The 144,179-nt window shown below is 42.3% G+C and overlaps 2 protein-coding genes across 3 annotated transcripts; both read left to right on the top strand.

The window, feature by feature from the left end:
- The first annotated feature begins 40,993 nt into the window (after nucleotides 1-40,993).
- Scin (scinderin) lies at nucleotides 40,994-131,355 on the top strand. The gene is made up of 16 exons (XM_052738167.1): nucleotides 40,994-41,415; nucleotides 47,487-47,641; nucleotides 57,231-57,392; nucleotides 77,035-77,184; nucleotides 97,630-97,722; nucleotides 99,878-100,010; nucleotides 100,523-100,611; nucleotides 101,486-101,701; nucleotides 104,088-104,209; nucleotides 104,636-104,726; nucleotides 107,941-108,111; nucleotides 113,383-113,560; nucleotides 113,814-113,935; nucleotides 125,086-125,163; nucleotides 127,971-128,031; nucleotides 128,529-131,355. Exons 1-16 carry the CDS (start codon nucleotides 41,043-41,045, stop codon nucleotides 128,654-128,656), a joined length of 2,322 nt encoding a protein of 773 aa, XP_052594127.1. The 5' UTR covers nucleotides 40,994-41,042; the 3' UTR covers nucleotides 128,657-131,355.
- Nucleotides 131,356-141,790: 10,435 nt separating this feature from the next.
- On the top strand, nucleotides 141,791-143,928 carry Arl4a (ADP ribosylation factor like GTPase 4A). 2 transcript variants are annotated; one of them, XM_052738374.1, is made up of 2 exons: nucleotides 141,791-141,924; nucleotides 142,930-143,928. In XM_052738374.1, the coding sequence occupies exon 2, from the start codon at nucleotides 143,016-143,018 to the stop codon at nucleotides 143,616-143,618; it is 603 nt and encodes a 200-aa protein (XP_052594334.1). In that variant the 5' UTR covers nucleotides 141,791-141,924; nucleotides 142,930-143,015; the 3' UTR covers nucleotides 143,619-143,928. The 2 variants fall into 2 exon arrangements, with proteins under 2 accessions (XP_052594334.1, XP_052594335.1); XM_052738375.1 differs by lacking the exon at nucleotides 141,791-141,924 and adding an exon at nucleotides 142,348-142,487.
- Nucleotides 143,929-144,179: the final 251 nt, after the last annotated feature.

Raw genomic sequence — 144,179 nt, 5'->3', positions numbered from 1 at the left:
AGGCCAACCCGCAGGGGGGCCACCCAGATATGCTAGCCCCTGCACCAGCTCTGAGGACACCAACCAGGCAAATACTGACAGGTTGATTTCACCCACATGCTCAATCACGAAAGGCTCCATTATCTCCTAACTCTTGTTGAGACTTTTTCAGGATGGATAGAGGAATTTTCCACTTCTGGAGAAACAGCAGGTGTGATGGTCAGGTACTCCGGAACACGTCATCCCCTGATTTGATGTGCCATCCCCTCAAGCTCCCAGAACGTCAGTGCTGGTACCACCTCTCCAGACTCAAGGGCATATCTGCTCTGTCTGGCTCATTCATCTGTGCCTCTTCTGTACAACCAAGGCACATCTCCATTCCATTCTTTTTCCCACAGCTAGACCATTCATAGCCAGTGTTAATAATCTACTTTTTCTCCTAGCAAACCTGCCTTCTCTGTCTCCTCAAGAATAGGTTCGTGAGGTCTCCAGGATGGGAGCTAACCAAATGCTCTTCACCCACACCTCCCACTGAGCGTGACCCCACCGACTCCCGACTTCTCCCTCCCCACGTTTGTACCTTGCCAGCAGGAAGTAGCCAGACTTGAACTGGTGTCCACATACACCCAAAAAGGTTGGGATGTTGGGGATCTCCCCTGGAGCTGCCCTCTCCAGACCCCACCCTCAGAAAGCTTGCCAAGGGTCAGTCCTTTCCCTGGGGCTGCTCAATACCATGCCTACAGGATATTTAAGACCTGATCACCAGACCTGCCATGTGCTCTCCTTCCTGCCTTCCCGAGAGTCACCTGGGAGTGGCTTCACTCTGTTTATTAAACCTGGACTTATTAATTCAGCTTGATTGGTTTATTGCATTAGTGGAGGATATCCAATAACCAGGGCTCTAATACTTATCACTTTGCACTTGTACCCCTCACAAGCTGTCAACTCTCAACAGGTGAAAAACATCCTTTAAATATGAGAGCCTAAATGAAAGTTAACCCATGGGAAGTAAAGCCTGCTGACCCTTCAGCTTTTAGAAAACCCTCAAGGACTGTTAAAGGAGAAAAGTGGAGACTTTCCAGAAACAAAGCTTTGCCTGCTGGGCCTCAGCAGCCGTTCCAGGAAGCCTGTCTCTGAAGTCTGCAACTCCACATCTGGATTCACACAAAGTGAAGTTAACATTTTTTGGAGATTGGAAACTACACCTGAGCAGTGAGTACTGTGACCAAGAACTACATAATGTTGGCAGTTACGAAAGAATGCTTGCTTCTCAGCAACTTTAAACAAACCAGGGAGACACACACTTTCACCTTTTGCTTAGTTAGGACAGTTGCTATGTAACCAAGCTGTGTGTATGTTGTGTGTGTGTTCATTCTGATGACTGATCATTTGATGTATAGGCAAGGATTGGGTTTATAATTGAACAGGGTATCAGAAAATGCAGAAGCAGAAATGAGGGCAAACACAATTCTATCACAATATGAATATATTCTATATGAACATTTATAATTTCAGCATATAAATATGACTTTTCCTAAGCAAAGAGAAAAACAAGAGGACAGAAAATGCACAGAAGTGAGAAAAATAATGAATTTCTACTTGTAGTGTAGCTGGTACGAGCATGGCTCCTACAGTCAGATTATTTCTCTTTTCATGGTCTGTAAGAGTCATGCATAAACTATGGAGTCTCTTTCCTCACTTATAAATGGGATAACAGTACACATTCTAAATACTGATGTGGGTAAAGTGCTTACGACTGGGCTTGGCTTATTTAAATATTCAATGAATGTCAACCTAATGAAACTTTTCATACTTGTTAGTATAAATGTTGAGAAACCATGGGCAATAACTGCCCTGTTTAAGGCATCAAAGCACTTCCTTTCATAAATGAAAGGCATTACTGTTGGAGATGGTGATCAATGAAACGTGGTTTTTCATTTGAGAGTGGTTATCAGTTGGACATACCTTCTGGGGCTTATTAAAATATTTCACAAATCCTAGTTGGAACTTTAAGACGTACGAAGTAAAGTTCAAGCAATGAAGGACATTTTTATTTAATTTTTGTGAGTGAATGGGAAGCATAGTGTTATAACTAATATGACCACCAGGTGGCAGTAGTGTTATAGATTGATTCCAATGTGACCTTCCATTCTGTTTGACTGGACTAGAGTAGCCTTTGGAATGGAAAGTGCTCCCTATGTTACTATGTTTCTATTCTGGTTTGTTTGTTTTTGTTTTATCTTATTTTATTATTGTTCTCTAGATGCCTATTTGTTTCCTAATGAAAGACAGAAATTGCGTGGATACTGAAGGGAGAGAAGTTAGGGGGGAATCTTGGAGAACTTGGGGGAGGGGAAACCATAATCAGAATGTATTATATGAAAAAATCCATTTTCAATAAAAGAAAGAAAAAAGATTAAGTTACCAAACTTTGAGTATATTTTAAATTTAATGCTGCTTAAGATACTATTTATGGCCGGGCGGTGGTGGCGCGCACGCCTTTAATCCCAGCCCTGGGGAGGCAGAGCCAGGCAGATCTCTGTGAGTTTGAGGCCAGCCTGGGCTACAGAGCGAGATCCAGAACAGACTCCAAAGCTACACAGAGAAACCCTGTCTTGAAAAAAACAAAACAAAACAAAAAAGACACTATTTGTGATTTATTCATACAAAGATAATTGAAGTCATCACCAACATAATATGATTACTATGTAGCAGTTGAGTCAGATTATTTTTTCAAATTTTCACCTTGATTTTTAAGCTCTAATGAAAATGCTCAAAGTTACATTTTGTCAATGAACTGTCTAACGTTGGGAGAAATATAATTCTAACAGCAGTTTAAAGCAATATCAGTATTAATGCAATCCTGTCCTTTATGCACATTTAGTACCAATCTTGTTTAACAAACTTTATAAAGGACAATTTTTTTTATTATGTGAACATTTTATTTAATAATGTTTCAAACATAACATGCTCAATAATTATAATTTGTCTTTTCTATTTTATTATACTCTTTTGAAGTGAAAATTTTATTTTTTTCTTTACATTTTTAGGTTATAATATATCATTTCTCCCTTCCCTTTCTTCCTGCCAAACTCTCCTATGACATCCTGCCTTATTCCCTTTCAAATTCAGGGTCTCTTTTTTCATTAACTGTTGTTACATATATATATATATATATATATATATATATATATATATATATATATACTCCTAATATATATGTTCCACATATATATTCTCCTCATTGTAACATACTCGGTCTGTCAAATGTTACTCACGTGTCTGTTTTCAGAGCTGATCACGTGGTATTGGATGAACAATCGGTGTGCTCTTCCCCGAAGAAGACTGTTTCTTCCACTCTCAACATTCCTTAGTTGTCTGTAGTTCTTTGTGTAGGGCTGAGGCTGCCGGGCTTTTCCAGTCTCTTTTGACATTTCTGTCATCGTCATCCTTGCTCAGCTCATGCTTGGGCAGTCATGTTGGTGAGACTTTGTGGGTGTAGCTTGTGGCATTCCTAGGAGACACAGTCTCCCAGCAAACTCCCCGATCCTCTGGTTCTTACCATCTTTCTACCCTCTCCATTGGGGCTGGGCTCCACAACTCTGCATTTTGATTGGTTATGGTTTCTATAATGGCCTTCATCTGTTGTAGAGAGAAGTCCCCTTGACAAGGGATGAGGACCACCCTTATCTGGGGGTATGAGGGCAAATGTTTAGACTGTAGTTAGGGACTACACTGATTAAGTAAAGTGGTGGTTGTAGGTTCTCCTCCAAGGTCCATGACTCCACTAGTCCTGAGTAGTTGGTTGGGTTTCCAGTACCAGGCATCATTTCCCTCTTGTTGAGTGGGTCTTAAGTCCAATTAGAACTGTTGGTTGCCAAGGTGTGCATGCTACTATTGTGCCCTTGGTGTTTTCATGCCGTGCTGGTCATTTTGTGGTTCATAGGGAAAAAGTCAATTCTTGAGAAGTATGCTTTTGGCTTAAATTTAAGTTACTAAAGTACAGGTGAGTTGTCATAAAGTTATGAGCACTGCAGAAATTATACTATCTCATCACACTTCAACAGCAGTTTTTATAAAGGCACATGGCTGAAAAGATATATTCAATTTGTTTTTGAGACAGGTTCTTATGTAGCTTGTTCTAGCCTCAAACTTCATATATATATATAAAAGCAGAGGCTAGCTTTGAACTCTTGATTCTCTCTGCTCCCCTTTCCAAATGCTGGAATTACAAGCATGCACCACCACACTTGGTTTAAGGTCTCATTATGTAGCCCTGGATGGTCTGGAACTTGCTATATAGACCAGTCTGGCCTCAAATTCACAGTGATCCACCTACCTCTGTTTCCCAAGCATTGGGATTAAAAAGACTTGCTCCACCATACCTTGCCAAATGGTAATTTTTTAAAATTATTTTTCTAGTTAACCTGAGCAATTCATTTAGTTTGCTATCTACAATGTTTATATTAGACTTTTAAAAATTGTATGTGTGTGTGTGTGTGTGTGTGTGTGTGTGTGTGTGTGTGTAAGGTGTGTGCATGTGTATGTGTTTGTGTACAAGGCATGCTTTTGCACATGCATAAGGTGTGTGCCTGTGTATGTGTTTGTGTACAAGGCATGCATTTGCACATGCATAAGGTGTGTGCATGTGTATGTGTTTGTGTACAAGGCATGCTTTTGTACATGCATGCCAGGATGCACATGTGGAAGCTCAATGGTAACTCTGGGGAGTCAGTCATCTCATTCCGCAGTGGATTCTGGGATTGAGCTCAGGTCACCAGGCTTGCTTGACAAACGCTGATTTCTCTCTCTCTCTCTCTCTCTCTCTCTCTCTCTCTCTCTCTCTCTCTCTCTCTCTGTCTGTCTCTGTCTCTCTCTCTCTCTGTCTCTGTCTCTCTCTCTCTCTCTCTCTCTCTCTCTCTCTCTCTCTCTAAGACAGGTCTCCAGTGTTCTGGTCAGTCATTAAATTCTCTATGTAGCAAAGGGTGACTTTGAACTTCTTTAATATATTTTATTATTCCTGAATGTATGTGCATGTTCATGTGTGTGTGGGCAGATACATGTATGTATGGGTGTGAAGACCAGAGGTTAGCCTCGGGCATTCTTCCTCAGGAACAAGCCGGTTTACTTTTGATAGGCTGTCTCACTTGCCCTGGTACTCCCAGTGACCCCAGGCCCCCACTGTTTCTGCTTTCCCACGGCCGGGGTTGTACAGGCACATGCTGTCACATCCAGCATTTTTTCCGTGGTGATCCAAGAATTGAACTCAGGTTCTCCCGCTTTTGTATCAAACATTTTAGCTACTGAGTCATCTCTCTAGCACTATTTATTTGTTTTCATCTCATTTTGTAGTTCTGGCTGTCTTGAATTTAGACTCCTTCTGTACCAGCCCCCTGATTCCTGAGATTATAGGCATATGTCCCCATGCCTAGCATAATTATTGTTATTACTATGATAACATTTGTAGGGGTCATTCACATTGTACAACACTCCTTATTTAGACAAGGTGAATATTGCATATGTATTAGATTTAGTTATTGTGATTATATCTAAAAATAGACAGTAAGATGTTACATTTCTATAACGGAATACTCAAGGGTGGATATTTAGAAAGAAAAGAGGTTTTTGTATCCCACCTTTTGGGAGGATGAAAGCCCAGGAGTATGTGACTCCATCACTGTGACCTCCGATGGTGACCCTGTCAATACATGGTAGATGACATCATGGTGAGAAAATGAAGAGATCACATGACAAGCCAGGAAGCCAGAGAGTTTCCAGGGTGAGGCTTGCTCTTATGCCATAATCCACTCTGTGGAGTGGGCTGAGATCCTGAGGAAGCTATATGAACCCTCCTGAGTGTGCATCTCATTGCCCTGACTACTTCTTACCAGGTCCCATTTCTTAAGATGTGCTATGTTAGCACCACCACACTGTGTCCCATGCTTTCAGGACGTGAATTCTTGGAGGACACACTCAAACCCCAGCAGGTGTCAAGAGTGGCTGCCGCTGGGTGATAGGACAGCAGTTAGATTTTCTACTTTTCAAAATGAGAAGCAAATAATTTTATAATTGTAAAATTGCAGTAATTTATAATGCACACATTTTAAAATGGATAGCTTTTATGTAGATGTGTAGTTGAAATGGAACACATCAACTTCTTTGCATGTGATTGCTGTCTATAGCTCATTATGGAAGAAAATGCCAAGGATGCTTTTAATGCAGTCCTCACCTTGAGAACCTTGAAAGTAAAATAAAAAATAGGATGCAAGATGTGCCATCCACATTACAAAATCCTTGGAGGAGATGCTTTAGAAAGAGACTTCCAGGAAAGTAAAAGGTGGGCTTGGAGCTGGGCTTTGAAGAGCAAGATTGATAAGTAAATCTAGCAATGTGCTTTTCCTGGTCCTAATCACCAAAGCAGTGACCTAGCCAGAGGCATCATGAACAAAACAGGTGTTATGGTAATTTTCTTGTTCTGTTTTTGTGTGTCTAGTACATGTGTGTGGTCACTGAAACGACAGTACACAGGACAGAAAGACTTGTCATCTTCAAGTCTTGTGAAAACACTTGGATTCAAAACTAGTTTTACCACGTGTTCACAGGTTTGTTGTTGTTGTTGTTTTGATTTTTGAGAGAGAGAGGGTCTCTCTTTGTAGCCCTGACTGTCCTGGAACTTGATATTTAGACCAAGCTGGCCTTGAACTCACAGAAATCCAACTGCCTCTGCGTCTGCCTCCCAAGTGCTGGGATTAAAGGTGCGTGCTATCACATCTGGATTTTTTTTTTTAATGTGTATAAATGTTTACCTGCATATGTATGGGCATGTGTGGTGCCCCAGAGGCAGAAGACAACATTGGATCTACTGGAACTGGAGTTATCCATAGCTGTGAGCTGCTTGTGTGGGTGTGGGAAGCTGAACTCAGGTTCTTTGCAAAAGCAACAAGTGCTCTTAACCACTGAGCCATCTCTCCAGCTTCACAGCTTTTAAATACACAAAGTGATTTTGGCTTCTTCTGTACAGGTTTGGGACTGTGTCCAGCACTGTTGCTCACAGCACATTGGAACAGGGGTTTTTAACTGTGAGAAGTATCTTTAAGAAGAAATCACAAGCCGGGTGGTAGTGGTGCACGCCTTTAATCCCAGCACTCGGGAGGCAGAGGCAGGTGGATCTTTGTGAGTTTGAGGCCAGCCTGGTCTATGGAGCGAGATCCAGGAAAGGCGCAAAGCTACACAGAGAAACTCTGTCTCAAAAAACCAAAAAAAAAAAAAAAAAAAAAAAGAAATCACACAGAGAACCCCGACTTTCTCTTGAAATGTGAACAGTGCATTTTCTAGATATTTTTATTTCCCCCTTATTGTGAATATCACTGATACAACAGATTGAAGAGTGTATGTTGTGAGGAATATTTCCCAAATTTCCCCTTACTGGGAGCCCATGGGCACCCAGTTTAGTGAATATTCTTTGAATATTACATTCAAAGAAGTAGTTCTGAAAAAAAGTCCTGTGCATGCACTCTCTCTCTCTCCCTCCCTCCCTCCCTCTCTCTCCCTCCCTCCTTCCCTCCCTCTCTCTCTCTCTCTCTCTCTCTTTCTCCCCCCTCATATATACACACTTGAGAAAACATACTTTTATGATGGTTTAAAGTCTACCCTAAGCAAATAAGTCTGCTCTGCAATTTCTGAGGTCTAAATGAACAAGATGTTCACTTGGTGTACGGCTGAGCATTCAAAGCACACCCTCCCAATCACTGGAGATAGGACCTCCCTGTGTAGCCAGGCTAGTCCAGAAAGCATTATGTAACCTGGACTTGCCACTCCCATCTCAGCTTGCTGAGTGTAGGATTAGAGGGTGTGTTTGACCATGCCTGGCTCTAAAGCAAAGATTCATAGCTACCAATTTAGAAAACAGAAATACCTATTAAAGTTAATGCATGTTTGTGTTCGCCGACTTCCTCTGCAACATCTTCCATCAGACACACAGCAGGCAGCAGGTAATGTGTACAGAGCATTTATGGATTGTGTGGAAAAAGATGTAGACACACCTGAGAGGGTGAGCCAAGAATTCAGGATTTGCTGCTAAATGTTTATATTAACTCTTTGGAATAACTGTTCAGTTTCCCTTTTAACTGAAATAACTGTAGCCTAGAAAAACTATCATAGTAACGTTGAGCGAAGCATTTGGTGCTTACAGCATGTTAAATGGAGGTCGAAAGACCACTCATTATTATGCTCCCAGGTTCTAATGAATTTTGAAAACTACAATAGACTGTCACCATTTAAGATTTCTCAGAAGTGTTCCAAGTCCCCATGTTTATCCTCCCAATGTTTATGACTGGAAACATTTTTTGCCAGACTTCCACTGGGGAGTATTTGTGCATCCTTGCCCAAGGCTTTGTCCGGAAGCTGGGGTTGCTCACTTGCCTTCCCTGCCTCTCACTCCCTCTTTTCTTTTGAGAACTGCCTCTGTTTTCACCAGAGTTTGGACTCTCTCTGCTTCCGGGGAACCCGAAGCAGACCCAGGGAAGCCGAGGGGTGGTGTTGGAAGGAGGAAGCCTGGGCAAGATCCCACCTTGCATGTGGTCCTGGGCACGTCTCTCACACAGACTCTCTTTCAGGCCTATACTTACGAAATGGCCGTCACGTCTGCCAACTTTAGATGGAGGCAGGAATCTGAGTGGCCTTGTGCCTTCTCACTTCGCCCATCTCTCTTTACTTTGCAGCGTGCAGACTGTGGGAAGGGGATCAATGGTCGACTCAGATAGGACACGAGCTGACCCGTCATTGTATGATACTGAATTATTTGCTAAAAATTTGAATCTATTTTCTCAGGCTTCAGAGAGTTATAAAATATGACATATGTGAACTGTGGACACAGCCACTGATATCACTTTGATTCAATTATTGATTATGATTATTGATGATAATATAGTCACTTGTGTTGCTTAGCAGTGGAGAGATGCTGAGAAGTGAGCTGCTGGATGATTTTATTGACATGTGGGCATCACAGAGTGTTTTTACACAGACCTAGATGGTAGAGCCTGCTGGGTACTCGGACTCTGTGATACATGGCTTATTACTTCTAGGACTAAGCCAGGATAAAGACATGGGGAAGTATAAGGACATGGGAAGGGAAGAAGCCTTTCATACTGGGATCATGTTAATATTTTCTGCTGATCGAGAGTCTGGGAAAGCAGCAGGACTGATGCAGTCACCTAGACAGATAATGTTACTTTTCCTAAAGGCATCTCAAACAAGGGAGTTTAAAGCAACAGACAAAGGGTGCTTCTTTGCAGCCAGAATGTCTATGGTCTGGAAGGACTTTTTCCTTGATAAATACAACAAGTATAGAAATGTTTTGTATTTATTGAGTTTTGCTCAAAGTAACCAATTCTGTTGATGCAAAACAAAAATGATCAAAAACCCGACAACTTTCTCAATATTTACAAAATGGATATAATATCAAACTTAAATTTCTTTAGAATGAAGGTATTTTTTTATACTCGTAACAAAGAAATTCAAGGCCAAGATTACATATGTATATATGTGGACATGAATATATAATGGATGCAATTATCATGCCTCATCTTCTGGACTTGAATGCCAAGTCAGTTTGTCTTCATAAAAGGCAACTAGAACTTGAGGATGCCTGTCTTAGTCAGTGTTCTATTGCTGTGAAGAGACACCATGACCACAGCAACTCTTTTAAAGGAAAACATTTAATTGGGGCTGGCTTACAGTCTCAGAGGTTTAATCCATTGTCACCATGCAGGGAGCATGGAGGCAGTGTGCAGGTAGACATGCTGGGAAGTAGCTAAGAGTTCTACATCTGGATCTGTGAGCAACAGGAAGAGAGAGAGAGATTCAGGGCTTGGCATGATCTTTGAAACTTCAAAGCCTCTGTTGGGAGCTGTGCAGCCTAATCTTGGATCAGCATATGACTGTCTGTCCAACGGGTCTCCGTGGGGCAAGATGTCCTTGGAAACGATTCTCACTTGGCAAGGACCAGTAGAGCATGGGACAGTGCAGGGCTTTGCTGAATTCATGTAGCTTGCAGGCTCTTTTCTCTTCCATTATGCTGTTGATTCTTTGGACAGTTTTTAGTTTCACTTTGTCAGTCACACATGCATTTAATTTTTAATTTTCCCTAGAAATTCTGTTCTTTTCAAATGTTTTCCCCTAAGATTCAGCAGGGGGCTAATGCTTCTTAAATTTCTTATCTGGAATTACTAACTGCAACTCCTAATCCTAGGAACTTTTCTGACTCAATAGAGACAGTTAAAATTAATGGGTCTTGCTTTCATAATTGTTCTAAGGAAAAGGTGGATAGAAGCACCATGTGGAGAGAGAGACTCAGTAGTGACAGGAAGTAATAGGTACATACAAGAAAACAACACTTGGAACATCAACCATGCCTCACAGTTCTAGAAAGGTGAGTAAGGTTTGCATACACAGAATAGGGAAGAAGTCTCAGGAATACACATAGTGCCAACTGTTTGTTGAGAGTAAATTCCCCGGACACAAGGCATGTAGAATCAATGATAGGATCTAGCATGATCCAATGGGAAAAATGCAATGTAAAATATGGGATGAATACATCCACCTTTACCATACACAGGAGCTTGTATTGTTGGAAGAAGTATAGTATAGTGAGATGGGAAAAGAGTGCCTTATCAAAGTCTGCCTTTGGTAGAGAGATTGAGATGAGTAGGACCTTCTTGTAGACCAGGGAACTGTAGAGAAGCATATCTTACAGACACAAAAGAATTGTTTGGGTTTGAATATTGTTGTCCTTGAAGCATTGTGCACATGTCTACTACTTTTTAACTTTGTAACCACAAGTAGCTGCCAGCAACATAAGTTCTACAAGAACAGAGTGTGTCTGGTTTGATATGTAGATAAGCCTGAAAAATGCTGAACTCTGTGTCTATAATAAGGTTATGTAGAGGTGGAAAAAGTGTATTTGGGAAAACATAAAGGAGAACAATGGGAGCTTTTATAGTGACTATGATGTATTTCTTAAAAGTCAAAAACAGGAGGCAATAATACAACTGTTCATGTAAGCCTGGTAGAAAAAAACTCTGTTAAAGTATAAATAAAGACGGCTTGAGCTATTCAGGGCCACTTGAGTTTTATCCACCTGGTAGTCAGATATCTTCCTTGTGTGGATTCCCCTTCCCTGTCTCAGGACCCTGACAGTCAAGGCAGGACCCAGGCAAGCCCATCCCCCACCCCCAGGGACACGCTTCCTACAACAGGGTCACACCTCCTAATCCTTTTTAACAGCACCTCTCTCTGGTGACCATAAGGCTTCACCCTTGCCTCCCTGCCAGCACCAGACCCATCTCCTCGGAACCCTTCCATTTCATGGGAAACATCGGCGCCCCCTGCTGTCTGCAGCATCCATCACTCCTCCAGGACGGAGACCTCAGCCATCGCCAGCAGCAACTCTTCTCTCCTTTAATCATCTATCATAGATTCACTGTTGGATAAAGCTTTTCTTCTTCATTATCAGCTCTTTGAGAAGAAAGAAATGCTAAGATTAACCCTGGAACATCTATAATGTCTCCAGGTTTCCAGACACTGTCAGCGTCTGTGCATACTCCGCCTTCCAGCTCATTGTGCATTGCTCTGGACCGTCTTCCATCGCTTTCTTACTCTCCGCATTCTGTTTCTTTGCCACTTGTTGTAACATTGTTTTATTGAAGGCTATTACTTCAGCAGACTCGAAGAGCTGTTATCTGCCGTTTCAGGTGATTTGGGTTGTAGGGCCTCCAGCATGTCCAGCCTGCATGTCACATCCCAGTGGGTGACCTAGAGTTAAACCATATTAGCACTTCTCTATCGTCCCTCAACCTGAACTGTGAACCTCCTAAAATACACCTTACAATTTTGTTTGCAAAAAAAACCTCTTTAAGATAAGATAAATAAGTAAGGTAGCTATTTTAAGTAATGTATATGTATATATATACATATATATTTTACTTAATCCATAAAGTTTAATCTAAACTTGGTTGTAAATTACATTCTCTGAACTTCAAAAGCCACAAGATGATAGTGATTTTTAAGACACATAGGGATGACTTTGTCCCTCGAGAGGCCTGCACAAACACCTTGGATGTGTGCCAACTCCCTTTTCCTGTTTTATCTCTCTCCCTTCCTGGCCACAATGGTTGCAGCTAAATCAGAAGCAGGAACTGTCTTTTATTTCTGTTTAATAAACTTTGCTTCATTCTTACTTCTCCTGGAATAAAAAGCCCATGATCCAGCTTTAGTAGCCCAGCTAAATAGCCTAGGTCCCCAAGAGTGGATCTCACCAGGCTACTGGCAGCAGTTCTGGGCTGTGTCTCCCTGCCACTGTGGACAAGCTCACTATGTACAGAACAGCACGAGAAGAACAGCAGCCATCAGATATGGGAAGGTTGAGAATGTCATCAGACAACATCTGAAACCAATAGCCGAGCTTTTTCTGCCTTGCTGTAGCCACCTACCCCAAGTCCCCAACAGCGTATTTGGTAAACGCCTTGATCTATGATTTTTTTTTTCGTCCTGTGACTGTTTAACATTCATGGAACTGCTACCACCTTGGAACATGTCATTCATGTGAATCCATACTCCTGGGCAGAATAGACTTTGCATTTTCTGTGTTGCAGCCATCATGTGTCCAGAGTGCACCTGCTGTCTTCCTCCACTGTTTAATAATAGACCTAACAAACCAACAATACAAAACAAACAAGTGAACAAAAAAAGCAGTGCAAGAATGCACTCTAAAGTAACAACAGGAAGTATGGTATGAAGGTGAGTGAGGTGGCATGTGCTCACAATTCCTGAGCTAGCCTGGACCACACAGAGAGACTGCCAAAGAAAAAAGCATACAAATACACAAACGGTAACCTAGGCATTTGTCGTTTGTATCAAGTATGGTATACTGTGTGATAAGTATATACAATTGTGGGTGACCCCCTCCGTAGGACCAGCAATACAGCAGGTTTGTTAGCATCACAAATCACCCGTGAGTGACGCATTGCATGAGAACACTGTGAGGTCTACAGGGAAGAAGAAGTTTTAGCTCAGCTGGAACTATCATACCAATATGTCATATGTTACATGACTCTACAGAGATAAGGCCTTGTGGGATTGTGGGTAACTTTCTCACCGCCTGGCATAGTTTTCTCATCTGCAGGGTTTTTGTAGGATTATTATGAAATGACTCAATTTGATTGCTCTGAAAAGTCGATTCATAAGACATTTGGAGCAGAGCATGAGGTATTTATTGCTATACACGTGTTTATGAGTAAACACTTAAAATCTATGCATTTTAAATTTATAAAGTAAAAATACATGTTATGAATAAGACTGTTCAAACCAAAAGCTTTCAGAATGAAGAGAGGGTGATGTTCTGTGTGATCAGAATAGTGATAATTCATTACTCATTCAGAAATTTTAATTTCTGAGTCCACAGTATGAGGGGTACATAGAGTAGTAGTCATCGATGGCTGTCTCCTAGAGAGTCAGATGAACAAGTAAAGAGTGGGTTGTCTGCCAGAAAGCTGTCTTCAGATGGGTGAGAACTCATTGGTATTTGTGAACGGTGATATGGAGTCAACAATGACAGGAATAGGCACAAAATCTAACAGAGTAAAAGGAATTTCAAAGTGTTTAGGTAAATAGCATGAAATATCAAAATATGCTCACCTTTATCAGGGAAACTCCATCAGACACACACCAATGGCTACAATACTCTCGATCCCCCAGAGCTGAAATGGGAAAGTTAAATACTGTGAAGGACTGGCTGGGGTGTGGCATGACTAGTCTCCTGTTCACTGCTTACAGATTCAAAGAATGTAATTTGGAAAACTATTTACTAAATACGCTAATGCTGAATATGTATATATAATTTATGATACAGGATTTCATTGTAGTTATATTTAGCTAATATATAGATAGATGACATGCTCACACACATATATACAATAAAATTATTGTGGTAACCTTTAAAGCAGGATCAAGTCCAGTGTCAATGAATAACAGAGTGAATAAAGTGTGTTACAGTTATACAATGGGTTAGATATAATATGGAAAGTAAATAAATTGTTGCTATAAGAACAATGTGGACGACTTCCACAAACATATCAATGAAATTGGAAAAAAAAATCAGCCAGGCATGGTGGTAAATGCGTTTAATTCCAGCACATGGGAGGCAGAGGAAGGCAGATCTCTGTGAATCTGAGGCCAGCCTGGTCTACATAGAGAACTCCAGGCCAGGCAGAGCTACATAAGGAGGCCCTGTCTCAAACAAAACAAAACAAAAAATCAGATGCATTATGTCATATACAGAAGATTCTGTTTACATGCAGGAAATCATCTGTCCATACGCAGGAAATCAGGAAGTTGCCCCCCTTTCATCTGAAGGCAGTGTACTCAGTGAGAACCTTCTGAGTCTTGGAAATGTATTATTTTTGACTTGGGACATATTTACTTTGTGGGCATCGTATTTATTTTAAGCTGGGTGTGGTGGTGTACAGGTGTAATCCCAGCACTTGGGAAGCACACCAGAAGGATCACACATTTAAGGCCAACCTGGGTTTGCACAGTATTTGAGGTCAGCTTGGTTTCCATAATGGGACCAGTCAAAACCAAGACCAAATGAACCACCCATCTATGTGGGCACTATTTTATATATATGTAAGACGTTAATAAATCTTTGAATTAGAAGTGCTGCTACAATTGGGTTCCATTTCAAAAAGAAATAAGGCCTCATCCATTTTAAAGTAACCTTGGGATCTCACATTCAGTTCAAAAGTCCTCATTGTCCTCAGCAGAAGGCAGCTCTGCAGCTTGGGGATGGAAAGGGGAAGCTGTCATTTTCTTCTCCATGATGTCTTCCTGTCTCTCACCCTTGCTTCTTCTTATCTCCACTGTGTCTCCAAGCTGCTGGTGACTGGGAGAGAGAGAGGAGAAACATCGAGGGACAGATACTGATGTGCTCAGCCACGGCCACCTCTATGTCGCTGCTGTCTAAGCAGCGACTGGTTTCAGAAGGGCGGTTTTGCTCTTTTTTTTTCTCTGTCCTGGGCAGCAACTTCGTTCTTACAGTCGTCTGAGGAAGACTGACTCCAGAATTCACCCTGAGTCCCTGCCTGAGCCCCTGTCTCTAGAGTTCACTCTGAGTCCCTGTTTGAGGCCCTGTCTCTAGAATTCACCCTGAGTCCCTGTTTGAGGCCCTGTCTCTAGAATTCACCCTGAGTCCCTGTTTGAGCCCCTGTCTCTAGAGTTCACCCTGAGTCCAGCCTTGACCTGCCTGCTGCTTCTTACTGGCACTTCAGAGGCCCTGGCCAGTAGCCCTTTTGGTTGGACCACCCATGAGGCTACTGGAGCGCAGTTGTTCATTAAATTCCTATGTTCACAGGATGCTCCATGCAGGCCGACAATGAAAGGGCACAAATGCCCCCACCCATTGCTTCTCCCTTTTCTGACAGTGAGTCACTTATCTTTTAATCTCTAGGCAAGCAGAGACTGAAGATTAAAGCAGAGATTCTCTGTGATGAAATGCTCACTCCAAAGACCTCCTGAGAATGTTTACGAACCATTCCTCCACTGGAGCTTCCACACCACACTGAGTGGCACAAGAATGGTTTCTGCAAATCCTGCAATGCAGCAAGCATGTATACAGAATGCAGCTGCAACAAGCATGTAACCAGAATGTGGCTGCAGCAAGCATGTATCCAGAATGCGGCTGCAGCAAGCATGAAACCACAATGTGGCTGCAGCAAGCATGAAACCAGAAGGTGGCTATAGCAATCATGTATCCAGAATGTGGCTGCAGCAAGCATGTAGGCATGAATGTGACTGCAGCAAGCATGTATCCAGAATGTGACAGCAGCAAGCATGTATCCAGGATGTGGCTACAGCAAACATGTATTTAGAATGTGGCTGCAGCATGCAAGTATCCAGATTGTGGCTGCAGCAAGCATGTATCCAGAATGTGGCTGCTCCCTTCTTCATCTACAGATTGTCACAGTCTTCATAAATATTTCTACTAAACACTCATGAATTTGATTTCCAGGAATCAGAGTGGTCTTTCACAGAGCTTTCCTCCAGGGATAATAGTGCCTACAAAAAAAGAACCCAAACATTTTCAGAATTTCAACTGTCAATTTAGATGGAACAGACTTGAGTAGACACTCTGGCCAAATTCATCTCTTAGAAAGCCCTATGGGGTTATGCGTTCTGGTAGCTTCTCTATGAAACACAAGCACTTATCTCTTAGTCTAAGCTTTTGGGTTTGTACTGGTCGGTTTTCTGTTAAATTGACACAAGCTAGAGTCATCTGAGAAAAGGCAACCACAGTTGAGGAAATGTCTCCCTCAGACTGGCCTGTGAGCCTAGCCTTTAACGGCTGAGCCATCTCTCCAGCCCTTTTTTTTTTTTTTTTTTTTTTTTTTTGTTTTGTTTTGTTTTTGTTTTTTTCAGACTGGCCTGTGAACAAGCCTGTGGGGCATTTTCTTGATTAATGATTCATGAAGCAGAGCCCAGCCCAGTGGGTGGAGCCACTCCACTCCAAGTGGTCATGGGGTATATAATATAAAAAACAAAATGAGCAAGCCAGGAGGAGCAAGCCAGTAAGCAGCATGCTTTCATGGCCTCTGCTTTTCCTGCCTCCAGTTTCCTACTGGAGTTCCTGCCCTGATTTCCCTTCATGATGGACAAAAATTGTAAGCTGAAATAAACTCTTTCTTCCCCAGGATGCTTTTGGTCATGGTGTTTATCACAGCAGTAGAAACCTTAACTGCCGGGAGCCATGTGACTTCCTTGGGGGACAAAGCCTGAGAACATCATGAACAAATTCTCCTTGTGGCAAGGCCATGGAGAATCTGACCCATTGTGGCAAGGCCGATGGATAGCTCACTACATAATTCCGGGCATGACCCCAGGAGCATATGTGCTACCTGCTCTCCTTGCTTTCGTTATACAAGCCATATTGCTGGCTGCCTCTAGTATCACTTTCTCAGAGTTATAGATACAATAGCCATTACAAAAGGAAAACTTCCCCCTGATGACTCTCCTCTGGGTGAGCCAGAAGGGGTATTGTTAAAAATATACAGTGGACCTGATTCAGCCCCTAAAGTCTTTGATGTTTCAAGTGTGATATTGACTTTCCAATGCACCTTGTGCCCAGCCTGAAAGAGTCACAGTAGTTCATGATAATCTTACAAATTTGCATAACTGTTCTGGAGAGAATGATTTTAACAAGAGTCTAGAAGAAATGCTAATAGATGATATTGGGAGTTAATGGAATAGTCTAGGAACAGGGAATAAAGCAGAATCATAGAAACCCACAATGCCCTCATTTCTAATAGCTGTGCCAATACTGTAGGAACTTGAGAGGAAGGAGACATAAGAACAAGGGATAAGCAGTGCCAACTATTAAGAGTAAGTTTCCAGAAACATCATCCTTTACAATAGCCACAAATAATATAAAATACCTTGGGGTAACTCTAACTAAGCACGTAAAAGACCTATATGACAAGAACTTTAAGTCTCTGAAGAAAGAAAGGAGATATCAGAAAATGAAAAGATCTCCCATGCTCATGGATAGGTAGGATTAACATAGTAAAAATGGCAGTCTTACCAAAAGCAATGCAATCCCCATAAAAATCCCAGCACAATTCTTCACAGACCTGGAAAGAACAATACTCAACTTCATATGGAAAAGCAAAAAAAAAAAAACCAGGATAGCTAAAAGAGTCTTGTACAATAAAGCCACCTCTGGAGGCATTGCCATCCCTGACCTCAAGCTCTACTATAGAGCTATAGCAATAAAAACAGCTTGGTATTGGCATAAAAACCAACATATGGACCAATGGAATCGAATTGAAGACCCTGACATTAATCCACACACTTATCAACACCTGAATTTTGTTAAAGAAGCCAAGACTGTACAATGGAAAAAAGAAAGCATCTTCAACAAATGGTGCTGACAGAACTGGATGTCAACATGTAGAAGATTGCAAATAGATCCATATCTGTCACCATGAACAAAACTCAAATCCAGATGGATCAAAGACCTCAATATAAAATCAGTTATACCGAACCTGATAGAAGAGAAAGTAGGAAGTAGTCTTGAACGCATTGGCACCAGAGATCACTTCCTCAATATAACACCAGTAGCACAGACACTGACAGCAACAATTAATAAATGGGACCTCCTGAAACTGAGAAGCTTCTGTAAGGCAAAGGACACTGTAGTGGGTAGCCATTCCAGCTTTGGTCTGGAAGTTCCAACCCCCACTGAGGTTTCGGTAACTATCATGCCTACAAGGCGGGGCCGAGGGAGGGCCCTGGAAGTGCTCTCTGTTCCTGGACCCTGGACGGTGGAGGTTGACCCAGCAGAGATCCAGAGAACACCGCTGGACTGCGATACACCTTCCCCAGACCCTGCAACCTACCTATCCCTTCATTTGTAAGTTGTGCCACTAATAAACTTTCCTTTTAACTACGTGGAGTGGCCTGAATAATTACACCAATAGGACACAGTAAATAAGACAAAACAATAGCCTACAGAATAGGAAAAGATCTTCACTACCCCACCTCTGTCAGAGGGCTGATCTCCAAAATATATAAAGAATTCAAGAAACTAGACATCAAAATACTGAACAATCCAATTAAAAAAAATGGGCTACAGACCTAAACAGAATTCTCAACAGAAGAATCTCAAATGGCTGAAAAACATTTAAGGAATTGCTCAATATCCTTAGTCATCAGGGAAATGCAAATCAAAACGACTCTGAGATACCATCTTATAATTGTCAGAATTGCTAGGATCAAAAACACTGAAGACAGCTTGTGTTGGTGGGGATGCAGAGCAAGGGGAACACTCCTCCACTGTTGTTGGGAATGCAAACTTGTACAGCCACTTTGGAAATCAGTATGGCCATTTCTCAGAATATTGGGAATCAATCTTCCTCAAGAACCAGCTATACCACTCTTGGGCATATACCCAAGGAATGCTCAATCAAACCACAAGGACACATGCTCAACTATGTTCACAGCAGCATTATTCATAATAGGCAGAACCAGGAAACAACCCAGATGCCCCTCAACTGAAGAATGGGTTAAGAAAATGTGGTACATATACACAATGGAGTACTATTCAGCAGTGAAAAACAATGACATCATGAATTTGCAGGCAAATGGATAGAACTAGAAAATATCATCCTGAGTGAGGTAACCCAGACTCAGAAGGACAAACATGGTATGTATTCACTCATAAGTAGATACTAGAAGTAAAGTAAAGGTTAACCAGACTACAACCCACAGCTCCAGAGAAGCTAGCTAATAAGTAGGACCTTAAGAAGGATGCATGTATCATCCTGGGAAAGGGAAATAGATTAGATCTCCATGAGTAAACTGGAGATGATGGGTAGGCAATGGAGGGTAGGGGGTGGGGGATAAGAGAAGAGGATGGTTGAACTGGAGCAGGGATGGAGTGGGAGAGCAATGAAAGAGATACCATGATAGAGGGAGACATCATGGGGATAGGGAGAAACCAGGTGCTAGGGAAGTTCGCAGGAATCCCCAAGGATGACCCCAGCTTAGACTACTAGCAATGGTAGAGAGGGTACCTGAACTGGCTTACCTCAGTAATCAGATTGGTGAATACTCTGTCATCATAGAGCCTTTCTCCAGTAACTGATGGAAGCAGATGCAGAGATCCACAGCCAAGCACCAGGCCAATCTCCAGGAGTCCAGTCAAAGAGAGAGAAGAGAGATTCTATGAGCAAGGGGCATCAAGACTGTGATGGGTAAACCTACCAAGACAACCAAACCAAACTAGTGGGAACTCATGAAACTTAGATCAACAGCTGTGGAGCCTTAACAGACTGGACTAGGCCCTCTGCAGAGCGAGACAGTTGTGTAGCTTGATCTGCTTAAGGGGCTCCCTGGCAGTAGTATCAGAATCCATCCCTGGTGCATGAGCAGGCTTTTTGGAGCCTACTATCTATGATGGGACACTTTGCACAGCCTTGAGTCAGGGAGAGGGGCTTGGACCTGCCTCTACTGAATGTACCTCCCCATGTACCTTACCTTCTTGTAGGAGGGAATGGGGACTGGGTTGGGAGGGGGAGGCTGGAGGAGGGAGGAGGGAAGAGGGAGATCTTTGATTGGTGTGTAAAATGAATAAAAATTTTTCTTAACAAAAAAGTAACAAAAAAAGTAAGTTTCCAAGTCATGTTGCCTATAGGATAAATGAAAAAACCTGGAAGAGATAGAGTAGTACAGAATGTAGAATGAATTGATCCAGCTTTGGCTGGTGAGTTGATTGTGAGAACCCAGACCCTACCAGATGTAAATATTAACCACTAGGGACAAAACTGTCTTTCACATTGCATGACGCTGTAGCTGTAAATGCTGACAACTGGGCACACTGTTCTTGCTGTAGGTGTGCCTAGTTAGAGAAGTCCTTTGTCATTTGCAACACTGCTTATGCTTCTAACATTAGAGCCATGAATCTAGTAGGTAATGGTTCCTGTGGGAAAGTCAGGGGACCGAGGGGGAAGAAGCAAAGGAACAAATGTGATTATTGTAACCATTTTTAGAAACTTAAAAGAACAAATCTGATTGTAAAACTAACTGTTCCTGCAAACCATTGAAACCGTCTCAATAAGAACAGCCCAGGCTATCGGGGCCACTTGTTTGAAACAGGTGGTCACGGTTTCTTCACTGTGCCGACTTCACACATCCATCCCAGGTGGTTGGACGAGTTTGGAGCAACGCTCCCTACACCTGACTAACACAGGCTTAACAAATCTTTTGAGGGATCGGAAGCTGTGCCATGCCTCCATCTTTTAACACTCATGTATCTCGGCTAAGGAAACCTTCTTTCATCTCGTCTCCCGAGAAACCTCATGGTAACACTGCTGTGTTCTCTCAACCCCACCCTGGTGTAGATGGAGAAGAGAGTGTCTGAGTGTGTAAATCAGGATGTATTTAGGCCTCTTTGATGCTAGGGCTGTTTAATGGACTTCTGCACGTAGTCACTTTTGTATGACTTACCTTAATCTCTTTAGACCACATGATGAATTATCCCAACCATCATTTTTGTTATAGTTTCATAGACTAGGAAACTAAAGGTCCCATTAGAAACTTAGTGTCAAGAATGTTTATTAAAGACCTGGGCTGGAGAGAAGACATTCATGGCCTGTCTGATGCCATTCGGCTCAGGCAGCAGCAAGCCACCCATAGGCCTGCCTGGGTCCTCAAGACCTGTGGACAGGAAGACATCCATGGGCCCACTTGGTGCCAAGTGGGTGAGTCCCATGATGATGAGCAAGTATGTGGTGGAGAAACGGAAGAGAAAGAGAAGCAGAGTGGTTCACATGCTGTGGAAAGAGGTGGAATGGAAGACGTGAAGGCTGATATGGGAGGCCTGCTTGCCACCCAGGGACATGGTGACATCCAGGTCCCCAGCTGCTGCCAAAGGACAGGCTGGATCTATGGTCCTACCAGAGCCAGGGTCTATGTGGCCATCCATGGCCCACGTTGCCACCAAAGGCCACAAAGATGCCAGTGTTTGGGCTGCCACTGGTGGCCACGTAGGTGTCCAAGAGCTGTGCCACAGCTGGAGCCATGCTGATCTGGGTGGCCTGTGCTGCCACCCAGGACCATGGTGTCGTCCAGGCCCGAGCTGCTGCTGAGGACCATGTCTGGGTTTGTGACCATATAGTAACTAGGGTATGAGTTGATGTCTGTTACACCCGAGGGCTGTGTGATTGCCCTGGGTCTGATCAGCTGCCTGGAGCCATGTTGGTGCCCAAGGGCCATGCTACATCTGGGCCATACAGATCTAAGTGCCATGGTGATGTCCTGGCCAGGACTGCAGCTGGGGGCCATGTCTGGGTCTATGGCCCTACTGCAGTCAGTGTCTGTGTTGATGTCCATGGCTCCTGTTGCCATGAGGGCTATGTGGATTCCTGAGGTCTGGGCCACCACCTGGGACCATGTTGGTGTCCTAGGGCTGTGCTGCTGCTGGGACCATGGTGACATCCAGGTTACAGGCTGCTGCCAAAGGACGTGGCTGGGTCTGTGGTACTGTAGCAGCCAGGATCTGTGTTGAAGTCTGTGGCCCATGTTGCCACTGAGGGCCATGCAGATGCCCAGGGTTAGGTCTGTAGCTGGAGTTTTCCTGTGTCCACCTGGCTCCTGCAGCCACTCAGACCCAAGTAAACACAGAGACTTATATTACTTATAAACTGTATGGCTGCAGCAGGCTTCTTGTTATCTAGTTCTTATATCTTAAATCAACCCATTTTTATAAATCTATACCTTGATACGTGGCTCATGGCTTACCAGTATCTTTACATCTTACTTCTCATGGCGGCGGTGGCGGCTGGCAGCGCCTCCTGACTCAGCCTTCCACTTCCCAGAATTCTCCTCTCTCCTTATACCACCTATAATATACTTCCTGCCTGGCTACTGGCTAATCAGCATTTTATTTATCAATCAATCAGAGCAACATATTCACAGCATACAGAAAGACATCCCCAGCATAGGTCAGCCACCTGAGCCCATGTTGGTGTCTGAGGCCCATGTCTGGGTCTGCATTGATGTCTGAGGCTCCTGTTACCATCGGAGACCATGTGGATGCCCAAGATCTGGGACCATCTTGGCGTCCGAGGGCCACGCTGCTGCTGTGGCCATGCCAATCTGGAGTCTGTGCTCATCTTTCTTCGCTACTTCTCTGGAAAGCTGATGGAGAAAAACAACAGAGCATGTTCTGAAATCCCCCCAGATGATCTGAGCTCCCAATGAGAATGGTGACGAATTGTGGCACCAGCCTGGATTCCAGGGAAATCTGCATTCTCCCTGAGACATGAGAAACTTCTAAATCAACACATGTTTTCAGGCAGAGTTGTAAAATTTGAAACTCCCTTTTGCAATGTGGATGGGGTTTGATTTCATTTGTGAAGTTTGGATCTTGCTACTATGAATAAGCATCAACAGAAGTTTTACTTCCTTTTGTTTCTCAGAGTTAAGAAGATGCTCCAGCTGGGCGGTGGTGGCGCACGCCTTTAATCCCAGCACTTGGGAGGCAGAGGCAGGTAGATCTCTGTGAATTCAAGGCCAGCCTGGGCTACAGAGTGAGTTCCAGGAAAGGCTCCAAAGCTACACAGAGAAACCCTGTCTCGAACACGCTCCCCCCCCCCAAAAAAAAAGAAGATGCTCCAGGTTGGGGTTAACTAAGAAGAAGCAGATAAGAAAAAAAATTTAAAAAGCTTACTAATTTGACTACTCAGCTTCCCTATGGCAAGTACTGTAATTTAATGTCCACATCCTTCAATGAAGAAGTGGTCTGCGTATCACACACAGTCTCTTAAAGGATGATGACACTATCTGTAGAGGAATAACTATTGGATATACGTACAAGGGTTTTATTTAAATAAATAGATAACAGTGTGGCAGCCGGAGCTGAAGCTGATCAGAATCAAGTGGGTACTTTCCTAGTGGGACTATCAAATGAGAAAGGGCGAGAAGGGGGACAACTGTTTCTAGAAACATGTTAGTTTGAGAATCGGAGGATGACAGACAGTTTGCAATAGTGTTTATTTCTAAGGGAAAAAAATCGAGTGACATGTCTGAGCACTCTACACACACCGAGTGGCACAGGGGCTGGAGCAAACCTTCCTTGCTGTGTTTATGACATGTTCAAATCAACAGCTGAATCTTTCCTTTTTAATTATTTTCTCTAATACATTAGTCTGAGCCTCTCAAATACATTGAAAAGGAGAAGATATCCTAGCATAAGACTTTAAATGTCCACCCTGAAGAACACCAGGCTTGGACAGTTTGCAGTTTCAAGGGGCTGGAAAATTCCTCTTTTCACATTGGAACCATGTCCCAAAAGTCTGTTTGGAGACATTGGGGAGAGCAAAACCAGTGGCTTGACGGTGCTGGTTCGTTTCTGATCCAGGTCTGACAGTCATCTCACAGAGCAGAAGAGGAGAGGTCAACTGGTTATCTCAGCTTCTTCTGGGTTCACTCACTATGGAAACCAGTCCATATGGGTCAAATGGGTCTTAGTATCTCTGTTTACATAAGCATCAGTCTCTGGAAAAATGAGGCAATGAATTCTACCATTTAATAAAGGATTCTCTGCACAATTCATGTACCTTGGAATTTTAACGGCAATCCATGAAAAGGACTATATTCTTTAGAAAAATAAATGTAGAAATGTAGCAAATGTTGGTATCAATACATTCCTATGGTGAGTTTACTCAGGAAATGTGAGTGGAGAGGTTGGGATCCCCCAGGTCTTAGGACTTGGCCTCACCTCTTTCTTACCTATGCACATGTCTTAGGCAATCCCACCCATTCTTACTGCTGCCAAACCTATCTTCTTGATTATGATTTTCTATGTACATACCCTGATATTTCTCCTAAACCCAGATTCTTGGACTCTTGCCTATGACAGCCTATTTGAAACCTCTCTACAAAATCCAATAATCCTTAGCTCCCTGTAGTTAAGACTCACCCTTTATATCACTCAGGCCTATCATGGGCTTCTCATCTTAGCATATAGCAATTGCTTTCTTCAACAAGCTCAGGCAAAACCCCCAATAATGTGAAGCCCACCTACTCTCTTTTATTTCACACCTTTTAAGCCATTGTGTCACAAGTCTAAGGACTTTTCAAAGCCTCTAGTAAATACACTGGTCTAAATCCCACTGTCTTTGGTCTGAATTATTGACATGGCCTCCCATCTGGAGGTCCCCCGGAGTACCAGTCCTAGCTCCATCTAGTCTCAAAACAACAGTGGTTGTTTGATTATTTTGAAATGTAGTTCCCATCATGTTCCTCCTTTCCTCAAAACCCTTCAGTGTCTACATCATATGCGAATGTCCTTCAGTGGGCCATGGTGACATGTGAATGTCCTTCAATGGGCCATGGTGATGAGAGAATGTCCTTCAGTGGGCCATGGTCCTTTGGGTCTGATTACTTCTCTATGCTCATGTCCACTTCCCCTGATCACTGTGTCTTCTTTCTTTTTCTTTTTTCTTTCTTTTTTTGTTTTTCGAGACAGGGTTTCTCTGTGTAGCTTTGCGCCTTTCCTGGATCTCACGCTGTAGACCAGGCTGGCCTCGAACTCACAGAGATCCGCCTGCCTCTGCCTCCCGAGTGCTGGGATTAAAGGCGTGCGCCACCACCGCCCGGCTGTGTCTTCTTTCTAATAGAGGTACTTCATGAATCGAGGGAGTTTTGGCACATGTTCTCTGTGGTGTCCCAGTGCCAATTAAAGCATTAAATACTCGAGAAATGGTGCTTCAGTGAATGACTCCATTGAGAAGCTGAGTGCCACATAGAGCAGAGGTGCCCACGAAGAGCAAAGTTGACTGGTTTCTCCAGTTAGGGAGCACGTTAGCGTTTTGAAGTTCCTCCTTTTGTTTACAGCTTGATCTCTTTTTCTTTTTTCCATGAACAGGGTGTTGAATTTTAAATCTCTTGAATTGACTTCTTGAACTCTAAAGGAATACCTGTGTAGGATCAGATGGAGAGAAGGTGACTTAAAACCATCAAGATCCTACTAGATAAGAAATGCAGAAAATTTGGAGAAAAAATTGACAGAAGCAGCTTTAAAAAAATAGGTGCCCAATGATATTGATTTAATTTGGGCTTTCTAAAGCTATTCATAATGAAGAAATTGAAGCCACGAGGAAAATGACCTACATTGACATTAACTTGAACAACCATGAAGACCTAGGGATGACTGGACTCACAGACACTGTCAAACAGTTGAGTTTCCACAGATGTTCTTGTCTGCAGCTGTAGTTCCCTTTGGGACACTCTGAGAAAATAAAAAACTTTGAGCATGCTTTTTGACAGGGACTATCTAAACAGTGATGTCATCGTCAAGGTTATGTGGGAATTATCAAGCATTTCTTTTAGAGAGGGAAAAGAGACTCGTGATTTACAAAGCTGGAATCAGCCAAATGCAGGTTAGAACTCCAAAGAAACAGTTTTCCAACCAGACAATGATAGTTCCTAGTGGTTTGGGGACAATTTTCAGGTGCATAGCTGTAAGCTACTTTTCTGACTGCACAAAAAATATGGAACTTTAAAAAAACTGTTGTGCCAAACATACATACTCATTGCTATCTATTATAAATTAATATGACTATTATCCCATAGTAAGAATTATCAATTCTTAGTGAGCACCTTATGTAAATATTATAGTTTCATCATTATCATCTTACAGAAGGGTGTCTGTGAAGGAAGTTACTAAGTTGCCAATGGCCACAGAACTGTATAAACAGAATGGTTGGAAATGAAATTTGAGTAGAAATTTTTCTTATTGCAGTGTCCAGTTTCTGAATCACTCACTCTACTCAGAGCCTTCAGAGCAGGTAAAGGAAAGAAATGGGTTTCCAGGATTCTTTCCATCCTCAGTTTTTCCACTGAAAACTGACTTCACTAAAGTCTTCCTCCCTAACTCCCTACTACACATACATGTCCTTTTGCCTACAGGTTGTGATGCAAAGTGAGAACGGTATATTATTTTGAAGTTGAAGACTTCTTTTTTTTACAGCTTTGAAAAAAAATTAAGTTACTTGCCATTTTCTTAATAACTATAAAGTATTGTATTTTGTGATTGGATACAAATATTAAAATATTTGCATACAAAATTAAACTATTCAGGTTTCAAGTAACTTGCCTGTCATTGAGATGGCACTGTCAACTTTTTTATTTTATTAGATTTGGTTTTGTTTTCTCTTGTAGAATATTATAAGGACCAGACTTAATACTTATACTTCTCGGAGGCTCAGGACAGAGAACTACAAACGGCGAGGACTATTTTCGGGAAATAGAATCTCAGCACATCGAGCTCTTAGTCCAATCATTTATTCTTCCAAATCTTCTTCTCCTCCAGTGTGCTGGGAGTCCTGGTGTATATACACTTACAAGCAGTAATCCCTTGGCTGTGCAAAGCCAGGCTTCCAGGGTCAAATGGAGGTGTGATAAGAATCACAAAGAGGGCCAGTAATTGTTACTTATCATTTGCAACCCAAAAGGGAAGTGACTAATGGGGAAGTGAATTAACTAAAGTCTAAATTTGGGTAATAACTAAGAAGAAGGATCCTATGTGCTCAACTATAATCTTAAATGTGATTGGTAGAAAATGTTAAGAATCTATAAGTTGCTAGGTCAATGGGTGAAAATAAAACTGCTTTCTTTTTTCCTGTGGCTCCTATCTGTCCAAGCTATCTGCCGTTTTTCTGCAGGGTGGGGGAAATGTGCTCCGTCACTGGCAACCTGTGTACAGCTAGATGCCTCTGGTGATAGTTAAAGGGAGATCTGGAACTAGAGGCAAGATTTGGGAAAGGAGGAAGTTAAACTTGATTAGCACATCCGCCAGGCCTTCTCAAACAGGTAGTCTGGACGCTTAAGTCTGTTCTTAGAGAGTGCAGAGGTGTCTCTGATAAGGTACTTTCCTCCATCTGGGGATGGACCTGGCCGGATGCTGCCAATGACGATAATTACAGGGAAGCTTGAACTGGAGTTCTGGCTGTGCATAGCTGTCAGTGCAAAAGGTTATCTAAATATTCCTAGAAGTGGTTAGGTAAGGAGTTAGAGGTCTATAAAGTTAGTAAGGTTGTAAGGAAAGGAGGATCCAAGCTAAATTGTGTGAAGCTGTTGCTTAAGGTCTACCTGACCTAGGTGGTGTCTCCGTGTGGAATTTACCTTAATTCGGGAGACTTATTATGTGTCGGTCTGGACTGTTATTTCTGTTAGTCCTTGAATGTGGCTAAGGGAGATATCTGATTCCAGTACTGAAAGGGGAGAAACGGATGGTCCTAAGGGAAGGAAGTCTCCAAATACCTTGAATGTGTATGTCCAAAGAGTGATCAGTCCACACTGTTAGCAATTCTTAGGGAAAAATCAATTGGGAAAGCTATGAAGGCACACATGATTTTCATAACAGAAGACAGCTGATATATAACAAGCTAAATAACACCAAAAGCACCTTGGAATTTGGCTTCCTCTGAAGGAATTCCTTGATCCCTTCAGTTAGTGACTTTGCAATAATCAGCTGAGTTCTTATATATTTCTGTGGCCTGTAGCAGTTTTCTTCTTCAACTTCATGAACAAAAATTCTCATTTTTTTGTTTGTAGTGCGGGTGCATCTTGGTAGTTAATTTCTCTACCACTGGGCCCTCATTTATGGAACTTTTAAACCTCTTAAAAATGGGCAGGAATTTTTTTTTAGAAAGACATCATCATTAATTGCATAATCTTAAGAGGAAGAATTAAAGGCTGTTTTATTTAAATTGAGAATATTTCTGGGTCATTTAAATAATGCTAAAAAAAAGCCAAACTCCCTAAAGAGGTGCTGAAGATACCACCCTCCCCTAAAAACTAGGATTATTTTACTTTACTCATTTTATATGACCAGGGAAAGAGGATAAAGAGGTACATTGTCATACTTAAAGCCTGAAGGGAGAGGCCTCCTTGTTATAGAATATTATTTTAAGAAGTGTTGTTCGCCGGGCGGTGGTGGTGCACGCCTTTAATCCCAGCACTCGGGAGGCAGAGCCAGGCAGATCTCTGTGAGTTCGAGGCCAGCCTGGACTACCAAGTGAGTTCCAGGAAAGGCGCAAAGCTACACAGAGAAACCCTGTCTCGAAAAACAAAAAAAAAAAAAAAAAAAGAAGTGTTGTTAGATTTGTTTATGTTGTGGAACATTTGTTTAATGATGCGAAATGTGTTGCGTTTTTTTTTTGTGTTGTGTTTGTTTAACTCTGTGAAGCTGTGTTTCTTTGCTTATCTAAAACACCTGATGGTCTAATAAAGAGCTGAACAGCCAATAGCAAGGTAGAAAAAAGGATAGGCAGGGCTGGCAGGCAGAGAGAATAAATAGGAGGAGAAATCTGGGAGAAGAAGAAGGAAAAGGAATGAGATCTCAAGGAGCAAGAAAAGAAGGGGCCAGCCACCCAGCCACACAGCCACACAGCCACCCAGCCACCCAGCCACCCAGCCACACAGCCACACAGCCACTCAGTCACTCAGTCACCCAGCCACACAGCCGCACAGCCACCCAGCTATACAGCCATGGAGTAGAAAAGAAAGTAAGATATACAGAAGTAAGAAAAAGAAAAAGCCCAGAGGCAGAAGGTAGATGGGATAATTTAAGTTAATAAAAGCTGGCAAGTAAAAAGCCAAGCATTCCATTGCAAAAGTATCATTGCTGTTATTTAATCCAATATTGAAATCACAATAAAAATGTCACTGCAGAGGGGAAAAGCTTGTGAGGCTTCAGCCGTACACAAAGAGCTACAGGCAACTAAGGAACACTGAGAACGGGAGGGATGGTCTCCCCAGGGAAGGGCACACTCACTGGTTATTCACTACGATGTGGTCAGCCCTGAAAACACACACATACAAGTAACATTGTACAGACTGAGCAGGTAGCATTCATACATTAAGCAACACACACAGAAACACACACACACACAGAAACACACACACACACACACACACACACACACACACACACATACACGCACACACACACGCGCACACTTGAAGAAAGAGGCCATGAATTTGAGACAGGGGTGTACACAGGAAGAGCTAAAGAGAAGAAAAGAAAGAGAGAAGTGATGTAATTATATTATGATCTCAAAAGATAAAAAATGTATGAAAAATCCAGAAAAATATCAGTGTAAGACGATAGCAGTTGAGACCACTGGCCACAGCGAAGAGGGAAGAAGCGTCTGCTCCGTATGCTTGCCTTTACTCTAAATCCGCGGCAACGTTTGTGTTGGGCCCCTCTCTCCATAAGTAAGTAAGTCCCGTGGCCTGTACAATATGTGGGGCTGGATAAACCTCCCAAACCTATGCTGTATGAAGCATACTATTCTTAACACTCATTTGAATGCTTTCATGGTAGGCTGTAAAAAAAATCTAGGTCATAAATGCAAGTATTCTCTGCACATTCTTAAACCAGATGGTAATAAAATAGTCAATGAGTAACTCAGGTTTCCAGTTCATGTGAAGCATTTCCTGAATTAAAGTTTTTTTTTTTTTTTTTTTTTTTTTCCTTCACTGAAGCTAACAATACACGGAGGAGGTAGTGGAGCCGGGACCACTGTCTTTACTGGCGATGTTTGAGCCCTCGGGCTGCCTCTAACTCCCTCAGCGGGTTTTCTTTTTTATGATGGCAACTGTAAAATTGGCGCACAGGTATACAAACATTTAAAAATCTGTCATTAAAATATAGAAATAAGATGTAAAAGCTTCCATTTGCTCATTGAGATAGGGTCTTCCTCTGTAGCCTTATTCAATCTGGGACTTTCTATCCTTCTGCCGTGGCCTTGTCTGGGCAGGGGTCACAGGTGAGCGCCATCCTGCCTGACATGTTCTAAAATCTTTCCTACTGTTTTATTTTGTGTTGCCTTATGATTTTGGATCTCAGATCCACAGAACAGAATTGGCAATATTCTTTGGTTTGTGGCTTTTTATTGTTGTTATTTTGATTTTCTTCCTAAGGACTGAACCTAGGCCCTCATGCATGCTGGTCAACTACTCTACCAGATGTCTTTTTATTTTTATTTTGAGGCAAGGCTCCTGTAAGTTGCCAGGGCTGGCCTTGAACTCACTCTGTAGCCTAGACTGGTCTTGAACTTTTGACCTTCCTTCCTTGGCATCATAAGCCCCTGGGTTCATAGGTCTTCTGAGTCACCAGTCCTGCCACTTCAGCAAGGCTCACATTCGTTATTGACCTGTGCTTCTTCCTGCTCTTAGGTTTTATTGCATGGGTACTTCATTTGTTCCTCCAGTACCAGTGCCCTCCTACCCTTACCACGTGCCCATTCGCATTCAGTCCATGTACCTTTTTCCATGCTACATTTCAAACATTTTACAGACATTTGCAAACATGTCAATCCACAGCATTCATTTTTATTAGTGAAAGCAAGCTTTTTCATTGCATAAATTCATTGCTCTATTTTATCTGACTTTATAGCTTTGGAACCTGCCTAGGCTGCTGTTCCTTCCATGATGTTCTTGCCTCTGACTTTGCCTATCTTCCTTCTCACAAGCATCCACCCCAACACTGCAAGCAAACCTTTTCCTTATTCTCCTTGGTTCCATTCAACTTCTGGTTTGCTCATCTGTCTTTGAGGGGCAAAGTCCCACCTAGCTTTGAGTTAGACTCTATCTCATGATGTAATTAAAGAATGAACTTCTGCTCCTGATGCTCCACCTCCCAAGTGCTAGAAGGAGGTCTGTACCAACACACCATGGTTGTGAAGTGCTGGGGACTGAACCCAGGGTTTCACACATGCTAGGCGAGCATTCTACCAGTTGAGCTACACCCCAGCTCTGCTTTAACTTTCTTCCTAACCACAAATATGTTCTGGCAAGTTTCATTGTCCATGTCTCTTGATGTATCTAGGAAGAGCATCTGGGAAGCACTCCTATACAAACAGAACTTGGGAACACAAGTATTAGTTAAAATATTAGTGTACGCCTGCAATTTCCACCAAATTTTGCCAGACTACTTCCCGAATTGCTCCATCATGCCAGATCTGCCCCACCTCCTTCCTTTCCCCACATTCTTGTTGGACTGTGATGTTCTAGAACTGGAATGTTTCCAGTTGTAAACAAACTGGTAGTTATAAAATAGTGTCACAAATGCAGCACACTGCCAGCAGTTGCACTGTTGGGGTTCAGGTTCTAGGTTTCCATCTAGTGTTTGTGCAGTTCTGCTCCTGTTTTGTGTCTGTAACAGACAAACACACAACTCAGAGTTGCTGTAGAGAACAGAACTGTGTTTAAAAGGGCTTGGAATGATCCTGCTAATATCAAACACATGGATATTGCCTCTCACATCCTTCTTTTGATTAATGACTATTTTTGTTTGTTTGTTTTCAAACAAGGTCTCACTATTTATAGCCTTGGCTATCCTGGAACTTACTATTTAGACCAGCCTTGTGTCAGACTCACAGAGATCCACCTGCCTCTGCCTCCTAAGTGCTGCAATTCAAGGCAAGTATAGTTATTTGTTTATGTATGATGTTCAATTATAGTGTTTAAGTTTTTTAAAATCTGCAATATGATTTGCAGCTGTATACTAATTTGTGAACAAATGCTGAGATAATGCCACATCTCACTGGCAGATGATATCAATGATAAAATTTGATCTTCAATTCATTCTTAGTTTCCTGTGGAAAAATATGTGAGCATTGATAAGCTTCATAAAACAAAACAAAAAACCAAAACTAAACAACAACAACAACAACAACAAAAACAGTGAGAATGTGCCAGATCAAAGGGAGACATAGCAGTTTATATTGAAAGTTACAGAGTAATAATTTTATGTGTAAAAAAATACTATGCTTCAACTCAGTATCTATACAAAGATAACTAAATGTCATACTAAGGAATGTGACTATCAGTTTGGTCAAAGATTAAATTGCTGTACGACATGATAGCACAAATATATTTCACATGGGGCAAAAGTCCAAAGAGGAAAAAAGATCTGCCATTTTTCTAACAGAGCAGATGGGAATGCTCTTGAACATGAGATCAGGATGGCTTCCTAGGGAAAATACATGACACATCTACAAGCCCCAAGAATGGAAAACTGAATTTTATCATATATAACTATGATGAGAATACTTAGTTTAGAAAACACATATACAAATAGCATAATATTAAATTTCTAGGAGAAATAAGAGTAGGTAACAAATCCACAGAATGATGTTCGATTACACTAGTAATCATAGATATTCAACTTCTAAAAGATGAGTGGACTTTTTTATGCATCAGACTAGAAAAGATTTTTTTCAAATGAAAGTCACTTAGAATTTAGTAATCAAGTATGGAAAAATGGCCATCGTTATATTGATTTGGGGAATGTAATTTGATAATATCTTAAAACGCTAGCCAAGCTCATGCCTAGTGTTCCACACTCAGGAGACAGAGACAGGAGGGTCAGGTGCTCGGGGTCTCCCTTAGTCTCACAGTGAGTTTGAGGCCATCCTGGACTGCAAGAGATCTTGTCTCAAAAAAGCTCCAAAGAATTCCAAAACTTTTTTTAAACATAAAAGTAGAATGCTTATAATCAGTATTGGAGAAGTTGAGGCAGGAGGATCAGGAGTTGAAGGCCAGCTACATAGCAGGACCCTGACTCAAGTAACAAAACCAAACAATTAAAAGTCATTTATCCTAATAATTCTATTTTTAGAAGTCTACTTTATAGAAATAGTATTGTACACTTGCAAAGAACATCATGTATGGAAATTTATTTCTTGAGATATTGTTAAAGAAGATGCATTTTGAGGCAGTTAGAAGTACACAAATAAGGAAATAGAATGAACATATGAAGTCATTGTTTTCAATGAAGTAAATGTTTATGTACATACCTAGAAGGAGCTTCATAATTAAATGACATTCATGTCTTTTCATGTATAATGGAAGCCATATGCCAACATGTACTTCCTTTTGATTCAAATGCCTGTGGATGTGGATATTCATGTTAATGTGAACAACATAAATGTATTGAGAACCATATTTGTTGGCAAGAACAATTTTAAGAACTTAATCTGCACACATTTAATTCCTGTAACAATCCTATCGCTTGGTGCTTTTGGTTTAGATCTCAGAACATCAAGTTTCAGAGCCACTTTCTGGCAGCTACTTGGCTGGAACTGGCACACTGTGATTTCAGAGAAGTCACAACTGGCCCTGGCAAACAGGGAGCCAGGATAGCTGCCGCCAGAACCCAGGCTCCAGCCACTAACACAGTGAAAGGAGCATGTGTGAGCAGAGGGACAGGTGGGCAGACAGATAGTGCCTGGTCACATCTGAATCAACTCAAAACTTTACAAAAATATGTATCAGTTTGTTGAGAAAATAAAACAAATTTTTAAAGATGCAATCTCTTAGACATAGGATTCCATTAACCAAAGACAGGCACTTGCTTTTTATAAAATACATTTGCTGAAATAAAAGATAATGAGAAAGATGTGATTATAGACAACACAGTCATAAAAAAATTAAGTTTTTAAACGTTTACATATTATATACTACATATATAATATTTTATATTATATAATAAATATTTATAATTAGATATATATAAATGCTTTTTGTAATTTTTGGTTTAAAATAGAGTCCTCTTTGGCTCTCAAATTACACAGAATCATTTATGTACACTGTCAGACTTTCTAAAAAAAGATATGTTTAAAAAGAAAAAATCTTATTGTTTTCAGGCCCACTCACCCCCTCCCCCCAAAAAGGTCCAGGTGTTATAGCCACAAAATTACCAATCAACACATACAGGGTCATCTTAAGGCCTCAATTAAAAAAAAAGTGATCAGTGTTTATCCCAGGTTGTGTGTTCGTTACCTTGATCTTACCTGTGCGTTAGTTATTTTTCCTGTGACAAAATGCCTGACAAAGGCACTTAAGAAATGAAAGTATTATTTTGGTTCACAGTTCAAGGGTACAGCTCGTCATGGTGGAAAGCATTCCTGTCATGGCGGAAAGCATGGTGGCAGCAGCTTAGGCAGCTGCTTGCGTTGAATCTGCAATCAGGAAACAGAAAGGGATGAACACTGATGCTCGGCCTGCTTTCTCCTTTTTCTTCAGTCCAGGACCCCAGCCCGTGGAATAATGCCACCCCCGTTCAGGGTGCATCTTGCCACCTCCGTTAATGAAGTCTAGCCCTTCATAGACATGTCTGGGAATTCCTCTCCAATCTTATTGTAGATTCTGTCAATTTGACAATATTAACCACCAGAATGTGTAACTACTGTAATAGTTAAAAGTGCACAATAAAAACTGCACAGAAAGTAAAAAAAAAAAGTTCTTATTCATCCATAAAATCAGAGCCAGGTGGATCTCTGTGAGTTCAAGGCCAGCCTGGTCTACAGAGCAAGATCCAGGACAGGTACCAAATCTACACAGAGAAACCCAGTCTCAAAAAGAACCAACCAAACAAAAAACTGTCCCAGTATCCCAGTGACGCAGAGCTTCTTTGGCAAAGTATCCTGCCCTGTCATGAGTGCGGGGTGTCCGGGAGGGTTGTTGAGTGGCTTACTGACATCAAGAGAGGGACAGCGTAGACACAGAGGAGGCACGGGTTCTCCTCAATAGAAGTCAAAGTGTCGTCTCCTGAAATATGTAAAACAAACCTGACTGGTTTACAGAAGCCCTGTGACTTCTGAGAAGTCTCAAGATGCCAAGATAAGGGGAAGCAAAGAGTGACTGCAGGGTCAGTTGTATTACTCAGTGTAGACTCACCTGAGGACGTGCAGATGGGGAGGAAAAAGGACATTTTCTAAAGGAAGTGAGTGGCCTCTGGCTAACAGGAGTAAACCAAGCAACTTTGAAAAACCACCTTTGCTCTCCTTTAAGTGAATCAATTCATCTTATTTTGTAAGTATCTTAGGAAGAAAATGTTTGTCTGGTCATGTTTGACTTCCATCCTTTTTCACAATCACACTCCTGGTGTTTAAATGTTGCTGACAGTTTCTTTGAAAATCTGAAGTGGTTTCTTTCTCATGAGCTGGTTAAGCTGGGGCTACAACCAGACATGGCGCATTAACTGTGACCACCCGTAAAGAGGCACAGCTGGAAAAGTCACACAAGAGAGAACTAGAGGCTGCCACAGTGTCGAGCAGCTAAAGCTCAACTTTATCCCATTACAAAAACTTTCTCTTAAGGGATAAAGACGAATGTTTTAAATCGTAAATCTCCGTGAAGATGAAACTGGTTCTGGTTCTCAACCTTTATTACCGTCACCAGCACCTTGGGATAGGTAAACCTCACATGTCACCACGATGTCTTCTCTTGGGGGCCAGGAAATGACTGAAGGGTAGTCATAAAGTACTTGACAAAATTTAGATGCAACCACCAAACAACTGTGATCTTCTGTGCTATGTTGCTTTTAAAAACATCATCAATACAAAGGGTTGAGCCGAATAGAAATAAAGATTCATGATGCTGCTAATGAATAAAAAAGGAATATCACAACAGTGTGCCTTCGGCTCACAGAACCCCCACCTCAGGACTGAGCCATGAACCATGCCACCCTTGTACCAGTATTGTGTTAATGTTAAAGTATCCTGCTCACAAGGGGCAGCACTCAAGACCTTTATTGAAGCTTAAAAACAGAAACCAAACCAAAACAAAACAAAGGAACCCAAAAGAAAACGCCCTTCTAGAGCCAGAGAGATGGCCCAGCAGGCAGAGGTGCTTGCCACCTGAAGGGACAAGCTTGATAATGTGAGCATGATCCTGGGGCCCCAGTAAAGGTGGAAAGAGAAAGTAACTCCACAGAACTGTCTTCTGACCTCCACGTGCACACCATAGTACTTATGCCTTGCCTCTGAGTAACCACAACAACCATGACAATAATACTCTCCCCGCCAAAACTTGTAATTTGCCTCTTTGGGATGGCTGGATAAAATACACTCCCCCCAGAGTGCATTTCCACTTGAATCTCCAAGCTTTACAAAGGGCTTTTGCTAATTATTAACAGTGTTTATTGACAGTGTGCTTGGGTTTGCCATGCATAATCTTTTAATCTTCACAACCCTTAAGTATCCTGACCCCAGGCTCCGTGTTTAGGCCTGCAAATGGTTTGGTTAATAGAACGTGAATCATTACAGTTTAGCCAAAGGGCCAGTAAAATAAATGTACTTTAATTGTATTCATTTTATAATTTATAATAAAAGGAGAGTCATAAGTAACATATGTGAAGCATCCCCCCCAGTGAACTTCCTGTCATTCACTTGTGTTTGGTTTCACCAACTGCGGCTGCTACGCAGTGAATAGAAATATGGAGAGTCTCCACATACTGTATGTCACAAGCAGCCTTACATGTGTGCTGTAAAGATGTTCAGACTGTTAAGAAAAAGATAAGACTGTGGGGACTCAGTATCTCATTTTGAAGTGGTAAGATCCAAGGTTTTTGCAAAAAAAATTATTTTGTATTTTGTAACTCAGAAGCAGCTATTAGCACATTTCTGAGGTTTAATAGGAGATCAAAACATTCTTGGAAGAAGAAATACATGAGGAGAGACCAATCAATATACTTTCAGTAGTTGACTAGACTGTTTCGTGAGTGGATGCGATGAAATACATATTGAGGTTTTATTGTATGATTAAGAGGGGAATTATTAAATCTCTCAGGTCTTCCCTTCCTCCTTCTCTCCTTCTCTCCTTCCTTTCTTTCTTTCCTCCCACCCCCCGAGATAGAGTTTCTCTGTGTAGTCCTGGCTGTCTTGGAACTCATATTTTAGACCAGGCTGGCCTTGAACTCAGAGATCTGTCTGCCTCTGCCTCCCAAGTGCTGGAATTAAAGGTGAGAGCCACCACTGCCCTGCTCACATTTTATTTTCTATGTGTCCATTTCTGTCTGTGTGGGTGTATGCCACCTGTGTGCAGGTGCTGGCCATCAGAAGAGGCTGACCTGTCTCTGGGAGCTGGAGCTACAAGCAGTTGTGAGCCAACCAGCGAAGGTCCTGGGAATTGAACTTGAGTCTTCTGAACCAGCAGCAAGTTCTCTTAGCCGTTGCGTCATCCCCCCAGCCTCCTCTGTTAGGTCTTTTACATAATGGTCAAATCAAGAAGAAAACCTTCACATGGTCTAGCTGATTTTTTTTTTCTGGTGCTGCTGACCTGCAAGACAATACACTTTGTGTATGCAGGTGAATGCATTGCATTTTTTTTCTATACAATTTTTTATGGCTACATCAGTTTTTTAAGGTGTGGAGGCAGGTATAGTGGCACACATTTTTAATCCTAGTACTTGGGAGGGAGCGGCAGTTAGATCTTTATGAGTTTGAGGCCAGTCATGTCTACATGGTGAGTTCCAGGCCAACCAGGGCCATATAAGAAGACCCTGTCTCAAAAACTTAAAAGAAGAAAAATAAGAAAAGAAAACCAAAAAAGAAATACCTTTTAAATCCTGTGCTAGAGGAGTGACAGGCACTTAAGCCAGGTTTAAATTTGTGTTATTATTTTATGTGTGTGGGTGTTTTGTGTACATGAATGTCTGTGCTCCACATGCCTGGTGTCTGAAGAACAGGGGCATTGGATCTCTTGGAACTAGAGTTACAGATGGTTATAAGTGTGTCATGTGGTTGCTGGGAGTTGAACCCAGGTCCTGTAGAAGAGCAGCCAGTGCCCTTAACCACTGAGCCATCTCTCCAGCTTCAAGTCAGTTGTTTTCACTATCCCATTCTAACAACTCACAAAGTCTCAATTGCATTATTTGACATAGTTACTGTTTTGAGGATTAGACGATGTGGTATTTTCCACTTAGACATCAACTTTCCAGAACATCAACCTTGAATTAGTCACAAGACTCCAACTCCCAAATCTTTGAATCTTGGTAAAAGACTTGTTTCCATTGGCTACTTCCCTGTGGGATGATAGAATTTATAGATTGATGAAAAATAAGTACAGAATAATACAAAACCAACAGTTCAGTCATACCTATCCAGCATGCACTATGGTGATGCCAGGGCATATTGAGATGTGAGTCTCTAGGTGGACCTATCACTTCATGAGCGAGAGCTCCGTTCAGAGTGCTGTGACGGCTGGAAGGGGAGAGCAGGGAGTGGGAACGCAGGGGAGTATGCTGATTCACTGGGTCCAGGGAGGCAGTGACAGCAAAGTTGGGAGCCTCCCTCTCATTAGATCATAAAAAGCTGAAAAATTTGAATACATACACAGGAACACACACACACACAGAGACAGAGAGATGGAGAGACAGAGAGACAGAGAGAGAGGGAGATGACAGAGAGACAGACATGCAGAAAGAGACAGAGAGAGAGGGAGATGACAGAGGCAGAGACAGAGAGAGACCATATTTATCTTTCACTGTTCTGGTTAAAAGGGGAAGCAGCTAATAACGCTTGCTGATGAATAGCTGAACTTATAACAAAGGATGCCACCAGAATAGGAAAATTCCCATTTCTTAGGAGTCTCCCACTCCCCGAGAAAGTGAGAGGGGTAGCTGCGGGTCAGAACGAACAGTTCTTAAGTTGTTTCTGTCAGGGGTTTGGTCACAGCCGTCATCAGCAAGCTAACTAATACAGCAGCATTGAGTCCGGTTGTGCTAGCATGCATGATGAAGCTTGTTTAAAGAGACTCACAGTGTTATTAGCAAAATCTAGACACAGTTTAAATGCCTGTGAACTTGGACAGACCAAATATAGTCATTTATTACATAGAATACTATGCAGTCTATAGAAGAGGCAGCTCTATGAACATGGAGTATTGATATTCTCTCTCTCTCTCTCTCTCTCTCTCTCTCCCCCCCCCCCGTGTGTGTGTGTGTGTGTGTGTGCGTGTGTGCGCGTGTGCGTGTGCGTGTGCGTGTGTGTGTGTGTGTGTGTGTGCGCGCGTGTGCGTGTGTCTGTGTATGTGCTCCTGTTGTTGTCAGGAAAAGTGTTATCAGGAAGACACACATCCCTGGAGTACTTCCAGGAGGCTTTATACTTTTCTCCTCAGCTTAAGCTACACATAAACACACAAAGGGCTGGGATGTGGCTTAGTTAGTCCAGCATGCGTGAAGCCCCAGGTTTGATCCCCCCACCAAATAAGCTTGGGGTGTGATAGCACATACTTGTAAGCCATCATTTGAGAGGAAGAAGACCAGAAGTCCTAGCTCTTCCTTGGCTACATATTGAGTTCAAGGTGAGCATGTGCTACTGTGTTACATGAGAACCAGTCTAAAAAACAAACAAAAGCAAGCAAGCAAACCTCACAACAAACCATAACAAGCCACCACAAAATACACACATATAATACAGGGACAGATTCAGAACACAGTGTTACCATTTCTGTTAAAAATTTAAAATAGCTATTTTATGCATATTCTTGTTCATTAAATAATGTCTTTGGAACTTAATTACCTTTGGGGAAGGCAGCTGGGTGAAATGCAGATGAAATTTTATTGCACATTTTGTTGTTTTTTTGGTTGTTTTGAGAAAGGATCTCACAATGTAACCCTGGCTGACCTAGAGCCCTCAATGATCCTCCTTCCTCAGCCTCCTGAGTCCTGCACACTGGGCGATTGGACAGACTCTGTGCTACTTAATTTTTAACACTTCGTGTATTACTTATTTTAAAATGCTTATTAAAAAGAAAATCTAATTGTGCCCTTACAATTAATGGCCTTCCAGGAAGTTCTGCAATTTGAGAAACAGTAAAGAGATTACAAGAATTTAAAACAATCAACTCTCTGATCTTTTATGTGGTTTCTGATTTGCGTTTTCAGTAGTAGGATTTTTTTACTACATTAGTTTCTGAATGCAATAAAATGAATGCGAATTATTCTTTAGTGAGCAAAACCGAGAAGTGTCGGTGAAACAAGAACTGAGTGCCCTGAAGTCAGGTAACCGGTAACTCAAAAAAGCAAAAAGCGGGTCGGGCTTAAAATTAGTCCTGAACAGCCCAGCGCAGAGCATCCCCAGAGGGCTGTTGATGTGTTTTGTTGTGACTTTCTTGGCATCACAGGCAGGTGGCACGTTACCACAGTTCCCGGACGCCAAGGGATTAGCTGAGCTCTGACGCCAGTATCACGGATAGTTTGTCAGATTTTTATCTTTTCTAGAAAACCTGATGTACTATTGTACATGGAGTTTACAAACCTATCCAAAGAAAAGTTTCCAAACCTATCCTGGCCACCAGGAGTCTCGGAGAGGCTGTCCAGCACGAATTAAAGGACCCCACAGTACAATTCTTCGCGCTTGCCAAAGTGACACAGTCAGTCATTCCAACCCCTAATGGTACGTGTTGTGGTCCTCATAGCTAGACCTGTTTTGCGAGTGGATGATTCCTCCTAACCCCCACCCCGGAGGGGGGGGGCATCACAGGGTGAACCCGACTAGCGAAGGAACTGGAACCGCGGGTCCAGTGTGCACCGGCCTGGGTGCTGCGGGAAGAACCCACCTGTTGCCAGGTAAAGTGCCTCTTACAGTATTTACTTACTTATTTATTTGAGGAAGGAGGCAGTTCCTAGAGGTTTAGTCAGCCAGGTCCAATCTGAGATGCAGGTTCCCGCCTGGGGTCGGGCGTGGTTGTTGTTGGCTGCCCTGCGGGCTCCGCCTCCGGTCCGGGCGAGCTCCATAAAAGCTGGACGAGCAGGTTCGCTCTCACCCGGCGCTGCTTTGGGCTCAGGGCGCGATCCGAGTTCCCCCAGCTCTGCCAGCATCGCGGGTACCATGGCGCAGGAGCTGCAGCACCCGGAGTTCGCGCGCGCGGGCCAGCAGGCGGGCCTGCAGGTGTGGAGGGTCGAGAAGCTGGAACTGGTGCCGGTGCCCCAGGGTGCCTATGGTGACTTCTACGTCGGAGACGCCTACCTGGTGCTGCACACGGCCAAAGGGAGCAGGGGCTTCTCCTACCGCCTGCACTTCTGGCTGGGTAAGCAGTGAGCAGCCCAAGGCAGCCCGGGGTCCTCTCACTTGGGCGGGATGGGTGACACTCAGCTAGCACCCTCTCCTAGCCCCAGCTCAGCTCCTGGCGGGCTGCAAACCGGGTGAGGTGAGTCACCCAGGAGGCTCGCCCACTGGCCTTGACTAAGCCCCTTTTGGGGCTTCATGCTCATTCCTCTGGCTTTTTTCCCTTTAACCCAAACTCCACTCTATTCCTGGGCGGCTGCCTGAGAGAAACCCGGGTGCTGGCCAAGTATTGAGCACCGCAGGCAAGCGCAGTCCTGGTTTCCCAGGCAGGGTGGAGATGAAGTCAAACGTGTTTGTGGACATTTGCTGCAGCTGGAGAGAAAACTCCACGCCCAGCTCCAAACTTTTCTTTATTTTTATTTGTTGCCTTGGGGTCATGGACTTAGATGTCTCTGCTATTTGAGACTAGTTGATTGTGCCACCCCAAACCAAGATTAAGATTCTCCCTGCACAACACTGCTTGCGTGTTTGGGAAATGATACAGCCGTCATCTATTTTTTAAAAATGCCCTATATGGCTGGTATATTTCTTGAGATAGGCTGCTTCATTTAAAATTGTTCATTCATTATTCATCTGTTTTAACAAGGACACAGTGTGGACCAGAACAGCTCCTTTAGCGGTCGGAATTATTTTGAGCTGCCTTGGTGCCAGGTTTTCGGAACACTGGCCGTGTGTTCCACTTTCTCCACCTTCTGCTTTTACCCGTAAACATCCTGAATGTTCAAGCTCTCCCTGTGAGGTCTGGTGCCAGTGGGCACACCCTACCTGACACCGTGCCGGATAATCTGAGCCTTCTTTTCAAACGAGCTTGACTCCTTATACTAGTGTTTCTTTCAGTGTATTTATTCTTGAGCTCGGGCGGGAAAAACATACAAAGCCACCATTTCACTTTAATGTCTAACATCTGAGAAATTTAAGAAACAAGTAAAAACATTTAGAAGTGATTTCCTAAGCATTAACAGACACTCAGATCGGCCATCTGAGACAGGAAACACAGAGGGGAAGGTAGTGTGTTTACAGTGCTCGGTGCTTGGTTGAGGTGTCTGAGCTTGCCACCCCTTGCTGCTTCAGCTTGGAGTGCCACTCCAGGCATAATACACACTACCCAGTGATCTATGCTCTATTCGTGAAACAGTGACCTGGGGTAGAACAGCCTTCCCACTCTGAACTTGGGTCTGGAGTGGATGTATGTCTGAAGGGTCAGCAGAGTGAGTTTAAATGGGAGAAAACTTGCTTGCTGTTCACAAGCTGTGTTTGGCTTCATCGGAAGACAGCTCAAGGAAGGCTCAGAGGCTAATTCTTCAATTCAGTAAACTTCTTCTTACCCAAGCAGGCGCCTTATGTATTGTGCTCCACGCAGCTCATAGATTCACTTGAGCTGTTTCTGTGTGCTTGTTTGAGACAGGGTCTTACAGGCAGGATGGTCCAGAACTCTGTGGACCACATTGGCCTCTTGTGCTCTATCTTCCTGCTTCCATAGCCTGAGTGCCTGGTTCTCTTATATTCTTAATTATCCATTTAGTGCAAACCAATCTCACAATTACAATAGGACATAGTTTGGGCAGAAATAGTCTAAAAAAATGGAAGCTAATAGTACATTAATTACAATATAATTCATCTATAAATTCAGGCTTCCCAGGAGCCTATAAGTCACTTGCAATACATAGTTTAGGAAGCTTTCCAAAGAATTTATAACCCCAAAGGTGCAATAAGGAAAAAAAGATCGAACACTGGTAGCATGTGATTAAATGACATGAAAGGGGTTTACAGACTCTGTGCGGTAGGGACAAGTAGCCTTGACGGACACAGGGAAATGAGGATAAATGGGGAGGTTCCTGTGCCAAGACCATAACCATCAAAGGAAGAGGAGTCAGGACACCTTCAGCGTTCCCAGCAGCCTTTCCTATTCCATTCTCCAGGCAGAGGAAGTTCCTTCCGAAAGAGTTTATTCTGAGATCCGAATAGGGAAGAGTTCACGAGGATTAGTGAGAATGATTGGCGCAAGTTCGGGGGAAAGAAGGTTTGACTTCGTGAAGGAAGGGAGGACGTCAGCTGGGAGAAGTCAAGTTAAAAGAGGCTGCGTGAGGGAGACGCCCAGTGTACCAACGAAGGGATAGACCCGACAGGAGGAGACAAGCGAAGCGGGAGGGACGCGGGACTAAGATGAGGGAAAAGGCAGACAGTCTTCCTTCAGGTCTACGCACTCAGCTTCCACAACACTAGGGCGTGTCTCAGGTAACGGTGCCAGTACTGTATGTCCAGATACAGTGAAAGTGAGAAGTGGTTGCCTGTGGCTCAAAACGTTTTACATTGCTCCTTAGAAACCATTTTGGCTTTGCATCTAGCAGTTAAACTGCACCCAGCTTTTGCCTCTGTTTCCTCACAGCATCCAGTCTGTGGGCAGGGATTGGTTTAAAGCTGCTATTGTGCCTCCAACCTTTATCCAAACACCTTCCCTCACCTTTCTCCTTGCCAGCTTTAGACATTACTTTAATCTATTTTAACACAGCTTTCACTGATGTTATAACGCGCGCGTGTATGTGTGTGTGTGTGTGTGTGTGTGTGTGTGTGTGCGCGCGTGCGCGCACGCATGTGGCTTTACACAGGGCACTGGGACGCAGAAGGACTAGATTACAATATATAGCACATAATGTACAATACAAGGATCTCATAATATACAAGGGGCTAGTGACAATGTCAAGGAAGTGACCGTTGGGCCAACAAGATGGATCAGTGAGTAAAGGCTCTTGCTGCTAAGGCCAAGCTTGACTACCCAGGTTCTGTCCCTGGAACTTACATGGTGGAAGGAGAGAAGCAACTCCTGACAGTTGTTCTCTGGTCTCCACATATGTGCTGTGGCATGAACGTATCTTTGCCTAAGTTAAGTAAACGCATGTAGAAAAAAAATAAAGCGGCTTGAGGGTCTTCTTGGCGATGGAGCTCTTTAGAGACACAAGGGTCTTCTTGGCGATGGAGCTCCTTAGTATCGGGACTCTGAAGGCAGACAAGTGAATCAGCACATGTGGTAAAGCTGCACAGAACTGACTTCACATGAGCACATCCGCAGGAACAAGCAACACTGGGAAATACAAATAAGGCTGACCGCACCCCTGTGGGCATCTCAGTTGTGATCCCCGTGAAAGCCTGTGCTCCCTTACACTTCAGGGTACTACACGATGCTGCGCCACACTCAAGTTTTAAAGAACTGCCATTGGATTCCACGTGTTTCCAGTAGATGCTACTCACCATGTTGAGGATGCTTCTTCTCTTCTAGTCCTAATGTGGCCAGATCTTTAAAATCAGGAATGAGAGCTAGGTAGGTCTAGTTGTGAGACTTCTCTTTAAATCTGTGTTTTGTTTATGAAATCGTCACACGTCCCAGTTTTAGGAGTTTCTCACTACACATGTAAGTGCAACATGCATACGTGTATAAAATATAAAGTGACACAGCAAAGCACGGGGTAGCAGGCACAGCACAAGCTTAGGAAAACAAGGGATGAGGTCACAAACAGAATTCACCTGGGACATCAAATGAAGTCATAAGCAGAATTCATACACAAACATTTTTGAGTACCTGCTAGAATTTCATCATGATTCAATAGATTTTGACTCAGTTCTACACATTAAAAAGGTTGATATTGGCTTCTTTAAGTCTTTTCAACCTTTGGAGGCCAGCCAGGGCTTTGGTTTATTCATTCTGATATTCTCTGGCCCAGCACAGTACATAAACATCAGCAGACAAGAGCATGACCTAATTAACGTCTTTCCATCTCATTTAATAACTTCCTGCCTACGGTTCATACCTACTTCAAAAGAGTCATGTTTCAACTCTTCAGTTAACAATGTTTCGGTCAAACACGTCATCCTTAATATCTTTGATGTCAACCTTGGCTTATGCGTCTTTCTTAAAGCATCTCTGTATGAAATTTACACCAAGAGTTGCTATCATGAAAGCTGAAAAAAATGGGCAAAGAATGGCACCAGCATTTTTTTTGGATTGCAGAATTGCATGTGGATATTTAAGGTGTATGTTAAAATACATTTCACAGGAAGTTTACAAAGCTGTTACCATATAAGTACTGTTCTGGCTGCTGAAATTTAAGAAGATCCTAGCCGGGCGCACGCCTTTAATCCCAGCACTCGGGAGGCAGAGCCAGGCGGATCTCTGTGAGTTTGAGGCCAGCCTGGGCTACCAAGTGAGTTCCAGGAAAGGCGCAAAGCTACACAGAGAAACCCTGTCTCGAAAAAAAAAAAAAAAAAAAAGAAGATCCTAGCTATATAGGTCACCTGTGAACATAGAAGGAGAACTGTGAAGGAACTTGAATTTTCCTAGTATAGGTAACTGGTTTCCTTCCCTCAATTTTGGTGAATTTCAATTGGCATCATTCAGGGAAATACTGCTACTGCTTCTAAGCTTATGGCTCATTGGGGAAAGTTACATATTGTGATCACCAAAGAATTTACTACTAATAAGAATTGTAAAAAATGAATTCATGTGGGGCTGGAGAGATAGTTCAGTGGTTGGGGGTGCTTACTGCTCTTGCAGAGGACATGAGTTTTGTTCCCAGCACCCACTTGGTGGTTCACTCTGCCTGTAACTTCAGCTTGAGGGGATCCAATGCCTTCTTCTGGCCTCTTTGAGTACCTGCACTCACATGCACATACCACACACAAACAAACAAATAATTTTTAAAAATCTTCTTTAAAACACATGTATTATCCTTCCTAAGAGTTTGCCCTTTAGAATTCTATAAACCTGTTTTGAAACTTTTTTATAACTTCAGGAATTACTCAGCCTCTCCCAGTGTCAATGAGTTCCACAGTACCATGGTGTAAGCCAGGTCTGTTTCATGGGGATACTTGAATGTCATTCATATAAAACACAAGTGCTGTGTGGCCCATTGCAAGAGTACTAGAAATGTGTTGGTATTTGCGTTACTATTAACTACAATTTTCATTCAGCTCAGATGTCATGAGGGTTTTGAAGGTTTAGGGTTGTGGATTTTTTTTTTTTTAATGAACTGTGAGTCTTCCTCAAGCCTATCTTGGTTCTGAATATCACATACTGTGTAGACATTGATGCTTAGGAATTTGACTTCAGCAAAGATATCTGGGTGGGTTCTATTTCATAACTGTGAAAGCTAATTGTATACATTCTTAAATTCTATCAGATACATAGCATTGAAGAGACATCATCGTGTTAGTTCCTTTCCTGCCTTTCCATCAGTGGTTATTTCACACAACAAAAGTAAAGAGATAGTCAAGTGGGGGACACAGGCTCAAAAACAGGGGACAGGTGAAGTTTCATTCACTTTCCTATCTTAAAAATCACTCAGTTATTTAATTATGGCCTATAAAGTATTTCTCGCTGACATGCTGTAAGCCTGAAGCAGTTCCTAAGTGTTTCCTGGCAGGATCTTATTAACTACATGAAATGAGTGCTTTCCTGAGTCTTGCTAGCATATATTGATTTTTTTCCCCAAGCAGATCTGTGTAGTAGTGTTTCTTTTAAGAATTTTTAAAAAGCAGGGACATGAAAAATGTTTGGTTATGAGCCAAATAACATATCACATGTTCTTCTGATAAGGAATCTTTCTGCAGCAGACTGCTGTCTTGAAACATAACGGAAACAAAATCTTCTCCATGTTAACATGTCCATTGATATTGTCATTGTTCTGCTGGAACAGGGAGAATAAGCCTTTCCTAGGGATGAGCTCCCTAATTAGTTACCCAATACAAACTGGTCAGCCCTGAAACCACATACACACAAACAACAAAAATGGACTCAGCAGGTTGTATAAATGTATCTGTGTATATCTGTATCTGTATTCAAAGAAAAAGAGAATATTAACTTGAGAAGGGGGAATTGGAGGAAAAGGGAAATGGGTAGTAGTATGATTATATTTCAATGAAAATGTATAGCAAACAAACAAACAAACAAACAAATTAGTAAAAGAGAGCTCTGGTGTCCTTCTCGTCAACTCTTCTGCCTCCGTGCTTTTCCTCCAGTGACTGAGAGCTGTGTTGTTTCAGGAAAGGAATGCTCCCAGGATGAAAGCACAGCAGCGGCCATCTTCACTGTCCAGATGGACGACTATCTGGGTGGCAAGCCAGTCCAGAGCAGAGAACTTCAAGGCTACGAGTCTACTGATTTTGTGGGCTATTTCAAAGGTGGTCTGAAATACAAGGTAAGCCCTTCTCTCTGACACTTTCCATTGTGACATTTTCAAACAGTTTCTCTTCCCGATGGTCCACACTTCATGGATCACAGCTTCTTGGAGGGCATGGGTTTGATTTTTGTTTTGTCTTAGAATTCCCGCACCTCTCTCTCTCTCTCTCTCTCTCTCTCTCTCTCTCTCTCTCTCTCTCTCTCTCTCTCTCTGACTCTGTCTCTCTCGCTCTCTCTGTGTCTCTGTCTCTGTCTCTCTCAGTGATTTATCTTCATATTTGTCAGACATATAGTTGGTACTGAGTAAATTCTGTAAAGGAAACCCAGTTTCAGGATGTATGGTGTGATGTGAATTATTATGACCTAATTTACTTACATGGGCAATTTTTTGAGACACTATCTCTTGTAGCCTTAGGCTAGCCTCAAACTCATTATGTAGTCAAAGATGACCTTTGCTCCTGATCCTTCTGCCTCTACCTCGCAAGTGTTCAGATTACAGGTGTGTGCGGCCATACCTGGTTTATGCTGTATTTGAGATGGAGCCCAGAGACTTCCAAATGCCCTGAAGGCATTCTACCAACTGAGATACATCCTCAGCTCCTTAATAATTAAAAAAAAAATGTGTATGTATTGATAGTTAAATAGGCCTACCTCTTAGGCAATGCATAGTAAAGGGTAGACCCTGCCTCCCTCACCCTAGTTCCCCCAGTGAGCTTTGCAGTTGGATCATCCTTCCCTAGTCCTTCCCTCCCTGCCCACGAATTCAGTTAAAACATGAGAAATAGCCTCCTCAGATAGACACCTGTTGTTTGTTTTTGCTCTTTTGGGGGGTGCACCACCCAGCTCCTAAATAAATCATACACTGAGGCTTATTCTTAATTATAAATGCAGAGCCTTAGCTTGGCTTGTTGCTAGCCAGCTTTACTTAAATTATCCCAACCAGCTTTTGCCTTTGGGCTTTTATTTTTCTCTATTCCTGTATACCTTTCATTATTTCTTACTCTGTGGCTCTCTGTGCAGCTGGGTGGCTGGACCCTCATATTCTCCTCCTTCTACGGCTACTCCTTCCTTGATCTTGCTTCCCCTCCTCCAAGATTTCTCCTTGTATTAATTCTTAATGCCTGCCAGCCCTGCCTATCCTTTCTCCTGCCTTGCCATTGGCTGTTCAACTCTTTATTAGACCATCAGGTAGTTTAGACAGGCACAGAATCACAGCTTCAGAGAGTTAAACAAATGCAACATAAACAAAAGTAGCACATCTTAATATTCCCCCTTTTTTTCTAAATAGAAATGAAATGGTTTAACTTTAACATAATAAGACTGTATGTAGTATGAACAATTATCAAGTAAAGATTACATTTACAATGTACTGAATTCCAATTCATTTATACCTGGTAAATTTAAAGAAAATACTCCATAATCTATTCTATCTTAGTAAATCCAAAATTTTGTACCTAATTTACTTTCTATTATATCTAGGGAAAACTGCAACTATAACTATCTAGTCTTCAACTCTATCAAAGACTCCAAAAGGATATAGTATTTAAATAAAAATAAAGTGCATTACAAACAACTTTCAAAAACTCTAGAAATAATAGGGTCATCTGACTGCCTGAACAGTTACTCAAATTTCCTCTGCAACATTGGGGCATCCATCTTCAGCCTACAGGTCCAATGTATCTGGCAGACTTTTTAATGAAGCAGGAAATTTGAAAGACTGTCCCACCTATATTGGAAAAGTTTGTCAGTCACTTTCCTCAGTTTCTTCTGTGAAGCAGGAACCCTGAAGGACCATCATGCCTTGCTTTGGCAAAGTTCAGCAATCGTTTTCCTGTGGGTCCTGAATGTCCAGTTTATACAACATACTGTCGAGCAGTCCAGGCAAGAGCAGCTTCTTGCCCAAATGGCTAGCCTTGCCATATTGAAAGCAAACTCTATAAGGAGTTTCTTTGATGCCCATCATCTCTGAAGTAAATCGATGTTGCCAGGAGCAGATATGTCTCATTGTCATGAAAAGCCCTAAGTTAACAAAACATTTTAAATGACATATTCTGTAGGTCTTTGAAAGGTTTAAGACCATCTATCTATCTAAAATATGTCTCTATATGATCTGGAAAGCATACCTAATATATCTACAATTTTGAATGTTATAAATGACTAACAATTGCCCTCTGTTTCCTGATTATCCTGTATAGCTTATAATAGTAGTTTTCAAAAACTAGAACTTCACTCTACATTTCCAAATGAATTGCATAGGCACAATACCTCAAACAAAAATAGAAACATTCATACAATATGTTGTAACAAAAATAACCTTACATTTTTACCAATATACAAAAATTCTTTAAACAAGAGTAGACACATAATATAGTATAACAAAAATAACTTTAAATTTGTGTCAATATTCTATATTCCCCTAAATGATAACAAACATCCATAACCCACAAAATAACCAAAACCCACCTACACCCCACAACTCTTGGGAATGTGGGCATAGTTTTCTCTAAACTGCTTCCTGCTGTCTGTGGGCAAATGCATCTTTAGAGGTCCCTGAGAAAATTTTGAGATAATTACCAAGCCCTGGGAAGACCAGCAGTAACTTTTGGTCATAGAAATCACCTGTCAAGATTCAGGAGGCCTCCCTTGGTCACACCTGATCCACATTATTCCTGAAGGAATCCACAACCTCTCATTTCCTGTGGGAAGAAAACAAAGCATTTTTTATTTCCACTTGAAAAATACATTTTTTGGCTTCTTTTTCTAAAGTTAAGATAGATCTAAAGTATCTAGGTTGGTTCAGTTTTGCAGTCCTCACAATCCCATGTCTCTTAGCAGCTGTTGTTTGCTTCTCAACATTCAAAAAAATTCAAAATCAACACAATAACATACAGGATCCAGACTCCTTGTGTATTTCCCATCTTACGTGTCATTTTTCTTTTATATTACTTTAACTCTCTTTATAGACTTTACTTTATTATTTCTTTTTTTTTTTTTTTTTTTTTTTTTTTTGGTTTTTCGAGACAGGGTTTCTCTGTGTAGCTTTGCGCCTTTCCTGGAACTCACTTGGTAGTTCAGGCTGGCCTCGAACTCACAGAGATCCGCCTGGCTCTGCCTCCCGAGTGCTGGGATTAAAGGCGTGCGCCACCACCGCCCGGCGACTTTATTATTTCTAAACTATTTCTTTCTATGGCTGTCCATACTCCTTTTCGTTCGTTCTTAAGCCTATGCACATTGTAAAACACACTGGAACCTGTTTAGAGATTTTTTTTCTATCTGGACCTCTTTTACTGCATATCTTTTAGACTTTTTTCACCATGTGAGCAAACCTTTAAACTGCTAACCTAAACCTGGATCCTCCATGTGCCTCTCTTGGCTGGCTCTACCTGCTTCTTGGGACATGAAAGGCAGGCCTAAAGCTCACGGCTTGGTTGGAGGTTCATGACCAAGAACTGCATTTACCCTTCCTAGAGCTCTAGAATGTCAATGCTTGTGCTGTGTCAGGTGTTTTTACTTAGTTTTTTGTTCCTACTTAACATAATAGCTGCTCTAGGGCTCACTGTCTGGCAGAAACTCTTAAAGGAGCCGTATCTTTTTTTTTTTTTTTTAAAGCTTTCTCAGGCACTATGGAAATTCGAGCACCCTGTTGGTACACCAAAATGTTGTTGTTTTGCTCTTTGAGGGGCCCACCACCCAGCTCCCAAATAAATCACACACAGAAGCTTATTCTTAATTATAAATGACCAGCCTTAGCTTGGCTTGTTGCTAACTAGCTTTAGTTAACTTAAAATTATCCCATCTACTTTTGGCCTCTGGGCTTTTCCTTTTCTATTCCTGTATAACTTTTTTTGTTTCTTACTCAGTGGCTTGCTGTGCAGCTGGGTGGCTGGCCCCTGGGTCCTCCTCCTTCTCTGACTACTTCTTTCTTCCTTCCAGATTTCTCCTTCTGTATATCCTCTCTGCCTGCCAGCCCTGCCTATCCTTTCTTCTGAACTTGGCTGTTCAGTTCTTTATTAGACCATCAGGTGTTTAGAGAGGCACAGGAACACAGCTTCACAGAGTTAGACAAATGCAGCATAAACAAAAGTAGCATACCTTAAAATATTCTACAACAGACACCCCAGAAATAAGCCCTCTCTAAGGAAGACATGGGCCAGCAGGTGCTCACCTGCTGCTTCACTCCTGTGAGTACCTAGACCATAGAGCTAAACAGGACTTCTGAATATATGCTAATTTGCCTTTTAAAAATGGCAGATTTAAGTCAGACTTGGGGGTGCATACCTACATTGCCATCATTTTGGAGGTTGAGGCATCAGGATCATGTGTTCAAGGCCAGCCTGAGCTATATAGACACACTCTACATCAAAGTTGAAAACAAAACAAAAAACAGCCAATCAACAAACCAGTTAACCAACCAAACAAACCCAAAAACAATGACCAAAAGATGACAGGTTTACCTCTATCTTTATTGGATTTTGTCCTTGGTAGAATATTTGCAATACCATGAGATCAGACAAAACAACCACAAGATTTCTTCTGTCTCTTGGAATCATGATTTCACACCAGGATGTAAGCCACTTCAAACATGAGAGTTCCTCCAGTTTATGTCGAAAGATTCTGAAGTTTCCTTCATTTCAATGAACCCAACAGTCTGAAGAACTGAGAACTTACATTTGTTCAAAGCAGGAACAATAGAGTCACCTTGTCAGAAACCATGTCATCCAGACAAATGGTTTGCTTCAGGGAAGTGCAGGGAAAACACTTGGTTTTCCAGGATGTACGATGTATTTTTTACTAGTTCCCCAAACAGACATTGCATGGGAATTGAGCATTACAGTAAACAATAAAATTCTAACATACCACATACACAGGATGAATTTCGCTATTAACAGGATCTTGGAAACCAAATTCTAGGATACATATGCAAAAGTGGACATAATAACAAAGTAGTTGTTTGGGTAATTATCTTCTATGGGCATTAAAGCGGCCATGAGTCAGCATTCTTCAAAAAGGGGATGTTTGTAAGTGGAGGTCACATAGGTCATCAGGATCAGCTGATTCTCTGATCAGCAGCATGATGCTGGTGTGGGTGGCTACAGGAGCCATTGCTTGCTAGGATGTGTGGCTTCAGAGATAACTTGCCACTCAGAGTGGCCGAGATGACCATGTGATGCTGTTTCTCCCCATTTTTACTTTCAAGTTTATAGATTATGCTAATCATGACATGCAAATTACCTTATTTAATATAAATCCCCAGTGGGTGCATTTGCCATCGATTCTACTCTGTTCAGATAAATGAAGCAAGACTCAGAGATTCTATGCCACTTACGACAGTCCCTGCTAGTAAGTGACTGTGTGACTGTCTGACCCAGGTGCCTAAGCTGGTAATCACCATTCTCTGCTTCTCTCAACATAAATAAGTGATGCATATGTCAAGACAGATATAATAGAAGAGTACCTGGAAGCAGTTTGGTGTCTGTTTTGAGTGGGCAAACTTAACAGAGCCTGTCATTAACAAGTCTATAAAAATCATGCCGAGTTGCTGTCCACTATGTCACGGTTCAACTGGAACTGCCAGAATCATCTTCCTGTCTCAGGGTTTGCATCCTTTGTCTCTGGGCACTTCCAAAGCTAGAAAAGTGGTTACAAACATCCATTACCACTGCTCCCTGGCATTAAATTTCTGGCTAACATATTTTTCTCAAGCCATGATTGTAGACAGTGACCAGCAAGCATGTTTCACTCGCACACCTGTGCTGGTCCCACTGGCTGCTTAGTTGTGGCCCTTCCTAGAGAAAGCAGAAAAGGTCTGGAAGCTTCTAGTGCTAACTTAGACAGTGTTCATGAGAGAGCTACTTACTCACCAGTGCAGACGTATGCATGGAGTGCCGTTTTGCTTTGTTTACTTTTATTATTATTGTGTATATGTATGATGTGTGTTGGGGGCAGGCTCACATGTGTGTCACTGCATGAGTGTGGAGGCCAGAGGACATCTTTGTGAAGTCAGTTTGTTCCTGGGATTTCAACTCAGGCCAGCAGGGTTACCTGGCAAGGCTTTTACCCACAGAGCAACCTTGCTAGGCTGACAACATACAGCTTTTTTTGGGGGGGGCATTTGTAACATTGAACATTAAAAAATAGTTAAATATATATTTATTAATATATATTATTAATATATATTATTATATATATTATATTCGAGACAGGGTTTCTCTGTGTAGTTTTGGTGCCTGTCTTGGATCTCGCTCTATAGACCAGGCTGGCCTCAAACTCACAGAGATCTGCCTGGCTCTGTCTCCCAAGTGCTGGGACCAAAGGCATGCATCACCACCTCCTGGTAACAGTATTATATTTTAACTTTAAAAATTATATTTATTTATATCTTTATAAGTGTGTGCCTGTATTTATGTGCATGGTGTGTGTGTGTGTGTGTGTGTGTGTGTGTGTGTGTGTGTGTGTGTCTCATGTCTGTGTGTCTCTGTGTGGTATATGTATGCTGTGGAGATCAGAGGAAAACTTACAGGAGTCAGTTTTCTCCGTCTACCATGTGGGTCCTGGGGATCAAACTCATGTTGTCAGGCTTGGCGGCATGCATCTTTACCTGCTCGGCCACCTCGCTGGCCAGAGAAAGGATTGTGCTTTTTAAAAGAATGCTGAATTTTCAAGGTATAAATTACTCTGATAGGTTACTCTATGAGATTAGTTTGAATGTTTTATATGTGTGTGGGAAAGGGGCCAGAGATAACAGTCTAAATCTGATTCCACATTATAACCTTTTATTCCACATACAGTATCCTTTACTATTTTTAAAAACCAGATCACAGTGTAATCCTACTTATTTTTAAAAAGTAGAATGTTCTTGGAAAGCTGAAGCAGGATGGTTGTAAATTTGAGGCCATCCTGGGCAACTTAACAATACTGCTTAAAAACATGTGTGTGTATGTATGTATAGATAAGTGTACATATCTATCTATATATTTATAATACAACCTCATAATTAGACACATCATCTTCTTGCTGATTATGAAAGTAAAGATATAGGAATTAATTAGAAAAAGAGAAAAATATAAAAGATGATTGCAGTACTACAAGAAGATGTAGTGAATAACAGATTTTTTCCTTCAGTAACTCTCATTCAATGCTTTTTGTTTTGTTCTGTTTGGGGATGGAGAATCATGATTCTATATCTTCCTTGACATTAAAAAAACTCAGCCCTGGGGTTTTGTTGTTTGTTTTTGTGCCCTTCACAGGAACAGCCCACCCTTAGCCACATCTTCTATTTCCTTCTCTGTTGTGTGACGGTGGGAAGGTTGGGTACCTCTTCTCTATGGTGATGGTGGGAAGGTTGGGAACCTCTTCTCTATGGTGACAGTGGGAAGGTTGGGAACCTCTTCTCTATGGTGATGGTGGGAAGGTTGGGAACCTCTTCTCTATGGTGATGGTGGGAAGGTTGGGAACCTCTTCTCTGTGGTGACAGTGGGAAGGTTGGGAACCTCTTCTCTATGGTGACAGTGGGAAGGTTGGGAACCTCTTCTCTATGGTGATGGTGGGAAGGTTGGGAACCTCTTCTCTGTGGTGACGGTGGGAAGGTTGGGAACCTCTTCTCTATGGTGACAGTGGGAAGGTTGGGAACCTCTTCTCTATGATGATGGTGGGAAGGTTGGGAACCTCTTCTCTGTAGTGACAGTGGGAAGGTTGGGAACCTCTTCTCTATGATGATGGTGGGAAGGTTGGGAACCTCTTCTTTATGGTGATGGTGGGAAGGTTGGGAACCTCTTCTCTATGGTGACAGTGGGAAGGTTGGGAACCTCTTCTCTATGGTGATGGTGGGAAGGTTGGGAACCTCTTCTCTATGGTGATGGTGGGAAGGTTGGGAACCTCTTCTCTGTGGTGACGGTGGGAAGGTTGGGAACCTCTTCTCTGTGGTGACAGTGGGAAGGTTGGGAACCTCTTCTCTATGGTGATGGTGGGAAGGTTGGGAACCTCTTCTCTATGATGATGGTGGGAAGGTTGGGAACCTCTTCTCTATGGTGATGGTGGGAAGGTTGGGAACCTCTTCTCTATGGTGACAGTGGGAAGGTTGGGAACCTCTTCTCTATGGTGACAGTGGGAAGGTTGGGAACCTCTTCTCTATGATGATGGTGGGAAGGTTGGGAACCTCTTCTTTATGGTGATGGTGGGAAGGTTGGGAACCTCTTCTCTATGGTGACAGTGGGAAGGTTGGGAACCTCTTCTCTGTGGTGATGGTGGGAAGGTTGGGAACCTCTTCTCTATGGTGATGGTGGGAAGGTTGGGAACCTCTTCTCTGTGGTGACGGTGGGAAGGTTGGAAACCTCTTCTCTGTGGTGACAGTGGGAAGGTTGGGAACCTCTTCTCTATGATGATGGTGGGAAGGTTGGGAACCTCTTCTCTATGATGATGGTGGGAAGGTTGGGAACCTCTTCTCTATGGTGACAGTGGGAAGGTTGGGAACCTCTTCTCTATGATGATGGTGGGAAGGTTGGGAACCTCTTCTCTATGGTGATGGTGGGAAGGTTGGGAACCTCTTCTCTATGGTGACAGTGGGAAGGTTGGGAACCTCTTCTCTATGGTGACAGTGGGAAGGTTGGGAACCTCTTCTTTATGGTGATGGTGGGAAGGTTGGGAACCTCTTCTCTATGGTGACAGTGGGAAGATTGGGAACCTCTTCTCTATGGTGACGGTGGGAAGGTTGGGAACCTCTTCTCTATGGTGATGGTGGGAAGGTTGGGAACCTCTTCTCTATGGTGATGGTGGGAAGGTTGGGAACCTCTTCTCTATGGTGACGGTGGGAAGGTTGGGAGCCTCTTCTCTATGGTGACAGTGGGAAGGTTGGGAACCTCTTCTCTATGGTGATGGTGGGAAGGTTGGGAACCTCTTCTCTGTGGTGATGGTGGGAAGGTTGGGAACCTCTTCTCTGTGGTGACGGTGGGAAGGTTGGGAACCTCTTCTCTATGGTGATGGTGGGAAGGTTGGGAACCTCTTCTCTATGATGATGGTGGGAAGGTTGGGAACCTCTTCTCTATGGTGACAGTGGGAAGGTTGGGAACCTCTTCTCTATGGTGATGGTGGGAAGGTTGGGAACCTCTTCTCTATGGTGATGGTGGGAAGGTTGGGAACCTATTCTCTATGGTTACAGTGGGAATCCTCTTTTTCTGTGAGTGACAATGGGAAGGTTGGGTACCTGTCCTGAGATACTGTAGTTGAGGCTCCTCATCTCCAATTTCCCCAGCCTCCTGTTGCTTTCTTGGCTACAATCTGCTGCTCACCCATGAGTCATCTGAGAAAGACCAGGGAAATCAATGTTGACTTTTCTTTTTATGTAGCATGGTATTCCTCACTGAGGGTCCTTGGTAAATGTGCTTAATTTCATACTAAATTTTTATGATGGGGGAAAAAGAGCAAAGTAACCAGCTCACCTGTTGATCTTACCAATAATTCTCTTTCCTCATCTCCCTTTCCACCTGTTCTGCAGTGGTGTCTTGGTCCTGGCCTCGCCTGGGCATTCTTGCCTGGTGGCGTGTGCCTTGCTGTGTTTGGATAGCGGTCTCACTTCTCTCTGTGTTGTGTTGTGTTTCCCTCCCCGTGGCCAGGCTGGAGGTGTGGCTTCTGGACTAAACCATGTTCTCACCAATGACCTGACAGCCGAGAGACTCCTGCATGTGAAGGGTCGGAGAGTGGTCAGGGCCACGGAAGTCCCTCTCAGCTGGAAGAGCTTCAACAAAGGTGACTGCTTCATCATTGACCTTGGCACTGTAAGTTTCTGAGGCCACAGAGACACCTGTGGGAATTTGCTACAACAAATCAGATGCACACACCTTTGAAGATAACCGTTCTACACACTTGACAGTTATTTAAAGACACACAGTGTGGGAATTCAAAGACGTTTTGTTCTCTGACAGGTTTAGGATAGAAAAATGATTTGGTTTTTCCTACCACAGAATAGAATTTGAACAATTTTCAACATATTTCCCCATGACTCTGGACAGATTTCCACTGATTATTTTTGTCTTTGATTGTGTGTAAGAAAATGTGGCTTGAGGGTAGGGGAAATGACTCTCTAAGCAACCAAAGGTTCCAGAATTTAAGTTGGCCATATGATGAGTCTAAACAGCCTGAGGAACTAAGAAGGAAATATTTTAACATATGAGCATACATAAATGTGTGTGTTTGTTTGTGGATGTGTGTGTGCGTGTGTGTATCACAATGCTTAATGTTTATATTGTGTCTTTTAGACTTTCAAAGCCATGTGCCATGGCATAAGCAGGCAGGGAAGATGGATCCTCCTCATGATCCTCACTCTTCAGATGCAATTCACAGCCATGCTCTGATTGTCATCTCTCGCACTGTGTGGCAAGCTGTATACAGAGCCCATTGCTTTAGTTAGCATGTAGTTTGAATTTCCTAGACCCCATCAAGGTTGCATAGCCTGTAGATAGGGAAGCCAGAGCTGGACTCCAGGCTTGTCTGATTCTCCTCTAGACATTGTGTTTTACTGTGTCTGTCTGGGCTGTGTTTGAAATAAAGCAGTAGACAGTACATGCACAGAGAAGGAAGCAGTAAGGATTCTAAAAGTGGAGTTACATGGTTAGCTCTTTGTGAATAGTATTAATCTGGCAACAACAGAGGCATGACATGTATTAAGGTTATAGTTTGAAAAATAGTCCCAAAACATAGGCTTCATCTGTCCCTCTAAGTTAGGGTGTGTCTATAATTTCAGTACTGATAGCCCATAATTTGATGGTTTTGGATCATAGCAGCTTGTGTGTGTCACTGAGATTCCAATAATACCAATGCTCAAAATACAATTCCCAGTCCTGACTGGATGTCTGTACAGGTGAATGGCTGTTCTCCAATTCTGAGTCTCATAGTCAATTTCATGTAGTTGAAAGATTTCCTGTGTCCCACCCAGCCCACGATTGGAACAAATCTCTCTTACCTGTAGTCCTGCAGACACTTATAAAGTAATCACTCAGAGGCTTAATATTAATTACAAACTGTATGGCCTATGGCTAAGAATTCTTGCTAGCTAGCTCTTTCATCTTAAATTAACCCATTTATATTAATCTATGTATTGCCATGTGGCTGTGGCATTACCAGTCTGCTGGCATATTGCTCCTTGGGTGGTGAACTGGCATCTCCTCTGCTTTTCTTTTTCCTCTATCTCTCTTGGATTTCCTGCCTGTCTATAACCTGACTCACCATAGACCAGAGTAGCTTCTTTATTGACCAATCATAGCAACCCATATTCACAGTGTACAGAAAGACATCCCACAGCAAAGTCCTTTCCAACTTCAAAACCCAATCCACTCCACTATCTAACTAATTTGAGACCTGGCTTTTGTGTCTCGGCACAAACCAGCTGCTAGACCACTCCATCATTACCCTACACCAGAAATAAAGAAGTATTTATTGGAAGTAAAAGACCGGAGGCATCATTAAACCACATAGTTCTAAAAATCAGCTGCAATTGTCCCTCAAGGACTGTGCACTACTGTTTGTCTCAGCTTTTATTTCATTATCTATTTATTTATTTTAATGATTGTTTCCTTTTTTGAAACATAACAAAACAAAATATAGTAAGACAAAACCCATCACATTGGCATTGGACAGGGCAAACCAGCAGAAGGAAAAGAGCCCAAGAGAAGGTACAAGAATCAGAGACCTGCTCATTGACAAATTCAGGAGTCCCATAAAAATATAGCTTTTAGTTTAGTTATCATAAACTGAAAGCTATAATATATATGCAGAAGACCTGGTGCAGACCTGTGTAGGCATTGTGCTTTCTGCTTCAGTCTCTGTGAGTTTATATGAGCTTTTCTTAGTTGATTCAGAGGGTCTTGTTCTCCTGGTGTCCTCCATCCCCTCTGGCTCTTACACTCTTTATGCTCCCTCTTCCACAGGGTTTCCTGAGATCTGAGGAAAGGGATTTGATGGAAACATCCCATTTAGAGCTGTGTGTTATAATGTCTGTCTGTCTGCCCCTCCCCATCCCCGTGTGTGTGTGTGTGTGTGTGTGTGTGTGTGTGTGTGTGTGTGTGTGTGTGTGAAGTGTCTGGCTGTGGGTATCTGCGTTTGTTTCCAACTGTTGCAGGAGGAATCGTCTCTGATGATGGCTGAATAAGGCACTTATCTATGAATATAGAGAATGTCATTAGGAGTCATTTTATCACTTCTTCTTCTTCTTCTCCTCCTCCTCCTCCTCCTCCTTCTTCTTCTTTTAAGACCAGTAGTATTTGGTTTTACCCTAGGTCTCTGGTCTATCTAGCCTCTGGTTCTTGGTCACCCAAGCAGTGTCAGTAATGGGTTCCATCTTGAGGGATGGGCCTTAAGTCAAGTCAGATATTGGTTGGTTACTCCCACAAACTTTGTGCTACCATTGCCCCTGCATATTTTGCAGGCAGGATAGCAATGTAGATCAAAGGGTTTAATGGCTGAGTTGCTGTTTACCTTTCTTCTTTGGTAGCTTGCAGAGTACCTTCCTGTACCGCAGATACTAGAACATAGAAGTGAAGGTTCTATATAGGCACCAGTTTGACATCTCCATGTTCTGAGTTGTGTGGGTATTATCTTCAACCATGGGGCCTTGTTGTCAGTTTGTGGAGAGCAACCTACTGTCTTGACAACAGCCTGGGTTGTTTGGGGATTCCCATGGGACCCCTTTGGTCCACAACTCAGTTGGATGTAACCCAAGAAGCTTTGTTTGGTAACAAGCGATAGCCAGCTGGGACTGTCTTCCTCATTGTTTGTAGACTTCATTAGGATCGCTTTCATATATTTTAGGAAGTTTTCACTGTACTAGGTTTCCATATCACCCCTCAAATTTCCCTCAATTCTAGGTGTCTCTCTTGCATTCCCTTCCTCAACCCCATCTCCCCTTCCCCTCTCTACCTGATTCTTCCATTTCTGCCACCCTGCCCCCAATCCACCCGCAAAATCTATTGTATTTTCCTTTCCTAGAGAGATACAGATGTCCCCCCCCCCCCAATCCCTTCCTCTATACATAACTTCTCTGGGTCTATGGATTGTACCTTGGTTATCATTTACATATGTCATATTATATACCATATTTGTCTTTCTCAATCTACATACCATATTTTTCTTTCTAAGTCTGGGTTACCTCACTTAGAATGACTTTTTTCTAGTTCCATCCATTTGCCTGCAAATTTCTCAAGGTCATTTTTTTTAAAAACAGTGCAATAATACTCAATGTACCATATTTTCTCTATCCATTCTTCTGCTGAGGGACATCTAGGTTGTTCCCAATATCTTGCTATTATGAACAAAGCAGCAATGAACATGGTTCAGCAAGTGTTCTTGTGGTGAGATGGAGCCTTCTTTGGGTATATGCCCAAAAATGGTATAACTGGATCTTCAGGTAGATGAGTTCCCATCTTTCTGAGGAACTACCATACTAATTTTCATAATGGCTGTGAGAGTTTGCACTCTCACCAGCAATGGAGGAGTGGTCCCCTCACTTCACATCCTCACTAGCATGAACTTGTGTTTTTGATCTTGGCCATTCTGACAAATATTTTTTTTTTTTTGGTTTTTCGAGACAAGGTTTCTCTGTGTAGCTTTGCGCCTTTCCTGGAACTCACTCTGTAGCCCAGGCTGGCCTCGAACTCACGGAGATCCGCCTGGCTCTGCCTCCCGAGTGCTGGGATTAAAGGCGTGCGCCACCACCGCCCGGCTCATTCTGACAAATATAAGATGAAATCTCAACGTCATTTTGATTTGCATTTCCCTGATGGCTAAAGATGTTGAACATTTCTTTAAGTGTTTCTCAGTCATTTGAGTTTCCTCTGTTGAGGATTCTTGTTTAAATCTGCACTTCATTTTTTAACAGATTATTTAGTTTTTTGGTATCTAGTTTCTTGAGTTCTTTATATAGTTTGGATATTAGTCCTCTATTGGATGTGGAGTTAGTAAAAATCTTTTCCATTCTGTAGACTGATGCTTTGTCTAAATAATGGTATCCTTTGCCTTACATAAGCTTTTTTGCTTAATGAGTCCCATTAATTAATTGTTGATTTTAGTGCCTATGCTAATAGTGTTCTATCCAGAAAGTCTTCTCCTCTATCAATGCATTCAAAACTATTTCCTACTTCCTCTTCTATCAGGTTCTGTGTGTCTGGTTTTATGTTGAGGTCTTTGATCCACTTGCACTTGAGTTTTGTGCAGGGTGACAAGTGTGGATCTATTTGCATTCTTCTACATTTACACATCCAGTTAGACCAGCACCATTTGGTGAAGATACTGTCTTTTTTCCAGTATGTATTTCTGGTTACTTTATTAAAAAAAATTAGGTGTCCATAGGTGTGTGAATTTATGTCAGGGTCTTTAATTCAATTCCATTAGTCAACATTTCTGTTTTTGTGCCGTGTGTGTGTGTGTGTGTGTGTGTGTGTGTGTGTGTGTGTGTATGTGTTTCCATATGATGTTAAAAATCGTCCTTTCAAGATTTGTGAAGAGTTATGTTGGGATTTTGGTGGAATATTGATAGTCAATAATATACATTGAATCTGTATATTATTTTGAGTAGGATGGACATTCCTTCATTGCCATCAAAAATAAAGAAATATTGACTGGCAGTAAAATCCCAAAGACATCATTAAACCACAAGTTCTAAAAATCACCTGCAATTTTCCCTCAAACTTGTGCACTTTCAAGTGTTTGTCTTAGGTTTTATTTTTAATGCATATTTTGAAGTCCTTTACAAGTGTTTTGCATATGAAATGATATCATTTTCAAAGGTAAAGAAGACCTCAGTTCTAGTTCAGGTTATGATGGTCTCAGGTCCTCATCTGTGAAGGTAGGTATTTGATTGGGGCAACTCTGGAGAACTAAACAAGAAGCACTTTCCAGTGACGTGATTCATCACGTTCACAAGTTTTTGCTTTTTGAATTTGATGTATTATGTAATTGTTGTACAATTGCCACAATCTATTTAATTATCATGAATGGCTTCCAATTCAGCTTTCTAACTATCTACTCTTTGACCTTGGGCAAATGATTAACCTCTGGAACTTTGGTTTTCTCTTATTCCCATATCCTGACCTGGCTTCTGATGCCCTCTCTAGCCTTAGCTGACTATGATTCACTCTCAGCTGACACACTCACATGTGAGAGACAGCGGTCATCATTTTAGTTCTCGAAGCGAACAGAAGTCCTTGAAGGTGTGTGCAAGTGACTCATGTTGAGTGAAACAAATACTGAGTTCTACAATGGGCCAGGTAATTGGATGTGGTAGGCAGGTTGAGGTTCCAATGATATGTGCTTCTTCTCATAGGCAATGCCAACCCATGAGTGTATGACCCATAAAAACCTCAAAGGTTCAAGGTATGCATAACTCAAAGACATCTGTCTGTTTAACAATAATTTATCTTCTTTTGAAGATTTATTGTTGGTTTTAATTGTGTGTTTGCATGTGTGTGTATGTGTGAGTATGGGCACATGTGCTGAGGAGGTCTGAAGAAGGCATTGAATCCTCTGGAACTATAGTTACCGATGATTGTGGGCTACCCAGGGTGGGTGTTGGGAACAGAGCCGGGGTCCTCTGCAAGAGAAGTAGGCATTGTTAACGACTGAGTCATTTCTCCAGCTCTCAAATTAGCCTTATTCTAAATAGTCAGTTATCTTCAGCAAAGCCCAAGTTTCCCCTGCTTTCAGGTCTCATAGATGAGATGAAGAGGCGGTGTGTTCAGCCATCTCTTACAGCATGGAAGGGCTGTGGGGTAACGCTCTTGTGCACTGTAAAGACCTGTCACTCCAACTGGTTTAATAAAACACTGATTGGCCAGTAGCCAGGCGGGAAGTATAGGTGGGGTGAGCAGACTAGGAGAATTCTGGGAAGAGGAAGGGTGTAGTCAAGAGTCACTAGCCAGGTGCTGAGGAAGAAAGATGAGAATGCCACACATATTAAGCCTCCGAGTCAATTATTTAAGAAGTGACTGCCGGATCTTTGGGAACGGGCAGGCGGGAGAGAAACTTCCGCCTATAATGGAAGTTTCCTGAGCCCTGAAGGGATATCCAGGCAGGATCCTCCAGACTCTGAAGTAAAGGCCCAGGAGGTCTGTGTCTGAGTCATTAACCTTTAACCCATTGACTTGTTGCTAAGTGTTTCTAATGGTGATAAGATCTTGTGATTATCTTGATAACTTTATTTTGGGGGTGTGGCACAGTGAACAAAGCTTTTCTGAACGCTAATATTTCAATGGTAGGCTTGAGCTAATTATTCAAAGACCACCATCTGCATGAGAGGGCACAGACTCAAAGCCATTGCAAGTTAAGTTTGTTTTCCTACCCAAGTATGACAAGTGCAAGTTAAACGTCCGAAGCTGTCGCTGAACCAGAGCCAGCTGGACAATACTGAGGTCATAAGTACAACTTAAATCCCATTTTAAATAGTGCTTGAGAAATATAGCTTTTGTGATAAACAGTCAGTATTACGAACATAATTCTCTATGCCTCAGAAACATGCTCTTTCATAGGATCTTAGGCTGTGGGGGCATTCCCTAGGCTTATATAATGTGAAATGCTGGGCATGAGACATGAGATTGTAATGTAATGAGTTTAATCAGTCAGTAGCAAAGTAAATAGTGAATATTTTAGAGAATGATTTATGTATTTGTATTATGTCTTAGAAAATCATATGGGATGTGACTAGATCTTCACCACATCCAACACTCAAGCGGTAGAGGCAAGAGGGTCAGGAGTTCAGGGTCACCCTTGGTTACACAGTAAATTCAAGGTCAGTCGGAGCTACGAGAGACCCTGTCTCAAAACCAAACAAGCACCAATCACAGCAATGCACCAGTAACTACAGAACAGGAACATGCTGGGTAGGGCCGTGTTCTCAAGGCTTGGGATGTGAGGCCAACTTTCACAAATACCTCTGAGTCAGCCACAGTGGAGAACGAGGCCTCACCGGAGGGGGAATTCCTGTGGTGAGTTGCCAGCCTTGCCCTTCTGCTTGTTCTCTTTCCCTGTTAGCTCACCCGGTCAGCTTTGCCCTGCTCTGCTGCCTGTCACCTGTCACCCTCCCCCAACGTCCAGCCACCTTGCTTTGAAAAAACAGTCCCTACTTCCTTCCTCACCAGGCACCAGTCCAAGGGTCTGATTTGTTTTTGGAGATGATTTCTGTGATATTGTTGATGCCACATCCTTTGAGCACTCACCATCTCCCTGGTCCCTTGTCCCTCTGTCCACGCTGTGCATTACTCCTCCCTGCCTTCAGCGTCACTCCTCCGCTGGCTGGCTCACCTTCCTTTCAGGCCACCTTTTCTCACCTTTCTTTGCGTGATCTGCGTGCCACCCCCATCCCATCCCTCCCCCGCCACCTAGCAGTTTTTTAAGTGACACCATTTTTAACCATTTTCTCGTTATCACACATTCTCTTGGATCGCACTCTCCCGTGGCAATTGAACTGTCACGCACTGGCAATTCTCAATTTCACAGTCTGTCCTTGAGCTCAAGTGTGTTTGACTTGCCCAGATATTTCAGTTTCAACGTGTATGTATCATGAGACCCTTGAACCAAACAAGTTCAAAAGCATCAAAATAAATAAATAACAAAGACAAGAAGGCCATCAACTTCACTCTCATTTCCAACCCTTTCTCCTATTGCCCCATCTTGTAACAGAACCACGGCTCACCGGCTCATCAGGGCTGTGAAACTCCAAAGCCAGGAGTCATGCTGATAACGTCTCCCAGAGTGCCCCTCGCAGTTAATCACTCTCCGAGTCTGTTCTAGACCTGTCCATTCTTTCGTCACTATTGCTGCTCAAGACACTGTGTGGACACGTTGCCTCCAGAGACCTTGTCCTTACTTCTTCAGGTGACTTCCTTCGCCTGGAGTATTTCCTCTTCTGTGACACCTTTCTCCGGCAGACATCCGACAGCATCTCATGCATCACAGATGCTGCCTTCTCTGCAGGGTGCCCTTTGACCTCCTTTTCTAGGTCCTTGGCCCACTTATGGTGTAAGGTCTCTCTGCTTATCTGCCTTTTTGTCATCGGGCAGGACTTGCCTCTCAAGGCATGTCTCACATTTTCCCTCCGTTCACTCACACTCACCAGCTTTGCTCACTAGCTTTGTTCCTAGCACAAAGCCTGGACTTACAGTCATTCAGCAGATACTGTTACAAATGTATATCTATGCAGCAGAAAGCATGTGGGCACATGGGAGGTTGTGAAGAGAGATAATATTTCCATTTACAACTCGGTCTGACTCTATCCTCAGAGGCCTCTTTCCATGGGAGTGTCTAAAAGGTAAACACACACACACACACACACACACACACACACACACACACACACACACACGATATTGTAGCCTGGGGCAGGGGGGAGGTTGGGCATGAAGTATGAGTCTGATTATCCTTAACTCACTAAGAAACTTCACTGTAGCAATGCAGTTCCATTTATTGTTTTGATTTCTTCCCCTCCCTCCTCTCCTGTGTGTGTGTGTGTGTGTGTGTGTGTGTGTGTGTCTCCGTGTCCATGTGTGTTTGTCTGTCTGTTATTTTTCAGTCATGTGCTCATTCTGTAGCTCAGGTTGGCTGGAATTCATCATGTAGCCCAGTTTCACCTTAAGTTCAAAACAACCCTCTTGCCTCTGCCTCCCAAGTGCTAGGAAAAGCCACCTTGTGGTTTCCTACTGTTTTTGAAAAAAAAAATTCTTTTGAGAAAAATTCTTTTTGTCCTGAAGTCCATCCTCTAAGGCAGCACTCAGGGCTCAAAGGAAAATCCACAGTGTGGCGAAGCTATGACTTTTCTATCTGAGGGGTTAGGGAAAAAATGAGAAAGCTCATGCACTCTTTTGATGGTTTCTTTTTTTAATTCACTCATGTTGTTCTCTTTCATGTTCCATCTTCTCATGTCTTTTTGCAGCTTATATATCCCAACAAAATCGTATATCTTTTAATATCAGCTCAGCTGGCACTTTCCATGATACTATGACCACAATGCTTAAAACTTAAAATGTACTTTCTGCTCTGTGTATAACTCCTGACTATCCAAGAAAACCTACAGCCCTCATTTGGGGCTACATTTCTGTAGCCCTGACTGGTAAGAATTTATTTTCACAATTTGAGGTCAGGAATGGGTGCAAGGATTAATCATCTAGCCAAAATTGGGCATTTTTTTGTGTTTACAACCTAGCCAGCCAGCTCAGCTGTGTATCCTTGTGAACTAAAGATTGGGAATATTTTTCTTAAAAACCATTAGTAAGGCATCTGGTCTAATCTAAAGCTATTTTGAAACTTTGTATCAGCTAGTGGTTCTCAGCAATAAAATTAAAGGAATTTGATCCATTCTGGCTCCTGGACTCAAATGTTTCCTTAAATCATAAATATAAGCTGTGATCTAAAGCAGCTCCTAAATTGTGACTCACAGGCCTTGTGAACAATAGGCCTTAGTTATGAAACATATCCTAGTATTTATTCTTATTCATCAAAACTCTGTGTCAATTAGATAATACAGCTTAAGGAGGGATTGTCTTCCTGGCAATCCACAGAAACAAATGCCCAGTAGATGGGGATATATTCATGAGATAAACACACTATAGTACAGGTAGTGGGGGACTCCCCACATCCAAATACATCATGTCAGATACCAGAGAAAAGATTGTAGCAGCAACATGTGAAGGCACAGCATAAGCAAAAGGCATTCTGGTGTCTGTATTCTTGTAAGCCTTGCTTGAACGAGATACACCCATCAGAGAGTTTTTCTTCTGGTGGGCTCACACGCTGAACACCAATTGCCACCTGATATTCCTCTGACATGGCCACCAGCAAGACATGGTCTTAATGCAACCCACACTAGACTTAAACTCATTATGTAGCCAAGGTTGACCTTGAACTTCTGATCCTCTTGCCTCCACCTGCCAAGCACTGGGGTTATAGGTGTGCACCATTGTACCCAGCTGTGTTCATTCTTGAGTTTTGGGCTTTGGTCTCTGTTCTTTAGACTTTTGCTATGGAATATCCTTGGGCTCAACGGGGTTTCATGACATCATGCTCTCCTATCAGCTGTAAGACCTCTTCTGATCCCTTCAGTTGCTGTTTCATTCTTGACAGGAACACTGCTTAGTGCTTTCCATGCCCTGGCAGAGGGTTGAGCCAGTTTGCCCACATTCCACCAGTGGCCTGACTATTTGGACCATGCCCCACAGTCATTTCTGCTCTAATAATCAGGCTCAAGGATGACTATATGAGTGATGAATGTAGTCATCTTTGTGTGCTTTTAACAAAAGTACCTTGGATAATCAACTGGAGAAGAGTAAAGGCTTATTTTGGCTTGTGGTTTTAGTTCATGGTTGTTTGATTCCATTGTTTTGGGGTCTGTCTGAGAGTATATCATGGTGGGGGATGTCTTGTTAAGGAAATAACTTACCTCATGGCATCTGAAAAGCAAGATGGAGGAGGAGAGGGGGCTGGGATCTCAATATCTCCTTTAAGGGCATGCTTCTCTCACCACTAGACTCCTAGCTAGGTCCCATCTCTTAAAGGCCCCGCTACTTCCTAATAGTGTCTGAGGCTGTGATGCTTATCCAAACCGTATGAATGACAAATCTACTGAGGGCAAGTGTACTGGGGTCACCTCTTCTGGTCCACTTCCCTACTTTTCCTATTTCCTTTACACCATATTATATTCTTGCCTAAGAATTAGGAACTGTGAGCTGGGCAGTGGTAGCACATGCCTTTAATCCCAGTACTTGGGAGGTAGAGGCAGGTGGATCTCTATGAGTTCGAGGTCAGCCTATTTTACAGAGAGTGTTCCAGGACAGCCAGGGCTCAAAAAAACAAAACAAAACAAAAAGGGTTGGGGAGGGGTGTGTTAGGAACTGTGGTTCCCAGTACTTTCTAGCACCCAAGAGCAGGACCATCTTCTTGGTACACAAACTGTCTTCCTAGTCATCATTTTCTCGTTCTTTTCCCAGATGAAGGAATCTTTGAGTTGAGGTTGTGGCTCGGTGGTGGAGAGCTTGCCTCTTACACATGATGCCCTAGGTTCAACCCTTCTGCTGACAAAAAGGTGTATTTTTCTGGCACAATCACATATTCATTTAGGCTTTTATCTTTTCTTTAGGTAAAAAAAAAAAAAGTTAGTTTAAAAATTTAAAAAAAAGGACAGGATAAACAAGTGTTCTTTGTTCTGAATAAATTTGTCCTTATTCCAAAGTAATGCGTAATAGTAGTTTCATAAGAGGAGAGCCTTGTGGGAAGAGGAAAAGATAAGAAGAAAGATAAACTCAACCTGGAATCCTTACACTGTACCCAGCAGTAAAAGCCAGGGCCAACGGCCTTGCCTGTGTGCTCAGTGAATGGTGGATAAGGGTGAAAAGAGGTAACTTTTGGCCTCTAGGTATGAGGCACCGAGCGCGACAGGGTGGAAGGTGGGCATGCTGAAGGCATAGTCTCGCTATGGCTGATGAATAGATGAGGGCCCGAAAACAGATAATGGTGATGATGTTAGGATTTCTACTTCAATCCTCACTTGTGCCTCCATGTTTGAATATTTTGGAAAAAAAATTTAAATGCTGAGCTTGCCATTTAAACCCAAAGGATCTGAATTTAAAGGTTGGGGTGACACTGGGGTGTGGGTGATTTTTAAGCTCCTTCTCCCTGGGTTACTTATGCTAAGGTAGTGTGGATGTTGAGAACCACTTCCGGATGGTTCTGGACAGTTCGGAGCCATAGGCAAGAAGTGTGTCATCCGAGTAGTTGCGTCACAAGGCACATGGCTACTGGAAATGGCTTTTGGTAAAGTGTGGCTGTAAGCCTTGTTTGATCTGCCAAACACGTTGCTAGTACAGAAAACACAGTGTCACCTACTCTGGTGACGGGACAAGAAACCCGAAGGTGTCCGTGGGTGGCATTGCCATCAGCAGACAGGGCAAAATCATCCACCTTGTTTCCCTTTTCTCTGTCCCTCTGTATCAGCGGTTCTCAGCCTTCCTAATGCCGTGACCCTTTAGTACAGCTTCTCATGTATAAGACCCTCAACCACAAGATTAATTTTGTTGCTACTTCATAACTGCAATTTTGCTACTGTTATGAATCGTAATGTAAATATGTGTGTTTTCCGACGGTCTTAGGTGACCCTGTGAAAGGCTCCTTTGACCTCACCCCAAATTGCGATCCACAGGTTGAGAACCACTGCTCTCAGACACTACTTAGCGTTACACTGTCCATCGGTCCTGCAGTTTTTACCCTTCCAAATAGCCTCGATTTTCCTCTGTTACTGCCGCTCTGCCCGAGTTAGGATGCAGTTACTTATGGTCACCAAGTGTTCAGTGGCCTTGCATGTCAATTACTCATCCTCCATCTTTCATTTAAAGAAGTGTGGGCTGGTGAGAGGGAGCAGCCACTAAAGGAATGTGCTGCTAAACCTGGTAACCTGCACTTGATCCCAGGACTCACAGGGTGGAAGGAGAGAACCAATCCTGAATGTTCTTCTCTGATCTCCTCATGTGTACCACAGTACATGCATGTAGCACCCCCACCCCCACTCCTCACAACAAAATTTTAAAATAAAAATGTATTAAAAAGAAATAAATACATGTACCATTGAAGAACAGTGAATTAAGTTGGTTATAATATATAAATAAGCATCTCTTTATCCCCAAACCAAAGAAGTTAAGTGATGATGTTAGATTTGTGGAGGTACCCCACAAATCATTGTTGTAAGCTTAGAGAACTTCTGGATGAAAGGAATATCTTGATGAATGTGTATTTAGCTCACTATTGTCCAAGGAAAACTAAACAGGAAAAACTGAAGTGAAGAAGAGAAGTCTGGGCCACCAGTCTTCCTTTGTAAATTTTAGAATAAATAACCTAGATAAGAACTCAAAGGCAGTGTAGCTCTGCTAACTTCCCAGTGTTGTGAGTCAGCACCATACAGGCTGTTTCGTGCCCCTCTCAATGAACTCCAAGGGCATCGCTGAGCACTGGTTTATTTTTGCTTTATTTCCTGTCCCCCAGTGATGTTGGGTTACCCTTGATGTCTTGCTTATTAACTTTGACCACATAGTTGAAGGGAAAATTTTGAAATGCTGGTTGTGCAGACAAGTAATAGGCCTCCCCTTCTCAAATGTGCCTGTTTCCGTAATTGTCCTATGCTTGCTTCTATTTCTGGTTACTCATGGATCAGACCAATTGCCAGTAATAGGTTCTGTCCTTATTTCTTCCTTTCCCGGTTATGCAGAGGAATTTGTTTTCCTTTAACTGCTTGGATGGTAAAGTTATGGATGGTTTTGTGAACTTCTAAGGAGGGTATGCAGGGCAGTATATATATATATATATATATATATATACACACACACACACATATATATGTATGTATATCAACAACTAAAAACTTAAGCAAATGTCATTCTAAACTGTGTGGATGTGTCCATCTTTACAGAGATGTTTTTAATATTCTGTGTATAAAGAAATACCCCATCTAGTATTTGATAAATACCTTCAGTCTGAGAGGGCAAAACACTTCCTCTGCAACCATATTTACTTTACAGTTTTCATGCCTATACTCAAGCTGATGGAAGTTCTCAGTTAATCCTATGGAAGTATTGTAAACAAAATGATGTAGATTATAACAGACTTTTTTGTTGTAATGGCACATATTAAACTATCATGTCAATCTAGACTTTGTTTTTCATTAGAGTTCTACACAGAATTGCCTTTTGACACAAATCTAGAAAACAGATCAGGTTGAATTATAGGAGAGTTTATTCAAACATGGTGCCAACCAACTACAAAGTCCCCAGGGTGTAAAGTTAAGGAGTCTTACCATCCATCCCTGAACAGAATGAGTGTTGGGCAGCGTAGTTTATTAGTAGCATGCCTACCCTGTTTCCACACAGCAAAGACTCTGTTAAAAGGCAGCAGCCTGGGCATAGCATCATATGATGAAGTATAAACTGTTTAATTATATGGTGAGGTACACACTGTTTAAATTGCTACAATTCTGTTTACATTTTAATTTATTTTTAGTTTTTTTAAACTTTCATTTTATTTACTCTTTGTGTCTTTCACATCATGCATCTCTATCCCATTCATTTCCCTGTCCCTTTGTATCCATCCTCTGCCTTTGCAATCCCCCCCACCCCCGCCAACAAAATAAAATAAAATGTAAGGGAAAAAAGGAAGAAGAAGAAAAAGGAAAAATCTCATTATGGAAGCTGCAGTGGGACACAGTGAGTCACACAGTGAGCCCCTTTGTCCACACATCTTTCCTTGTAAGCCTCTGGTTTCTGCTACTGTATTGATGCTGGGCCCTCACTAGGACTCCTCTTGGATATTCTGTTGTCGTTCTTTGTTGTGGAGATCCTGCAGCTTCACATGCTCCCACAGATCATAGGTGAGGTGGATGTTGGGATGTTGGGGTGGGCCAACTCATAACCCTGGTTCTGGATCATTGCAGGGTTGGTCAGCCCACCCGATCTCCCCTGTCCTCACCTCCAAGGTGAGCTCCAGCATTGCCCTGGATAGTTCACCCCTTGTAGCATGAGCAAGGGGCGGGGCCGGTTCTCCTGCTTTCAGACCCTCGGGCTCTGCCCTCCCTCACCTGGACCATCGGGGCCAACTCTACTGTGTTGCCTAGGTGAGGTGCAGGCGCTGCTGGTGAGGGCCAGGGATAGCTCTCCCACTCTTGTTTTTGTTTGTTTGGGATTTTGAGACAGGATTTCTCCGTGTAGTTTTGTTGCCTGTCCTGGATCTCGCTCTGTAGACCAGGCTGGACTTGAACTCACAGAGATCTGACTCCTGGCTCTGCCTCCCGAGTGCTGGGATTAAAGGCTTGCACCACCACCGCGGGCTAGCTCTCCCACTCTTATGACCTCCAGGGTCAGCGTTCCTATCTGCCACAGGCAGTAAGGGGTGGGGTGGGTGGCATCATATATATCCCCCCCCCCCCCCCCCCCCCCCCCCCCCCCCCCGCCTACACTACCATATGGCACATGAGAGGCATGTTCTCAGGCTGGTTCACCAGTACCAGTACCACTGAGGGTGTGAGGGTAGGATAGCTGGCCACACCCACCTCGTCTGTCATGTGGTGGTGAGGGCCTAGGAAAGATACTCCCCCACCCCATCCCTGCCACATGTAGTGGGTGAGGGAGCTGACCTTCCTCCTTACCAGCTGCAGCACTTGGAAAGTGGGCCCTGCACCTGCACCAGGTCAGGCAGCTGACCCTGTTGACACTTTGAAAGCAAGCTTGACATGTTACTGCCCACAGTCAGTCAGCTGTTTGCGTATCAAATGTGGCTCTTTGAACTATTCTGACTCTTTACTTTTTACCATTGAAAACCAAGTCTAGCTGGGCAGTGGTGGCACAGGCCTTTAATCCTAGCACTCGGGAGGCAGAGTCAGGCAGATCTCTGGGAGTTCGAGGCCAACCTGGTCTAGAGAGTGAGTTCCAGGAAAGGCGCAAAGCTACACAGAGAAACCCTGTCTCAGAAAACAAAACAAAAGAAAAGAAAACCAAGTCTAGTAAGAAAATCTGTCACTTGTCTATAAATAATATATGATAAAAATAAGAAATAGTAAGCATAACACAAATAATTCACTTTCATGCCAAACTAAGGCTGTTATTTTTTACAATTTTAGTTGTTTAGTCATTTTGAAGTTCAAAAGAAAACTTCACTAAAACTCTTACTATTTTAAATGTGAGTAGTGCTTACTTTCCCCCTTAATTTGAACATAGAAACTAATCTCTCTACACAATAGTGAGGAATATTTTATACAACTGATAATTGATTTCATTTGTAAATTGATATGCACATGAAAAGCTCATTCCAAAAATATAGATAACATTTTGGAATCCATAGACTATTATACAATTTTATTATAAATAATAATGTTTGTGGAATTGCCATTATCTATTTTTTTTTACTAAGTTTCCATAAGGCTTTACAGATGGTACTGTCATGATTTTACATAAATCTCTGAAATAAAAGAGAGCTCATTTATACAAAGGAGATAATGAGAATGTAAACACAAGTTAGATGATTATGTAACTATGGAGAAAATCTGTTATGAAAGTTACTAATTAATCTGAGAAACCTAGGATGTCAATTCTGATGCACTTTCTCAGTTTCACTGTACTATAAGATAATCATCACTCAAGCTCACTTTCTCACATCTACTATGAGAGGAATTATTTGCAAACTCTCATCAACTGGGTTAGGGAAAGCCCTCTGAGCTAAGACCCTGGGTGGCACTTGGCAGAATGTGAGGTGGGCTCCATGTATGTATTGTGTGCCCAAGGTGACCCACAATGGTTTTCAAGCTAGCGAGTTCTGGAATCTCCCAGAGAACTTTCAATAAGTAATTTCTCAGCGAGTCTCGCAGGGTAGGACTTTATGTGAAGGCAGTCTGGCAGCAGACCAAAAAATTAAACATGCTTCTAATATTAGAAATTTCTATATTTTATACTACAGAATGGTTCAAATAAGAACTGTGATAGCAAAAGAAACTCCCACCTCTGTATATATCTCCGTGTTTTTAAAAATACCCTTTCTGCTCCATTGATCTTAATTCTCAGTGACTAATAGTTAATCATTGGAAACCATGTGTTTTCATGTATTGTAATTGCTCACCTTGGCGTGGAATTCAAGTGACTTTGCATGTATGCCTCAAATTCCAATGTGCAGGTTTAGAAAAGGAGCTAGAGAGGAAATAAGGGGAATGTACCACTATTGGAAATATGAAAGAGATGTACCTGGATGATACTGAGTAATGAAATCATGTTCTAGAATAAATGGAACAGAAGACACAGTTCTTTGTATTTCTTATCAAAGTTCGAGTTGCTAATAGGTATGCTTTGCTCTTAAGGCGGCCTAAGGATTAAGTCAGTTGGGAACATGATAAAGAGAAGGGTTAGAAGGACGGTCACGAGCCCATGTTATTCAAACCTTGCCCCAGTACCCAGAAGAAAGCTTGTCTCGTTTTAGTGCACTGTTTTTGTGTGACAAAATGACTCTGGAATGAAGTTGTCTTACAGTGTGAGTGTGCTTTCATTTTGTTGTTATTACTGTACATACACACACACACATACACACACACACACACACACACACACACACACACATATATATATATATATATATATATAAAATCTGCAAACACACTGTCACGTACCAACGAGTGGCCACCCAGACCCTCCGTGCTCACGCTTACTTAGTCCTCCCTCATATTTAACTACTGTGCTAACTACCTCTCTGAAGCTCACCAGGTGAGATGTGTGAAAATTGAAACACAACGGAGATGCAAGTATGTTAGAGCGAGTGTCTCTCTACACATCCACCCTGTTGGTTTTGTCATATTTATCCCTCTTTCTCCAGAGTCGTCCTCACACAGAGCTCTGCATAAGTGAATGGGTTTCTCCATAGCTAGTCATGCCTCCGGAGCCCTTAGAGTCATGCCTCCTTAAGTACCTCTCTGTAGCCAATGCATCTTTTTGGCTCTGTTTCACTGTGTTCTTCTGTGGCTTCACTGTATTCTTCATAGTTTACCTGAAAGATTTCCACACCGTATTAAAACGCACCCCAGTTTCAGCCCGTGATGAGGGGTCTCCGAGTGTCCCGCAGGGCAGTTCCGTAGCAATCCTCAACCAGCGCGTTTCTGTTGCTGCTCATGTAGTTCATGAGCCTGTCTGTAGTACAGAACCCAGAAACCCTTGCTATTAGAGGCAGAGATGTGATTCTCTCTGCTGCTAGAGTACCCTCACAGGAAGCTCCTGTAGGTGTCTAGTGTGTGAGAACTCGGACCCCTCTCCCAGGATGGGTGCCTGGGAAGCAAGTAGCTTCTTTCATCTTGAGAAAATGTTTTCATCTTAAAGAACAAAGACATATGGGAGGGTTTGGAGGGAGGACAGGGAAGGGGAAAGTGATGTAATTATTTTATAATCTCAAAAAAAGGAAACAATTTTCAGGAGTCTTTATTTTATAGTTGCAGCTGTGTATACTGTCCTCAAACTTAAATCTGTAATGTTGCAGCCTAAATGACACATGAGATGGTCTCTGTGATACAACAAGTGACTTTTCCTTTTTCTCTGTATTTCTGTGTTAAGAGTAATTTTAGTAGTTCAGCATCCAGCTCTTTCTGTGCATCTTAATTTAGACATCTTATCCTGTTATGGAATATTTAATATCTTTATAATGCCTCACTAACATTACATAGTGGTTACAATTCTTGTGCAGGTAAGTTTTTCTTCTTTTGTGACTAATTATTAAAATGAATTATTACTGAGTCAAAGGTCATTAACTCTTTTCATGGCTCTTGATAAGAATTGTTGAGTGAATTTAGATATCTTAGTTTCTTAGATTTAGTCATTCAATAATATATACCTATTTAAAGTTCCATGCTGTGTGGGATTATATATATATATATATATATATATATATATATATATATATATATGTATATAATTTGTATTGACTAATTTAAATGAATGAACAAAAGAATAAATTCTTTTACAAAAATGTTATATACAATAAATGAGCATCAAAGTTTAATACTTTAACAGATTTTGACTACCTTTCTGAAATAAAGTACTTACAAATTTTAATCTAAGTAATCTATGTAAATTTACTTTTATAAATTATAGTTAATAGATATTATACACCAAAGAGTACTCATATATATCCATACTTTTCATTTAAATGCTCTCTTTATAATGCCATCAAATCAATAAGATGCAGATAAATACATAAAATCTTACATATCTTAATAGTAGCTGATTCTAATTTTCTTCTTAAAAGTATAACATTTATATGTTTTCTTTGAGAGTTTCATACATGCATGCAATACATTTTAATCATTCTCATTCTCTTCCAACTCTTCCTGGATCATTCCCCATGGTCCCTCCCAACTTCATGTCTTTATATATGTATTCCACTGAATCTAAGTAGTGCCGCCCTTGTGCACACGGGGGTGGGGCCACCCACTGGACACACCCCTAAAGAAAACTGACTTTCTCTCCAAGCGGTTCCCAACTGTCAGTGTCCTCAGCTAGGCATGGGGGCCGTGTATCCGCCTGAATCCAGGCTGGAACTTTGAGTGTGTTTATCTCCTGCAGATCTTATGTAAGCAACGCCCAGTTTCCCCTGACCTCTGACTTTATACATTTTTTCCACTCCCTTCCTCCTCTACGCTCTCTGAGATGTTGTCAAAGAGTGTGTGACACTGGTATTTGATTTACGGCCGAGCACTCTGCAGACACTTCTGCTCTGCGCTGTGACAGTTGTGAGTTTCTACTAAACACCATCCACTGTTTATCTGTTATACAGAATATTATTATCATGCCTCTGTGTTTTTAGTAAACTATCTTTAGTAATCAGGTTGGAAGTCCTCTACAGACATTTCAGCTCAAAAGATCGGCCTTTTTCTTGTAGGAAATTTACCAGTGGTGTGGTTCCTCATGCAACAAATACGAGCGTCTGAAAGCAAGCCAGGTTGCCATCGGCATTCGGGACAATGAAAGGAAGGGGCGATCTCAGCTCATTGTGGTGGAAGAAGGAAGTGAGCCATCAGAGCTCATGAAGGTACTGTGATTTGTCTGCTGAAAACTCTGAGCCATAGGTGTGTGTGTGCACACGTGCGTGCATGTGTGCGTGCGTGTGTATGACACAGAGAGAGAGTCTAGGGGAAGGGGATGGGATCAAATATATTTCCAAATGGGAGTCTAGGCTAAAATTAGCTTTTTAAAAGCACCAAGGTTACATAAATTGTTTTAGTTAGGGTTTACTATTGCTGTGAAGAGACACCATGACCATGGCAACTCTTACAAAAGAAACATTTAATTATGGTGGCTCGCTCACAGTTCAGAGGTTCAGTCCCTCATGGCAGGGAGCATGGCGGCATGAAGGCAGGCATGGTGCTGGAGAAATAGCTGAGGGTCCTAATCTGTCAGGCAACAGGCAATTGACTGACTGAGACACTGGGCAGTATCCTGAGCATAGGAACCCTGAAAGCCCACCCCCACAGTGACACACTTCCTCCAACAAGGCCACACCCACTCCAACAAAGCCACGCCTAATAGTGCCACTCCCTATGGGATTATGGGGGCCAATTACATTCAAACTGCCACAGAAGTCGCAGTACAGTGAAGACTCAGTCACACCTGCTCTCTCTCTCGGGATCTCTTGACCCTGCTTATATTTCTTTTCCCTTTTTTCAGTATTGGTGCTTACACCTTGGGCCTTCAGTATGTTAGGCAAGTTGTCTGCCACTGAACTCATCATCATACATTTTGAAGTCTGTAATAGTTTAATCATCTAGATTTAATTACTTTTTAAATGTACTAATTTTCTTTAACGTAAAAAGTTAACAACTACTTCATTAATGAAGAATGAAAAATCTGGGGCTGGAAAAATAGCTCAGCAGTTAAGAGCACTGGCTGCTCTTCCAGAGAACTCAGATTCAATTCCCAACACCCACATGGTTAGGAATTGCAGCTCACAACCATCTGTTAACTCCAGGTCCAGGAAATTCAGTTCCTTCTTCTAGGCTCTCCAGGCACCAGGCATGCATTATGGTACACAGATACACAGGCAGGCAAAACACTGACACACTAAAAATAATAAAAGCACATTTTAAAAAGAATGGAAAATCTTTTACCAAAGTGTTAAATACACCAATATTTTATATATTTCAACTAAGCTAAGAATTTTGTCTTATAAATAGGATATTTATGATTTTCTGCAGCTTTTAAATGAACATGGAGGTCTCCACAGCTCTCCAGAACGAACTCTTTATGTGCTGATTAGTTTTACGTCAACATGACATAAGTAGGCATCATTTGGGGAGAAGGAACCTCAACTGAGAAAATGCCCCTACCAGTTCAGCCGATAGGCAAGGCTGTGCTGCATTTTCTTCATTGATGGTTGATGTGGGTGGGCTCATCCCACGGGACGGGGGTGGTGGTACCACACCTGGGTAGATGGTCCTGGATGGAGTGAGAAAGCAGACCATGTGGAGCAAGCCTGTAAGCAGTGATTCCTCACAGCCTTCGCTTCAGTTCCTGTCTCCATGTTCCTGCCTTGAGTTCCTCCCCTTCACAATGGACTGTGATTGGAGCATGTGAGCTGAAACAAACCCTTTCCTCTCCAAGTTGCTATTAGTGATGGAGTTTTATCAAGCAATAGAAACCCTAACTAAGATACTTTACTATCACACTCACCTCTGACAATTACTTGTGGCACAGTGGCATGCCTATGCACACCCATACTTGGGTGTTCATTGTGTTTCTTTCAAAAAACTGGAAAAGAAAATTTAAGCATTGTGTTAAGATGTAAAAATGCTAATGGAAGAGATAAATCTAAAGATACAAATTTAACTTTGAAATACTAGAGGGCAGTAAAGAGTTCCAATTCCTAAGATGCTGTCTGTGTTTCAGGGACTCCCTGTTTTGGCTTTGGATTCCTAAAAATGCATGCACTGTGTCTCTACTCAGTATGTTCAGGGTCTGTGCTGCACCCTCTCTCACAGCTCCTCCCGGTGCACCTTCTTAGGTGAGAGGAAGCAATCGGTGGGTTTTCTGTCATGGATGCTTTGCAGCCCAATTGCAACAGAGATTGCTTGATGAACTAACTATGTACGTAGGGGAAACTAGTTTATCTTCTAGAATTTTGAAGTTGGTAACTGTGATGATAGAATTCAAGACCTCAATTGGTTGGGAAAATTACAACTTTATTTTCATGCACTTGTGAGTGTGGTATTTCCTCGAATTGTGAGTATAACAACCAGAGTAGCATGACTGTTCCTGTGACTATTTAGACCACAATTCAGTTATTATGGATAACCTCAAAATATCAGTTAGCTTCATCACAACTTTGTAGGTCTTCTGCTCCCCAAGACAGGGTTTCTCTGTATAGCACTGGCTGTCCTGGAACTCACTCTGTAGACCAGACTGTCCTCAAACTCAGAGATTCACCCACCCTGCCTCCCCAGTACTGGGATTAAAGGAGTGTGCTACCACTGTCCAGTGGTAGTTATTTTTGATATTTGCTGTTCAGTAATGTTGTTCAACGAGCTGATGAAGAAACTGATCTCCCTCCTCCCCAGCCCCAAGACAGGGTCTCTCTACTTAGTCCTGAATGCCCTGGTACTTGCTCTGTAGACTCTAACTCACAAAGATCCTCCTGCCTTTGCCTCTCAAGTGCTGTATTAAAGATGTGCTCCACTACACCTGGAAAAAGCTCATATATTAACTGGCTTCTTAAAAATACATTTAGGACCAGGGAATGGCACAGTAAATTGAATCCCTGTACCCAGAAGGTGGTGGGAAGAGATCAAGAATTCAAGGGCATTCTTGGCCATGTGGCAAGTTCAAATCCATTCTGGGCTACATGGCAGCCTGTCTCAAAACAAAATGACAAATAGGTCAATGATAGATTTGTTGACAGTTGTATTCCAATATAACTGTTTTTCATTGTAATCCTTTGTATTTTATTTTATGAACTTAAAAATATTTTTTTCTCAGAGGGAGCCAAAGTTCTCCATAGCATACAAGCACAGAAATGGTCCCGAGTCTTCTGTGTAAGACAAGGAAACATCATTTTCCCCCCTGAGATTGTACAGTGATGCTCTTCTTAGAGGGGTCTGCAAATCTAAGCATCTTTCAGAATACCCTTCACAGTCCACCCTTATTCCTTTGTGGAGAGGATGTTTTAAGTTACTTAAGTCTAGAAACTTTAATGTCTACATGAGAAAGAAAATAAAGCCTCAAAATCAAGGATTTTCGAATCACTAAAATGATCCAGTGGCCACGACTCTGTACCGAATGCTGAATGCTTGGGCCATGTGTGGAACCAGGCCATGACCACTCACTCATTTGTCTGTTGATCATTATTTCCACACAATTTGAATATGTCTTATCTCAGACCAAAGCACTTTGTGGAGTAAAATTACAGAGAAGACAGGACATGGTAAGGACACACTAATAAGACCGTGGGGGCAACAGGATGTGTGGTTACTCTGCTTTCTGCTGTGTGTTTAGCAGCTCCTGTGTCTAACTGTGAAAGCAATCCTACGTGATGAAGTCACTAAGCCTTAGCTAGTCACATTCTGCTCTGTGTTTTGTTTTTTCTTGAATATAAACATATTTACTATGAAAGGCTGTAATAAATTATGTAAAGGTTTTCTCTGGTCTTTCTTCTTTTCATATTTAAAATAACCAGTGAACATGAAGGGAAATTAACTATCTCACCAGCCCAAAGGCCCTGAAGTTTATTCATTGTATGTAGTCTTCCTTAAACATTAGGAGGGAAACTGAAAGATGCCCCAAGGAGAAGGATAATTTTTCTGATTATGGACTTTGTTTTTGTTTTGTTTGATTTTGTTTTGTTTTTTTTTTTAAGACAGCATCTGGTGAGATGAGAGACTGAGATGGGACAGGTTGTTTTCTAAGTCAGAAAGACTCTTTTTTAAATATACTGTAATGAATTTGACTATATAATCATTATAAATCCTGGTGGCAAATGCTAGCCATAAGAACAGCGCAGGAGATGCAGGCAGTTGCTATGGGACTGAACTGGTTCCTTTCTTGTTTTTATAAAAAACAGCTGTAAGGTTCCTGCAAAGTCATATGTTCAAACATTGCTTCAGATTCTTGATAAAGAAAGAAAATTGGAAGGAAAATCAGAATATCGTATTGTGTCTCACAGTGTTTATTGAGCATTTGGGCTGTGTCCTAGCTACTGTTCAACTGCTGTGACACAACACCATGACCAAGGCAACTTGTAAAAGGAAGCATTCAACTGGAGTTTCAGAGGGTTAGTCCACGATCATCACAGTGGGAAGCATGGTGGCTGGCAGGCAGGCAGGCGGGCGGGCAGGCAGGCGTGGTCCTGGGGAAGTAGCTAAGAGATTAAATCTGATTCTCAAGTTGGAGGTGGAGAGAGAGGGGTACTGGGCCTGACTTGGGCTTTTGAAACCTAGTCCACCCCTAGCAACACACTTCTTCCCACAAGGCCACATCTCCTAACTCTTCCTCAACAGTCCACCCACTGGGAACCAAACATTTAAATGTATGGGCCAATGGGGGTGTTTTCATTCAAACCATCACAGGTTTGTTGCCAATATAGATGTAGTCTCAGCTTGTTTTACTCTCTAGCAGAGGAGCTAAGCTCTAGAAAAGGGGAAGAGCAGCAATGGGAGCTGAGGGCCACACACCTCACAGCGTCGTGTTTGTTGGAATCCTTCTTAGGAAATCCATGTTTCAGGCTCTTTGATATTCACAGACAGTTTGTATTAACCTCTAAAGTCTCTCCTAGTCTATGAATTGGGGTGCTCTTGTTTTTATCAGTAATAATTGATAATAATGATAGCCATTCTCTTTGGAAATTGATCAGATATTTAATATGTGCAGATCTGGGAATTTGGTAAGTAAAGAGAAGAGTTGAGTAGTTTAGATGGCTCTTAAATCAACTTTTTAAAATCTTATTCAGTCAAAGAGCAAAATTTTCGTATTTCCCCAAAGTATACTGTCAAATAAAACCCATATCTTACTGACGTCACTCCACAGTCCGTGAGGTCAGACATTGCTTTCACATTTGTGTAGCCCTCACAGCTCTACTGCATTGCTCATTAATGCTTAGAGAATCCAAAACACATACACCAGAAAACGAGCCAACTTCCTATTCTCTCAAGGTCGAGATGACAGTGTTGGCAAATACACGAACGAAGCCATATTCTTGATCAAAATGCATGGTAAGACCAACTACATTTATATAGGAGTATCTGGTGTTTAGATGAGAATAATTCACATATTTGGCCAGTCTTTCTTGTTTGGTAGCTGGTTACAGATAACTCCCTGGAGAATAACTGCCATGCTCTGAGATAATCATAGTGACTGAAACAGCCCCCAAATTCCCAGGTGAAGTCCTGAGCCCTGGGATGCACGTAGACACTGTTCCTTTGATACACAGTCGCTCATCTGTAGAATTTTTCTTCCTAGGTCAGGTCAGCTTCCTAGATATTGCCCAGCAGCCACAAAAGTGTGATCTTCCTCTTCCTGTAAGCCACACCACTGCTGCTCACTGGCCTTGGCCACTTGGCCTGGCCCCAGTATTGCTCCTTCAAGATCTGTTAGCACACTGCCTACCACCTTGACTTAAGCTGGATGCTCCCAGAACTCTAAGGAACTGCACAGTTCTAGAAATTCAGTTTGTTTTTTCAAATCTAGCTTAGGTCTTTTCCTTCCTCCAACTAAACAGTAAAAGGCTATGCACATGTCTGGTGTTTCTGAAGGTCTCACACAGCTTCAGTTTATAGAAATCGGAATGATTTTGAACTTGATGACCTAAGCTTTGGGACACTCATATGTAGCACCCATCTATACTGTGCATTTCAGCATGAAAGACACTAAGAAAGAAATCAGACTTGAAAAAGAAGATGTAGGATTTTGTCAAACCTGTCATAGGTGCTGGGAACCAAACTCTGATCCTCTGCAAGATCACGTACACTTAACCACGTACCCATCCTTCCAGCCCCAGGATTTGTGTTTTAGTCCTTTAACTGAAGCATAATTACACATTTAACTCAATCTAACAGTTTTTCAACTCTCCTCTATGGAGAGGATGGAGCATGATGCCCTAGGGATTAGATAAACCATTCTCCATTTATCTTTGTAGAGTCAGAGTGAAGTCAACCCAAGAAGTGTAATAATAAAGCTGAGGTGCTGATGTGAAAATCTTTTGCAATCATTTTGGAACAATGTATACAGTATTTTTAAAGGCTTTAAAGCTTCATGGGCAAATACTATTAATCAGAATAAAAATCACCCTTTTTCCTTTCATTAAAGAACAAGTATGGAAGTGCTGATCTCTTTAAATATAAAGATCTAAGACTGTTTTGTGTCTATAATACACATGTAAAAAAGTCACCCCTTAAACTGTTTTCTGTAGCTATCTCATTTATTTCATTGTTAGTAAAAACTCTGCACTTCGTAAGAATGGAAATTTGAGTTGCCTGAGAAATTTATTTGGTCAATAGACATAGCAAACCCCTTAGCAGTGAGAAACAATACGAAAGTTGGGTAGAAAACTATGTTTGTCTTGGTGTGCTTTCCAAGTAGGATAGGGCTCGATGTTGACTCTTCCTCTGCTCTCCTGGGCCTTTTTGTAAGTTCTTGAGAAACTGAACAGTGCCTTGAATGTTGTCAAACCCTCCTTCCTGGGTCTGGTACGTGGCAGATGGTCACCAGAATTTATTGTCTGATTAAAGTTATATTATTATGAGAGCCAGGTGAGAGAGGACTTCCATTCACAGTTTACTGTTCAAAACAGTTTGGTCAAAGGGATCAAATATTTGCCACTCTGTCTAGGTTGCTCCTGTACAGACTAGATGGAGTGCAGCGGGGCCAGAGGGCAGGCTCCTTACCCTTCCTTCTCGCTGTTACATTGGGAGGAAATCTTTTCTTCCACTTTCCTTTACAGCAATGATACTCTGCATAACTGATAGCCAAGAAAGTAGGGTGGCAAATATTACTTTACAGTTGTTGTAGCTATTTCACTGCTCAAAGCAGCATTCACTGAGTTCTTCTGTTTTTGTCACGATTGAGGACCGAACCCAGGGCCTTGAGCCAGTGATCCACCCCTGAAGCACACCATTTCCCTCTTTCTTCATGTTTATTTTGCGACAGGGCCCCATTAAGCTGCCCAGGCTGACCTTGACATCTCTCTGTAGCCCAGTCAGGCTTTGAACTTGGAATCTTCCTGCTTCAGTCTCCAAAATATCTGGGATTACAGGTCTGCACCACCAGGGTTGACTCAGTCACTTAATTCAGTGAATCTATTACCTGAATTTCTGTTGTTTATTTAACTCAGATATGCATTTTGTCCCTTATCACGTTCTTCTGATGGGAGGAATTGAAATAGTCTGAACCAAGATAAGAATTGTGTAGATGATAGCATAGTCAACCATATGCTGTAATAAAGTGACAGGATCTTAGATAATTGTTGTCTCATCAAAATTCAACATGGCGACTTGTGACCTTACTGATAAGATACCACTTTCTTAGGATCAGCTTGACTGGACACCACGTGACAGTCATTTCTGAATGAGTAACTTTTCTCTTTCCTTTGCTGCGGAAGTGAGAGACCAGCGGCAGGTTCTGTAAATGGGATGATGCAATTCCAAGATAGTTGGACTCAGTGAGTTCCATGTAGAGCAGGTGAAACTTTGCCCTCAAAGTATACTTTTGAATCAATGAGTTAATGTGATTAATATTAAATATTAAGCTAGATAAGACTGCTATACAAACTAGATAAGCTGCTATAGAAACTGAACAAGAATCACAGGTTTCAGCTGTCATTTAAGTTCACCTCATGTTGTCACAATATTGATTACATGTTATCAATATTAGCAAAGAGCTAATAGTAAGACTGCATTTTTCAGTCCTTTTAAGCCAATTTCCCTTTAATCTCTGTGCTAAAAATTAACCAACCCCAGATATTAATGGCCAAATTTCTTATTTAATGGCTTATGCTCCTTTGCATTTATTTTATAATGACATAATTTTTCAGTCTAGAACAAAAAACAGTAACACTAACTTTATGTCACTTCCTGTCATATCTCAGGCTAAGAAATTTTTGAGCCTGTATATTAAAAGGGTTTCAAGATTTATCAGCTCACATTCCCTTAGCATTTATTTTACGATTAGCATTTGTTTAATGTCATGAAGAAATCTGCTTCTATAGAATGAAGATTTCCCTGAGGTGGAGGACATCTGAACTATGGTGTTAATGCTGTTTGTCCAGAGCCAAGGATCCCAGTGTGCCCTAGCTGGATTATGTTAACAGCACTTGTACAGATCAGTGGGTCACATGGGTATCTAATGCATCACAATTTTGGAGTTACATTGTTTGAAACAAAATATATATACAACATATTAATAAAGATAATTTTAAAATGACCTTGTAAGGAAACTGTTGTTCAGGTAAATATAGTATTCGGCCATTTACAAAGGGAGAGGAAGCCATTAGAAGAGCTGTAGTTTTAGAGAGCCCATATTTTCTATTAATCATGAAAAAGAGACTACTATATGACTAAAATGAAAATATGTTCATGTCTGCATGCCATGGACTCTGTGTAAATACACTGCTAAATGAAGTCCTAGGCTATGGGTACTCTAGAAATTAAATACTAGTGTTTTGTCACACTAAATAAACTAAAAATCTTACCACTAATGAAAAACAAAACTTATTGATAGCATGCGTGTAGATGAGCTTAGTGAGCTAATTAGAAACTGTCTGGGAGTGAGTACTGAGTGGACCATGGTTGACCTGGGATGCTCACTGTCTGCCCTGGAGCTCTGTGGCTCCACAACGGCCTACTCATCTTGGATGAACTTTCTCTTTAGTTCTCACTCATTCAGGTTGCAATTTTCTTGTAACTTACAGCTTTTTATTAGTTTAGAAATTACATAGTCAATTAGATGTCGTTTGCTTTGAAGGAGGTAATAACGGCCACCATGGCAGCTCTTCACATAGGAGTGGCACCTTCCATGGACTGTATGGGAAGAGCTGCTTCAGGAAGCAGTTCTATGATATGGATACGTTTATTACCCCCTCCTTTGGGCTATGTCCCCACAAAACCTGACTCAGAGATAAGGGCTGTCATGATCCGGAAGACACTCCTGAGAGCACACGTAGGGGTCAAGTGATACAGCCTCATGCTAGTGATTTATGGAGCAGGCCCATAAATCAGTCCCAGAGAGACCCTGGAGAAAGAGTGTGGAGCACATTTGGGAACTGGCCCATGGAAGGCTGAGATGACCAGCAAGTCCACCCCTCACTGGTTCAGGGTCACTCTATGGAGGTTGATTGCTCAGAACCACCAGCAAGCTTGTGTGTGAATGTATACAGTGGTGTAGCTGGGAACATTGTCTGGGAGAGGAAAGGCTTTCACATTTCAGACGGAATCTCCCTGATGACCTCCGAGGCAGGGCAAGGGTGGCCTGGTGGAACCACAGTAGCACCTGCCATGTGCCCCTCCTTATAGACTAGAAAAGTGAGTGACTTTTCTCTTTTCTCTAGAAGAGGCTGTGTGACTAGCCTGTATGAGAACGAGAACAGGCCACTGGGGGAACCTTCCAGAGTAAACGTTCTTCTCAGTTTAAGTAGTTAACTAATTAATTTCAGGCTGACGTGTAACTCAGACTGGCCTCAAACTTGCAGTGATCCTCTGGCCTAAGTCTCTCAAATGCTGAGAAGACCTGAGACCCCATGCCCAGCTTAGGGCATACATTTTCAACTGTCTGGAACATCGGAAACCCTGGGGCATTCTAGAACCCAAAACACTTCGGCCGGCCTCTTTGATAAGTTCCCCTTATTTTGTATCTTCTCTGTTACCATTTGTAGTCTCCATAGTGGAATGTCAGCCGTGGGTGGACCAGCTGGATCCTGTCTCAGATCTCCTGCTGTCACTGTCCAGCTGTTCCTTCTCCCTGGAGACATTAGATTCAGCATCATTGGGGTCGGCACTGTCTTAGAAAGAAATCACATTCTTTTAAGCCTGGTGCCAAATGTGTGAAGATAGTTTCAACCTATCCAAGCGTATGGAAACCAAGCCAAAGTGCGCAGAATTAAATTTTGGTGCTTAGAATTTTTCTGGCTGTGTCAATATAGAAGGTCTTGTTGTCAAAGCTGACACTGGCCTCATCTAGTTTAATGTTACTTGTAAGCTGGGTTTTTTACCTTCTTTTGTAGGGATGGATGCTAAAGCTACTTGCATACATGGGGATGAAAGCAAAGTAATGTCAATGGAGGTTTCACTGGTGTTTTACCTGAGAGACACGTGTAGATTTTCTTTGCCTCATAGAAAGAAACTGGAGGGGAAAACAGTCTTCTGTTCTCCAGTCCTCCTCTCGTGAAGCTTGATGTCTCCAAGTTTACTGAAAACAAGAAAGTGGTTGGGGAAGAGGCTCAGAGATGTCATGGTGCAGAAACAGCTTTGGGGACCAGATGCTCTTTAAATAATTCTCAGTCTGAGAGTCCACATGGTCTCTTTAGAATACATGGAGTTAAAAATAAGTCAAAGTGTTCATTGTTTTTCCCTATTTGCTCAAATGTGAAATGACTGCCTGACCATATTAATGTCTTTTCCTACAGACTTATCTAATAGTCTCTGCCCACACTGGCACTCAGGAAGGCCAAGAGAAACCCACATACATCCCTGCACTGAAAGCTAACTTGTTAAGAATTATAGTCTCCTGCTGTTATCCATGGAACTGGTACACCTCAGACACTCCCAGAGTAAATCTTGCCTAACTGATACATCCTGCTTCGATAAAATAAAGTCCTATGTGCAAGACTGTGGGAGGAGATAAGAGTTAAACATATGGGAGGAGAAGAGAATTTATTTTATAACTAAATCGTAGTGGCTTTCTACACACCATAAATACAGAGATAACTCAAAGGGAAGAGGTGACTGTTCTGTTCCTTCTTCAGGGCATGGCCAACCACTGCCCGCTGATCACACAGGTTCTGTTTTGCTTAGAGAGGGATAAATGGATCCATCATCACTTTGTAGTTTTAAGTCTAAAGTATAAGATTTGACCTAGCAATGAGATGTGCCAAGTTGGTAGAGCGCTGTCCTAGCATCCAGGAGGCCCTGAGTATGATCTCAACATCGCATACACCGAACATCGTGGTACACACCTGTAGTCCCAGCACTTGAGAGGTGGAAACAGGAGGATCAGAAGTTCAAGGTCCCCTCCTGCTGACTAGTGAATCTGAGGTCATCCTGGGATACATGAGAGAGACCTTCCTTGTCTCTAATTAGTTAAAAAATCAGCAAAACATGCAGTCTGCTCAGTAAAATCATTAGACTAAGGTGAAAAAAACAACAAGAAAATATAAGTTCACAAGGGGATAGAAGTTCACGGTGAAACCATTATGGAAAGGATTTGAGGTGGGTGAGGTAACTGGTCCCAGCCCTTGCACGCCGAGGCAGGCAGATCACTGCACACTAGCCAGGGCTATGTGGTGAAGACCCTGTCTTAAGAAAACACATTCAGGTAGGAAGATGCAGGGCCATTTAAGAGAAGGAGAGTGATGCTTTGACCAGGGTAAGAGTCCACAAAGCCTTAGCTTTTGTTCCCACAGTGTGCCAGTAATATCAACAATCACTTCCCAAACATTTTTTAATTAATCACATTAATTAATAAGTGATATCCATCATCACACCGTTTTAAGTGTAGAAGCAAGTTCAGGGAGCCTTACAAGTGCTCCTTCTAGCTCAGTCTGCCTAATCCCGTTGAATGAACAGTCATTCAAAAGGCAAGAGGGTAACACATAGAAAAGCCAAAGGCAAATGTTGGCAGCATCCGTTCAAGAACTGGACAGATAGAGAAGTTCAAAGTGGATTTGAGGTCTTACAGCAGAATGTTTAGTCATGTCCAGAAAAGGTGGAAGGCCTCAAATCTTTCCCTGGTATTTGTTTTAGAGTAGCTTCCAGACCACGAGCTTGCCCAGGGAGGGTGTGCAGGGTGGGTAAAGGGAACATCAGAATGCTTAGCTGAGCTGTCTTGGTGGTGGAGATAAATGATACACACTGATAACACTGATATCCTGAGTCCTTCGATCACATTATCAGATGGGCCAGCAGGGCCTAGGCTCTGCACAGACAGTGATAGAATTAGGCATTGGCTCTCTAATCTGCCTGCAGACATTGACCTTCTCTTTCCTAACTGCCCAGATAGTTCCGATATGCAACCGGTGAAAACAATTGCTGGATTTTAATATGTTCTGATATTTTAATATTAATATTAAAAATATTTTAGCGGGGCGGTGGTGGTGCACGCCTTTAATCCCAGCACTCGGGAGGCAGAGGCAGGCGATCTCTGTGAGTTCGAGGCCTGCCTGGGCTACAGAGTGAGTTCCAGGGAAGGCACAAAGCTACACAGAGAAACCCTGTCTCAAAAAAACCAAAAAAATAAAAAATAAAAAATCTTAATATTTTAATATGTTCTGATTGCAAAAAATAAATCAAATGTTGGCTTTTTGTCTTATACATTTTAACAGTTTCTGAGTTCACTCTCCACATTTATAGTAGCTCCTGTATTAACTGTCTGTATTGACTTCTGTTATCAATGACAGTGATGTAAGAGTTAGCTTTCCTAGGAGTCTTGAAATCAAACCTCTCACATATGGATTCTAGAACAATACTGAGAACTAGACCAACATCTCAACTCCCCCAGGCATTTCTTAGACCTCCCAGAATCTCACAGTCGATACAGTTTCTTCAAGATCTATGTCATCATTTAAGCTTAATTTAAACAAACTGAAACAAAATAGCATCTTTAATTCAGTTAGTTACAGTAACCACACTCCATGGGATCAGTAGTGACAAATGGCTGGTGACAGCTGTGTTCAGCAGTCTTGCTGTGGGGCAGGTCATCATTGCATCGAGTGCTAGCGCATAGCCCTGTGCTAGATCATTGCACAGACGCTCCATTCACCCCATTCTTCTACCAGTCACTATGTGTCCCATAATCCTCACTCCAAAACTCCTCTACTCACAATCCAAGCCAGCAAATACCCTGTGTCTGACAAGGCAGTAAAGGAACAAGAGTATTCAAGAAGCTGCAAAGCTCAGAGCCAAGAGCAAGTGTCGGGATCTCATGTCCAGGGCAGAGGCAGCTGCCACAGGAGGCCACAGCCCTTCCTCAGAGGTCCCTGTGGTTAGTTGTCTCAGCATCTTCCCTATTATCAAATATTTGCCTTACCTACGGCACCAAATGTGCTGCAGCAAGTAAATACAATAGAGGAGCTGCTTTTGCTTTTATTATTGATTTCTATGCTCTATGCGCTTACGATCTACTGATTGATTTTCTTTTAAGTGAAGGAACATGAATGCAAAATTACTGAGGATTAAAATACTCCCTCATGAAGCCCTAGAGGTTTCTCTGCTTATTGTGAAAACAGAAGGAAAGCCACATGCTAAAATGATCAAGATACAAGTGGGAAGCCTCATTTTCCATGCAAGGAGCCTTCAGTGGTGGTCAGGGCACTGGTAATGACAACCAGGAAGTTCTGAGGCAGGAGATTGTGTATCTGAAGCAGGAATGCTTTATTTGCTCCATTATTTAATGTAAAAATCTTCTGACTTATTTAGAACTGAGCTCTTGCTGAAGACAGGGGAGCAGCAGAAACGATGGTCAATTTTGATGAGAAAAAAGCTATATTTAAATAGATTTCCAACCTCTTGAACATACAAAGAGAGTCTTTGGTTGTAGATGTTTCCAGTACTTTTATTGACAGAACTGAGAAGAAATGCAAGTTTTCCCACTTTCTGCTCAGATCATACCTTTTACAATGGCTATTGGGATCTCAGGAGCCACTTAATTCTTTCCTGAAGACTTGAGGCTGCCAAGATACTCAGGTCACTTCTAAGTCTTTGAGTTAACGTTTCTTTGATACAATGATTTAGGACAGTTAGCAACCCATTAAGAATACTTATGATGCTTTGATGACATTCTAAGTGGCCTGAGGTTGTCTATGGTAGATTGAAATGAATAGGAGATGATAATTAGTCCATATGAAGTAAGGATATAGCTGTTTTGTTTGGAAGGAAAAAAAAACCTGTAAGACAAAAAAGATGTATTTTTTTTACTGTTTTGTTTGTTAAAGAAATAAATACACTTATTACTAAAATTCTGTAAAATAGATATAAAAATTTGTAGAGAAAAAAATTTACACCAAGTACTATATTTGAGGGAAAAAACATTTTATTTACTTTTTAATGTTTTTCTATACATATTACTGTTTTATGAGTTCATATTGTTGATAATGATTAGTAGACTAAATTTTTACTTGAAATATGAATATTTTCCTTCCCATAAGATAATTTCTAGAGTTCTAGAATTTTCTTTCATATCAGAGAATGATTGTTGATCACATTTCCTTCATATTGTAGGTTGTTGATCCTCCCAATTTAGTGTTTTTATTTATTTTATTTTGGGACAGGGCCTGCTGTATCCCAGGCTGCCCTCAAACTCAAGGATGATCTTGAACAATTTTCTTTCTGTTCTTTCTTTTTCTTTCTTTCTTTCTTTCTTTCTTTCTTTCTTTCTTTCTTTCTTTCTTTCTTTCTTTCTCTCTCTCTCTCTCTCTCTCTTTCTTCTTCTTCTTCTTCTTCTTCTTCTTCTTCTTCTTCTTCTTCTTCTTCTTCTTCTTCTTCTTCTTCGTCCACTTCCTCTTCCTCCTCTTCCTCTTCTTCTTCTAATTGTTTTTCCAGATAGAGTTTCTCTGTGTAGCCCTGGCTGTCCTGGAACTTGCTTTGGAAACCAGGCTGGCCTTGAATTCACAGAGATCCAGCTGTCTCTGCCTCCCAAGTGCTGGGATCAAAGGTGCGTGCCTCCATGCCCAGTTTTATGTAGCACCAAGGATCAAACTCAGGGCTTCCTACATCCTTGGCAAGCACTCTACCAACTGACCTACATCTCAGCCTACTATTTCTTCGTTTAATGTCTGTTAGCCCATACAACACTCTGATGTGATGAAAGAATTTCTCTGTCTCAGAATTTAATGGCCACAGCATAGGCAGATCCAAGAAGAAGGAAGAAAAGGAGGAGACAGGGGTTGGAGAAAGACAAAAATGAGTTCTGTGGAGTGGGAAGTGGCACATCCCAATCCCCATGACTAGAGCATGTGCTTCTCCATCTCATCACCACCCTGGGCTAGTCCCAGGGGGAGACTAGAACTACTTCCTGTGCAGTCTGTCAGAGATAAACCTTTGGAGCCTTTAAAAGCACCCGCAAGGCAAGCAGAATGTACTAGTGAAGACTATGTGAAGAATAGTGAAGAATATGTAGTCTGAAACCAGAGTTCAACTGATTTGTTACTTAAAGCCGTGTAACCTGGACCTTACCCAGTCTTCTTCTTCTTCTTCTTCTTTCTTCTTCTTCTTCTTCTTCTTCTTCTTCTTCTTCTTCTTCTTCTTCTTCTTCTTCTTCTTCTTCTTCTTCTTCTTCTTCTTCTTTTAATATTCACTTGTAGAATGGCATAAAGAACGGGGCTGGCTCCTAGGGCTGCTGCGACAATGAAATGACAGCAAACGCAGAGTTCTTAGAGAGGTGTCCAGTGCATCTGTTAAACCAGACTTTAAAAGTATGTGGCTGAATACACACAACGCCTAATGAGAGCAAAAAATACACAAGCAGACCCTGTCCAATACATGTGCTTTAGACGAGATGAGTGCAGATGTTTAAGAGTCATTTTCAAAGAAGTAAAATCAAACAAATGAAGTCTTATACCAAAATACAATGATTATCTTTGTTACTTTCCTATTGCTGTTACAAAATGCCATATAGTAAAGGCAACTTATAAAAGAAAGCTTTTAATTTAGGGGCTCTTGGTTCCAGAACAGTGGTTCCCAACCTTCCTAATGCTGCAGCCCTTTAATACAGTTCCTCAAGTTGTGGTGACTCCCACCATGAAATTATTTCATTGTTACTTCATAACTGTAATTTTGCTACTGTTATGAATCATAATATAAATATCTGATGTGCAGAATAGCTGGTATGTGACCCCCAAAGGGGTTGTGACCCACAGGTTGAGAACTGCTGTTCTAGAAGGTTAGAGTCTATGACCATTACGGCACGGAGCATCGCAACAGGCAGGCAGGCATGGTGCAGGAGCAGTAGCTGAAACCTTGAGACAACAACCATGAGAAAGAGAGAATGCCAACTGTAATGGCATGACTTTTGAAACCTCAAAGCCTACCTGCTATGACACACCTCCTCCAACTAAGCCACGCCTCCTAATCTTTCCCAAACTGTTCCACTGACTGCTGACCAAGTATCCAGATATGTGTGTCATTCTCATTCAGACTAGCACAAACTGATGTCAAAGGTCGTGTTTAACTCACTCCTTAAACAAAGAAGCAAAAATGTATCATAACAAAAGAAGTTTCCAAATGATGGGCATGTGCATGGAGCAGTAGTGTGGAAGTGAATTTGAAAATAGATGCAATGCTGGCCTCTTGAGCAGTGTAGAGGTGATTTTTATCTCTGCCAGACAAAATCCTGGGTTTCTCTGTGAATAAAAACCACTTGATGTCATCTATTTACTACAGAACTGATCAAAGGAAAGATGCAGACCCCTGTAGCACCAGATTGCTGGAGGGGTCCCATGAACATTATCCGGGAAATGAACTATTTTGTCTATTTCAAAAACTTGAAATTCAGGGAAGTATGTAACCAATTATTTTGAGTTAACTAAGACATGACAAGAACACAAGTGGGAAACTTAGCCTCAATACTTATCAGCTAGTTTTATGAAGTCGTGTCAGCTCTTTGAGTATAACCCTTTTCTGTGGGGTTAGGCTCACGGAGCAATAGTGAGGATGCGATTACATGACTAAAGGTCCCGATGTGACTCAGAGCCAGTCAGCGAGCAGGGCTATTGTGAACTTAATTATAGCTGACTGAACCAGCCCAGCAATAATCGCGGGTTTACTTTTGCCACGCCCATCACCCCAGGGAGAAGCTACATCCAGCAAGAGGATAAGCCCAGGGGAAGCGTGGGGCACTACTCCCACAGGGGACATGGAGGTTGTCACCCTGATTAGAGAAAGAAGGTGCTGGGGAGAGAGCACGGGGTGGGTAATGTCCACATCTGAGAGTTCTGGGATCCCCACCTCCTGGTCTGGCTTGACAGGATAGTACTCAGCTCTGAACTGGCTGAGTACTAGATCTTAGTACTGACCCTGTGGACTCAGCTGCTGGCTGTTGACAGCATGTGTTTGTCAGATCACCCGGATGCTGGTTGAGTACACTAAAGTTTAAGAATAATTACTGCAGAATAAGTAAAAAGCCTTTTGTTTTTAATTTCTAATCGGTTTGGGGTAAAATTGATAATAATTACATATATTGAAGGTAGACAAAATGATGTTTTGTTTTGGTGTTCATGTATATTTGTGAAGAAACTATCACAATCAAATAATTAGAGTGCGTGCACACGTGCATGCGTGAGTGTGTTGTGTGTGTGTGTGTGTGTGTGTGTGTGTGTGTGTGTGTGTGTGTGTGTGTGTAAAATTAGGACCCACTCTCTTGGAAAATTTCATGTATGCAGTCCTTTAGTTACTGTGCTGTTCATCAGGTCTCTAGAACTTTTTCATCTTATAACTGAAATTTGGACCCCGTGACCAAAGCCTTGTTTCTTCCATGCACTGATCTTTGGAATCCACAATCTACCCCTGCTCCTATGAGTTCAAACACTTCAGATTCCACATATGAGTGTGACAGCATGTCGCATCTTTCCTCCTGTGTCTGTCTTATTTCACTCAGCAGACTGTCCTACATATGTACATGCATGTAGGTGCATGCATGCTTCAAATGGCAGGATTTCCCTGATCAAGTGATACTCTTAAAGCATAGGGAAAGTATGAAGTGAGTGTCAGCAGCTAGTGTGCTAGGCAGCTTATGATGAGCAATTGAGGTGAGGCTGGAAGGCTGGAGGCAGGAGGGAGGTGGCAGCGTAAGTGTAGCCCACGGCAGGAAAGTGGGACCTTCACCAGAGTCCATATGAAGGACCCCTTACCATGACTATAAAAGGGAGCATTCAGTGACTCAGTGGAGAATGGGCTTTAAACTCTGAGAAGAGGGGATTGGAGATACCCTGATGCAAACAGGGGCAGGAAAATGGCTAGTTGGGAATTTGCTAGGTGACGGTGATATTTTAAAGGGATGCTTACTAGCAGGAGTGGGAAGACAGTCAAGCTCTAAGCTTGAGTGACAGGTCTGAATGTGAGGCACTCACAGCAACAATGTGAGCTTTTATGGAACAGATTCAAATAGAGCTCTTCTCTTTCCTTACTCCTTTACGCTGTCAGAACACACCATTCCACACACAAAGGACTCACGGGCCAGATGCCAACAGTATGGAATTGAAAATGAAGACATTTTATGCTTATGTTCAATCTTGCCTGGAACCAAATGGAAGAGCAGCATGAGCAGTCTGTTTCAAAGATCAAAACGCACAGGATAGCTGATAGAGTGATGTAACTTAATTATTTTGTTCTTTCTAGGCAGAGTGTAAAATCCTTAAGGGACAGGCAAGGTGTTTGGAAACTCACTTTCATTCCCCAGTGAGGTACTTGGTAAATGCTTAGTTCTTGAACTGAGGCTGAAGATGATCCCTAGGGACACAGTAGCATATGCTATCTCTACCCTGGAGTTGGCCTGTTTTCAGCAAGTTGCATTGGTTCAATTCCCGACTGCGCTAGCATCCTTCAAAGGGCTAATTAAGATACCTGGCTAATGTGGGAATTGTCTGGAAATTAAAAGTTAAATATACCCCAGTTCCCAGACTCAGTTGGCCCAATGGGAGACTTGCCAGGATTAGTTACACCCTTAACCAAAATTATTTATTCCCAACTGCTACCTTGGTTGGGATAGATTTACAGGGGCTTCCTGGGGAGACTGAGTGATTCTTTCGTGCCACACTTGCTTTTATCAATCCGCAAATGCCTTTTAAAGGAGATTTTGGTTTCAAGTGTTTAATTTGGGATATGTTCCAACTCTCAGCAAAAAAGAAACTCTATTGCAGCCTTTCAGATTATATAACAATTAAAATGTTTTGTTATTCACCACATAAACAAAAGATGTCAAGTTCCCGGAACACAAGTCTCCAGGTGAATTTCTCAACTTGAGACTGTACACATGCTCATGCAGGGTTTATGTACACTTGTATTGTTTGACATTCAGTAATGGATATTTTCATGTGGTATCGATGTCTGACAAACACCACAATCAAGGCAACGCAAGTGTTTAACTGAGTTTATGGATTCAGAAGGTTAGAGTCCATGCTCGTGAGAGGAACAGCTAAGAGCTCACCTCTTGTCGTTGACCATTTGCAGAATCTATGTGAATACCTTTTGTCCCTTTTCTGGGTTTAAATTTAACTTGATATTATGACAATTACATTATTTAGAGTAAGTTTACATTTTATGTCTGTTTTGTGTTATTTATGTCACTTAAGCTAATGAATTAAACTTCTTGTATTTTGCAGCTTTAGTATAAACAAATGCAAAGCAGATTCAAATGAATAGTCTCCCAAATGATGTACTTGAACTTTTGGATTGTGTCACACATACAAAGCATTGATAAATGTATTTATCTATTCAGCTGATAAATACTTGTGGAGCATCAACCATGTCTCTGATTTTGTCACAAAAGTCGGAAGCACAATGTAAAACAAAGCTTGATACAACTGTACTTGTGCTTTGGGTGTGGTGTGCGTACCTACAATCCCAGTGCCTTGACTAAATAACCTGCCAAGACCCTCTTATGCAAGGAAGGATTGATTTTAACTCACACTGTGAGCTACACTCAGTCACGACAGGGAAGTCACAGTGGCAGAAGTCATGGTTGTCATGGTTAGGAGGTGTAGAGTGATGAATGCTGATACTCAACAAGCCTTCTTTCTATACAGCTTTGGGACTCCAGCCTAGGGAGTGGAGCCGCCCACATCTAGGGTCGATCTTCCCACCTCAACCAAACCAATAAAGTGCCTCACAGACATGCCCAGAGCTTATTACCTAGGCTATTTTAGATCAAGTTGATGATTGAGATTAACTAACCATCACAATATTTTACCCCCAAACAATAATTCAAGTAATGAATTAGAAACTACAGATTACTTCTATAATCAGAGGCCATGGAAGAAATTCTGTCTGCTGTGGAATTGAGTTTAAGAACTCATTTAACTTAATCCCTGTTAGTCTAAAGAAGGAGGGATGCACCTAAGTGTCACGTGGGCTTTCTTAGAAGCTCATGTCAGCAGCAGGTGCAGCGTTTGTTTACTTCATGCCACCTGCAGCTTTGACCCACGGGAAGAGGCCTGTTTGTAGAAATTGACAAGAAATGCATGACTCGGGTAGTTCAATTGCTTGTGTTTTGTAATTGACGTTTTTACAAACAGAAGATGGTTCATTGCTTTTACGATTCTGTACTACTTTTTCCCGTCTTCCCCTTTTCCCAGGTTTTAGGGCAAAAGCCTGCACTCCCAGATGGGGATAACGATGATGATGCCCTGGCAGACATAAGCAACAGGAAGATGGCGAAGCTGTACATGGTGAGTCTGCTGGGGTGGGACTCTGAGTTCAGCACTGGGGAGGCTGTCTCCACTGGAGGAGGGAACTCACTTCGCCCTCACAGAGACTTATGTATGTACTACAATGTTCACTCCTGTAGCTTCCTGTTCTATTCATTAATGATAACGAAGTTACTGCTGTAACTTACACGATGGTTATATTTTGTTATGGTTATATTTTGATTTGGTATAGCTGATAAAATATTTCCTTTGTGGAATGAAACATTTGGTAAGCCTTTTCTTCTAAATTCTTGGTAAGATTGTAAAACCTTCATCTTTAGAATATCCTTTCACTACAAAGAGTGTTTCCTTTGTTCCAGGAGGGTGAACTCTACAGTCAGCTAGAGGGACACAGGGTGGAACCCGCCCTGAACCGGGTGCTGGCTGACCTAGTGACTGGGCCGGATACAGTCTTCTGAGTTTTCCAATGTGAAAGGGAAGGGGAGGAGAAGAGGGGAGGGGGGAGGAAGGAGGAGGGGGAAGGAGAGAGGAGCGGAGGAAGAGGAGGAAGAAAGTGGTTCTATTTGGTGATTATTCAGGTGTCTTGCAGCAATAGAATTTTGAATCTACTCTTGGTGAAATTGACAAAAGCCATAAAACAGGGCAGTGAAGGAGACTGTGAGGACGGGACTCCTCCTGTGTCCCTCCCCCTCCTACAACTTCCTAAGCAGGTCATTTGGAGCAGGTGGTAATCTCCCTGCACAATTTAGTGATATTGTCCTTTTCAACAAGAAGAGAAAAACTCATGTGGTAGTCTCTAAGGAACTTTCTTTCATTTTCTTTATTTAATTTTTTGAGACTGGGTCTCTCTGTGTAGTCCTGGGTGTCCTGGAATTCACTATGTAGACCAGGATGGCCTTGAACACATGGAGAGTCAGTCACCTGTTTCAGCCTCCTGAGTGCTGGGATTTAAAGGTGTGTGCCACCACACCCGGCCCTTCTCAGGAACTTTCTAGCTTACCAACTTCATAGTTCTGAATGAAGATGAATTACTAATTTATGTAACATAACTTCCTTTTTCTAATGGGGATGTGGCTTCTTTTCTTCCTCGACAATAAAGGAAAATATGATTTCATAATCATATCTGCTAAATACTGATATTTTTAACATGATCCATACAGACATTGTTAACTAAATAGTTTGTGACTTTATTACTCTTTTTATAGTCTAGCAAATGTCATTTGTTCCCCACCATTGATCAAAACTTCCCTCTTGGATAGCATTATGTATGAGTGAAATAGTTCAACGTAAGAAAGTATTAATCTTGAACCATGGCTCCCTCTAGTGGGCTATTGTATACTGTACAACTTAAGCTGTGTCATCCTGGAAATCATTTGGGGCCAACAAGACTGGCAAGCCAAATCCCTGTGCACACTCTCCTTGTGGTTGCAAAACTTGGTTGCTGATTGAATCTGGGTCTGGAGCCTTCATATTTAACAAACATGCAGCTGATCACCCTGCGCCCCCCAAGTTGACCATGAAAACCAACGCATTGCGATGGTTCGTGAATAAATATCACCTTTGTACAACCACCTACAAAACCTCCTTAAAGGCTTTATCTCCACCCGTGACAGAAAACAATTTACCGTGATGGTTTTCTGAAAGCATGGCTACATTTCAGGACTGGGATAGAAAGATCTGCAGCCATAAACTACACTCTATCAATGTTCTCCTCTGTACAGTGACTGCCGTCTAATAGGGACCCAGAGACTGAAGCCTAAATGAATTTATACTCTGCTCTGTGTGTTTATTATACATCAGCTTCTGAAAAGTTTGCTCTAAAATTTAAAATAAATGATCATGGAACAAAGGGGCCCAGGGAACTTAGCATGCACTAGCATTGTGAGAGCCCTTACGCATTGCGATTATCATCATGGTTTTCTGATGTTTTAGAGAGAGTGTCAAAATGTAACTTTCTGTTAGTAGTTCTTCTGCCTCTAAGAATAATTTTACAGAAGTGTTTGGGATACCGTTGGTTGGGCTCAGGGATGCTCTGTCTCTTGGTCTTGAGGCAGTTTTGCTCGTAAGGCTTGTGTTGTCAACGTGTGTAGTCCACTCTCGCTCTCACCACGGCACCATTTTAGAATGTCTGCTTCTTCCCAAAATGAAATCATGGAGTTCATGGCTTTTCTGTTAGGTTTCAGATGCAAGTGGATCCATGAAAGTGACTTTGGTGGCTGAAGAAAACCCCTTCTCCATGGCAACGTTGCTTTCTGAAGAATGCTTCATCTTGGACCACGGTGCTGCAAAACAAATTTTCGTATGGAAAGGTATAAGAGATGCCATTGATATGGTTGCTGTATTTCATGCTCATACAGATGCTTTCTTCCCCAGGAGGGCAAAGAAAACATCCTGATTTTAAAGCAAAGCACCCCTCTTGAGATACAGTGTGTAAATATCTCACCTAAGATGCAGCTAGTGGTCCGACGTTTGGAACTACTCAGCAAAGATTAGGGAGCTAAGGAAAGCATTTGAGTAACAGCAACATACATTGTTAAATATACTGTCAATTATTATGATATTAAATGTATTTAATGTACCAAGGAATTTGTTATTCTCCCATTGCTATATTTAAGTTAAATCACAACCACATTTATTTTTGGTATGTAAGTATTTCTTAATCATATAGTGTGTTCCCATCCAAGGAGGAGCCAGCTGGGCCCTGCTTGAATTCTGAGGTCAGATGAGATTGGGCGTGTTCAGGGTGATGTGGCCATGTACAGTGCAGTATAGTAATTTTGTAATTTCATCTGTAATTTTATCTCTTTATTTTTCATTTTAGGTAAAAATGCTAACCCACAGGAGAGGAAGACTGCAATGAAGACAGCGGAGGAGTTTCTACAGAAAATGAATTATTCTACCAATACTCAAGTATGTGTGAAAAGAAATCCCTAGAAAAACCGTTAAAACTTGAGAGTCATGACATCTTCACAAAGCTCATGAAAAGTTTGTTCCAAAATAGTGTGTGTCTGTGTGTGTGTGTCCGTGTCCGTGTGTGTGTGTGTGTGTGTGTGTGTGTGTGTGTGTGTGTGTGTGTGTAGCCATTCTCCAGTTGAGCATGGGCCATCCCTAGTAGTCTTTTTTTGAGGAACATTCTCAGAGAGTAGGCTACACAGAGCTGGGGATGTGACTGGTAGAGTGTTTGCCCAGCACACATGAAGCTCTGGACTCCATTTCCAGTACCATATGAAACTGGATGTGTGGTGGTGCACAGCTGTAATCGGAGCACTCGGCAGGTGCACGCAGGGAGATGGGTTCAAGGCCACTCTCAGCAGCGTAGAGAGTTTGAGGCCAGCCTGGGTTACATAAAAACCTATCTCACAAAACAAAAACTTGCACAAAGACTATCAACCACTCCTCAGTCTATTGTGGAGACTTGGGTAACACCCTCATCATATTTGGTTGCTTCCAGATTGGCTCAGACATTGACTAGCCACTCTTTTTCTCCATATATATCCCGGAACCAATAATAGAGTGGGATAATTTCTTCCCGCTCCCATCTCTTGTGAACCTAATGTGAACAAACATTGATTCAGTGGTAACATAGGAAGCCTCTTCTCATCTTCGTCTTTCACATTCAGGAGCAATGATGTTGGCAGTGAGAAAAACCTAGGTTGGATGCCTGTAGTTGCACAGACTTACGAAGTTGCAAGTGCAGTGATAGAAACAAGAACAGTATTCTTTCTCCTACTGGAGATATTCTTCTGTCTCTTATTTTCCCATTGATTATTATTTTGAATTGCAGATTCAGGTTCTCCCTGAAGGTGGTGAAACACCGATTTTCAAACAGTTCTTTAAGGACTGGAAGGATAAAGACCAGAGCGATGGCTTTGGGAAGGTCTACATCACAGAGAAAGTGGCTCGCATACAGCAGGTCCCATTTGATGCATCCAAACTGCACACTTCTCCCCAGATGGCAGCCCAGCACAACATGGTGGATGATGGCTCTGGCACAGTGGAGGTATTTTTACATCTGTCTCTTTCCATTGGTGTTTTTATCGGCCTCGTTGTAGCACTGTCTGGGAGTGGAGGGATACAGCTGTGGCCATCTTTAAACCCTTTTAAGAGGTGAATTTTACTTGGTAAGGAAGGTGACCCCAAACTACACACTGAGTCGCAACTACACACTGAGTCGTGGAGTTACAGCTGGAGAGCTGTTGCTCGGCTTCAGGCCCATGTGCACATGTGCGTGCTGACATTAAGGTGGTGGATGCAGCAGCGTTTTCTATCAGAAAGTCTGTATCTGGGGTTGTACAAGGTTGTACTCAGAACGTACCATCCATTTCTTCTTCCCCCTACCTATTGGAAGCATTCATGAAACAAAATGAGCTCAAAGCAGATCTTTTCTGAGCAGTCAACTTGAATGTATTGATTGTGACAGTTTAGATCAAAATTGCTACAACTCTCCTAATTGTTTTAAATTCAAATCTCTTCAAACTCAGTCCACTCTCCATTGATCTAACTTAGTGGGGCCTGGATAATATAATCCCTCCTCTGAAGTATCTTCATGGCCCTGCAGCCTTTCTGGAGGCTTTCCTCCTTGCTGGAACCTCCAGGATCGGAGCCTTGGCCTCCTCTTGCCGTTTGAGGCATCCCCACTCCTCATGAACTGTTGTCAAGCCATCCCTTTCCTAGCAGCTCCATCCAGTATCAGCTACACCTCTCCTGAGGAGCCAGCCGTGGGCACTGAAAAGGCTTTTCTCCGTGCTTGGAAGTGATACTTTTCACAGATTTTATCCCAGATGTATCATAGCATTGCTGTTTACTAACAGATTTCTCCTAGACCTCTCATCAGTTTTTTTAAGTACAAGAGTTAAGTACTTCATATTTACATTCCTAGGTCTTAGTTGATAAATTTAGAAATTAAGTTTTCCTCTTTTCAAAGAACTGCGTAGGTGTTGGGGGGTGGGAAATGACAAGATCATAAATGTTCTGATGCCACCATCAAAGGGGGTCAACTTCCTGTTTGCAGCTCGTCCTGCTTGGGTATCCTCTCTGAAGTTCAACACAGGCAGCTTGCCTAGAATGCACTTGAGCAGACGGAGCTCCTCGGCACCCACTATGACTACAGTGCCATCTTTAGCTCTGGCCACAGCTTCTCAGAGAAGGGCTCCTATGCCACACTAGGGATGCTAACCCACAGTGTGTAGCTTGAGTTTTCCTGCCTGGCCCACACTCAGGACAAATCTCTCTCACCTGCCAGTCCCACAGCTGCTCAGACCCAACCAAGTAAACACAGAGACTTATATTGGTTACAAACTGTATGACCATGGCAGGCTTCTTGCTAACTGTTCTTACAGCTTAAATTAATCCATTTCCATTAATCTATACCTTGCCACATGACTCATGGCTTACCGGCATCTTCACATGCTGTTTGTCATCGTGGCGGCTGGCAGTGTCTCTCTGACTCAGCCTTCCACTTCCCAGCTTTATTCTCCTCCTTGTCCCGCCTACACTTCCTGCCTAGCCAATGGCCAATCAGTGTTTTATTTATTGACTAATCAGCAACACATTTGCCATACAGAACATCCCACAGTCACAGTGGCTCTGTTTAGGCTCTTGGGGTTGGTGAGGCTGTGTTGCTGAGCCCTCTGGTCTCTAGAGGGATGGCACAGGAACAGAAGCCCTGCACTGTTCCTCATGATTGCTCACCCCACATTCCAAAGCCAGTCCTGTCTGCCCCTCGCCACCTCCCCCGCACTCACGTTGGAGGAATTGTGCCGCAGGTGCACAGTGAAATGCCTGATGGCTTCTTCATCACTGGCCTTTTCACAAATGACGAAAAAATATTTTACTCTAAAGTTGAAGCATATTTCTGAGCTGAATTGTAGTTTTTATTGTAGTAGTACCGTATTATTTTCATGAATTTAAAGAGACACCCAGATGTACACACACACATACACACACACACACACACACACACACACACACACACACACACACACACCAATGGTCTCAGAACTACTGGACTTGGTAGCACATGCTCGTAATCTTAGTTCTTACCAGGTTAACACAGAAGAATCTTAAATTCAAGATCAACCTGGGATACATAGTGAAATCCTGTCTCAAAACAAAATGACAATAAAATTTAAAAACAGAACCATCAGCAACAAAATCCTCAGAACTGACTAAATATTGAGGAGGAAGCAAAAGAAACAGAAGCTTTTAAAAGTCAAGAAATTGTCAGATTTGTTAATCTTCTTGCTTTTGCTTGATTATAAACTGGTTAGAAAAATAATTTAAACATTGCTTGATAATGAGTCACAAGTGGAAACTATTTATGGTTTATGAGTAGTAGTTGAGGTCAGTGAACGTGTAACAGTTTATGTCTATTCTGTCTCTTTCAGATCTGGCGTGTGGAGAACAGTGGCAGGGTCCAGATCGACCCAAACTCCCATGGCGAGTTCTATGGTGGTGACTGCTACATTATCCTCTACACTTACCCCAGGGGGCAGATCATCTACACGTGGTGAGTCCTGGCAGAGCCCAAGTGCCACACACAGGTCATGCTCCACATGACTGACCTCCACAGAGCATGAGGTAGAATCATCCCTTGATTACAGAAGGCAACTGTACTCAGATCTTGTGTACTTTGGGGACGATTTCCCAAAATAACAGGCAATAGACAGACACGATTACTTAGCAAAGTCATATAAAGGGCCAAAGCCCGGTTTCTTTAGAATGGAGATGGAGATGTCCACTCTATGTATTTCTAGAAATCCACAGGGCAATCCAGAATTAGTACCCAACAAAACACCTATAGCTTTGATTGCTCTGCTTGTGCTGTCACTTCTTTTTGGTATTTCATGGTATCTTAAGTCTCCTTTTGAAGTGGTTTCATGAGATGGTGTTGAATGTTAACTCAAACCGGTGTGATTTGCTTACATTCCTCTAGGCAAGGAGCAAAAGCGACAAGAGATGAGCTGACCATGTCTGCGTTCCTGACTGTTCAGTTGGATCGGTCCCTTGGAGGGCAGGCTGTGCAGGTCGGTAGGCTTTGCCTTCCCAACTCACACAACTCCAGATTCGTCTGGCCCACTTCCTAGTGAAAGTTCACTTCCCACAGTCAAAGGGATTTTGAAATTTTTATGCCGATTTATTTTTATTTTGAAATTCAAATATTTCATAACACACTGGTTATCTCAGATTCTAGAGAAGAGTAAGTCACCAAAGGCAAAATAAAAACAGAAAACTAATAATTTCAGAGTCTGAGAAGAAAGCAGAGGGACTCTTCTCTTTAGAATCCACCATATGTCACAGTCAGTAGACATTTACAGCTATGAACAAAGAGTGATAATAGACAGAACTACGTGTTATGTGCACATCCTAACCCTGAGGCCCTGTGAAAATGTTATGTTATAAAGCAGAGGAGAATTAAAATCGGAGACAAAAATCATAATTGCTCATCATCTGGCCTCAAGTTAGGGAGATGATCCAGGATTCCTGCATGATGCAAAGCATTGATCAGGGTCCTCAGGAATCAACTAGTGAGACAGGCAGAGTGAGAAGGATGTAGTGTGGTGAAGATTCCATGGCCAACTGCTGGCTTTAGTGGAGAAAGAGACCCAGAAAGGAATAACGCAACCACTGGGAGCTGAAAAGGGCAAGGAAAAAACATCCTAGAGTCCCTTCGGGTCTTAGTTCTATTGCATGAGGAGACACCATGACCAAGGTAATTTATAAAAGGAAGCATTTGACAGGGGGCTGGTTTACAGGTTCAGAGGGTTAGTCCGCGATCATCATAGGGGAGCATGGCAGCAGACAGGCAGTCACGGCGCTGGAGCAGGAGCTGAGAGTTTGCATCCTAGCACACAGGCAGTAGTCAGAGAGAGCGAGACTGGACCTCAACGCCCATCCCCAGTGACACACCTCCTCCAACAAGGCCACACTTCCTAATTCTTCCCAAACAGTTCCACTAACAGCAGACCAAGCATTCAAAGATATAGCCCATGGAGGCTATTCTCATTCGAATTACCATACTGCACTAGCCAGGTACTAGCTTAGTGACTAAACTCTTGTAGATTTTAACCCAGTGACTAAATTAGGGCAATAACTCGCTTCAAATTTCTAGGCTAGTGTAAGATGATGAATTTATATGTGATAAATTGCTGCAGAAGCAACAGAAATGACACAACAGTCCAGAGTAAGCACAACTGAATAATTTTCATAAAAAACCATACACAATATTTTATACATTTTCATAAAAAACATAGAACAATATTTTATACATTCTCAGTCAAAGGGATCCGTAAATCATGGTTCACACAGGCAAGCTGAAATCAACCTTGGCAGATACATAGATCCATATTTTCTCTTTTAGGGACCAGAATCTTCTGGCCAAAAACAGTGTCAGAAAAGGGAAAAGGACAGAAGTGGGTAGGGAGGGGAGAGAACAGAGGAAAGCAGGGAAGGGAGAGGAATGGGGGAAGGGGACAGACACAGAGGAAGAGACGTGGTTCCAGGGAGGGAAGAGATGGACCCTGCATTCGGTATTTCTGAAAATGAAAAACAAATTGTTGAGAATGACTGAACCCTGAGCCAAAATGACTGACACGCACACACACACACACACACACACACACACACACACACACGCTGTGTCTACGAGAGGAGCAACAGCTAACGTTTGACAGTAAGCAGACAGTATCAGCACCTAGGTGGATTTCTCTGCTGTGTCTAAGAGGCCGTTTCCAGCGGGTTTCGGTATCAACGTTCTTTCTTCAGTTCTGCTTTTCCTCTAATGTTGGAGTGTCGTCTGCCACGACTCAGGACCGGTGTTAGTGACCACAGGAAATGTGTGGTCTGCCTGTTCAGCCCCTTCCTCTCTGCCTGCTGTGTTTCTGTCTACTCTTGTTATCTGCAGAGTGGCACCTGCTTGTTCCTAGCTGGAGATCTCCGGAGATCTCTGTCTCTCTCTCCTGTTTCCTCTCTCTTTATAATCTGGTTGCTTACCCTACCACCATTCTTGGGTAGGTTTTGATGCTATTTGTTCCCATGTGCTGGGAAAAACATCTAGATGGTTCCATTGGCCTGTTTATGATGGTTCTGATTCAGCATCGTGAAGTGTTCTCTTCAGAAGGATGTATCAGCTTAGCTACCTCATGTCTCATGTCAGATGAGCTCACGTTCTATGTGGCATAAAAAAATGTTTTTTGGTTTTTTGTTTTGTTTTCTTTTGTTTTCTCCAGAACAGATACAGGGGTACACAGAGAAACCCTGTCTCAAAAATTAAAAAAAAAAAAAAAGGTTTTGTGTTTGTTTGCTTGCTTGTTTTTCAAACCCTTATAAATGCTTTGGTTTTCAAGTGTAGTAATTAAGCAGAGAGATGATTCGGATTTAGAACGTAAGATGGGGATGTGGAGGCTGAACTTGGTCTTTAGCTGGTTTCTTTCCATCTTGGTAAGAACAAACAGATATATAAAGCAAGCTGGCTCTGTGTATAAAGGACACATGAGCCAAGTTTATAAAAAAAAACCCAATTAACAAAATTTTTGGATTCTTTAGGTGCATGCTGCTCCATTCCTAATCAAGTATTTCATTCATTGGAATGTAATATTTATAGCTAGAAGAGATATCACCTATGTTGTGTAGTTGAGCTTAAAGCTGTTTCTCACAAACGATTCAAATGTTTGCAGCTGCACACTGTGCTTCGAGAGTTCACAGAACAGTACATGATACACAATTAACGAGTTTCCAGGAATTAGCCAGCTGAATCCTACAGTGGATGAAATACTAATTTCTTATTGAATTACTAGATGGCAGTGGTTCACAGTAATTATTTTTGAATAGCTGAAGTTCTGCATTGCTCTTGTATTTTTGGTGGAGCATCTTGGCAGTATTTAAGCAACTTATTACACAATTTAATCCACTTTTTTCCCTCTCCAATCTCCTTCAGAGGAAAGTGTGGACCTTAATCAGTGCCCCTTCCTGCCATGGGCAATTGCTGTTTTTTGAAGGCTATGTGACATATTAGTGGTTTTCAGGACCCCTCCGACACTTTCCACACTGTGCGACCAACTGGAAGACGCTTCATAAGTAGCTGCTCACCCATTTGGGTGTGCACTTGTTGAACCACATTCACGAAGTCAGTTATTTTCAGTATTCCCCAGGCCCCTATGGTTGGGCATGCCTCCGAATTTCCATTTGCCTGGCCTCTGGAAACTCTTATTCATACTCTGTTCCCCTGCCCTGTGCACCCAGGTCCGTGTCTCTCAAGGCAAAGAGCCCGCTCACCTCCTGAGTTTGTTCAAAGACAAACCACTCATTATCTATAAGAACGGAACATCCCGGAAAGGGGGACAGACACCCGCTCCCCCTACTCGCCTCTTTCAAGTCCGGAGGAACCTGGCATCTATTACCAGAATTGTGGAGGTAAGGCTATGCATTCTGTAAATATGCTCTGGGTGTGGACTTTCCAGCACGCCTGGTTGTTAGGAGTATTGGCCTGTATACCCTGGCAAGGATGCCTTTTACTTCAACAACATGAAACACTAGAAGAAGAGACACTGAATGAGAGGGCAGCTCAGCTTTTCAACTGCACCGAACCCAAACTGAGTTTTGGAGTATCATAGCCAGTGAAGCTGGCAAGGGGCTCGGAGCAGCTACAGCTCCATCTTGAAAGGTCTCTGGTAGGATTGTGAGGCATGGTCAGAGGACCATGAGACCTGGGGACATCTAAGAAAGCCCTCTGAACAAGAAAATCTGGCCACACTGGAGTAATCTGTCACACCTTGAATTCTAGTCGCCATTGAAATCCAGGTCTCTCTCAGCACTCCATTGCTCTGGGTCTCCCCAGATCTAGAGCTGTTTTTTAAACCCTTTCAGTTTTTAGGAGCCACTCTGGCAAGCTCTGAAAATTCAGCTATCTTTCCTCAATCTACTAGCAACCTCTCTGAGACTCCTCCTGCTTCATCTCTGGCTGTCCTCTGAGGACTGACTCCAGCAACCCTCTTCAATGGAAGCTGTAATTCCTCTCAGTTTCCACTCACTAGAACCCCACATCCCCACCCCGATGGGGCTGGGCAAGGTAATGCCCTTGTTCACTCAGCCCCCCCCATTTCTCTTATTATTATGGTGCCCCCCACTTTCCCCACCAAAGCAGCCTTTCCCCTGTGGTCCCTCCCCCACAACCCTCTTCTGCTGAGAAGCTGGTCCTTCCGTGTCATTGTGGCGGCCTCAGCCATGGCCTCTGTCACTTTCATCCTGTCTTTTTTCTTCCAACAATCTCCTGCACCTCAGTTCCTCTCTCTCAAAGAGAACATAAATGTAATCACACAGAGATCACCATATCTGCTCTCCCACAATTTCACTATCTACATCTGTACGTAGATATTGTCTTCTCTTCTGATTTATGAAATAATTAAATTTTTTCTATTTGTATTTTTAAAGTAATTCATATATTAGTAACATAAAAGTGATGAGCTGTTTTATCAATTAATATCAATGTTACTCATGAAGTATATATCTTACAATGATTTGCTAAATTGATACTTATTACATGGAATAAAAAAGTATGGCTCCTATCCAAAGCCAAATTGCTCCAGCCCCTGTTCTACTACTCTGCCTTCGATCCCCTCTCTGATTTGCTTAGACTCTTCCTTTGATTTCGAATGCCCAAGTACATACTATACTCCATCCTGACTGCAGGCAGCAGATCCCCATGCACATACTATACTCCATCCTGACTGCAGGCAGCAGATCCCCATGCAGTTCTTCTTCTTGCAGTCCATCCTGACCGCAGGTACAATCTCCTTCCTCGTATCTATGACTAGTTATTCTTGTATCCTGAATCATTTACTTTGAAACCAGATGTGTTTGAAAGCAAATTCTTTAGAAACTGTGTTTTGCTTTCTCCAGAGTTTCTCTGGGATCCATCATTGTTGTCCTTCTAAGAGCCCACATTCTTTTTTTTTTTTTTTTTTTTTAATTTATTTTGCAATACAATTCAGTTCTACATATCAGCCACGGATTTGCTTGTTCTCCCCCCTCCCGTCCCCCTCACCTTCCCCCCAACCCCCCCCCCCCCATTCCCATCTCCTCCAGGGCAAAGCCTTCCCCACAGACTGAGGTCAACCTGGTAGACTCAGTCCAGGTAGGTCTAGTCCCCTCCTCCCAGGCCGAGCCAAACAATCCTGCATAGGCCCCAGGTTTCAAACAGCCAACTCATGCAATGAGCACAACAAAATCAAAGAAAAAAAACCATATGATCATCTCACTGGATGCAGAAAAGGCATTTGACAAAATCCAACACCCCTTCATGATAAAGGTATTGGAGCGATCAGGAATACAGGGAACATACCTAAACATAATAAAGGCAATTTACAGCAAGCCAACAGCCAACATCAAATTAAATGGAGAGAAACTCAAAGCAATTCCACTAAAATCAGGAACGAGGCAAGGCTGTCCACTCTCCCCATACTTATTCAATATAGTACTTGAAGTTCTAGCCAGAGCAATAAGACAACATAAGGAGATTAAGGGGATACAAATTGGAAAGGAAGAAGTCAAGCTTTCCCTATTTGCAGATGACATGATAGTATACTTGAGCGACCCCAAAGATTCCACCAAGGAACTGATACAGCTTATAAACACCTTCAGCAACATAGCAGGATACAAGATCAACTCAAAAAAAATCAGTAGCCCTCCTATATACAATGGACAAAGAAGCGGAGAAGGAAATCAGAGATACATCACCCTTTACTATAGCCACAAATGACATAAAATACCTTGGGGTAACACTAACCAAGCAAGTGAAGGACCTATATGACAAGAACTTTAAGTCCCTGAAAAAAGAAATTGAAGAAGATGTCAGAAAATGGAAAGATCTCCCATGCTCATGGATAGGCAGGACTAACATAGTAAAAATGGCAATCTTACCAAAAGCAATCTACAGATTCAATGCAATCCCCATCAAAATACCAACACAATTCTTCACAGACCTGGAAAAAATAATACTCAACTTCATATGGAAAAACAAAAAACCCAAGAGCCCACATTCTTGATAGCCTGAACACGGTAAGCCAGGTGAATGAGAACACCTGCCACAGGAATTCACCACAGTCAACTTGAACTATTTATTGGGCATATTTTTCTGATGCGGCAACTGTTTCACCACATTTCCTGAATGTTCTTCCAAAAATCCAGCCACCCCTCCAGGGTGGTTTTGTTGGGATTTACTCTGTCTGGCCTCTAAGCACCTAAGTGTTCCAGGCCAGGATGATCTTATGTGGTCACGTCATTTAAATTTGGCCTCCATATTAATCTTACCTGCAGGACTCTTGGCACAGATTATCATGTATTCAATCATAACTATTTTTTAAAAACCCATTATATTGACAGTGGAGTTCTCTGTGGACACTCACTTGATTTTACACGGAAGAGCCGAACATAATGTTCCACTGTGTTGGCTTTGGCAGCACATATACTATAAAGTTGGAATGATCCAGAGATTAGTGTAATCTTCCACTGTTCAACTCCTGGTCTCCTCCATAGTCGGCCTTTCTTTAGGAGGTATCCTCAGCTGAATTCAGTGCATCACCCCACTTCCTTGCCGCATCCTCTCCAGTTTCTCTGACATGTCAGTCATGATGATCTTATGTGACCTTCTGTCTTGTCTCCTGGGAAGCTGATACTTCCTAAACACTAGAGGGTTCTCCTCCCCGGTCTCACACCAATCTGGGCACCAGCCTCTTGTCATCTATCTTCATATTCCTGGCTGCTTCTTCTGCGTTAGAAAGGAAACATACAGATATACCAGAAGTCCTGAAATCCAGACCTGGCTGCTAGCGTTCTCCATCATCTCACCTGATGATTTCCTTGCTTGGTCCAGGAGGCCTCATTCCTGCTGAAAGTGAACAACTGTACTTCTCGGAGTGCTACCAATCCCGCTCCAACAGCCGTTCTTCTTCCCTCTAGCTTTTCTTCCAAAGTCAGACCCTTACAAACTGGCCAGATCCATCTCTCCTGCTAAAGGTGCCTTGATCTGGACAGTCCAGTGAGGTGGGCCAGGCAGCATCACTCGGCACAGTGTGTCACCCCAGCCTTCTTGATGTGTTCTCAACTGTGGTCTCAGTTGGCCAGACTCCTGTTTTCCTCATCCCTCCTGGTTGCTCTGTCTCAGTCTTGTATACTGGTTGTTCCTGGTCTCCCTGGGAGTCATATCATAGTCAGCATCACAATTGCTTAGAAAATCACGCACAGCTATATGATGACTGTGTGTCCAGACCACTTCTCACAGATGTGGTTACGATGTCACAAACCACAGAGTCTTAGGTCCAAGCCCATCCTAGAATGCTCATGATCATGGCCAGGCCAGAGATGGCATGGGTCTTGTCCCTGCCTGGTGTTTCCATAGGCCACACCCACAGGTCAGTGTCTAACCCTGAGCGCCCTCATCTGGGGACACAGGAATCCAAATTGCACTTGGCAGACCGGAGGTAGTGTCTGCAGCTTCTGGTGACTAGAAAGGTGTGTGCCCGCGCTGCTTTCTGTCCCTACACAGATCTATAATTTGAGCTAGCATTTATCTGAGACAGAAAACGACTCAAGTCACCTCTTTGTCCTGTCTGTTTTATGGGTTTGGGGGATCCCTCTCTTTAGTGGGGAGGAAGAGGGACCAGCTTTGCTTTGTTTAACATTTGACACTGCACCCTCTGTTCATGTGTCACGTGTCTTGTTCCCTGAAATATCTCTGAATATTGTTTGTATTACTTTGTCAAGTCCTCAGTTGGGTTGTTTTTGCTCTTTAATTTTTGTGTTTGTCTGTGTGAGAATCTGCTGTTTGTCTGCCATGTTTGGTAACCAGAAGGGAGTGTTGGACCTCCTGGAGCTGGAGGTATAGGCAATTGGGAGCTGCCTGTTGTGAGTGCTGATGACCCAGCTCAAGTCCTCCAGGAGAGCAGTGTGGGCTCTTAACCACTGAACCGACTCGCGACCCTCGTGCCTTGCTACTGAGCAGGAGTCTTCTGTGTAGCTTAGGCTAGACTTTTCAGGATTCTTCTGCTTCAGCCCCTAGAGTGCTAGAATTACAGGTGTGAACTACCATGTCTGGCCAAAACCCTCAATTCTTGACTGATGGCTTGCTTATTTATTTATTTTTAATTAATTAATTAATTAATTAATTTTGAGACAGGGTCTCTCCGTGTAGTCTTTGCAGCCCTGAAAGGTCTATGTAGTTCAGGCTAGCCCTGAATTCACAGAGATCAGACTGCTTATACCTCTTGAGTGCTAAGATTAAAGGCTTGGGATACCACATTCTGCCATTTTTTTTCCCTTTTTTTAATTAAGAAAAATTTTTCATTCATTTTTACACACCAATCAAAGATCCCCCTCTTCCCTCCTTCCACCCCCCCCAGCCTCCCTCTCCCAACCCACTCCCCTCTCCCACCCACAAGAAGGCACAGCCTCCCATGGGGAGGCACATCCAGTAGAGACTCTGCCAATGTTTAAACCCTGCTCTGCTGCTTGAAGGCAGCTGAACGTCATGGGGGCATGGACCAAGGTGTCTGTACTCCAGTGTTTCAGGTATCTATTGCATCTCTGTCTTGAATTAATTTCCTGGCATTAGGAAGAAGGTTCTAGATGGCTCTGCATAGCCTCAACAGTGAATTTGAATCATTGTGTTATTTTTCCCTCACGCTCTAGGTTGATGTTGATGCAAATTCATTGAATTCTAATGACGCCTTTGTTCTAAAACTGCCACAAAACAATGGCTTCATCTGGATAGGAAAAGGTGCTACTCAGGAGGAGGAGAAAGGAGCAGAGTATGTGGCTGATATTCTGAAGTGCAAAACAGCAAGGATTCAGGAAGGCCAAGAACCAGGTGTGTGCTGTGGGACCAAGGTCACCGCTTTTATATTCAGTGTGCTTAATTGACTTCTTTCAATAATCTTTTTTTTTTTTTTTTTTTTTTTTTGCATCATTAGAGTTGTGTAAGGATGCCTCCTTTAATTGCAAAAGTGTAGATGGCATCTGGTATAATTAAGTTAGAATGAGATAATATTGCCATTAATGTAAAATCCTACAAAGCATGTTCTCCTGAATATGCATTGGCTAACTCATTGTGTGTTCCGTAGAGGAGTTCTGGAACTCTCTTGGAGGGAGAGGAGACTACCAGACCTCACCATTGCTAGAAACACGGGCTGAAGACCACCCACCTCGACTTTATGGCTGCTCCAACAAAACCGGAAGATTCATTGTAAGTGTCTTAAATAGATTGAGCCTAATGTTAGGCATTCTGTGCTGGCTCTAAGGACTTCCAGATGTGTGAGTGCTGTGAGTCCCAGGTTAGCTTCTCTGTAAACTTCGGGTGATAATCTTCACTCCATACAGGTTAGTTTAAGGCCCAATGATGTGAGAGATGCAGAAACATCTAGAAAATTCTAAAGTAATATATAAAGCAAAATGCCCTTAAAAATAACTACTTCATACCTGTATCAGCATTTAGTTTCTCTTGTGGGTGGCTAGTTCTGTTCATTTAGTAATTAGATATTTTTTGGGGAGGGCCATCATTTTTCAACTAAGTGTAAAATTTCCAAGTGGTTTCACAGAGGAATAGAAATTTTCTCCAGGTTGATTAAATGAAAAAAAGTCACAGAGAGCTTTATGGTCTCCTGAAAATTAACTGACATCAACAGGGATGTTTTGTTTTATACTCCTTTATAATTCAGGCAATTAAAAGTAGACTTAGAAGACTGTGAACGTCTATTGTGTGGCACTATTCTTAGGGAGATGAGAATAAACGTCTATTCACCACAGATAGGGAACCAATGACAGTCCAAAGTAAGGATACTACCAAAGTCCAAGTTGGTAAACCACTGAGTTTTATTAGGTGTTACTTACAGGAGCAGAAATTATTTAAAGTTAGCTACATCATCGAAAGTCAACTCCTGCATGAATGACGGCTCACGAAAGCTGGAAACCTGGAGCACACTGCATGACTTGTAGGCAGCTGAGTGGGTTGGAGAACTTCTCTTCCAAGCATCTCAGCTGGCCTGAGAGTCTCTCAGCAGTCCTTGCTACTTATATGTGCTTTGGGAGGGAGGGGCCTAATGTATCTAATCAGTTTCAGGGACTTCCTGAAATTTTTCAGTTGTTTACTTCCTGAGCTTATTAATGCAGGGTGGACTCTTTCACCTCCCTTAGAACACCTTGAGTCATAATGAGCTTCCCTCCTAGATGGAGTGTTTCATCTGGGAGGAAATTGTGCACAACAGTGTCTTGTTGTTTTAACACAAATGTGGTAGACTGGCATGTTTAAACAGCAAGCATGGCTTTCTCACGTCCTGGAGCTTGGGAGGTCCAAGACCAAGGCACCAGCATATCTGTTGTCTGGGAGAGCCCTCCTGGCATCATCACATGGCCAGTGAGCTGACTCTGTCTCTTCTTAGTACACTGTTCCTGTCACTGGGCTTGTCCTCATGACCTCAGCTAAACCTAATTACCTCACATCAGCCTCCACCTCCTGATACTGAACACAAACATGCAGTCCATAACCTTACCTGGTTTCATATTGGGTTTTGAAATTTCGTTCTGTGCTGTATCCACTTACCTCCATTTAACTGGAGACGTGGATCATCTCTGACCTGCTAGACTTTTGTGGGAACTTAAAGGAGGGATTCTTTTCACCCTAGTGAATACAAACTTAATTTTCACCACACAAAATTTCCCAAGAGCTCACCAGATACATTATTAGGAATTCTGTGCTAAAGGAACTGTCCATTTATAAAACATACTTGGTGCTTACAAACAGTTTAACCTGGAAATTTAAGATATAGTAACGGCTAGTGATAAATGTTCCTTGTTGGGACCGCAGTTGGCCACCTGCTGTATAGTGGAGCACCTGCAGTGAGCGAGTGGAAAAGCACAGCACGGCCAGAATTATTGTTTGGCCGTTAACTCTGAGTCATGAGGCGGGGAACCCAGGATCCAAGTCCCAGGTTCAGGGACAAGCCAAGGACAGGGCGATTTTCCACTAGGCTGCTACCCTACGGGGTCCTGGTCATCTGGCTTTTTATAATCTTTCTGCCCCTCTTCTGTGCTGTTCTCTGAGCCTTAAGAGTAGGGGTTATATTGTAGTCTGCCAATTGTAGTTGAGCACCCCACAATCTCAGGAAGATGTAATTTACAAAAGTAGTACTCTGGCTTCATTCACTCTAAGATTTTATAACCATCTATTAGTTTCAACTAGTCTTTGATCTCCTCCTCCTCCTTCTTCCTGCTCATGCTTATATTAACCATTATCAGAAATATTCATTTCTTCTGTATCTATTCATTTTCTTATGTGATATTTGGAAACTTTCTTTTTCCTTTCACAGTTTAAGGAAAAGGATTATTACCGATATGTGTTTGATCTTACAATAATCATTGGGAAACAGATTTAAGCACATAGACTAGTACATGGCAGTAGAGCCCACTGTTCAAATCATAGCATTTAGAACCAATCTATATATGTGATATCACCTACCTGATGGGTGATCTTAGGCAGTTTCTTTACTCTCTCTGTGCTCATGCTCTCATTCATTAAATGTCGAAAACCACAGTATTTAACTGATATGGTTGTTGTGTTAATGTTTGTGTAAAAAATTAATATACAGTCAAAAAGGGATATTTAAATTTTTGTTTTTTCTAAATTTTTTTGTTTGCTTAAAAAAAATTATTTATTTATTTATTATGTATACAGTGTTCTGTCTGCATGTATCCCTGCAGGCCAGAAGAGGGCACCAGATCTCATTATAGATGGTTGTGAGCTACTATGTGGTTGCTGGGAATTGAACTCAGGACCTTTGGAAGAACAGCCAGTGCTCTTAACCTCTGAGCTATCTCTCCAGCCCCCTGTTTGCCTATTTTTTATTTTTCTCTCGTATGTTACATCCAGACCACAGTTTCCCATCCCCCCTTCAGTCTCTCCACCTCCCCCTAGAAAAGAGCAAACCTCCCAGAGACATCAACCAAACACAGCATAACACAAGACCAGCACATACCATCACATCAAGGTTGGACAAAGCAACCCAGTAGGAGGAAAAGGGTCCCACAAGAACACCAAACTATGCAGAGGACTAAGGTCAGACCCCTAAGGCTCCCTGATCTCTGTGAGCCCCACTGAGTCCTGGTCAGTTGATTCTGTGGGCTGTGTTCTTGTGGTGTCTCTGTCCTCTCTGGTTCCTTTGCTCCTTCCTCATCTACTCCACAGAACTCAAGTTCTGCCTAATGTTTGGCTGTGGAACTCTGCATCTGCTCCCTTCAGTTGCTGGATGAAATCTCTCTGGTCTGTTTGATAAACATGCTGTGAGGTTCTGGTCTCAGAACACTCTGCAGGTAGGACAAACAGTAGGTTGAAGGTTTTGTGGCTGGGTTGGTTTCTCAATCCTTCCACTTGAGGCCTTGCCTGGTTATAGAAGATGGCTGGATCAGGCTCCATGTCCATTACTAGGAGTCTTTGCTAGGGTTACTGTGATAGATTCCATGAAGTTTCCATTGCTCTAGGTTTCCACCGCAACCCAGAAATGTCCCCCAATTCCAGTCATTTCTCCCAGTATTTTCTCCCTCCATTCCCCCCAGTCATTTTTCCCAGTATCCCCCCCCAACACTTGATCCTTCCTCTTCCCAATCCCACTCTCCACCTGCAAAATTTATTCTATTTCCCCTTCCCAGGGAGATTCTTGAATCCCACCTTAAGCCCTCCTTGTTATTTTGACTTTCTAGGTCTGTGGATTATAGCATGATTATAATTTATATAACAGCTAATATCCACGTATAAGTGAGTACATACCATGTTTGTCTTTCTGGGTCTGGGTTACCTCACTCAGGTTCCATCCATTTGCTTGCAAATTTCATGATTTTTTTTAACAGCTGAGTAATACTCCATTGTGTAAATGGGCCATATTTTCTTTTACCCATTCTTCAGTTGAGGGACTTCTAGGCAGTTTCCAGCCTCTGACTATTATGAATAAGGCTGCTATGAACAGAGCTGAGCAAGTGTCCTTGTGGCAGAATGGGACATTCTTTGGGTATACAGCCAGGAGTGATATAGCTGGGTCTTGAGGAAGATTGATTCCCAATTTTCTGAGAAATCTCCATATTGATTTCCACAGTGGCAGTATCAGTTTGCACTCCCACCAGCAGTGGAGGAGTGTTCCCCTTGCTCCACATCCTTGCCAGATGAGCTGTCACTTGTGTTTTTGATTTTAGCCATTCTGATGGCTAAAGATGTTGAACATTTCTTTAAGTGTTTCTCAGCCCTTTGAGATTCCTTTGTTGAGAATTCTGTGTTTAGATCTGAACCCCATGTTTTAATTGGATTATTTAGTTTGGTGATGTCCACTTTCTTGAATTCTTTATATATTTTGGATATTTACCCTCTGTCAGATGTGGCGTTGGTGAATGCAGTGGGCCGCAAGAATATATTAGAGATTCAGCTGTATATTAAAGCTATACCTAGAAAAGTCAAGACATTTTTCTAGAGGAAGCCATTTATCAAGGAATATTTAGTGTTATTCAGTTTATAATATATCAGCTGTCTTCTGCTATGAAATTCTTGTGTGCCCTTATACTACTAGGTCATATGGCAAACAGATAAGCTTCTCAGACCTGCTGCTGATCCACTAGGTAACATCCCTGCAGGGCCTAGTAGACAAGCGGGGCTGTAGATGCATAGCTTTGTTTCTTATGCAAATGAAGCTCAGACCTCCCTTCTCCAGGCAGGGAAAATGGTATTCCAGAGCAATTGACTCAGAACAAAGGAGATTTTTGCATATCCAGGTGGAGTGAAGGATGGGGCAAGATTCCTGGTCAGAGTAGAGTTGCATGGTCAGGAAAGAAAGAACAAGGCAGTTTCTGTAGATGGTAGACAGAGCCATGAGGCCAGGGAGAAGAGAGGAAGGCAGGAGTAAAGAGGAAGGAACAAAAGATGGAGGACAAAGGAACAGAGGATGAAAATGAGGTCAAAAGCATAGGAGCTTACTAAAACTATGAGGACAGAAAAAGTAGGTACAGAGAGGAGCTGAATGTGAGGATGGAGCTGAAGCTGTGTAGATAGAATTTTGTCCTAGAGAAATAAAGTAATGGATGAAAGAGCATGGTGTTCATAGATTCTTTTCCCTCAGATAATCCCCCACCAGACATAGTGTCTTCCCAGGACCCTGGGAGGAATTTTCTCAGGGCAGGCCCTTGGGAAAATTCCATTAGGTGAAGATCTTTTTGAATTCTGTGGGCTGCCTTTTTGTCCAATTGACTGTGTCCTTTGCCTTACAGAAGGTTTTCAATTTCATGAGGTCCTATATTTTAATTGTCATAGTACCTGCACTATTGGTGTTCTGTTCAGGAAGCTGTCTCCTGTGACAGTGTGTTCAAGTATTCCCCACTTTCTCTTTTATCAGGTTCAGTGTGTCTAGTTTTGTGTTGAGGTCTTTTATCCACTTGGACTTGAGTTTTATACAAGGTGATAGATATGGATCTATTTGGATTCTTCTACATGCTGACATCCAGTTACGCCAGCACCATCTGTTGAAGATGCTTTTTTTTTCTCCATTGTATATTTCTGGCTCCTATATAAAAAATCAAGTGTCCATAGGTGTGTAGATTAATTTCTAGGTCTTAGATTCCATTCCACTGATCAACATGTCTGTTTTTATGCCAATATGCTGTTTTTACTACTATAGCTCTGTAGTACAGCTGGAAGTCAGGAATAGTGAGACCTTTGGAAGTTCTTTTATTGTACAGGATTGCTTTTAGCTAAGCTGGTTTTCCATATGAGGTTGAGTATTTTTCAAGGTGTGTAAAGAATTGTGTTGGAATTTTGATGGGCATTGCACTGAATCTGTAGATTGCTTTTGGTAAGATGGCCATTTTTACTGTGTTAAACTTGCCAATCCATGAGCATGGGAGATCTTTCCATCCTCTGTAACTTCTTTCTTCAAAGACTTGAAGTTCTTGTTATACAGGTCTTTTACTTGCTTGACTAGAGTTACCTCCAAGATGTTTTATATTATTTGTGGTTATTGTGAAGGGTGTTGTTCCCCTAATTTCTTTCTCAGCCTGTTTGTCATTTGTAGGAGGGCTACTGATTTTTTTTTTTTTTTAGTTTATCTTGTATCCAGCCACATTACTCAAGGTGTTCATCAGATGTAGGAGTTTTCTGGTCAAAGTTTTGGGGTCACTTATGTATACTATCATACCATCTGCAAATATACTTTGACTTCTTCCTTTCCAATTTTTATCCCCTTGATCTCCTTCAGTTGTCTTATTGCTCTAGATAAGTGTTCAAGTACTATATTGAATAGATATGGAGAGAATGGACAGCCTTATCTTATCCCTGATTTTAGTGGAATTGCCTTAAGTTTCTCTCCATTTAACCTGATGTTGGCTACTGGTTTGCTGTATATTGCCTTTATTATGTTTCAGTATGTCCCTTATATTCCTGATTTCTCCAAGACTTTTATCATGAAGGGGTGTTGGATTTTGTCAAGGATCTTTTCAGCATCTAAATAGATGATCATGTGGCTTTTTTCTTTCAGTTTATATGGTAGATTACATTGACTGATTTTCATTTGTTGAACCATCCCTGCATCTCTGGGATGAAGCCTACTTGATCATGGTGGAAAATCTTTTTGATGTGTTCTTGGATTTAGTTTGCAAGCATTCTATTGAGTATTTCTGCACCAATGTTATTGAGGGAAATTGCTCTGTAATTCTCTTTTTTGAGTGTTTGCTTAGTTTGGGTGTCAGGGTAACTGTGACCTCATAAAATGAATTTGGGAATGTTCTGTTTTTATTTTGTGGAATAATTTGAGTAGTATTGATATTAGCACTTCATTGAAAGCCTTGTAGAATTCTGTGCTAAAAATGTCTACCCCTGGGCCTTTTTCGGTTGGGAGACTTTTAATGATTGCTTCTATTTCCTTAGGGTTTATAGGTCTATTTAAGTTGTTTATCTAATCTTGACTTAACTTTGGTAAGTAGCATCTATCAAGAAATTTGTCCATTTCTTTTAGATTTCCAATTTTGTGGAGTATGACCTAATGATTCTTTGGATTTCCTCAGTGTCTGTTATGTCTCCCTTTTTGTTTCTGATTTTGTTAATTTGGATATTCTCTATGGTTTTTAGTTAGTTTAGATAAGGGTTTGTCTATCTTGCTTATTTTCTTGAAGAACCAACTCTTTGTTTCATTGGTTCCTGGTACTGTTGTCTTTGTTTCTATGTTATTGATTTAGGCCCTCAGTTTGATTATTTTCTACCATCTACCCCTCTTGGGTATGTTTGCTTCTTCTTGTTATAGAGTTTGTAGGTGTGCTATTAAGTTGCTAGTATGAGATCTCTCTAATTTCTTTATGAAGGCACTTCATAAAGTGCTATGAACTTCCTCTTAGCACTGCTTTCATTGTGTCCCATAAGTCTGGGTATGTTGTGAATTCATTTTCATTTAATTCTAGGAAATCTTTCTTATTTCTGCCTTAATCCAGTAGTTGTTCAGTAAGGAGTTGTTCAGATTTCATGAGCTTGTAGGTTTTCTGTTGTTGATATCCAGCCTTAACCTATGGTGATCTGATAGGACACAGGGAGTTATTTCAATTTTCTTGTATCTGTTGAGACTTGCTTTGTGACTGAGTATGTGGTCGGTCTTGGAGAATGTTCCATGAGGTGCTGAGAAGGCATATTGTTTTGTGGTTAGGTGAAATGTTCTGCAGATGTCTGTTAGGTCCATTTGAATCATAATGGCTATTTCCATCATTTCTCTGTTTAAGTTCTGTCTGGATGACCTGTCCATTGATGAGAGTGGGGTGTTGAATTCTCCCACTATAAGTGTATGAGGGTCAATGTATGATTTAAGCTTTTATAATGTTTCTTTTGCAAAAGTAGGTGGTCTTGCATTTGGGGTATAGATGTTGAGAATTGACATGTTATCTTGGTGGATTTTTCCTTTGATGAGTATGAAATGTCCTTCTCCATCTCTTTTGATTAATTTTGGTTTGGAGTTTATTTTGTTAGGTATTAGAATAACTACACCAGCTTGCTTCTTAGGTTCCATTTGCTTGGAAAATCCCTTTCTAACCCTTTGCTCGGAGGTAGTCTATCTTTGATATTGAGGTGTGTTTCTTGTATGCAGCAGAAGAATGGATGCACTTTTGTATCCATTCTGTTAGCATGTGTCTTTTTATTTGGGAATTTAATCCATTAATATTGAGAGATATTAGACCAATGATTGTTAATTCCTATTGTGTTGTTGTTGTTGTTGAGTATGTGTGTTTCCCTTTGGGTTTTGCTGATGTGAGATTATTATTGCCTATGTTTTTGTGGGTGTAGTTAACTTCCTTGGGTTTGAGTTTTTCTTCTAGAACCTTCTATAGGGATAGATTTGTGGACAGTTTAAATGTGACTTTGTCATGAAATATCTTGTTTACTCCCATCTATGGCAATTGAAAGTTTTGCTGCGTATCATAGTCTAGGCTTGCATCTGTGGTCTCTTAGAGTCTGCAAGACATCTGTCCATGCCCTTGTGACTGTTAGAGCTTCCATTGAGTAGTTGAGTGTAATTCTAGTAAGTCTGCCTTTATATGTTACTTGACCTTTTCACCTTGCAGCTTTTAATATTTTTTCTTTGTTCTGTATGTTTAGTGTTGATTATTATGGGACATGAGGACCTTCTTCTCTGATACAATCTATTCGATATTCTGTAAGCTTCTTGTACCTTTATAGGCATGTCCTTGTTTGGGTTAGAAAATTTTTCTTGTATGATTTTTGTCAAATACATTTTCTGGGTTTTTGAGCTGGGATTCCTCTCCTATTTCTATTATTTCTAGGTTTGGCCTTTGTACAGCATTCCAGGTTTCTTGGATGATTTGTGTTAGGAATTTTTCAGATTTAACATTTTCTTTGACCAATCAATCTATTTCTTCTATTAAATCTTCAACACCTGAGATTCTCTCTTCTATCTCTTGTATTCTGTTGGTGATGCTTGTGTCTGTAGCTCCCATTTGCTTACTCAGATTTTCCATTTCCAGAACTCCCTCAGTTTATATTTTCTTTATTGCTTCTATTTCAACTTTTAGGTCTTGAACAGTTTTCTTCACCTGTTTGTTTTTTCTTGGCATTCTTTAATGGATTTATTGATTTCCTCCTATTTTTTGTCCTTTCCTTGATTTCTTTAAGGAATTGTTTCCCATTTTCTCTTTAAGGACTTCTATCATCTTAATGAAGTTATTTTTAGTATTATTTTGTTGTGCTACAGGTGTCTTAGAATATTCAGGTCTTGCCATCATAGGATGGGTGGGCTCCAGTGGTGCTATATTGCCTGTTGTTGATTGTATTCTTACATTGACATTTAGGTGTCTGGGTTTGGGAAGATTATAGGTCTAAGTGCTGATTTCTGAGTTTGTCTTTGTTGGATGGGTTTTTTGTTCCTTGGTTTCTGTTTCTTCTTTGGTCTTCTGGTCTTTGTGACCTGGATTTCTGGTGACCTGCATGGCCTCTGATCCAGTAGGGAATCTCTAAGTTAGGGACTGACCTTCCAGTAGCTAGCTTTGGTGCAGCAGGGGAGGGTGTAAACAGAATTTTCTCCAGTCCTGCCTGGCCCCAAGGTCTGAACAAATCTCTCCCACCCATGGTCCCACAGCTGCTTATAAAATAATCACTCAGAGACTTATATTAATTACAAACTGTATGGCCTATGGCTTCAGCTTCTTGTTAGCTAGCTCTCTCATTTTAAATTAGCTGATTTCTGTAAATCTATATGTTGCCACATGGCTGTGGCATTGGTCTGCTGACATCCTGTTGCTCCTTTGGCTCGTGTCTCTCCCAACTCTGCCCTTCTTCTCTCTGTATCTCTGCTTGCATTTCTTACCTAGCTGTAAGCTTCAAAAACAGCTTTATTTATTATCCAATGGGAGCCACACATATTCACAGCATACAGAAAGACATCCCACAGCAAGGGGCGGGGGTGTCTCTGTTCTTCTGACTGGTGTGGCCTGAACCTGTTCTTTTGACTTGTATGGCCTGCATCTGAGCAGGGGAAGTCAGATGGAGTTGGGGGCAGGGCACAGTTGTAGGACAGGTCATGAGGTGGGAGGATGTGAACCATGCAATGGGTCGAGTGGGGCAGTTCAGCTGGCAGACGGGTCACTCACTTGTTTTTCTGACTCAAGTTTTTTTTTTTTTAAATGATTAGATGATTGAAAACCATTCTGTAAGAAGACAGTACAGGGTTGGAGAGACAGCTCAGAGGTTAAAAGCACATACTGCTTTTGTAGAGGACCCAAGTTCAGTTCTCAGCACTCTCATCAGTCAGCTCATATCCACTTACAACTCCAGTGCCAGAGAACCCAACACACCCTCTTTTGGCCATAGGAAGCATTTACACACCACACCTCACACATGCAGACACACACACACACACACACACACACACACACACACACACACACACACACACGCACACACGCATTTAATAATAATCTTTAAAACAAAAAGACAGTATAAAGCAATTTATTCCTCTCTGAACATGCTAGGTTGCTTTCAGGTTTGTTTTGCTTTTGCTTTTTTGTTATTTTAAGGAGTTGAGAATCTCCTCAGGGCACAGTAAACATATTAGAAGGTAAGGCTGACTGGTTAGCTTGTTCTAGTTGAGTTCAGCCAGAGCTTCTGCCTAGTTTCCTGTGATAGAAGCACAGGAGAGCACTGCTAAGTCACATTTGCTAATATGGACTGGCAGAAGCCAAAGGCAACTCCATCCATGTGACTGCTCAGAGGAAAGGTGGAAGGAATTGGGGACCCAAATCTAAACTGTCAAACCTTCCTAAGAATCAGGGAGAATTGCAGAACTCTCCAGAACTTTGAACATCAGATTAACATGTGTCTACTCATATTGGTACTGCAATAACTTATTACCATTTAATGGTAGAAAACAAAATTTAATCCATTAGAACTAAAAACAATGAAAATTTGCACATATATTATGCTGCCTTATTAAATTTGCTGATTTATTAGAATAACTACTGACTCTTAACTAAAATAATTTTGACTTATAAAAGAAAGATAACTTCATACTCAACCATCATATCAAATTTAAGGCTAGGCAGGCAATAAAATCTGTGAAGACTTTGTCATGGGGAATTGCAAATACAGAGGAGCTGTGTTCACATTGACTGTACATGTCCATTCAGATGCTGTGTTTATATTAAGCACTATCTGGACTGGATTGTAGCACTAGTTTATGATACTTGATTACATAGATAAATCTGTTACCCTAAACTAAGAAAAATATGACTAATCAAGTGTTTCATTGTCATCCAAAGTACAAAACAGCATTTGTCTCCTGTGTATGATTTGGTCATAAAGTTCTTCAAACATTTCAGATTGAAGAAGTTCCTGGAGAGTTCACCCAGGATGACTTAGCAGAAGATGATGTCATGCTACTCGATGCATGGGAACAGGTAAGGTTATAGTTTGCTCACAACAAGAGGCTGTATTTATGGTTGGCAACTGATAGAACTTGCTTTGAGAAATGGCAATTCAAATAATAAATGGGGGGAGGGTGGAGAGATGGCTCAGTGGTTAAGAGCACTGGCTGCTCTTCCAGAGTACCCGGGTTCAATTCCCAGCACCCACCTGGCAGCTCACAGCTGTCTGTTATTTCAGTTCGTGGAACCCTATGCCCTCACATAGACATACATGTAAGCAAAACACCAGTGCACATAAAATAAAAATAAACAAATAATAAATAGGTCTGGGGACCTAGGCTGTACTCAATAGAAATGTCACAGAGTTTATTGATTTCTTACTCTGAAAAGAATTCTACAGCTTTCACTTTTTACAGCTTTAGGAAAAAACCAAAACCAAAACAAACAAACAAAAAACCAAAACAACAAAAAAAAAATTCAACTTTTCATTTATTGGTAAACTATACTCACTGTTATTTGTGTAGTCATTATATTATTAACTACATAAATATGTACAATGCTGTGGGAGAAACCAAAATACTGAGAATTTCTCCTGAATTTTGACAAGATTTCCTAAGGAACCCATCCCTTAGGGGGAAAAATCAGGCACAGAATAGGCTTGAATTGAAGCAGCAAAATATGTTACTATCTCAAAGATCTTACTTTAGGAGAAAATTAGTGGCGACTGGACAGCTATATACATCTGGTGGTCTTCCAAAATCTCTATGTAAATTAACAACTGTAAAAAGGACAAACATATATGCTAAAAATCAAATTATAGCAAGGTGGTGGTGGCACACACCATTAATCCCAGCACTTGGGAGACAGAGGCAGGTGGATTTCAGTGAGTTTGAGGCCAGCCTGATCTACAAAGTGAGTTCCAGGACAGCTAGGACTGTTACATTGAGAAACCCTGTTTTGAAAAACAAACAAACAAACAAACAAACAAACAAAATGAATCAAATTATATAGAACAAAATGTCAAACACTGAATCAGGAGTTTTAGAGTAAGGTACCTACTTGTTTTCAGATATTTTTCTTTTCTTCTTTTTCTTTCTTTTCTTTTCCAGAATTATTTATTTTGGGCTGGAGCGTTGGCTCAGTGGTTAAGGGCACTTGTTGTGAAAGACAGATTTGATTCCCAGCACCCACATGAAAGCTCACCACCTTCTTGGGCACCAAGCACACATGTAGTACAAACACACATGTAGACAAAACACTCATACACACACACACACACACACACACACACACACACACACACACAAATCTAAAAACAAAAAATATTAAAAAAGAATTCATGTGTATGAGTGTTTTGCCTGCAGAGGTCATAAGAGGACATCAGATCCCCAGGAACTTAAGTAATGGATGGTTGTGAGCCACCAGGTGGGTGCTGGGAATCAAATTCAGATCCTTTGCAAGAACAAGTGCTCTTAACCACTGAGCCTTCAGATTGGTTTCTAGCAGCTAAGCTACTCAGTAAATCACACGTCAACCTTGGATCTTCAAGGACCATATCTGAATTGGGGATTTGCAGCAGGCTTTTTCTTTTAGGCCACCAACCAGCTCCCAAATCATGACATGAAGACTTCTTACTAGTTATGAATGCTTGGCCTCGCTTAGGCTTGTTTCTGGCTAGCTCTATTTAACTTAACCTGTTTCTCTTTATCTTCCTTTTACCTTGGGGCTTTTTACCTTTCTTCCCTTCTGTATGTCTGACTTTCCTGCTTCCTTCAGTGTCTGGCTGGCTGGCGGCTGCCTGGCTTCTGGCCCCAGGCATGTCCCTACCTTTCTCCCTCATTCTCTTCTCCTTCTCTCTCAGGCCTAGATTTCTTCTCCTACTTATTCTCTCTGCCCACCAGCCTTGCCTATCCCTCTCTTACCTAGTTATCGGCCATTCAGCTTTTTATTAGACCAATCAGATTCCTTACGCAGGCAAGGTCAAACAGCAACACATCTTTACATAATTAAACAAATGCAGCACATTTTACCTAATTAAAATAATATTCCACAACAGGGATTCAACCCTATATCCTCAAAGTACTACATTTCATTTCTTTATAAATTATCCCTTTTATCCAAGATACTGTACTGTCACAGTGTCTTGTGTGCTTGGACACACTGTGTGTGAATTAGAACACAACAGAACCTTAATTTGACCAAAGTTGCTCTACCAAGTGACTGTAAGGTGACTTAAATGTAAAGTAATTTAGGAGACTGCTTCAGAATTAAAATAACTTGACAAAGGAATGGATATATACAGATTACATGTTCACATATTTATTGTACACAATTATATGTGTAATACTTTAAATAAAAATTTAAACTCTTGATATTTAACTACTGAACATTGTAACACTTTATTGAAGTTCTATATTGCACTATACTATAAGAAAGCAATAGATGGAAGCCAGAGATTCCTGAGGACATTCAGAAACAAGCCCCGCCCTTACACCCAATCCTTTGCTGCTTAGACCTAGAGCTTGGGATGGAGATGACTGCCATGCATGCCCAGCAGATGGATGCAAAACCAGGCAAGAAGCTGTCAGTCTTGTAAAAGAAAGCAAGCCCACTTTATAACTAAAAGAGCTCATGCAAACACATTCAAATGTGAACTGTAGTCAGAGACGATGGATGTAAATGCAAGGGTCTCCTGGGGATAGGAAGCCTTGAGAAAGCATAGGGCTTCCAGGCCCCACCTTCACCTCCCTCCTGTGTGGGGTTCTAAAGGTGAAGGGGGGGTGTGGGCAAAGCACCAGGTCAGCACCCCTATCAGCACATGCTTTTATTCTGTTTTTCAGATCTTTATTTGGATTGGCAAAGATGCCAATGAAGTAGAGAAGAAGGAATCAGTGAAGTCTGGTAAGCTCTCCTGGGACAACTGTGGCAGTAACCCAGCATGGTTATCACAGCTGGCCTGCCCACCCTCCTATCTTGTCTTCCAAAATTACATACCAAATCTGAGAATTCCAGCTGTCCATCAGAACTTGAGTAACAGTATCTTTTAAAATGAAAAAATTTCATGATACAAGAAAAGATTTTGTTGCCTAATTCAGAATATAATTCTTTTTGAAATTTAGAATGATTATTTCTGAAAATTTTTTGCATCCTTCTTTAACACAGTTTTTTATCTGCTGAAGGATAAGGATAATCTCATAAATCTCAGAAGTTTTTCAGGCAACAATGAGACTTTATAATGGTACTTTCCATGGCAGATGAGAGAAATGACTGGAGACTGTTCATATTAGGCTACTTGGGGGCAAGAAGAATTTCTTTACTTGTATGAAAGAATTTTCATTGTATGTTTGTTTCAGTTTAACTGAAACTAACTGAACTTTTGTCTTTCCAATTCTTTTTAGCCAAAACGTATCTTGAGACAGATCCTTCTGGAAGAGATAAGAGGACACCGATTGTCATCATAAAACAAGGCCATGAGCCACCCACATTCACGGGCTGGTTCTTGGGCTGGGACTCCAGCAGGTGGTAAACTGAGCTCCAGAAAACCAGCTAACACTCTAGTTGCATTGCGGCAGCTGCCCCACTTTGTTCCTGGGGATTCATTTACTTTTCCTCGTCTGGCTTCAGAATATAAACCTCTGCCAAACGGCTACTTTTTAAATGACTAGTATGGGCTCCTCCTCTGCCACCGCCTCCTCCTCCACCTCCTCCTCCTCCTTCTCCTTGTTCTTCTTCCTTCTTCTTTTTCCTCCTCTTCCTTTTCCTCTTTTCTTTCATTTTTTTTTTAAAGGAATTGTTGTATGTTACTATATTGAAATAGCTTAAAGTAAACATTTGTTTTGGATCAACTTTGCTTTTTATACGACATGAAAGTAAAAGACTATAAAATCTAGGGGAATTTCTGAGGAAGGAATTTTATAATTCAATGACCACTATTCCAACTTGTCTTAATACACCGAGAGGAACGTCACAGTGCTCCTGAGTGTTCACCCTCCTGGGTATTCTGTTTGCAGTAGGTTTAGTCACTAGTTGGATGCCATTCACTTCCAAGTGTCCTTTTCCAAGACAAACTTCTTCAGCCTTTTTAGGAAACTGAAATCATAAGCCCTTCATGATAAAGCCAATGATATTCCTATCAGTTTAACTTTATATATTTGATAGGATGTGCTTAATGTCATAAAAATATGTACTGAATGCTGTTTTTCATCATTAAAATACATCTTTTTGGAAAATGTTTCATGTTGTGACATTTTAGTCAAATTTGATGAGTTAATGATTATTAATTTTATAGCTTAATATACTTTTATGTATAAGTAGTTATGAATTTAATATTCCTTAAATTTTTATTTAGTAGTCAAATTACTTTTCTATGGTTAGATTATTATAACACATTTTACATATCACAGACTATATAAAAATCACAGGCTCCAGAGGTTAGGAGTTGGGGAAAAATCTAGAATTCCAATAACAGACAGCAGACAGTCCTTGGCAGAGAAGTGCTGGGTGTAGCCCTATAGTTTAAGAAGGCCCGGCTGGGCAGATGATATTTTATCCGTAGAGGCTAGAGGGACAATCAAAACCAAGTGGTTAGGCCTAGGCTGAATGCCAGTACAAGGCTCTTGAAGAGGAAGCATACTGACCGAGAAACCTTCTCAAACAACAACAAACCATGGGTGGCTTGGGGATGAAAATAGTCAGAGATGGCAAATCAAGGCTGAGTCCAGAATGTTCCATCAACTAGAGGAGATCTCAGTGAGGCAGCAGGAAGAACAAGGGTGCCCTAGAGAATGCATTCTGGAGACTATTGACCTTCTTTACTCATAAATGTGGATTTTATAGAAAAACCCGTATTTTGGGTGTTTTGATAATTTGCCCAGCAAAACAGCTAAATATCCCTGTGGATGCTAAAGGGGTTACCACCAAATTGTGGGCAACAGAGCAGTAGCTTTCACACAGAGCCAAGTTTGTTTCCCAGGGCACAACTGTGAGGACCTAGTGCCATTTTGTTTTTCACAACTTTGAACATCTAATGCTGCTGGCATATAACAAGTAGAACCTGAGGATGCTCTAAACACCCATTGATGTGCAGGATCACTGTCACCCACCCACAACAAAGAATTATCTGGCCCCAAATGTCAACAGTGCCAAAGCTGGGAATCTGTAAATGAGACCATGGTTCTCAGTGTGTGGGTCATGACCCCCTTAGGGGTTGCATATCAGATATTACATTATGATTCATAACAGTAGCAAAATTACAGTTATAAAGTAGCAACAAAAGTAACTCTATGATTGGGGGTCACCACAACATGAGGAACTGTATTAAAAGGTTACAGCATTAGGAAGATTGAGAACCACTGCTGTAGACTTTAAAAGAGAAACACAGCATTCTGTTACTATAGTAGACTTTTAAAGAAAACAAGCTAAAATAAAGTGCTAGCAGTCTTCATGCATAAAAATATAGTGTTTCACAAAAAGAACCAAATAGAAACAGAGTTGGCTACATCTATCATATTCCATCCTCATGAAAGACATTCTACCCAAGACCCAATATGTTTAACAGATGCAATACATGTGGATTGAGGTATATACATTAGGTTACCTTTTAAATACTTTCAAACACTATAAATTGGATGTTTCTACATGTGAGATATTATTTATTAAATATTTATTTAAATTTCTAATTGGATCTCTTAATTTTTTCATTAAAATGTTTATTCTTTGAACATTTCATAGATTTAAGCAATGCGTATTGATCATATCCATCTACTACCTCCTTCCAATTTCCCCCAACTTCATCTTTGTTATTAATAGCTCATTTTTGTTATTATTAAAAACTCCATAAGCCCAATTATTGCTGCTCATATTAAATCTCTTTTCTAATGCTACTATAAAAACTACCATAATCTCAGTGACCTAAAACAATACACATAGATTGTCATATAGTTCTAAAATAGGTGGATAGAGATGCATTCTGGAGTTCTAGGGAAGAATCAATCCATTTCCTTTGTTTTCCTGATTCTAGTGGCTATCTACATTCATTGGTTTGTGGATACTTTCTCTACCTTAGCAACTACTAAAATTATATTTTCAAAAATCTGTGCCCTCATCTAGCCTCTGTCTCTGTTGGTTATATCTTTATTACTGTTATTAAAATATAATTACATAATTTCCATAAATTGTTTTCTTTATCCAGCTCGTCCGGTGCCCTCTCTCATTTCCAGTCTCCTTTTATTTATTATTGGTTATATCTTTTAAAAATTTGATTCTCCTGTTTTCCTCCTTCACTGATAGGGACCCTCTTATTTATATTAGGTCCACTGGATTTATTGGGTCCTGGAGTGATCCAAGATAGTATTCTTATTTCAGTGTTATTAATTACACTGCAAAGTCCTTCTTGTTGTATGATGTAACATACAGAATCCGCATGTCTATCTTGGTTATGACATGTGGATAGCTTTAGGACTCAAGGCTATTTATTAGTCAGCCTTGATAGAAAGGTCTGTGATACAGCTAGTATTCTAAGTTGTTGGTAGATTGGGTAAAAGCTGATACAGTGAAAAGTTGGTAGATTTGCCTATATTCTGTTAACTGCACCTTCTGCTTAAAGCTTTATTTCTAAAATAGAAAACATGCTGAGATAATGTTTCTTCTCTGTCCCAATCCTTGGAAAATGCTGTTCTTGTTCCAAAGTGGAAATTCACAAACTCTGGTTTAAAAAAAATGTCTCATGCTGGGTTCACAGACAACAGCTACTGTTGTCTGGACAATTATGAGGACACTACTGGAAAATCTGGAGCATAGGGAAGCATCTGTGGACACCAGAGAACTGGTAGGGCATTTCAGCTGTGTTTAACCGAACCACAGATATTTTAAACTAATTATCTGATTTAATAAGGAAACAGTGACCCCCCTTGCCCCCATTTCCTCTTTGCTTTGGAGTAGCATTCTTCTGTTCTTGATCACAAGCTATCCGTGGATTTCTGTATTTGGACATCCAGTAAGGACATTACCGGAATGATGCTATCAGCAGGTCCTCCCATATACAATGTCCTCTAATTGTATGTATAGGTTCAGTGTTCTGTTGCTGTAAAGAGACATTGTTACCATGGCAATTCATATAAAAGAAAGCATTTAGTTGGAGTTTGCTTACAGTTTCAGAGGTTTAGTCCATTATCTTCATGGCGAGGAGCAGGGCAGGGTGCAGGCAGACTTGAGTTCCATATCTAGATCAGAAGGCCTTGGGATGAGAGAGCTACTAGGCCTGGCTTGGGCTTCTGAACCCTCAAAGTCTACCCACAGTGACACATTTCCTACAAGACCACACCCACTCCAACAAGGCCACACCTCTTAATCTAAAGTAATGTCACTCCCTGATGACTAAGCATTCAACTATATAAGCCTATAGGGGCCATTCCTATTCAAAATTCCCCAGAGTCAATCACAGTCTCAACACCACTTCAAAGTCTTAACTGTAACTCCCTGTAAAATCAAAAGCAAAAAGCAGATCACAACATGCAATGGCACAGGATATACATTACCATTCCAAAAGGGAGGAAAGGGAGCACAGTGAGGAAACACTGGACCAAAGCAAGACTACAAGCTAACTGGGCAAACTCCACTCTGCATCTCCATGTCTGATGTCAAAGCGCTCTTCAGATCTCCAAGTTCTTTCAGCTTTGTTGACTGTTAACACACTTCTTTCTCTCGGGTTGGTTCCACACCAGGGCTGCAGCTTTCCTTGGCAGGTATCCCACAACTCTGGCATCTCCAACGTTTTGGGGTCTCCAAGGCAATCCAGGCTTCACCTTCACACCTTTACTCGATAAACTCTCCTGAATACAAGTCAAGGGCTCTATGACCTTAGCCACACCTTCAGCCCCCATTCCCACGTTTTATACTTACCACAAATAACTCCTACTACCAGACACATTAGTAAGGAATTCAGATTTTATGGAACACTTCAGGAAGTATAAGGTAGAAATTTAGGGTATTCTCTGCAGAACTGAAAATACACCCACAAGAAATTTCAGTGATAAGGACAGTGGAGGAACAGAATGTACTGTAAAATTCCTACTGACTGCTAAATTAGTGCTGATAAGCAGTCTGATTTTTTTTTAAATGTATCTCCACTGAAAATATAACTTTGTGAGTTACTTGGGAGCTAAAAACATTGTTTCTAAATGTGCTGGTTACTTTTGTCAACTTAACACAGCTAGGTTCATCTGAGAAGAGGAAATCTCAGCTGAGAAAATGCCTCCACCAGATTGGCCCACAGGCAACTCTATGGGGCATTTTTTGATTATTAATTGATGTAGGAGGGCCTAGCCCATTGTGGGTGGTGTCTTCCCTGGGTAGGAAGTCCAGGTGGTCTAAGAAAACAGGCTGATTAACCCATCAGAAGAATGCCATTACTCCTTCAAGGTCTCTGCTTCAGTTTCTGCCTCCAGGTTCCTTCCTTGCTCCCCTCAGTGGACCTTGACTCAGGGCATTTAAACCAATAAACCCTTTCTTCCTCAAACTGCTTTGGTCGTGGTCTTTACTGCAACAATAGAAGGCAAACTAAGACACTAAATATGCATGTTGTTTCCCCCAAAGTGATATGAAATCAAGAGAAGAAAGCATATTGGGATGAGTTTGATATCTTCATCTTATATTCTGTCTTGCCATTTAATATCAGAAACCCCACTGGCACATATTTATAGATCCCATCCTCTGAGTATCAGTCAAAAGTATGGTCACTTGACAGTTTTGGAAAATGTCATACAAGCAGTTTTTGTTTCTGTTTTGAGCTAAGAGGGCATGTTTCTTGACACTCTCTTCAAAAGGAAGCTTCTAGCGATCCACTCTTCTATTTCCTTCTTCAACAGCTGGGAAATGATGAGTACTTGGATACCCTTGTTGAGCCCAGGGACAGAAGCCAGTAGCAAATGGCAGAGTTTGTTCCCTGTGCAACAGGATCTGCCCATTTTAAGACAGGCAAACAGAAAGAAGAATCCCCTCTCTAAAGCAGATCTCCTTACACTGTAATAGGAAAACTGGTGCCCAAAGAGGGGTTTGCTATAATGGTGTTTGGCCCTGTTTTAATGGTAGACATGCTGAGAAGTTTTAAACAAGTATCATAAGCTGGGAGTAAAGCGATCCCTTTTTAGCTTAAAAACATCAAGAAAAACTTCTACCAGCAGTAACTAAGAAGGCAGGTTATGTTCCTCCCGGGAAAAGATGAGAAAAATTCAAGATACTAATCAGAATGGACTGCTCTTTTCAGCTTTCAGTGGCATTCTCCAAACCAGGAACCAGGTAGGGGGGTGGGGGTGGGGTAGGATTAAGAAGTTAAACAGAAATGAAAAGAGCTCTATATTCTCAACGTGGGGAATGCAATCTGAATTGACTGAGGATTAGTAACTTGGAAAAGCCAGCGGTATCGTAAACAAAATAACAGTAGATAAAGATGTCACTCAGACCTGGCTCAAGGGCTTTCCAGAAAAGTGAGCCAAACCAGATATAGAATCAGATGAGTGTGTTTTCATACTGAATGTAGCTGCTATTAGAGCAACAGAGAAAGAGCTATTAACCCTGTCAGGGCACTATCCAGACAAAGCCTGTAGCTTCTGCCACATGCAACTCTCTGGAACCACACAGACCAGAAGTCTTCTGGTTTTGAACAAATTTATTTTGCTAAAAATTTGAATGCTTGGTCTACAAATGCCTATGATTATTTGACCACTAAACTCTTTTTGAGACCCCAGTTCTCTATCAACTGAGAATGTCATGCTGAAACATGAAAACACAGGATTCCTTGGCCACCCCTGACGTCTACGGCAGAAGAGACGTATGCCTTCCAACACATGCTGGAGATGTGATCCAGGGCATTATAGGAAGGAAGAACTTCCCAAAGGGCAAAGTCAGGGGAGAGAAAGACAATGGGCAGGGGATTTTCATGTGGAACAGAGTCAAATTCATCAATGAACTCAAAAATTATCAGAGAAGGAACTGACATTTTTGCCCCGAAAGTTTTCAGCAGTTTGATAGACAAATGAGTATTTCTCATTGTTCTTTTCTGACTAGCAATTTGCACATAGTTCACAGAAAAGAATAAAGGGACCAAACAATAAAAATTTTGTTTTCTAAGGTATTCATAATTAAATTTATAACATAACAGAAGAATCTTTTTGTTTGTGAAATAGGCAAACACTAAAATGTGAAAACATTAGAAGTCATTAAAGGGTGGATTCAGGTTTATCAGCACACTATTAAGGGGTGCACAGAATAGTCAGGTTGCTTTGATCCATACACAGTGGTGTCTCTATTTAAAACACACACATAAAGCATCAAATTGTCAAATATAACTTAAGTAGTAATCTAAAACCAAAGGTATTAGAGTGACAAGCTGGCACACTGGTGTTCTTTCCAAGTGATAAATATATCATATTTGTGCAATATTTGTACAATATTTGTGGAATATTTAATATTTAGGAAGGGCAGAAAGACCCAGAAGTTCACTGTCAATAGGAGTCAGCCTCATCTTAGGACAATGCTTCGCTCAGTCGGATGGAAATCCTGCAGTTAACTGTGTCTTGAAGAGCCATTTAGAGACTCACTGCATTGAATCAACCACAAGCCTTAGTGATCCCATTTCCTGGCTCAACTACTTGATCAAATAATTTCCCCATTTATAATTTCCCCATTTTTGCCATCATACTTCTATACGTTGAGTGTTAGTCTCCACTAATGGCTAGAGACTCTAAGTTAAAATATCAAGGATCTGCATGTATATATTTTATACTTAGTGAACGTGACACCTGTGAATGCCAGGACCCTGGAACCTGGTCCACCTGCGACAGCCCTACTTTCCCACCTAACGGATTGCTGGGACTCTTCATCCAACACTGGCATAATTGGTAAGCCCCCTTCACCCACTTCTCCACCTCTTGTCATTTCCCACAAGTGAGGCTTCGTTTCTTGAGCAGAGTCCTTGCCTTTTGGCTTTTCTTGAAGTTCTGGTACCATGCAACTGTGTCTCACCTATTGGGCCCTGCTTTTTTGGATGATGATGCACTGAGCAGCCTGTACCTCCTCGTCGGTCCTTGCTGAATTTCTGGGATACTAGAGATTCCAGCCCTTGGATCTTCTCTACCTCACTCATGGAAAATGCACCTACCACTCAACTTAAGGGCTAAACTTCCCCAATACCCCTTAGATATCAATTCAAATGGCCACTTACCAGTTCCCCATATCCCAGTATTTCACGGGACCTTTTCAACTTCTGCCAGCAACCCAATAGTTGGAAGGGGGTACCCTGTTTTCAAGCTTGTTCCAAGCTTTCTCTTTGTTCTTTCTTCCTGCTCTACTCAGCTCCTGCTAGCTGGGAAGCCTGCTGCTGTGCATCCCTGTTACGCTGCATTTCCCCTGCTCAGCCTCTGCCAAAGCAGTTTCATCATCACCTGTCTCCAGGTCCTTTTCCATGGCATGGGGACCCTTTAAAAGTGCCCGCCAGACAGAGCTCATTCTCTTTGCCTCGTCTCTTGCCTCTTCTTCCTCTCCTTGCCTCTAATTCCCTCTCTTGCCTCTTCTTTTCTCTCCTGCTTCTCTTCCTCTTGTCTTCCTGCCTCTTTCAAGTCCCCACTCTGATGCAGCCTTTCACTCTTTGGCTCTCCCCCTCCCAATAAACCTCTTGCACTAATTCTGTTTTGAGTGACATGTTTGCTTAGTGGCATACCTTGGCAGAGCCCTCCAAAGGTACCCACTTCATGCTGGGATCCCACCTGCCTGCTCCACCCGCAATGACCTGCTCTTTTTCACCTGCAACAAATCTGCTTTCTGATTCACCCACAGCTTTGTCTTCCATTCAGTGCCAGCAATTGGGTGCCCGGTGGGGCTATCTGCCTCTCACCATTCCTCAGTATTTCTTGGACCAGGCAGTTGGGGAACTGAGAAAGAATTTTCCACTTTCTCTTTGCTCCAAGACCTGCTTGTGTCTGTCTGCTCTCTCTAAATGTCCTGTTTAGGTCTGCTGCCACATGGCGGTTAGAGATGGAGAAGCCAGCTTCGTCTTGCTCAGCACACACCAGTTTTCCCTCTTTTATTCAACTCCTGTTTCATATGTGTGTGTGTGTGTGTGTGTGTGTGTGTGTGTGTGTGTGTGTGACTTGGATTACACTATATGTGTAAATGTAAGCCGGGTTCAATTCTGTGTGTATGTGTAAGTAACTTGGATTCAACTCTGTGTGTGTGTGCATGTAACTATTGTTTAGAAAAACATTTTAAGCAGCAACCACGTGGCTCGTCTCCATCTCGGATGGTGACCTCATCATGATGGAAGCAGTGGACTTTAGTATGTTGGTAGAAATGTAAAGTTATATGTGATTCAACTCTGGTTTAGAATGTACTCTTTATGGTGATAAAAATGTAAGGTTATAAAGGTCTATTCAGATTAACAAAAGCTGACTTAGATTTACACCTAAGCACTCATGTCTTTGCTAAGTGTTCTACACCAAGCTTCTAGAGAATTTAAATAAGTGGCGACATTATTGATAAATAAGATATTTGATAAACTATATATATAATAGAGTTTCTGGTCCCCCAAGAGGGTCCTTTTCCCAGAGTTGGGCAGAGGCCCCCATGGCTTGTCCAGGGCAGTGCTGGCTTCTCTGCTCCCTCAGTCCTGCTCACAGCCCTTTCCTCCTGTTCCTATTTGGCCTGGTGATCTTTCCCATCACTTTTCCTTGCCTTCTCAGAAGACAGCCTTACCAGTTTGGTACAAACCTGTTCTGTTTTCACCCATGGAATGGCTATTTTTTTGTTCTTTATGAGATAAGAAAAGAGATAAACTCACAGAACAGATTTCAATGTAACTTTTTACTACTGACTGCCCTCAGTAATCAATCACCTGCGTCTCCTGGTGAATGGGATAGAAAGAGGGTGTCAGGATGATGCTGTGGTGATGGAAAGGACCAGGTGCTTTAAGGTTTGCTTATGTGAAGATAGGGAAGCTTAAGTGCTGATAAGGAGCAAGTCATCTGAGATGTACGAAAGAATGAAACATGTTCCAGAGTTCTCTCTCTCGCTGTGTTACTGTTCACAACCTTGACATTAATTGATGAATTCTGATAAGCTAGTCTAGCTCTGGCAGAGTACTAAACACTCCACTCCACCACTATAGCATTATAGCTACAAGTTCAGGATTTTAAATTCCCTTTGCTTTCTAATGTGTCTACAACTTAACTCTTTTTGTAAACTTAAGTTCTTGTGAGCTCCAGGGAGTTGACTTGGATCCACCTCGAACAGCATCTTGCCAGGTCCAAGCAGCGCTAGACAGTTCCACAGAGCCTAGACAGCACCCCAGCATTCTCAGGTCCTGCAAGGATGACTGACGCCCACCCAGGTCAGCAGGAAGCACTCTTGAGAACATGGCACCCCCATCCCCGCCTCACCGGCTACCCTCTTTCTAACTCCTAGCCTTTGTTTTGTTTTGTTGTTTGAGACAGGGTTTCTCTGTGTAGCTTTGGAGCCTGCCCTGGAACTCGCTCTGTAGACCAGGCTGGCCTCAAACTCAGAGATCCAACCTGCAAGGATTAAAGGTGTGCGCCATGACCGCCTGGCCTCCTCACCTTTTTATAATAAACAAAAGGTGGGAATGTTAGCATTTAGGCACCTGTGCTGGCCTGCCCTTAGGGTCCTGACAGGATATATCCTCAGCTGCAGCCACTAAGAGCACCCCTGTGCGCGGTCGCTATGTTTCTCTATAAAAGGCGGGCCTTGCCCACCTCCCATCTCTTTCTCTTTCTTCGCTCTCCTCCCCAGGGACTAAACCTCCCACGTGAGCCCTGGTGTATGGTGTGACCCCTTCCAGTCAATTTTAAAATACAACACAACCCATGTGGTGAAGAGCTCTATTAATATCCAGCTAAAAATGACATTTCTCTTTCTATTCATTTGTACAAGCATAGGGCTTGATGCTATTTCCAGTTCACAAGTCAGAAACCCTATTGAAAATCACAGTAATTATGCATTTGTGCCTCTAAGAGATCCATTGACCTGTTCTTTCCACTTGGAGATTCCAATAAAAATGCATTAAACAAAAAGAGCAGAAACACGGCAAAGGTTAGGAAAGACATGCTACTTTCGGTATGTACTTTTAATATTATGTGGTGGGTTACGGAAGAGAAGCCGGGTACCACAAATATCAGAACTGCTCTGAGGTCTGGGATGTGGCTAAAAACCAGAGTTGCTCAAAATGGCTTGTCATGAACTGACCAGAATACTTACTTGCAATACGTTCATCAGTCCCTGGTCCTTCTTCTAGTGGTTCTGACTTGAGAGGTACTGAGCTGGACCTGGAAAACTGTAACTAATAATAGTTCTCAGGCCCTAGTGTCTGCCTAAACTTGTCAGTGTCTCAGGACAGTTTCAAACTGGCATTTATTTAGATAGAGGCATCCAACAACTTAAGAGCTGTAGTTACAAACACAGTCCAACAGATGTCAGTATTGCCCTCAAAACTACAATCACCCACAGAACCCCCAAGTGTTCCCCGAGGCACCCCAGGGCATAGCAGGGCAGTTTTTGAACTACAGCCCAAAGGTAACATCTTCCTGGGATAGCAGATAAATAAAATACCTAAACAGGCTCTGTGCAGCAAAGTGAAGAGTGGGTTTCAAAAGCATCGTGGCTTTTAATCATTTATATGGCTATTATTACTGCTTATAGATTAAGCATAGCAAACATTTTTCTATACAGAGGTACAGGGCAAACATTTTAAGCTTTGTAGGGGCACAGATGGTCTATATTGCAGTCTTTCTTTCTGTTGGGGCTCTCTAAAAACATGAAAACTCCTAATCTCTCAAATCCAACTAACAGGCTGTAGTCTGCTGATGGCTGTTGCAGTCCAGAGCCAAACCGTGAAGCGCAGGTGGCTCAGTGAGTGATTTCTGCATGGCTGGAGTGTCAGTGTTTGCAGACCTCACCTGTTTAGCTGCGAAGACTGCAAAAACGGCACTGGGCAAGGAATACTTGAAGGGCCCACTTGATCTCAAAACTATTGTAAATGGTGGGATTTTACTTTACATTAAGAAGATTTGTGAGCAAATCTGGCAAGAACTAAAGAATGCCTGTTAAAATTCCCAAGGAGAGCAATTATTGCACTAAAGCTTTTCTCACTTTTAGGGTAATGACTGTAAATGGCTAACGAGATCCCATACTTATAATGATCTTTAGCTCAGATTACATTCAGTAACTTGATGGAATGTCATGTGAGATTTCTAGCTTTTTCTTCCAAAATTAGTGATGCTATATTAAAACTAAGCACTGAGCTTATTCCTTAGATTTTATATAAGCTACTAAAAACGAAACAAAACAAAACAACCCCCCCAAAACAAAACAAACAAACAAAAAACCAGAAATAAGGCAGTGGTGGCACACTCCTTTAACCCCAGCACTCAGGAGAAGAGGCAGGTAAATTTCTGCATTTGAGGCCAGCCAGATCCAAGGCTACACAAAGAAACCCTGCCTTGAAAAACCAAAACCAAACCAAACAACTCAACAGAAACATGTCTTTCTGTGTTATTCATAAAATAAATACCGCCGGCAACAGTAGTCTTGAGAAGACTAGAAAATTTCTTAGGGAAGTTACAATCTATATTTTTATTAATTTTATTTTGTTTGTTTGTTTTGAGTAGGAGGTCTCACTATGTAGCCTTGGCTGGCCTAGAACTCTATGTAGACCAGGCTGGACTTGAAGCACCCAGATCCACCTGCCTCTGCCTCCCAAGTGCTGAGATTAAGGGCGTGTCACCAGGTCCGGCCAGAAACCGTATTTTAAAGTACATTTTAAAAATGCACCATTAGTATAGTTTCCAAATAAAAATTTCCCATGGGCTCTACCAGGCGTTAATACCCCTTTTCTTTGTTGTCGTAAGTACTCTGAAAGGATTGCTGGTCGCATTCTGTAACTGGCTCACGGATCAACTTGGTTCCTTCTGTCTCATAGAGAACGGAATATTCGCAAAGGGTCAGTTTGCCTTCCACTGTCAGACACCGAGGGGGACACAATTACATCCTACGTCTCACGGAGAGCGCGCTTCTTCACTAGTGACAGCTTATCGCCTGCAGCTCCACCACGTTTTTCTTGGGCCGCTGGAAACAGCGGTTCAGAGTGCATTTCCTCCCCCCGTAGCAGGGGCACCGGTTCCGCTCCCAGCGGTTCTGGGGCGCAGCTAGCCTCCCGCAGGGGGGGGGGGGACGCCTGGCTTACAAAAGGCCGGGGGTTGCCATCCCAGCCGGCCCAGGCTGGGGAGGCCGCCCCGTGACGTCAGGGGCCGGCGGGGCCAGTGTCCCCCAGCCCTCCGGACCCTGAGTCACCGCCGCCGCCGCCGTCCAGAGGGTGCCAGGGCAATACCGGCGACGCCCGCCCGCCCGCCCGCCCGCCCGCTCGCACCCAGCCTGCGGCGGCAGAAAGATCGAGAAGCGGCGGCCGGAGCCCCGCCCGTCTCCGCCGGGCCGCGGGCGCCGGGGAGGGTTGGAACGTGACCTTGTTTGGGCGTTGCTAGGAGACGCGGCTAGCCGGCGCGCGCGCGCGATTCCCCCCCCCCCCCCCACGGGCGGGCGGGCGAGCGGGCGAGCAGGCAGGCAGGCGCGGCGCGAGGGGCGGAGCCGCGGCCGGTGGCGAGGCTGGCGAGCACCGTTAGCGGGGCCGGCGCGCGGCGTCGGCCGGGCCGCCGTCAGGCCTCGCCGCTGCCCGGGGACGGACTCCCCGGCGGCTGACCGCCGCGGAGGGCGGGACGACGGAGGACCGTCAGCCAGGTGAGTGGCGCGGGGTCACGGCCTGGGGGAGGGGAGGGATGCGCCACTGCCCGAGCCGCTCGGCGTACCGAGGCGGGAGGGCGCGGCCGGGCGAGCCCCTGCGCCGTGGGCGAGCCCAGGCGCGGTTGGCGGCGGCGGCGGCGGCGGCTCCCCCGGCTGTGACAGCGTCGCTGCAGGTGCGCGGGGCGGGCGGGCGGGCGGGCGGCCCGGCTCGGCTCCCTCCGAGACGCCGCGTTCCCCACTTCGGGCAACAGGTGGTGCCGGAGGGCCGAGTGCGAGCCCGGCGCGGCCGCCCTGGGAGCGGCAGGCACCCCCGCCAATTAGGGCGCCGGGGCGGGAGTGGCGCGGCCGCCCCGACGCGCTGGCCAATGGGATCGCGGGGCCGGGGTGGGCCGTGGGGGTGGGCGGGGCCAGAGCCCGCGTCTGGGCTTCCCGGGGCCGCCGCCGCCGCCGCCGCCAGAGCTGCGCCGAGGTCTGGGCGGACCGAGCCGCGGCCCGTTCCCCGCGCCGAGAGCAGCACCGGCCCATGTTTCCCCGTTGGGATCCGGACTCCAGCCCGGGAGGTGAGAGCGGTGGTACCGGGGAGGGGGGCCCGGAAAGTGATCCCGGCTACGCGGTGAGACATGCCGGCTTAGATCTCCCCGATAGGGTTGCCTTTTTTTTGTTTTTTTGTTTTTGTTTTCTTGTTTTCTGCCAAGAAAAGGCACTCCGGTGGATACGGTGACGTGCACCAGATACTGGGGGCTTGGGTTGTCTTCAGAATACGCTTTTGAGGTTCGGGGAGAGTAGAGACGAGTACACGTAACTGCCAGTAAGGGTGAATGGGAGCCTTTTGGTGATCATTATTCATCGTTTGTTTTGGATTTCGTGCATTCCCAGGCTCATCTGGTGTGTTGTGTTACAGCAAGTTTTATGAAGTTCCTCGCGGTGCCTGTTTTTAGAGAAAGTAGAGAAAAACCCATTTTAGTGTGCTCACAGTAATAACATACTCGTTTCCTCCCCCAGCAATCTCCCAGCGCGATCACCCAGGAAGAGACACTGTAAGCAGATAAGAAGAAGGCGTGGGTTTGGGACACCATTCGCAGCTGGAAATGGGGAATGGACTGTCAGACCAGACTTCCATCCTGTCCAGCCTGCCGTCCTTCCAGTCCTTCCATATTGTCATTCTGGGTTTGGACTGCGCTGGGAAGACGACCGTTTTATACAGGCTGCAGTTCAACGAGTTTGTAAATACCGTGCCTACCAAAGGATTTAACACGGAGAAAATTAAGGTAACCTTGGGCAATTCCAAAACAGTCACTTTTCACTTCTGGGATGTAGGTGGTCAAGAGAAGTTAAGGCCACTGTGGAAGTCGTATACCCGGTGCACAGATGGCATTGTGTTTGTGGTGGACTCGGTCGATGTGGAGAGAATGGAAGAGGCCAAGACGGAACTTCATAAAATAACTAGGATATCAGAAAACCAAGGGGTTCCTGTGCTTATAGTGGCTAACAAACAAGATCTGAGGAACTCACTGTCACTCTCAGAAATTGAGAAATTGTTAGCAATGGGTGAACTGAGCTCATCGACTCCTTGGCATTTGCAGCCCACCTGTGCAATCATAGGAGATGGACTAAAGGAAGGACTTGAGAAACTACATGATATGATAATTAAAAGAAGAAAAATGTTGCGGCAACAGAAAAAGAAGAGATGAATGGCATCTTTTATGTGGGTGTGGAATCAGTGTTCCTTGGGCTGACTTTGACAAGTTGAGTGTCTACGGCCTGGTTTGCCTGTCTGCCCTCCTGGATGCTGTTAAAGCTTTGTTTTGTTGAACAGTCAGATACCCAACTCTGTTGCCTTGTGGAAGATGAGTAAATGCAGGGGTCTCTTCTCCCTGACCCACAAATCTTTTGGTACTGCCGTTTTGGGAAGCCAAAAAAAAAAGGCTAGTAATTGACCAGAAAACAATTTTGTGGAAATATTTGACCTGAAGTTAGTGAAATAAAACTTTGAAGAGTGTATATGCCTAATGTATTGTGCTTGTATCTCTTTTGGGGGAGCCTTTGCCAAGAAATTGCAAAGCAGTTGTAAACAAAAAAATGCTAATGAATGGAAATGTTAAGGTAGATTATTGTACACACACACACACACACACACACACACACACACACACACATGCACGCACACGCGCGCGCGCGCGCGCGCGCGCGCACACACAATTAAATTGAACACACTGGGATAAGAAGGAAGTATTTTCTTTTCTGAGGTTTTG

Source organism: Peromyscus californicus, unplaced genomic scaffold (assembly GCF_007827085.1).
Source record: "Peromyscus californicus insignis strain IS unplaced genomic scaffold, ASM782708v3 Scaffold_15__1_contigs__length_86483966, whole genome shotgun sequence".
Classification (NCBI taxonomy): domain Eukaryota; kingdom Metazoa; phylum Chordata; class Mammalia; order Rodentia; family Cricetidae; genus Peromyscus; species Peromyscus californicus.
This window is presented reverse-complemented; position numbering and strand designations above follow the sequence as displayed.

Bases quoted from the DNA above. Each gene is read 5' to 3' on its own strand.
- Scin (XM_052738167.1), top strand. From the start codon at position 41,043: ATGCAGGTTCCCGCCTGGGGTCGGGCGTGGTTGTTGTTGGCTGCCCTG. The intron at 100,612-101,485 runs GTATGTGTGAAA...TTTGAATTGCAG, and splicing joins ATTATTCTACCAATACTCAA to ATTCAGGTTCTCCCTGAAGG. The intron at 108,112-113,382 runs GTAAGGCTATGC...CTCACGCTCTAG, and splicing joins CTATTACCAGAATTGTGGAG to GTTGATGTTGATGCAAATTC.
- Arl4a (XM_052738374.1), top strand. From the start codon at position 143,016: ATGGGGAATGGACTGTCAGACCAGACTTCCATCCTGTCCAGCCTGCCG.